The sequence below is a fragment of the Phoca vitulina genome, unplaced genomic scaffold (genome assembly GCF_004348235.1).
Source record: "Phoca vitulina isolate PV1807 unplaced genomic scaffold, GSC_HSeal_1.0 scaffold20, whole genome shotgun sequence".
NCBI classification, from domain to species: domain Eukaryota; kingdom Metazoa; phylum Chordata; class Mammalia; order Carnivora; family Phocidae; genus Phoca; species Phoca vitulina.
The window spans coordinates 7,385,430-7,529,608 of NW_022589723.1; the positions used below are offsets into that span (position 1 = coordinate 7,385,430).

General features: G+C 43.6%; 1 protein-coding gene and 1 non-coding gene across 3 annotated transcripts; both read right to left on the minus strand.

Moving 5' to 3' along the window:
• Nucleotides 1-9,981: 9,981 nt before the first annotated feature.
• RASGRP1 (RAS guanyl releasing protein 1) lies at nt 9,982-88,681 on the minus strand. Of its 2 annotated transcripts, none has more exons than XM_032417017.1 (17): nt 88,541-88,681; nt 83,415-83,599; nt 43,192-43,297; nt 37,435-37,497; nt 36,467-36,598; nt 34,351-34,504; nt 31,059-31,232; nt 29,813-29,929; nt 27,306-27,581; nt 25,887-25,967; nt 24,482-24,586; nt 23,545-23,654; nt 22,744-22,888; nt 21,981-22,017; nt 21,056-21,208; nt 19,468-19,853; nt 9,982-11,955 (listed from the first exon to the last, which is right to left on the minus strand). In XM_032417017.1, the coding sequence occupies exons 2-17, from the start codon at nt 83,488-83,490 to the stop codon at nt 11,821-11,823; spliced, it is 2,250 nt and encodes a 749-aa protein (XP_032272908.1). In that variant the 5' UTR covers nt 83,491-83,599; nt 88,541-88,681; the 3' UTR covers nt 9,982-11,820. The 2 variants fall into 2 exon arrangements, with proteins under 2 accessions (XP_032272908.1, XP_032272907.1); XM_032417016.1 differs by lacking the exon at nt 88,541-88,681 and adding an exon at nt 87,966-88,074.
• A 27,722-nt stretch (nt 88,682-116,403) lies between these two features.
• Nucleotides 116,404-116,510, minus strand: LOC116640894. Its single transcript, XR_004301110.1, has one exon. It is a non-coding gene; the product is annotated as a U6 spliceosomal RNA (small nuclear RNA).
• Nucleotides 116,511-144,179: the final 27,669 nt, after the last annotated feature.

Below are 144,179 nucleotides of genomic sequence, written 5' to 3' on the forward strand. Positions count from 1 at the left end.
ATTATTTATTTATTTGAGACAGAGAGAGAGCGTGCGCATGAGTGTGGGTGGGGTGGAAGAGCAGAGGGAGAGGGAGAAACAGACTCCCTGCTGAGCCGGGAGCCCAATGCGGGGCTTGATCCCAGGACCCCGAGATCATGACCTGAGCCAAAGTCAGGTGCTTAACTGACTGAGCCACCCAGGTGCCCCTTAACCTGATAGAATTTTAATGGGGAAAAAGGAATTTGAGAATACAAGGAAAATTGTGAAATGTAGTGCATTAAAAGTGTCTTAACATACTAACTTAGGATGTTTCCGCTATTGACCTTAAATTTACACAGAAATCCAAAATGAGTTTTGAGATGTTGTTTTCATTGAACATTCGGAGCAGCAGTTCATTCCAACACCATTTATAACACCATGGACATGTTGACTCTTTCCTAGCCTTAAACTTGGAGACTTTGAGAAAATATGCCTTTAGGAAATACCTTGATATTTGTCTTCTCATCTTGATCTTTTTGTCATCATGTTTTAGGTCAAGGAGGTTGTCTTTTTGTTCTTTATTCCTTAATCTGGATGATTTTGTAAAAATTCTTTTTCTTAGGCTATTTTTAGGTCAGGTTTGTCCTTTCAATTGATCCTTTTCAATTAATTATATGAATGCATGCAATTGTACCCTGAGTTTTCTTATTAAATTTAAATATCATTATCATTTCCCCCCTATTTCATGTGTCTGAGATTGTTGAATGACTCATAAAATATTGTTCTACAGCATTTAAACTCTTTGTAGAATATTTTATCAAGTAAGTTTAATACTCTATTGATATTGAGGTTTTCTTTAATTTTGTCTGACCCTTTAATGATACGCTCAGCAGCTAAATTTTTGTTCATGTCCATGATATATTCCTAAAGTGGAATTTCTTGATGAAACAATATAAATAGATTTTAATGTTTTGATGCATACTCTAGAGTTGCCCTTTGGAAAGATTATATATATTTATTAGTATGGTTAATCTGATTTCTTCATTATTTTGCTAGTATTAAGATAACACTTATAGTTTGCTTTTTTCACTGATTGTATTGTGATCATTGTCCCATACCTCTAAAAGTTTTATTTTAATATTCTTAAAATTAATTTTTAATTATTTTTTTTGCAGTAAAATTCACCATCTTAAAATGTACAATTTGGTGGTTTTTAGTATATTCACTGTAATTTTGTATTACTACTGTCTAGTTCCAAAACATTTCCATCACCCTCAAAAGGAACCCATTGGCAGTCATCCCCAAAACTCCATATCTCCCTTCCCTGACAGCTGCTACTATGATCTGCTTCGGTTAAAGCTTTTTGGATTTACTTATTCTGACAGTTCATATAAGTGGAATCATATAGTATGTGGCTTTTTATGTCTGGTGGCTTAGCATAATGCTTTCAAGGTTCATTCATTGTTGTTGAATGTAGCAGTACTTCCTTTCAGTATCCTTTTTATGGCCGCATTATATTTTATCATATAATGATGCCATAATTTCTTATTTTAGACATTTTTTCCTGTATTAACTACTACTAGGAATATTAATGTATGTAATTTTTATTTGTAAATTGCAAGCTATATTCTTATGGTGGATTCCTAAGTGGAAATTTACTGTGTCAAAGGTTATGACTCTTGATGGTCTTGATTCCCATGGCCAAATTGTTTTCTGGAAAGTTTTTATGAATTTAAACTACCAGTAGGGTAAATAAAATTTTGTCCTCACTTTAGCTTCTTTAATATTCAGAATATTAAAACAGTTTTGTTGCTAACTTGATGGTTAAAAAAGACTAAATTGTTTTAAGTTGTATATTTTCATTATTGGTAAAGTTCAACTTTTTTTCATAAGATTATTAGTCCATTGAATTTCCTCTTGTTTTGAAATTTCTTTTTGTGTCTTGTCTTTTTTCCCCCTTAGGATCTTCCCGTTTTCCTTTTGGCCTTTTTATATATTAAGGAAGTTAGCTAGTTGCTTTATTTGTTGAAAATATTTTCACCAGTTTTTTTTGTTTTATGTTTTTGATGTATAGAAATTTTAATCTTTGTAATATAGTTAAGTTTTTCAATTTAAAATAAAACCTTAAACAGTGAACTCTTTATTGTATTTGGAATTCTCTTTGTTATCTGGTGTGCCTTATTATTGTTCCTTTTTTTTTTTATAAATAGCAGTTCATTCCAACATCATTTAAAAATTCATCCATCCCTTTTCTCACTGATTTTTTTTTTTTTACTTCCCACCTCCCATTTCTCACTGATCTTTGATACCTCCTCTGTCATTGCAGTCATATATATATGAAGCTCTGAATTTTAATTGCCTGTTTTGTTTCATCAGTCTATTTTTTCCCCAAGTTCCATTTAATTAGACTGAGGTAGGATAGTATATTGTTATCTGTACCTTTGCCTGGGGGTCAGCTAGAACCTTTATTAGTAGGTAGGCAAAACTGGGACTCTATGTATTTTGGGGAAACTGTTTAAGCTTTCCAGGTCTCATTTCTTTTTCTATCTGCAAAAGGGGATAATAAAAGCAACCACTCTAAAAGGATGTTTTAAGGATTAAAGAAATGACTATTAAGTGGACAGTATCCTGGCACGTTTAATAAGTACTCAAGGAATGTTAACTGTTAAGACAGTGATGATGATTTCATATTACATAGTAATACCTGGTAGAACTCTTATTTCTCAAAATTCTTTTTGTTGTAATTACATATTTAGTTTCTGGATTAACTTTAGATTCCTTTCTTCCCCCCATCCTCTCAAAAACCATTCCATTAGTATTACAATAAATGTATAAGTTAATTTGGGGGGAAAATGACAATACTCAATGTCCCTATACAGAAACTTGGCATTTCTCTCGATTCATTCAAGTTTTCTTTTTGTTTTTATAAGCTTTACTGATGTTTCCTTCTTAAAGGTCCTATATGTGTTTTTGGTTAAGGCTGTTTTTAAGTATTTTGTTGTTAGCTAATATTGATGGAACCTTTCTTTGTGTTATTTTTTAATGACTTGTTATTGGTAGTTATGTATTCTTTTGGCATCTGTTGGTCTCTTTTTTTCATTCTGCATACAAATGATGAGATATTTAAATGTTTTGCTCTTTTCTATTTCTTTGCTTGTGCATTATCTCTTTTTTCTTTCTGAAGATGATGATTGCCATTGTTCTTTCATTGAAATGTTCTTTGGCTCTTTTTCCCCCTATCTTTTGTTATTTAGGTAAAAACAGATGACATAGCAAGAATTTACCAGCCTAAGCGTTACGCTTTGTCACCCAAGACAACGATTACACTGGCACATCTACTTGCTGCTCGTGAAGATCTGTCCAAGATCATTAGAACAAGTAGTGGCTCCAGCCGTGAGAAGACGGCATGTGCCATTAATAAGGTTGGTTTTTCTTTCAGTACAGTGGAGAATGAATGTATAATATCCTCATTTGGTGTTTTTATAGATTTCAATCCATTTTTCTCTTACACCCTGGTAAACTCCTAGAACAGAGTGGTGATAGTATTTCAGTTCATCCAGGCTTAGTTATGTTTTGTGTGTGCATGTTCATTTGAGTCTCTGTATTCATAAATCAAAAATAAATCTATTTGAATTAGAGGAATTAAGAATTGATTTTATCAATAGCTTTAGCAAGAATTATTTGCCTTCTTTCCAAGAATGTATTTATTTTTTGTCAGTAAAAATCTGTAGTAGTTGTTTCAGGTAGTGACAGGTTCCTTATATCCTTGATGTAAAGGAAGAGTACATGCTTTGGAGACCTATAGGTCTGGATTCCTATCTTAGTTCTATCATTTACATAGAGGAGTCACCTTGGGCAGGTTACTGAATCTTTTGGAGCTTCCATTTTCTGATTAAGAGTATAGATACATTTCTCTAATAACATTGCTTTTAAACAAGCTCAAAGAGATTGAATCTTTTACAACAGCAGCAATGACAATAATCTAGATTTGTCAGTTTGACTGGCATGTGCTCTATATTTAGAGCACTTTATGGCAAACTTTATTAGGAAAGAGCAAAAAGTCAGAAGGGATTTGGGCAATTTTAAAACATTGTTACTCAGTGAAGAAAGTGTCCTTGATACAGTATATCTTGCTAGAGGGATGGGTGTATATAAAGTCAACTTGTTAATTATTACTAAGTTACCAGTGTTTGTTCCTCCCTCTTCTGTTTTAGATCAACCTCCTCTGCCTCTTGAAACTATTCTGTCTTTAAATATGTTACTTAGTATCTTATATCAGGTCATGATGTAGTCTTAGGGGATTAAGAGTTCTACTTTAAGTGACATTGCCCATCTCTTTTCCAAGTTATAATTTATAGTCCATTTGAAGGCAATCTTATCAGTTCTTGGAGCAGTGTCCCCACGTGGCCACCAACATAGCATGTTCGTTTGGTGGAGAGACCAATGAAAATTACAACCAAAAAAAGCTGTTTTTTGCATTTGGTAATTAGAATATTATTGGTGACTTTAAGAGAATGTTTGCATTCTTCGAACAATGCCCACACAGTAAGGATGTTGTACTTTTTGTCTTTAATTTATGACATAAATTGCTAAAACATGGTTTTGATGAGAGGATCAATGGAAGTAGAACCTAACTGATTTGTAGGTCATTTTGGTTGAGGCAGTTACTGTTTTACCTTGTTTCCTGAAAGAGATGAGCAGGAAGCTAGTCTCCTAGCTTAACTTCCTCAGCAGTGTCTGTCTGTATTTATGGGCATATAAAGTAGCTCCTTTCTACAGAAGGCTGGGGATTAAACCAAACTCTTCCCTGGCTTATCCTTCAAGTATTGTGAAGAATGGTTATGAGGGCCTATCAAGACTTTATTTTCTCTATGATAATATAGTAACTAGTATCATCATTGAAAGTTAGTGAGCTTAAGTTTCATAAGAAAGGAATAGTTCATTGAGAATCCTTGTATCTCTAGAGGGATACCTTGGATTATAGTCATACTCATCTCTGACATCTCATTAAATTCACATGTTACCATATATACTTAATACTTTTAAAATAATACATGTTTAGGAATATAATTTTTTGTTAGATAATCCATGACCAAATGAATGGCAGTGGGAAGTCCAGAGTTGTTGTATAAATAGATATGAAGGTAATGAATATAGGGTATATAATTTATGTATATTGAAAATATGTTGGTAAAAATATTTTAGTATGGTGGGTACTGCATTTATTCCAGAATTTGAAACAAATTTGAACAAGAGAAAATTAACAAGCCCTTAAGTTTCAGCAATATTCCCCAGATTGTTTAGAAGTAATCTACACTGTGAGGAATTTGTCACACATCACATTTATATTTTCAGTATTAATTCGTGTTACATGTCTGATGCTTTCATGTCCTTAAATATTTGGCTTCTGTTTCTTTATTAGAACAGTAAGTTCAATATCACTTGAATCCTTTATGTAAATTGTAATTTCTAAAATATTAGAACCTGAAGGACAATGTCTCTTCACACAGGTGCTGATGGGAAGGGTGCCTGACAGAGGAGGACGGCCGAATGAAATCGAACCACCACCCCCTGAAATGCCCCCTTGGCAAAAGAGACAAGAAGGCGGTGGAAGGGGTGGTTGGGGTGGTGGAGGTGGAGGTGGTGGGGGTGGTCGAGGAGGTGGTGGGGGTGGAAGAGGTGGCTGGGGAGGTGGTGGAGGAGGAGGAGGGTGGGGAGGAAGCGGGGGAGGGGGTGGTAGAGGAGGAGGTTTCCAAGGCAGAGGAGATTATGGGGGGAGGGGAGATTATGGTGGAAGAGGAGGGGGCTATGGTGGAAGAGGGGGCTATGGTGGAAGAGGTTATGGAGATCCTTATGGAGGAGGTGGGGGTGGATATAGAAGATACTAAAAACTACCAAAATTAGATAGCAGTGCTTTTCTTGGCAGAGACATTAGGTGTAGTGTTCTAAATAACATACTTGAATGTCATCTTTGAAGTAAACACCATGTTAGATTCCCTGATACCATTCTTGAATTGGGTTAATCTGTAAGAGCATTGTTTTATACTACCATCTGATCTCTTAGAGTGATGATTTTTCCATATTCTGTGTACCCTTGAGCATGTCTTTTTAAAAAACAAAAAATGAGCAAAAATTATTTTTAAAAATGTAAATATTTATTACCATCAGACTTAGAAAATGGAAAGTATTTTATTGTCATGATTGAATTTAGATTGTTACCTGTATTTTATTCAGGTTTGAAACACATAAATAACCCTACTTGTAATGGAAAGGAATATAGACTCTTGCCTCATCTGTATTCCTGTGGCCGTGTTTTGTATTTGATAATTATACTTTATGAAATAGGGAAAGGGACTGATCTGATAGTTGTGTTCAATAGGTAGTTGTCATGACTTGTTTGTTCTTTTATAGGCAGCAATTCCTCTGACCAGGTTTCTGTTAAAGTTCCATTAATTGAAGCTCAAGCCTACTTTTTGCTATGTATATTTGATTTATTTTCCAGGTGGATTTGAAATCTGTGATTTTGTTTAACAAAGCAAAGTTAAAGACTGAGGTCAGAATTACTCTAAAGGGATAAGGACAAGCAATAATTTTACATGGTGATGTAAATAATACTCATATAAACTGGTCTCTTCATTTGTGCCATCACCTTAGGTGTTTGAATATTAAAAGGCAGGCTGAGCTGTATTGCTCAGGATTAGGGCAGTAATTGCCAGTTTCAGTCCATCAGAGGTAGGATCAGGGCATCCCTTGGAAATTCTGATTCATAGCTCGATTTGGGAAACAGGGTTAGGGAATGCTTACATGTGGTTTGGTGGTTGGAGCAGGTAAAGGTTTGGAGATCAAGAGTTGTGAATTTGAATCATGGCACTAGCCCAGGGGTGCTATGGGCTGAAATGACCATAGCTCTCAAGGATTGATTTGTCCTCATTTGTCAAATGAGGAATGTGACGCTTGCACTCTTCTCAGATTGTTTCATAAAGACGTAAGTACAAGTGCCATTTATTGAGGGCTTGTTGTGATGGTTTAATGCATTTTTCTCTTAGTAAAGAGAGTTAGATAAGATAGTCATACACATTTTTTCATTCCCACTGTAAAATGTGTATCCCAGTGTGGGCTCTTGGTTGACACCCGTGCGTAACAACTTTCTTTGATCTAGCAAACTCAACAGATAGAAAGCTGATTACCAGTGGACACATGGTATTTGATATTTGGCAGTTTCATTGTTGTTGTTTTGTTTTGCTTTACAGTAAACCCTGTAGTGAAAACTAAAATAATGTTAAAACTTTAAAAGTAAATATTGTGTATACTGCAGTCTTTGCCATGTATTTTTCAAGCTAACTCTTCAAAGAAACTTGTTCAGGACAGGAAAACAAACTTTAGGTTATTTGTAAAATAGATTTTAAAAATGTGTTTATATTTAATGAAGATACTTAATTTCATTTGTGATAGTTGGAAAAAAAAGGCTTTCTGTAATTAAAACATTCTTTTCAATAGCTATGAATTCTGAAAAATAAATAATTTTTAAAAATATTTAATCAAAGACTACTGGAGTATAGTTGCTGATATAGAAGGGGTTTACAACTACTTTCAACTTTTATCACTCAAGGTTTGTGGTAAACAATGGCAGAAACATTAATTTATCCATTTCTGTAAGATTTCCTTGTACCTTCAAAGGAGTGCTGTTGAGTTATCCACTATACTTGCTGTAAACCTTACCAGTTTTATCACTTGCTCCTGGGATCATATTGGAGCTGGAACCACTCCTATTTATACATTCCCATAAACTTCACTTGAATGACAAGCAGGGTGATCTAGACCCTAATATCTTTTTCTTCCCTGGAAGGTAGGATTTTCATGATATTCTTTTTTAAGTAAAAATTTGTTTTGTAGAAGTGTGTGCTGAGCAATAGCTAGACTAGCAATAGGCAATTTGGGGCTTTGATGTCAACAGCCATAATGTGAAAATATTTTATAAATTGAGTGCAGTACAAATGCAGAGTATGATGAATGGTACTTTACTGCTTCCTACAATCTAAACCTTTTTATGGGCCTCCTCTTCATTCCTTTTTGCCCGGTTCTCAGTTTCATTTTCCCCTATTACCTCATTTATCTTCCCTCCCCCCCTCCCTGCCTTAGTCTAGCCTTTGGTATCTTAATAGCACCTATAGACATGACTTTACTGAGAGATTCTGGGTTAAAGTAACTAATCTCTTATCTGGACCTTACAAAGAATGTGTGTCCCCATCCATTTTACACATAGCTCTCAGCAGAAGGGTGAGATGTTTTCTTTGAACCTATGGCCTTGTGTTCTGCAGATCAGGGAAACCTTGCTTCACTAAAGAGAAAAAACATTTTAAACCAAGAACACTTAATTACCTGTATTTATGTCAAAAGAAGGTATGATAACCCAGAAAAGATTTGTGACCAGGAAATGTTCTGAGCAATGAGATACCTTATAAGAAGCACAGGATAGATAAATTTGGGATGGAATCTGGGGATGAAAGAAAGGAGGCAGTTTAATCTCTCCTTCAGGGTCAGGTTGTCATTGTGACTTATTTTGTATGAAGTGTTACGAATTGCCAAAAGGATAAATACACCCATATCCAAATGTACCAGAATGCATTCCATAGTGGAATTTGAGTGATTGGAATTTACCCCCACTCTTCATTGGTCTGGTTAAACAGAAGTTGGCTGGGGATTAAGAGGAAGTCATAGCTATCTCTTAATCACTCTGAGTAGTCATGAACACAATTGAATTGCTCTGGGTGGTCTACATTGGACTGAACTATATCAATTTCATGCACAACTTCAAAGTTCTTTACTTGCTAGTTTTCTTAGAACTGTTGGATTAAAGACAAAAGCTACAGAGAAAGGACAACCTTAAATTTGTCTCCTTCATTCTTAAGTTATTTATAGACTTAATATTTGGGGACCGCTGTAAGTCCTTATGCAGCAAGATAGGAAAAGGTTGAATATTTCTGTACTGTTACTTCATGTTATAAAAAGATTGAGAAAAACTTAACACTGAATAATTGCTTTGCTTTTCCTTCCAGGAATACCCAGTTTGGTTAATAGAATAGGAAAGTAGTGTCAGCTGTGGATTATAGATTTTTTAAGAGGAGCTTCTACATATTCATGAACTAGAAGAAACACAAGACAGCTATGTGGTGGGGATCCTAATGTCTTTTATCATATAAATATTACACAAAGAAAACTTACATTAGGTATCAAAAAAACAAAAAACAAAAAACCCTTTACAATCTGTACACTTGTTTTTTCCTTGCAGTTCTTTTACATTATAAGAAGCACAGGATCCTTAGACAGAAATTCACAAACGGTCAGTAAAAAGGCAAGTCAGTTACCAAAGAAAATAAGTGACACTGCTGTTGACAAAACAAGATTTGTCCTTGTTTTGACAGATAAATATGTGCTCAAACATATTTCAAGTCAGTATAAGACATAAAAGTTTGTATCCTAGGCTTGACAAACCAAAAATTTTTTCCAGATTATTTCTGTAGATTGTACTAATCCCATGTAGCTCAATGCAAATATTAATTTACATGCTATTCATCTTTGGCCCTTGCTGGACTGTAAAAACTTGTGATAAAACTACTGCTTCCTGCCCATTTTAGTGATAAATTCTGCAATGCTTAAGACCCTCTAGCCATATTGAGGCGCCTGGGTGGCTCAGTCGTTAAGCGTCTGCCTTTGGCTCAGGTCATGATCCCAGGGTCCTGGGATCGAGCCCTGCATTGGGCTCCCTGCTCAGCAGGAAGCCTGCTTCTCCCTCTCCCACTCCCCCTGCTTGTGATCCTGCTCTCACTGTGTCTCTCTCTGTCAAATAAATAAATAAAATCTTTAAAAAAAAAAAAAAAAACCCTCTAGCCATATTAATTTGATTAAGGGAGCTCTGACCTTTGGAATTTTAGGATTACAGATTATGTACACAGGAGTTAACTGGGGTCTGTATTTTGGATGGAGGGTAAGGAGAATGAAAAATTGTGTTACATGACTGTGTTTATAAAGAAATTGAGCTGTACCACCTTTGGTCTGTATCAGAGGGAAAGAATAATAGTGAAGAACATGAATTTTTAAAGATTATCATAAATTCATGTTTGCTACTTATGTGGACAAAGTGCTTCTTAACTTATATACCAGGTGATGGACCTAAGCAGCCTGCTCTGGGGATTTCTGAGTTTGGAATTAGGAAAGGGTAAATTTGTGCATAAAGTAATTCTTTAAAACACTAGCTGAAAGCCACTCACTAGTTTTGTCACTAAAGCTCAGTACAAGGAGGTATGCAAATGGAAACTGGTCTTTCATCAGATAAACTTCTTAAATGATCTGAATCCTCCAAGGAAATTACACTGTATATACTTTGTATTCTGAATAAGATTTGGTGTTGTTGGTTTTAGGTTTCGAACTTTTAATTGTTGAGATTATGTTCTTGGCAGTTGGTCAACTTGCGTATGAATTTCAAGTATGCTTGGTACCAAGCTTTCCAAGCATGGAAGGTAAGTTCCCCTCAAAAAGAAAATGATTATATGAACTTTTTAGAGAAATCATATAGACGGGAGTTTGTAAACAGTTGTCCAATTAAATGAGCCCATTTATCATTAACCTTCATTAATAGAAAACTCATAGGACTCAATTGTGATTTTGCTGAACAATACATCTTACATTGTGAGCAATTTCTTTATCTTGTAACAAACTAACTTTATATTTGTGGATTTGTGTAAATGACAAAGTTGTTTAATTCACCCCCACATTTTATGAAGGAGGAAACAAAATTCCAAGTCACATGCATGCTTGATATTGTATATACATAATATATACACATATACACGTTCTCGGGTCTTATTGAAGCCTCTGATCCAGTTAGCTTATTTCTAAATAATATTAATAGTGAAGACAGTATAGCACAAAATCAGTTCAAAATAGTTACTTCAAAAAAAAAAAAAGATAAAGATGGCACATGAAAAGTTAAACAGATTCTTTCAAAAGGCCATAAATTCCTAATTCTATCCCAATGTAGGTATATGAGAACAAATACCACGTTGGCAGGTTTTTTTTTTTAGCTACCTGGCCGGTCGTGTATTAGGTGGTATTAGCTATGTTTCCAGGTGTTTAGTTTGCCTACTTATGACTGTGAGACTAAAACTGAGTTGACCTGTACTTGGATAATGTCTTAGTCCCCTCCCCCACCCCCAAATTTGTGGCTCCATCTCTAGAAGTTTACTTCTAGATAGATATCCTCATGTGAGTATGAGCCTAGTGAGGAAGGAGTGGGAGAAGGCTAATTGATTAGATACCTGAGGTAGTGAAGTGGGAACCAGATTCGAAAAGAATGCTGGAATATAGAGGAAGTGAATCTATTTTTGGAATGTGAGTCTCTTCCCACGGTAAGCAAGCTTTGGATGGAACAAAATAAATCTTTCAGTTCACAGAAAACCCACAGAAGGAAGCAAATTAATTTTCCAGGGATTTTAGTTCTGAGGAAGAAGTAGCTACACAGGCCACATAGGAGAAGCAACCTTGTCAGAAACCTGTAGTCCTATTTTTATCAAGCTGTTGGTATTCCAGGGGAAAAAAAAGTTTATGGTGTGAATGGCAAAAATTCTGCATTCTTCAGCTTTCCTACCCTTTGACTTAACTGACTGGAAGAGAAGACAGTTCCACTCATGAGGAGTCTTTCAATTAAAAAAAAAAAAAAAAAAAACAACTTGCTTTTCTGTTTTAAAGTACCCTTTTAAAATAACTGGTCGATCTAAGGTTCCCCAGGTGTTTGTGTTACTCATTTTAGTTAAGAGATCTCTGATATACTCCTCTACACATTGTGCTTCTTCAGTTTCTGGGCTAAGAACAGTCACCGTGCTCCATTTGAGCTAACACATGATTGCTTCTTGCAAGTTGGAGGGTTTCTATTTTCTTCTGTGCATATTTCAGTTGGATCTTTAGAGCGTCATTATCTGCTTTCAGGGTATTTATTTCCTAAAGGGAAAGGAGAATGAGGTATGTTAATAAAGCAGCAATGAATAGCAAATCAGTTACAATATTGGGAGTACTACACTTGATTGGCGTTTTCTATTCACTATGGCTGAGAATTAAAAACTTTCCAAGACGTTTATTTTGCTCTGAATAGAAAATAACAAGTTTAATGTCAAGTGAGCATGTGCAAACAGCAATTAGTTTTTGTTATCATATCAAAGAGGGCTAGCAGGCAGAATAAACCATTCCCAGACAAGAGGTGGATACAAAACCTTTGGATGCTGTATAGTGGGAGACCTAAACTTGGCAGAAATGGAGTCTCTTGTCAGGTCTGAGGTATGAAAACGGTGACTCAGAATACTGTCATATGAAATATTATAGTTCATTTAGTCTAAGTTTTTTCCCCCAAAATTAACTGAAAAGTAATGGACTCCTTTGATAAGGAATTTTTTCCTACCCCCTAAACTGGGATTTAGTTATCTAATTTTCTGCGGCAGTTGACTTCCAGGCTACTGCCTTTTTTAAATTGAATTATATTTGACCTATGACATTGTATAAATTTAAGATGTACAACATGTTATTTTGATATGTTGTAATACTGCCATTGTAAAGACAATCAGCACCTTTCATTGTTATAATATTATCCTTTTTAGTAGTTGGAATAATTTAAGTTCTGGACTCAGCAGGTTTGAGGATTATAGTACAGTATTGTTTATTGTTCATTGTACCATGCATTGTATCTTTCAGGCTTATTTACCACTCGTTGTAAGTTGGTACCCTTAAACAACATCTGTACCTCCCATCCTTCCCCTGGTAACCGCCATTTTATTTTATTATTTTTATTTATTTGAGAGAGAGTGAGCGAGAGAGAGGGAACACAGGCTGGGAGGAAAGGCAGAGAGAGAGGGAGAAGCAGCCTCCCCGCTGAGCAGGGAGCCTGATACGGGACTCGATCCCAGGACCCTGGGATCATGACTTAAGCCGAAGGCAGACGCTTAACCAACTGAGCCACCCAGGCGCCCCGTAACCACCATTTTAATCTGTTTTTGCAAGTTTGGCTTTTTAAAATTCCATATATAAGTGATGTCATACAGTACCTGTCTTACTCTGTCTTGTCTCACTTAGCATAATGTGTTTGAGGTCCATCCATGTTGTTGCAAATTCCCTTTTCATGGCTGAATGATACTCCATTGTGTGTGTGTGTATATACACATTGTCGTTGTCCATTCATTGATGAGGTATGGACACTTGGATTGTTTCCATATCTTGCCTATTGTAAATAATGCTGCATTGAACATGGGGGTGTATCTGTCTTTTTGAGTTAGTATTTTTGTGTTCTTCAGATAAATACCCAGAAGTGGAATTGCTGGATAATATGATAGTTTTGCTTTTAATATTTGAGGAACTTCCACGCTGTGTCCCATAGTGGCTGCACCAATTTACATTTTCACCAGCAGGGCACGAGGGTTCCCTTTTCAGCACATCCTAGCAAGCACTTGCTATCTTGTTTTCTTGATGCTAACCATTCTAACAGGTGTGAGTTGATAGCTCATCGTGTTTTGATTTGCATTTCCTTGATGCTTAGCGATATTGAGCATCTTTTTATGTACCTGTTGGCCATTTGTATGTATTCTTTAGAAAAATGTCTCTCTAGTTCTTCTGCCCATTTCTAAATCAGATTTTGTTGTTGTTGAGTTGTATGAATTCTTTATATAATTTGGATATCAACCCTTTATCCAGTTTATGGTTTGCAAAAATTTTCTCCCATTCTCTATATTGCTTTTTCATTGTGTTCTTTCGCTGTGCAAAAGCTTTTAAGTTTGATGTAGTCTCTATTTGTTGAAGAGACTATCCTTTCCCCCTTGGGTGCTCTTGGTGCCCTTATCAAATATTAGCTCACTGCATAAGCAAGTTGTAATTCTGGGCTCTCTTTATTCTTCCATTGGTCTATGTGTTAGTTTTTGTGCCAGTACCATACTGGTTTTATTACTGTAGCTTTGAGTATAGTTTGAAATCAGGAAGTATGATATCTCCAGCTTTGTTCTTTTGTGGTTCCATACAGATTTTAGGATTTTTTTTTTTTCTATTTCTGTAAAGAATGCTATTGGCATTTTAATAGAGATTGCATTAAATCTGTAGATGGCTTTGGGTAGTATGGACATTTTAACAGTTCTTCTGGTCATGAACATGGGATATCTTTCCATTTGTTTCTGTCTTCAATTTCTTTCAGCAAAATCTTGTTTTCAAATTGTACAGATCTTTCACTTCCTTGGTTAAATATATTCCAAAGTATTTCATTGCTTTTGGTGCTATTATGAATAGGATAGTTTTAATTCTTTTTCAGATATTTCATCCTTAGTGTGTAGAAACGCAGCTGATTTCTGTATGTTGATTTTGTAGCCTGCAACTATACCTAAATTTTTGATTAGTTCCAACAGTATTTTGGTTCTTTTGGCGATTTTATACATACAGACTCATGTCATCTGCAAATTGTGACAGTTTTACTTCTTTCCTGATTTGGATGCTATGGATGCTATTTATTTCTTTGTCTTGCTTAATCACTCTAGCTAAGATTTTTAGTAATGTGTTGAATAAGAGTGATGAGAGTAAGCCTCCTTGTGTCTTATTTCTGATCTTGAGAAAAAGCTTTAACTTTTTTTCCACTGAGTATCTTAGCTATGGGTTTGTCATTTGGGGCCCTTATTATGTGGAGGTCTGTTCCTTCTATATCCGATCTGCTGCTGTTTTGTTTTTTTTTTTTAATTTGAAAGGGTGTTGTATTTTGTCAAATGCCTTTTCTGCCTCTATTGAGATGATCATGTGGTTTTTCTTTCATTTTACTAATGTGATGTATTACATTTATTGATTTGTATATGTTGACCTATGCTTGCATCCAAGGGATAAATCACATTTGGTCATGGTGTATAATCCTCTATTTTGAGTTTGATAATATTTTGTTGAGAATGTTTGCATTTGTATTCATCAGCAGTATTGGGCTATAGTTTTCTTATGGTGTCCTAATCTGGCTCTGGTATCAGGGTAATGCTCTTCTTATAGAATAAGTTTGGAAGTATTCCCTCAATTTTTTGGAAGAGTTTGAGAAGGATTGGTGTTAATTCTTCTTTGAATGTTTGGTAGGTTTCACCAGTGAAGCCCAGTGTTGGGTGCATATATATTACAACTGTTATATCTTGTTGATGTATCAAGCCTTTTACCATTATATAATTACCTTTTGTCTCTTGTTAACATTTTTGGCTTGAAGTCTGTTTTGTTTGACCTAAGTATGGCTATGCCTCATTTTCTTTGGGCTTCTATTTGCATGGAATATCCTCTTCCATCCCTTTACTTTGAGCCGGTATGTGTCTTTAGAGCTGAAATGAGTTTCCTGTAAGCAGCATAGAATTGGGTCTTATTTTTTATCCATCCAGCCACTCTGTGCCTTTTGATTGGTGAAACCAATCCATTTATTTTTTAGAGTGATTATTGTTATGTAAGGACTTACTACTGCCATCGTATTTGCCTTCTGGTTGTTTTCTATCTCCATTTTCTTTTCCCCCTCTATTTCTCTTTACTCTTGTAAAGTGTAATTTTTCCACAGTGATTTGAGCCTTTTTAAAAAATGTTTTACTTAAATTTACTTAATTTTACTTAAGTTCAATTTAATTAACATATATTGTATTAGTTTCAGAGGCAGAATTTAGTGATTCATCAATTGCATACAACACCCAGTGCTCATTACATCAAGTGCCCTCCTTAAGGCCCATCACTCACTTACCCTATCCCTCCTCCCCTCCAGCAACTGTCAGTTTGTTCCCTATAGTTAAGAGTCACTAATGGTTTGCTTCCCTGTTTTCCTCTTACTTTATTTTCTTTCCCTTTCCCTATGTTCATCTGTTTTGTTTCTTAAATTCCACATGAGTGAAATCATATGGTATTTGTCTCTGACTGACTTTGCTTAGCATGATACCCTCTAGTTCCATCCACGTCGTTGCAAATGGCAAGATTTCATTCTTTTTGCTTTGTGATTACCATGTGGCTTACATGTAAAACATAATTAAAATAGTCCTTTTTAGCTTGAAACTTTATAGGTGACCAAAGATAAAGTGCTATCCACTCTTTTATTCCTTCCCTTTTATATTTTTGACATTACAATTTATCTTTTTATGCTGTGAATTCATTGAGAAATTATAGTAGCTACAGTAATCTTTAATGCTCCGTTCCTTAGGCCATTCTCCTACAATTAAGAGGTTGAACACACCATTCTAATACAGTTACAGTTTTCTGATTCTGCTTATTTCTCATCATTGCTGGAGTATGGTGTACTTTCATTTGCTTTTATGTCACTAAATCCTTTCATTTCAGCTTGAAGAACTACTTTCAGCATTTCTTGCAAGGCTGGTCTAGCGGTGGTGAGTGCTTTCAGTTTTTGTCTGAGAAAGCCTTTATTTCACATTCATGTCTGAAAGGTGACTACTGGATGAAGTGTTCTTGCTAGCAGTTTTAATACTTTGTCATTTCACTTTCTCATGGCCTATAGAGTTTTTGCTGAGAAACCTGCTTATAGCTAGTGGGGTTCCTTCATAGGTTTCTCTTTTTTCCCAGTTTTTTTCTCCCTCTCCCTCTGCCCCTCCCCACCATTCATGCTCTTTCTCGCTCAAATAAAATCTTTTAAAAAAATAATAATTGGGTGGTCCATTACCTTCTTGGACTTGTATTCTCCATTTTCTTCTCTAGGTTTGGGAAGTTCTCAGCTATTATTTCTCTAAATATGCTTTCTGCTTCTTTTTCCTTCTATATTTTTCCCATCATAACTGATAGCTCTTATAGGGTTTCTTCACTTTTTTAAAAATCTTAGTTCCTCTTCTCAATCATTTCTAAATTCCTGTCCTCTAAGTTGCTAGTTCTTTCCTTGATCTGCCTTATTTCCTAAGCTTTCTAGTGCATTCTTCATCTCATTGAATTCTTGAGCTCCAGAATTTGTCTGGTTCTTTAAAAATTTCAATCTTTTTGACAACTCCTGTTCATTAATTTTTTTCCATAGTTCATTGAATAACCTTTCTGAGTTTTTCTTGTTCTTTATAACAGCTATTTTGAATTCTTTATCAGTTAGATCCCAATATTCCATGCCTTTGAGTTTGGTTGCTGGAATTCTTTTCTCTTTGTGATACCGTGAGTTTCCATAGTGTCCCACGAAATGTGCCTCTGCCATCGTATTTGAAGTAGTAGCCCACACCTTTCTTAGTTGTTTACTTTGTTCAACAGACTGGCATTTAAAGTCCTTTTGTTTTTCATAAGGTGGCCACATACTATAGCTCAAGTTTTGGGTTTCTTTTTACCTAAGCCGGCTCTGGTGCTGCATTTGGGAGTGTGCATTAAAAAAGATACACAGAGTACTGGCGGTAGAGGTGGAGGGCTGCCCACGGCATGATAGGGGGATCCTCGAGTGGGGGCACTCCCACACGTTCATGGGCAAACCTGCTATGAAACCCTGAGGGAGATGGGGCGGGGGGGGGGGGGGTATGTGTTCCTTCAGTGCCCTTTGTTATTCTTATCTGCCTCTTTCCCTTTCCTCTCCCTCCCCCAAGTGCTAGAGGTCCTTCCTCAGAAACCTGGGTGCTGTTGGAGAGAAATGTGTCCCTCCAGTTACAGCCTATGCAGCCAGGGGGCCAGTCACTCACCACTTTTGCTTTCCCTGTCCTCTGTGAGGGAGGAAGCCCAGTGCATTGCAGTGTCGTTCTGGGCAGGGAGGCTGACTCCTAAGAAAGATTCTCCTCAAACTCTTCTCGGTCTGGCTCCGTTCCCAGTGGGACCTCCACAACTTCTGTATCTTCCTTGCATGTCTGACCTGGTTTGCACTCTCCAGCGTTGCTCTTGCCTGCTCATGGCAAGATGGGGTGGAGCAGGCTCGCCACCTCCCTTGGATCTGAGGCCTAGCCACCTACTTTCCGGAGCACAGGCAGGTACAAATCTCCTGGGTATTCCGTGAGGTCACTTTTTGTTTGGTTATGAATAACCGGTTTGTTGTAAATTAAACAGAAGGGGAGAGTAGAAAGGTACAGCTCCCATTGCCTTGATGATGATTCCGGTCTTCTATGAGTCCAGTGTTCTTACATTATACCATATTGGTTACTCCCTCCCTGCAAGTGTAGGCAATTTCTGGGTAATCTGGATACAATGAGTTGTTTCTCAGTGGAAATTATCTAGATTGCTATGTGCTAGGTAAATGTGTTCCATGATAACAATTATTCATGATCTGAAGCAAACCATAGAGAGCATGGAATCCTGCCTTATATTTTACAGAGGACTAAGTATGGCACAGTATATCTGGTATTAGAATCACAAATGTAAATTGCTTTTGACAGTTTCTACCCCTGAAGAGGAAGGGCTTTGTGTAACCCACATTTTGTCACCTTCTGATTGACTTGATTCTTAAAACAGGTCTTAAAAAATACTCTGAGCCAGAGAGCACCTTTCATCATTTTTTCCTATGTTCCTCCTAATATTATGTTCTTTGTTCCAGGCACCAAGCCAAGAGTTTCACATGTATTGTTTCCTCAGATGTTTCTGTATTCCAGCTTCTAGGAGTCTGACAGGGAAGGTACAACACTGAGAAGGCAGGGTATTCTGAGGCCCTTTTGGGCAATTTCACTATGTAATATGTTGAATTATTTAAGGAATTCTCGCTAGGTGGATGTTGGTTTTGTGTTTGTACTGCTACGCCTCCAAAAACACATTGCCAACCTTGATGTTTTAGAAAAAAGAAAACCGTTAAGGATCTAAGCTTCCCTCTCTCTAAAATGACTTAAAGTTACCTAACACACACTGATAGGAACCCCTCTGAGCCAGCCCTCACCATGAGCCCCGTACTTTAAAAACAAAAGGAAGTACATCAGTTATTGGCCCTACAGAACTGAGTATTTATTAGGGCAACTGCCTGTTGTCCCCTTTCCTTTCTTACCCTCTTTCATTATGCTCTTTTCTCTAACCTTGGAACCACATTCCCAAACTCCTATTCTCCCTTTCTTGGTAAACTTTATCATGCCTTTATGGGGCACCTTATAATTAGGACATTGTAAGCTGAAGAAAAAGCAACTCCTGGTACAGTTGTTATCAGTTTATAGATTATATTCAACTGTGCATCTGCCAGATACCGTCTAATGTATATAGAAGATCACATTCTCTGATGTGTTTGAGTTTCATTTAGAAACAGGGCTGTGGTGTGAGCACAGTAAAGCTGATCAGTAGAAACTGGTTTTTTTACTCAAAGCGCCTGTTGTGAACAGACGTTGGTGCCAGGACCCAAAACTTTGAAATGGCAATAGGGAGCCCAGTATATCTTGTTCTACTCATGGAATGTGAGACATAGCCTCCACTGGTTTGAAAGAAAGCCAGAATCCTTTCTTTTTTGGCTTTATCCTGCTAGCAATCAACCTGGTCAGAATCTTCAGCTTATATGTCCTTCCCTGGTTCAGCCCCACTTCTCTCAGAGTCTGAAAGAAAAGAAAAGGAAGGTACCTGTTCCAGCTCTTGGTAAGTTGGGAGTCTGAGATGACGGAGATCCTCCTTCGATTTTATGAGGGATTCTTTATTCTCCCACTTGACAAAAGCCCGCTTTCTGACCAAGACGGGGCTGGGGCATGGAGATGTGGGACTGGGAAGCACATACAGAGTATCCTGGGCTGTCTTCCTTGGGGAGGACAGCATCAAGGTCCCGGAAGGACCCTCACTGCCAAGCCAAGCCAATGATTCTGTCTGGGTGGCCTTGTGGGCGACAGTCCTCTTCAGCCGAACAGAAATCTTCTGTGAGGACACTCCCATGAGCATGATGGTCCGATCTTTACTTTCCTCACTGTGTTCCACTGCCTCCCCATTAGGGAATGTGAAAGGCCCTTCCTCAGGTGCTGTAGAAAGATACAGGACATACTAGTATTCTATCTCAGAAAAGCAGACTCAGATCAAAGTGGTCTCCTTTTCAGGCACCCTCTTCAGGGGGTGAAGGGACCTGAAGTCCAGGTGCTTTGCTGGTGAAGCCACAGCCACTGGTGCCAGGCTGCATCTACCCTGAGGAAAGGACATTTTTCTGTTTGCACAAAGGTTGCCTAGAGGCTTTTAGTTGCTGCAGATTAGTTGAAGCAAGGCCCTGTGGAGAGAAATGGTCCATACAGATTTTCTGTGGACACTGGGATGGGGTAGCTCTCAGCATTCAAGTTTTGGTCCTCTTACAGGTGGCCTCCAGGAGCTGGTAGGAATTTTCTTTGGGACCTATTTGTACAGTGGGCATAGCTTAACTGTGAGAGGGAAGTATGTCTCAAAATGTGTTGCCCTTACATTCTGGTTTTGTCTCAACCAACACCCTCGCCCAGGACCCAGTGTGGATATTAACCATTAGGAGTAATTTCTTGGAAAAGCAAAGAGTGGATATATTTGAGATGATTGGTAGGCTGTAAGATAGACTATTATTTTGCAATGACTCAACAGTAATTCTGGGCTGTTTAAATACATCATTTATAAAGAAACAGATTTTAGATTCTGTTGAGTCTTTCATTTAATGAGGATAAAAAAGTTACGTTCCAGGATTTGGGGGAAATGAAATGATTATATAAAGTGTTTTTTAAGAAACATGCATTTCTAGTAAAATGTTACATATTTTTAATTACTAAACCTTGTAGCCAAGACATTGGATTGGTATAGTCAAAGTGGCTTCTGGACAACAAAAGAAGTTATCCAATTGGCATTTATAATTTGAACCAACAGTTCTAATACTAGAAACCTTATAAGGATCCTAATTAATTTTTCCCCAGCGGAACATAAATTGACATGAAGTATCAGAATATTTAAAATGTTTGGAGTATTATGCATGATTTTTTTGTATTTCGCATTTTACAAGCAGACTTTCATGCTGCTCTCTGCCACCTTTCTCCCATGAAAATTTGTATTTTATGTGACAGAACTGATGATATGTAATTCTTGAAATGTATCTTCCACAGTGGTGTATGCAGTGGTTTTTATTAAGGGGGGGAAGGACAAAGGCAATCTTTCCTCCCTGAAATCTTTATCCTTCCCACTTCATTTTCCAAGAGGAATGTTCTCTGTGCCTACTTACCATGGAGCAGGTCTTTGGCTCCCAGTGAGCAAAGGCTGGATGTTGGCCCTCCAGCGGTGCTGTTCTCTGTGGGAGCTGCTGGGTTCTTGGCTCGCTTCTTGCACTCAAACACAACCAGATCTTTGCACTGTTTGTGGCAGTTCATCCCGCAGTCTGTGGACGAGACACCCTGGTCAGGAAGTCTTTCCCTTTCTTCTCCAGAGTCTCAAAACCACATTGGTGCCGTGCTTTCTCGTCACACGTGCCTGTCCTAGTCTGGAGCTGGACACCTGCTATTCCTAATGAACCTAGTAGTCTCATTTGGTCAACTCTGGATCTCACAATCTTGTTGCAACCCTTATCAGAACCAGAAGCAGCGTCCACTGTCTTGCAGAGAAGTGGTCTCTTAGTCATCCTGCATATACTGCCTATTTACAGACCCCCCCCCCCCCCCCCCGGAAGCTTGCAGCTCTTATGTCTTACTCTTTCTTCCTTGCCATAAAAGTCTTCTCTCTTTCACGCCTGAATTTCTCCAGTTAAAAGGAAGGATAGTTAGGTCCGGAGGAATCTACTGGTAAGAGGAAAGTTGGCAAGGGCCTTTGTATGTAAAGACTTCTGTTCCCAAAGTGCCTTTCTTTGGAGACCCACCTTTCCACGACCATATGAGAGCATCATATCCTACCCGCCATCCCTAGTTCCAGGACAACCCACACAGAGAGAGGACCTAGCAAGGAGGAGCTTCATAACTGGTCGGTCAGGCATTCCTCTTCTCTGTGGTGGCAGTCACTGTCAGTGGGTGCTCTAGGGAAACCAGTTTGGGAATGAGGCTGGGAGCCATGCTGAGAAGTTGCGGATTCAATAGACAACTCCTCTGGGTAAAAAATGCTTTATTAGGAGATCCTCTGAGACCAGGCAAAACAACACAGTCGACAAAGCTGAGCCTTACCTTTACATCGATATCCTTGTTTGATCACTCCCCAGAGCTATGAGACAGACAAGAGATGGTTAGAGTGTACCAGCCATCACTCATCTGTCCGGTACGAGGCTAGACAGTGGCTTCCATCCTTTATGCTCCTTCATTGTGCTTTCTTCCTCAGGTGGGAAGGAAACCTCCTGTATCTTCCCCATCTTAACTCTCCTGACCTTAAATTGCAAACACGAAGAGTTTGTTCTGATCAAAGTCAGATGTTCAAGAAGCTCACTAGCATGGACTTAGGAGGCCTTCCTGAGGCCTGAAGTAGATGAATCAAAGAACAAACTAGTTTCCCGGGACTCCAAACTAAAGAACAAGCATACAGACTCCTGGGGTCAGTGGAGGGGGTTGGTCAGAGAGGGGCAGAGCCACATGACTTCTTAAAAGCCATTCCTTTTGAAGGGGAAAGGGCAGGGATGTCTCATAATTCTTTTCTCTCACAACGGCAACTATAATTACTATAGTTACTATAATTAAAAAATATATCCTCAGTTCAACAGTTCTTACCATTTGTCCCAGGCCTCATAGACCAGAGGAAGAAATCAATCCGGGAGAAATGGTAAAGATGAGTTCAAGTAAAAACCATGCATTTGAGAACGAGCTTATTCTAGGTGTTTGTTTAGGTTCTAAGCTGGGGTGGTTGATAAGGGTGGTGAGGTCTCTGCCTGGCTTAATCACTTAAATTGTCTCATACCCCTCCCCAAGTTCAACCTGAAGCATTCAAAGAACAACTTACAAATCCAGCACAGTTGTCACAGAATGTAGGTTTCAGATAGGTGGTCTCTTGAAAGTTGTGAGGAAAGCCCAGGCCCAGTTTGGAGTAGATTGAGCTGGCCCTCATGAAGTAGGCTGTGATCTCATCTCTGCTGATGAGGCCTTCCCTGCCAGCAGGGGACAGACAAGGTATGAGTGGGGTCTGGGGTGACAAGAGTGGCTTCTAGCCTTAGAAACTCACCTTTGTTTTTACCCTTGTGTGGTAGGTACAGTACGTAGTACTGGGGACTATCTCCATGAGCCCCGCTCTTAGGTAGGGATGCATGGATAGCACGTCACTAGTAGGTGAGATGGCACTATTCGTTTCTACAGAGCTGTTCTTTGGCTAAAGGAGGTTTTCCTAGCCAATTTAAAGACTCAAAAAAGAAATGGAAACTGTACAGGGAGAGAAGTGCCTTATGCTGTGGTTTCTGACTTTAGACAGTACATGACACATAACTGGAGCCCACCGACCATCCCTTTGATTTCATACAGAGAACCAACAGAGAGCTTATGGAACCTTCTGAAAAGTAAATAGACAAAGTATTAAATAGTTTTTTCTCACAATCTGCAGAACCAAGCAAAGAAGGAACACTAAAGGTTTTCTTATTTATAGTTGACTATTCCTTAACGGGCAGATTTATGAAATCTTCAATTCTGAGGCATTTAAAACACATGTGTTTTTCATGGTCTGTTGTCCGAACGAAAACCAGACCGGCATTGATTTGATGACTGCTCCCTTAGCACCAAGAGCCTCCTAATAAGCCTGTACGCAAATGCTCACCTGTCTTTGTCCATCACACAGAAGGAAAAGGGAAAACTGGCAGCAATCTTTTCAAACTCTTCCTGAGAAATGTATCCATCCTGGTCATGATCATAGTTCTTGAAGACGGACTGCAGAAAAAAAAGGAGTTTCTTTGGTGATTACCAAAGCGAAACCTATCATTTCTCTCTTGAGCCAAATGACGAAGGGCTGGAACGTCTGATAAAAGCCTCTCCTCAGCCTGAATGAGAGAACGAGGGAATGTGCTCCTGAAGCTGCCACAGAGAAGCAGCAGGGCACGTGGCAGGGCTGCCCCGGGCCCGCATCTGCAGGGGGTCAGGGCCTGGCGGGTCCATTAGCACATCGATGGGGCCACCTCCCTGGCCACTGGGTGCTCCTCGCTCCTTGCACAGGGGCTGTTCTCCCTCTGCTCTGCCCCTCTTAGAGTGCTTCTGCGAACAGCCCAGCGGGAAGCGCTCCTTCCCCCTTAGTCCTCCACTGCTCATGGTTCTGTCACTGGCTGGCTCTCCCTTTTCTATTACTACACTGGATGAGAAACACAGAAGTAGGTATCCCTCCTCCACAGTAACAGTGAAGAGAATCAAGAGGGCCAAAAATTTCAGTATGAGATTCTCCTTATTTTCCTTACCTAAACTTTTTTCTGATGCCTCTCTGCCTCCCAAATCAACTGCCAGCCCTTAAATATATGCTCTCCTACTAGGTCTTCAGGAGGGAGCACACCTCCCCCAACATGAGGCCCAAGTGTGTTTGCAATGTAACTTGTGAACTGTCCTACAGGCACAGTATGAGAAGTGGTTCCCCGTGCTCACTAGGAACAGGTTTCAAGTTTCCCACCTTTGTGTTTCTGCCACTGTGGGCACCCCCTCCCCACCCCCTGCATATAAAGCTAAGCCAGGCTGTGCCTTGCTTTTGTCTGCTGAAATACAGCTGTACTTACATCCACCATCCTCTGGACGTGTTTACTTATGGTCTTTGGGTCCGGTTTGGGAGATACTCCAGAGGCCCAGTCCACCACTACTGGTGGTTTTGAAGGTGTTAGTGGCTGAAATGAAATATTCAGAGAAATCCCCATGACTAGAATGCAGTACAACCTACAGCTCCTTCCTTTCCCACTACCTGATGGCCACACTGTGGACAACCGTCAGCTCTGTGCAGGGGCGAGGAGCTGAGAGCCCACGTGGAATTGAAATCTACAACTGTCATCTTGGCCAATGCAAATGTGCTTCACAGCTGACAAAGCGCTCCTCACACATATTCTCTTCATCTACAGATAACTCAAAATTCTCCATTCCCTCTGCATTATTAAACCTTTTGTCAGAGCTATCAGCACAGTGGCTCATTTAAATTTCCTCTCTGTTCTCTACTTCCTAAAGACATAGATGAGAAAAATAGCTGAAACATAGGCAGGACAACACAAGGAAAAAAGTCTGAGGCTTGGACAAGCGGAGATGGAATCCATTCCTAATTTGAGACTTGGCCCAAATGAAAATCTCTTCCAAAAATGGGAGAATGTACCCTTTCCATTGAAATGCCCTCTAACACCCTGAAAATGGAACCTGCCAAGTATTTTTAGTGAACAGCTTTCATTACAGTTGGAGCTAAAACTTGATTCTTCTGTGTAGACACAGTGAAATCCAGCCACCTGAACAGAGAAGTTGGATTACTTATGTGCGGGTACCTCCCCCCATTGAGTACTACGTGTTTGGGGGCTGGGAAGCTTCCCAGGAGACTGAGGGCAAGGGGGAGATACCGATCCTTCAGAAGGAAGGCTGAAATTTTCACCTGCCTGTAGGAGAGAGGCAGGCCAGATGACTTGTGAGAGTCCTATTGGGCAGCACCGGGACTGTGCTGCTTTGAGGACTTCTCAGCACAAGAGGTCAAAACCCCAGCAGACTGCTTTTTTGACCCAGATGAATATAGGATGATCAGTCTTTTCTAACTGGGATGCATGTGCTTATCAACAAGTCAGAGAAGAGAAACAGCTGATGTGGGGATACTTTATAATAAATAGGAAGGAGATGTCACTATGGCCTGCAACTCTCCCTTCTGTACTTGGTAAATCACTGACTGCACCACTCACTGGGATGTGCTTAGGGCACATAGTCATTTACCGTTCCTATATTCGTCTCATCCCTTCAAGTAGACTACAGGCTCTTTATGGTCAGGAACTAATGATACATATGTTGAAGCTCTGTTCCTAGCATGAGGTTGGGCACATAGTGGAAACATAATACTTATTAAACTGAATAAAACTTTGTTCCTTAAGACGATGACCTTGATGAGCAGCTTGTAAAGTACCTGTTACATGCAGTAATCCTAGCATAAAAATATGAACAACTCACTGGGGCTTTGTGGTTCCTTGGTTCCCGAGCATAGGAAAGCTCGTAGATTTCATCTTCAGTGTAGTAGAGATCCAAGGACAACTGCAGGTCAAAGCAGAACACGGTTATTTGCTAGGATGCTGTTTGTCTTTCCCAGGGCTGATGTGTTTCTCTACTCTCCTAGGCCATTCTAATGGTTTGTTTTTACAATTCACAAAGTTTGGAGGGTGTAACACTTACTACTGTAATAGGACAAGCATTAGTTCCTTCTTGTTAAAGTGTTTTTAAGTTGTGAAGAAATGTCAAGATGTCCTCTTTTAAAATATGATTTAATATCTAAGCCTTTAGAGCTTAGGCAAAAGGCCATATCTGGTCAGATGGTCCATGCCTCACTTGTTCTCTACAACAGAACTCAGTTTAAGTGATAACAGATATTACTAAATGATATTAAGAGTTAATCAGTTTCATATATCTTAAAACCATAAAATCTAGAAGGGAGAGATCTTAGAAATAATCTTGTTCTTAACCTAGAATCTGTGGATAGCTTCAAGAGGTCCAGAACTCCTATATATTTTTTATATTTTTCACAGCTTTCATCACATGATTTGTGATTCAAAAAAGTTAAGATCAGTACGTCTTTTCACAGATGATGTCTACGGCCGAGACCTGCTTTGGTCACCTGGCCAACTGCCGAAGGGGCTGGGATGTGAACCATGGGGCCCTATCAGAATCATGTGAGGGAAGAAGAGGCTGTAATAATTATGTCATTCTGCAAAAGAGCAGATTAAGAACTGTTTCATTTTAGAACTGCAAGAAGTTGCAAGTTATCCCAGAGACTCATCTCTGATTTCCAGAGAAGAAAACAGATACAGTTACATGCCCAAGTCACACAGCTGGCGAACTACAGAACTGTGGGTCTGGAAGGGAGTTCATCTGATCTCACTCTGGACCCAAAGTGCCAATCCTGGTCTCCTGTACCACAAGTGTGCACCTATTCTTGACTTGAATGCCTCCATTTTGTTGTTGGGTTTTGTTTTTAACTCATTGCCTTACCCTTTTTTAAATGAGAATACACTGTCTCCTTCTCTTAGGAAGCTTTAGATCCTGATTTGCTATCAGCTCCTCCCGGAGAGTTTAGAATTGCTTTTGTAGAGGGGTAGGAAGGAGTTCTAGAAGCCCTAAGGGCATACTGTTTAAAAGCACAGCCTCTGGAGTCCCCCCACCTGGATCTGAATCCAGCTTCTACTGCTTAATCATGTGTGGTACCCTGACCAATTATACCTTTGTGCCTCAGTACCCCTATCCATAAAATGGTGATCATCATAGTATCTACTTCCGAGAGTTTTTATGAGGATTCACTGAGCTAGTATCTGCTAGGCTGCAGGGAGTGGTGGGTGGCACCAGCTCGTCCTTAGTAACTGTCTCCTGTGGGAGCCTCACCGTCAGCAGGTGCACCAAGTCCTTGTTGGCCTCCAAGGGCGGGGCCACCTCTTGCAGCTGGACCAGTTCATTGATATGATTGTAAAGGGCCAGCAGCTTGTGGACATTGACCTTCCCATCTTCCAGATAGTCGGGCATGGCTTCGTACAGGGAGATGAGGTCCTTGAGGTGCACCCCCAGAATGGGGATCTTGAATTGGGTGCACTCCCCATAGGCCCGCCGGTAGTTGTCATAGTTTCTACAGGAGGACAGCAGCTCGGTCATCTCACCCAGAACCTACAGAATAGAAGAGACCCAGTTACAGGTACCCACCAGGCAGCGTGTATTATCTGCAATACTCTCAGTCCCTCCCATGATTTCACCCCATCCCGAACTGGGCAGGAGGGGATTCATCTACAATTTGCATACTGTGACTCCCAAATTAAAAAACTCCAGTTTATTTCAAATGTCAGTGTGTATCTACAAACACAAGGTATGCTTTACTTGATTATACTACATAACTGAAAAATTTTAAGTGCGGTCTTACCATTTTTATACTAATTTTTTAAAAGTAAAAACCGGAGATAAAAATTAAAAAGGTACAAGAATATATAATAGACAGTAAGTGTCCCTCTGCCCTCTGTCCCCCAGCCATGCAGTTGCCCTCCCTGGTACTATCTGAGCACTTCCAGAGACACACGTGAAGTGTGCTGTTGAAGTGCTGACTGGTGCCAACACGGGGAGAAGCTGTGGGACTTCAGCGGTCTCTAGCATGTTCATACTCTATGTTGTGCTCTGTGGGCCTTATCTCAGTGATGCTGAAGCACGTGATCCTGCATTCACAGACTGAAAACCTGCACCAGAGACCGATTCCCAGCAGAGGGCATGCAGGAGGATCAGGCAGAAGGCCTACGAAGCTCTTCCTGAGCACCCACGCCCTGCCCCAGCCCTGAAAGGGGCACGGCTGCTCACCAGCACAGAAAGGGAGCGGCCAGAGCTGCGGTTCTCTACAAATACGCCTGGTTCAAGTGGGCAAGCAGTTCGCAGAACCCCAGTCCCCATGCATGACGACCAGCTTCCTCAGACGCAAAGACTGTCCACCAATCATGTTACAGCACAAAATAACTATTTTAAATGCTGCTGGAAATTCTTTTAATAAAACTGTGGCCTAATAAGTACCATTTCTCTCCAATGAAGGACTTGAGGCTTGGAGTTAGCCTCCCTCAATCACTATGAGCGGGCAGGAGAGCCTCCTTCTCACTCACCTCTCAGCAGATGGTGCCCGTGAGTGTGAAGTATGGAAGGGGCTCACAAGACGAGAGACTAACAGCAAAAATGAGATAGTTTTGCTTCCCTTGGGAGGTGAAATAAACTACTAGAGGAGCAAGGGGTTCTTGCTTTACTTCTGGCCTCACTCATCAGCTGTGCAGACCGCCCTGAGGGTCAAGCAGCTGCAGACATGGAAGCACTGCTGTGGGGCTCCAAGCTGAAGAGGAGCAAGCTCGATCTTGTCAGCGAGACAACACGAGAGCACGTTCATCTCCATGACTGTCTCCCTCTGTCACTTCTGAGACATGGGCAATCTTCTCGACGGTTCCACTGAGTTTCGCCAGAACTAGTAGGGAACTGGAAGGTGGGGGTGGGGTAGCATCCCCAGAGCTCAGGGTGGTGAGAGCAGGGATGATGAATCCTAGACTTCCCAAAAGCAGGTTGGACAGCTGGGAACAACAGGACAATGGGGCACAGACATGTCTCCCTAAGAAGAGCCTCCATGCAGCTCAGGAGGACAGAGGTGGGGCAGCTGGGGGTTGAGGTTAGTAAGGGAGGGCTGGTTGGTCCTCACGTGAGGCGGAAACGCTAAGAGAGCAGTTGTTAGCTAATCCATACCAAACAGCTGCATTTCTATCTTCAGTATATCTTAGTGGTTTGTATTCCTAATAGCCCTATGTTATGAAGAACTAAAGTCTATTCTCTAAAATCTAAAGAATGTAGAAAAGTGCATAGGGCACTTAAGAAAAATATTCCTCAGTAAGACACTATTACAAAATGGCACCTGAGAAGCTCATTTTCAACTCTGGGAAAATTCAACTATCCAGAATGTCATTCTCCAAGAGATCTGAATAGATAGGTTTCTAATGTGTCACCCACTATACATATTTGACATACACACTGAACTACGGTCAACTGAACCACTCTTTTAGGAAAACATTTTGGAATAAGTTGCTGGAGCAAGGGAGTCAGCATTACAGACCGTGACTGGCAGTACGGGAGAGAGCGCACGGTATTGCACTGACCGCAGGGACGCGTGCAGGGGACACCGAGGCCAGGCTGAATCCCAGGCACTCAGACCTGGGGTAGTCCCATCCTATGGGTTTTCTGGGGGGTTGCCTCGCTAGTATTTTGCCTAATTAAGTGAGAAAGGATGAAATGGTTTGGAAATGCTCTCTGGGTTGCCTCTCAATGAATGTTGATGCTGGTCCTGGGAATGCTGCTAAGGGGCCCTGGAGGAAGGAGGCAGGGACACTGACCTTATTGATTTCATGTGGGACGTGCGAACTTGTCTCCTTGAGCCTGGAGATTGAGCTGTGACAGAGCCCACCTATCACAGCCATCAGTGTATTGAAGTTCTGCAGCTGGTGGAGTTTCTGTGACATAGAAAAGAGAGGAGAGTAGTCAATGTACATGTCAGTTACGCGCCTCCCCACTCTGCACCTCCTGTCTTCCTAATACTGGTCGAAGCCTAGCAGTCAGGTGTTGTGCTTTTCTGACCATTTTCCCCTGTAGGCTTAACTTCAGACCATATCTAGCAAGGTGTCCTATCTCCCTTCTTTGTTGCACCAGTTCGGCAGGCCATCCTCTGCATCAGCGGTTTCTAAGAGCCGCCCAAAGTACTTGCTTAATGCAAAGACTGCTGGATCCAAGAGCAGCTATTCTGACTCCTGGGATCTGGGGCTGAGCTTAGGGATAAACCTTCAGTTAATATCAGAGCAGGTGGGCCATGTACCAAACTTTGAGAAACACTGGTCTTGAACCTCTAGAACTAATAATATTTTGTATCCTTCATTTCAAATAACCACTTTTATTTTTAAGGACAAAGACTTTGTCTTATTCTCTTAAACCGCGCCAGTGGCTGTGCCGGACCGTCACCGGGAGAGCGGCTAGAGTCTCTGCCGAACGGCAATTACGTGTTCCTACCACCTGCTTTCCGCTCATCAAATGCTTAAACTCTGCCTTCAAACACTAAAGCCAGCCGTTCAACACAGTAAGGGCTCACAGTCCTAAGACAGCTGAGGAGGTCCAGCCCCAGTAAAACCTGGGAAATTGCCCTTTCCTTTGCCATGTGGGCCAGATTTGGGGAAACAACGTAGGTTGGAAAGCATCTGCTGAATCTGTTAAAAGATCTAAACAGATCTTGGGGCGCCTGGCTGGCTCAGTCAGAAGAGTGTGTGACTCCTGATCTTGGGGTCGTGAGTTCGAGCCCCATATTGGGTGTAGAGATTACTTTAAAATAAATAAATACGTAAAAAATTTTTAAAAGATCTAAACAGATCTAAAAGTGTATTCTGACCCCTGAGATAATCAGTATGGTCCTCACCATATTGCCCTTATGTAGGAAATAGAAAAGTCACCATATCTAAATCTGGGACAATTCACGTCACACAAACTCTCCTGTGGTTCAGGAGGGGGAAGCAGCTCTAACAGACAGACTGGCTGGGGAGAAGAGGGGATACTTTACCTCATAGCCCAGGTCAAATTCTTAAGCTAGTCACTGACCTGAGCCACCTGGATGAACTTGATGAAGACTTCTGCCCGGAGCTGTGGGGTGGGGCGGCTGAGAACCATCAGTTGTACCCACTGGGAGATGCCGTTACACAGGGCGATGGACCGCTCCATGGTGGGGTTCTCCTTCACACAGCTATTCACAAGGTAATTCTGATAATCGGAGAACTGGGGAAAAAGAAACCCATCAGGACTGGCCCTCTGGTCCTCTGGGACATCTGAGAGGCACATCACTTCTGCTCTGTTGATGGTTCAGCTGATGCTATGGGACAGAGGAGCTCTTGGCCCTCCTCCTGTATGTCTTCCACTTGGCTGATGGGAATGGTGGGAAGGAAATCTTTCTTATCCTACCCAAAGCATGGTTTCTCTACATCAAAAGTCATTAGGCCCAAGGGGATGTGTCCACACACTAGTTAATCCAAATACTGTACTCTGAGTGGATAATGATACTGTCCCTTCTAAAGAATACAATATAGAAGAGAAATCTCAGTATAGACAGTCCCTGACTAGAATGGTTTCACTTAGGATTTTTTAATTGTACAATGTTGCAAAAGCCATATGCATTCGTAAGAAACCATACTTTGAATTTTGAATCTGGAACTTTTCCCAGACTAGCCATATGCAGTGCGAAACTCGTGATGCTGGGCAGCGAGTTGCGGCTCCCAGGCAGAAACATGATCACAAGGATAGATGACTGATATGCTTACAACCATCCTGTACTCCTGTAAAGTTTTCACTTTTGTTTGTTTTTCACTTTCAGTACAGTATTCAGTAAATTACGGGAGATATTCAGCTTTTTATTACAAATAGGCTTTGCAACTGATGATTTTGCCCAACCGTAGGCTAATGTAAGTGTTCTGAGCACACTGAAGGTAGGCTAGGCTGAGCCATGTATGATGTTGGTAGGTTAGAGGTGTTAAATGCATTTTCAACTTGTGATATTTACAGCTTACAATGGGTTTATGGCCCAATAAACCCATCGTACAATGAGTAAAATCTGTACTAGTTCTAGCTCCATCGCTGAAGTTAAGGGGAAAAACAGACAATCCTCTCAAAAATCTCCTCTCTCTCTCCCCCCGCCCCCTGCACCCCCAACTGTTTTAACTTAAAAGTGGGATCATAAACTCTGCCCTATCTAGGTCACAGAGTTGTTACGAACACACCAATGTCTGAAAGCACTTTAACTTTTCAGAGTGCTGCCCACGGGAGGTGGTACTGACAGGATAATCATTAACCTCATGCTACAACAAACCTGTCTGGATTTCCTCTGACTCACCAGCTTGAGCAGAGGCCACATGGTTAGCTATTATGGAGTGACCATAGTTTTCCAACTGGCCAAGGGCACTGACCACGGCTGACCATGATCGGCTCCTGTGAAAGTGGAGCTGTCTCGGCAGATCACTGGCTAAGCAAGGATGCAGCCATCTTGTCCCTATCCCGGACGATCCTCTGTTCAAGTGGTAGAACCAAGAGGGAGGAGCCCTCTACTCTGCTCCAATGGGCCTGGGGAAGGTTTTGGTGTGGTATCCCAGCTATTTCGAGCTCTCTGCTTCCGAACTCCCCCTTGAAATCAGATGTGACATGGTTGAGCCAGTGACTGCTGATGGGTGGAAAACTATGAGCAAAAACGACTCAAGAGGGACACATAAGCAATCTTACTGGTTCTGAGAGAAAGTCCCGGTGACTCACTCCAGTGAATACATTTATATACCCCTCCCACTGTAAATAAAACATCAAATCCACTTATTTTTTAGAATTAGTACTATAATAGTAAGTACTATAAAAAGCAGAAAATATCAAATGCCACTCCATTCATAGCAGAGAGAAATTTCCCTCCAACTACAATGAAGGAACATATTTGGGAAAACTGCTTAGAACTCTGTAGGAAAAATGAAAATATGCCCCCCCACACACAAATCCTCTTCTATGAGGGGATGCCACCTAAAAGCAATGAAAGTTCACACTGATGTTTTCATTTGCAAATGGAGCACGGCCTCCAGCTGGGGGAGCACTAGCTCCAAGTCCTAGGGATTCTCACTCCCGCCTCCTGGAGGCTGCTGCAGCCGCCCGGGGCCCACGTTGCCTGAGTGCTAAACGGCCCTTTTCAGTGTCCTTCCTGGGACAGGGGAGGCACTACCAAATGGAAACTCCCCAGGCAGAGCTTCCTAATTGGGGCCTGCAGTTTTGTGGGAGGGGTGCTAGTGGGGACCCTGGGGGGCTGGTGGGGATTAATGCTTGGAGGCTTGTTTCCACATGGGAGCTGGGAGGGGTGGGGAGCCTGGCTGAATGGCTCAACCGCTGTGTGAAAACAGGATGACATCAACATCACGGGAGAAAAGATGAAATAAACTCTGAAACTTGGTTTGTCGTTCTTCCAGACACAAGCAGCCTCCATAAATTGGAACTGAGCGACCAGGAGGCATGTGACTCCAGCCCCGGCTCTGACTGTGATGAGCTGAGTGACCTTGTTCAGGCCACTTTCTGAGCAGCCCCCATCCCCTCATCTGGGGAACCCCGGTCATTCCAAGAAATGTATCCAGCAACTAGGTATGCTCTATTTTTAGAGCAAAGCCGAAGACTACCTCTGGGAGGGGTGGGGACTGAGTGGGCTAAGGGTGTCACTTCTCAGGCAAGCAAGCACACTGGCCGGGGCGGGGGGGGGGGGGTCTGATGGCATCTGACATGTTGACAAGTTCTCTTGTATAGAACCAGTGTTCTTTGGTATCACATACAGAGTTTTAAGGAGCAAGGTTTGGGACAGCGTGGTTTAGATCTAGAATCCTGGGTGACTCCTGGGCCTGGTCAGCACTACTTCAAGAACTTTGGGATATTCTGGGCTAGACCATTAGCCCCTAACTTTATTTTAGGATTTCCCCAAGCCACTCAAAGCCTATCTCAGAATAAAACTCTGAGAAGACATATCCCCGTTTTCTTTTTCCTTTTTTTAGGAAAATTTTAAATTCTGGAAGCTTAATGGTTATGAGGGGTAAGAGGTGTGTGCGTGAGTGTGTGTATGCTGTGTGTACACGCGTGTGTGTCTGTGTGCAGGGTGCCCGGGGGCCCACGGTACTGTCACTTGAGTGAGTGGTGGGGTGGCACGGAGGATGGGAGAAGGGGCGCAGAGCAGAGCTACAAAGAAATTTCTAGCGTACCCATTTTCTAGACTACACGAAGTCTGACGGGAAAGTCCACCGGCTCTGAGGGGGCCTCCAGGGTTAGGAGGTAGACGGGCCTTATTTTCTGAAATAACCCAGGGAAGTTTCTCTCCTGCCCGTCAAGTACATACTGATATCCTCCGGAAGGACTTGAACTCCAGGTAGGTGAGGTGCTCCGACAGCTCCTCGGGCTCCAGGTGATCAAAGAGCAGGGAAACCTTACGTTTCTTGCTGGTGTTTGATTTTATCCTTTGGGTCAGTTTCCTGGACCAGTCCCGGGCATTGCTTTTGTGGGTAAACATGAAAGGGAGAAGATGAGGAAAAGTAAACCAAAATTACTTTTTAGTTCAAGTAAATCCATTCGCATTTCCCACAAGGATATACAAAGCACCATGAATTAGCTAACTTTCTTCCGCCAAAACAAAGCGTTAAACGGTTCCCCCCCCCTTTTTTTTCCCCCCCTATGGCACCAAGTAGGAAAGCCTTGCTGGTTTTCAATGAACCTTCGGAACACGTCATGGGACCTGGGTAAGACGTGTTTACTTTAAGGCCGTGGGAAGGAAAGTAAGTCTCAGGCATCGGGCGCAGTGTCCCGGCCTTTGATCCTTGCTCCTCTGTCTAGCCCCTGGCATCTCTGCTCTCTCCATGCCTTCTGCGTGTCGGAGGGTGATGGGGATGCTACCTCAAGGTTTTAGTAAGGCAGCATTCCACAGACTGAGAAGCCACACTGCGGGGAATCATGCAGGAACATGTGGTCACTCCGGGCAGACTTGGGGCATTCTCCTCAAACATTCCCAGCCACGGAAATGACCAAGGAAGCCTAGCTAACCCTAGAGTGCCCTCCACCCCCACATTTTCTTAGAATTGATCCATTAGTTTTCCTAGAATTGATCCTTAGTTTCAATTTCCTTCACTAAGGAAGCAGCCATTTTGAGAGGCAGCAGGGTGCAGATCTGTTTCCCAAACTGGTATTGATGGGAACCTTGTCCCTTGACAAAGGATTCTGCGGTCAAGTGAGTTTGGGAAAGCCTACAGATTCTGGAGCCCTGTTGGCCAGTGAACGTGTTATAAAGTGAGATGCCAAAGGGAAGCTTAACTCACTGTTTCTTAAGTATACCTGCTCAGGCAATATCCCACTGGCTCCTTCCTAAAGAATGTACTGTGGGAAATCTCAGGAGAGGTCAGTCAGCGAGGGACACGCTGGGACAAGGAGATTGGGGTCTGAGAACTGCCCTGTGCCCCAGGTTCTACATCTTTTAAATGAGAACACTGTTACTTTGAAATTTTCTCTTATCTTTCAAGTTGTAGATTCTAAGCAGAGAAGTACAGAGAATCCAAACCGGCATCTGCAGAACGATATCCAGGATGATGTAATGTGATCCTGAGGTCATTTCTGTGGGGCTGTGGCTCAGTGCGCGGAGGGCGGTCCGAGCCCAGCTTCCCTCTGCTACTAATTGTGTGACCCCAGCCAACCTTGCCAAGCCTCGGGTTCCCAGGATGTTGCATGGAACGATCCCTAGAATATGCTTCGGTCCTAGAACGCTATATCCTAGGGATTTCTATTATTCCAAAATAAAGTGGCCATGTTGCGAACACTGTGAGTGTGTGTGTGTGTGTGTGTGCATGGTTCTCCCAAAACTAGGAAAGGCCCTCATTCTTCCAGAGTGGGCCAATGTCATAGACAATGTCATAGACATGTGTATCAGAGATAATTATAAGGAATACGGTTACAGACAAACCAAATGTCCAAAGATGGGGTAGTGCATCTGTAAATTACACTTTCTCATATGGAATAATGTGAACTTTTCCTGAGAGCCTTCCCATCTCTCCAAGTCTAGGCGTCTCTTGTAGACATCCATATAAGTTAGAAACCCTCCGCTCAATCCATTTCTCAGCAGTCCCTCCCCCGAGACTGTGGCTGCTGAGGAAGCATCTAGTGGCCGTACTTCCAGTTTCTCATCATCTGGATTCATTGTAGTCACTATCTCGCTACCTGGTTTCTTCTTCACTGGGACTTTTTTTTTCCCCTTGCTCTTTGACATTAGTCACTCACAGCTTTATCACCAGTGGGGCTTCTCTGCTTTTCTGCTAAACGTCAGTCTTTTCAGTCTGGGGCTACAATTTGAGCCTGCCTGAGGGGCTTCCGGGAGTGGGGAATCCAGCCGTCCCAGCAGGGGGTCAGAGGCCTGGCTGAGCAGCCCAGGAGGGAGGTGGTTTGGAAAGATTAGTCAAAACATTGACACTCACATTTGAGTTGTGTCGATCAGGTGGCAGTGTAACTCCTCACCACTAGCCTTCACCAGCTCCTGAAACTCCTCCATAGTGTTTGTCAAGCTGGCATCCATTTTAAACATGATCCAGAATTCTGTTATCCAGTACCTACGAGGTGGGAGTTAAAAAACAAAACAAACAACAATCCAAAACTGAAGCCAAGGACTCATGCTTTTTGGTGGGTTCTTCCCATGAAGAGGAATCAAAAAAAGACAGAAGCTGCTTTGTTCTTCTGCGTGCCTGGGAATACAGAATATATATTCTATATATAGAATATATATAGAATTCTATATATATATAGAATATATATATATGGGGTGGGGTGATGGTGTGGGGGATGGAAAGAAAGCCACCTGCTGACAGTCCTCTGCCCCTCCACACACCACATGCTTTGACAGGATAGGCACAGCACAACAGAAAAAGCGACAGCAAAGATTTAGGCACAATCAGGTGTATCAGAGATAATTATAAGGAATACGGTTACAGACAAACCAAAAGTGCAAAGATGGGGTAGTGCATATGTAAATTACACTTTCTCATATCTTACAAATACAGGACCATGAAAAATAATGTCCACAAAAAAGTTTTTAATGACTAAAGAACATTTCTAGGATATAAAATTAAGTGAGAAATAAAGGATACAAAAATGTATTTTGACCTCAATTATGTTAAAAAAGAACTGCTTAGAAAAATGACAAAGGAAATATTCCAAAATAGGTAGTGGGATATGAGTAATTATTACTATAGTTATACTCTTTACTGTACTTTCCAAAATGCTCTAATATGAGCTATATTACTTTAACAATTCCCTTTCCAGTCTGTCCAGAGGTGTTCTATAGACAGGACGGGAAAGGTAGGGAGCATGAGGAAAGAACTAGAATCCCTTGCTTCAGCCTTTCATTTCACCCCACTCCACAAGTCCCAACTACACGTAGAAACGTTACCTTACAAAATAGCAGATCTTCAGACAAAGCCCTGGTGAGTTCTTTGCCAAGGCGTCCTTATAGGTAGGGCTGTGGTTAAGGGAAATAGAAGCCTCTGTCATAGAAACCAAACAACTTCTCATCTTTGGAAGTATTTGCTAAAACACCCCCCCCCCCATATTTTCTTATTTTTTTGGCCATAGGACAAAAACCAACTTGATGTGTGCAGTTGTGTGCGTATTAGCATCTAGAAGGGTGATGATGGGGACTTTCTGTGGAGCCCACACCTCCTTATGGAAGGAGGTCCCAACATCTCCCTTGCAGAAGGGGAAGCAGGAAGCCAACAGTGTGGGAAGGTCCTGGCATAAGCAGCCTATCTGATTGGCAAAAGGGGCACATGACCTCCTACCCATGCCCAAGAGATGTGGAGTCCCACTGAAACAACTTTGAGGAGCCCCTTCTCTTAAAGTGTTTCGAGGAATGGATAAACAATTTGTGCAGTAAATGAGGAGGGGGAGAATGAATGAATATTCAGATATACTGTCATGATAATTAAGGGCAGTAATGTGAAAAATGATAATATATGCCTGCAGGAGGTAAGCAGATGGACCTTGGAAGTCGTGATGGCAAGTCAGACAAAGCCATGTGATTAATCCAAAATACAATCAGAGATGGCACTCGGAATATTCCATGAGAATGGTGCCATCCTAAGAATATGAGAGAATAGTAAGATCCCATTACGTTGACCTCTTTAGAGATCTGTGGAGAGAATATTTCATTTATTTTACAAGCCAAAGAAATGCAAAATCCAATCCACTGGTACCCTGGGTGGGTCTACCATTTCTGGTCACCAGACTGAGGAATCAGGCTACGTGCACCATGGGCCCTGCCAGGCTGTACCCTCCGTCCCTTCTAAACACTGTGCTGTCATAACTTCGGTACGGGGTTCAGTGACTTCCTGCAGGGCCCCTGCCAGGAGTCCAGTGAGTAAGCTGGCAGAAAGCCCAAGTAACTGGGTGGGAGTGGTTTTCCTTCAGTGTGCATGTGTATCTTAAATCCCAGAAAATGTAGAGGTAAACAGAGCAAAGTGAAAGTCTACATCTTAGGATCAGTGCTTTTGATTAGGAAGGAATCTGAGCATTTGGGGATTTTATATCCCTGTAATGTTTAAGAGCATATTGGCATGATAGCCTCGAAACTTCCCTTTATAATTAAGTGCTAAAGCACTTGTGGTTTTAAATTGAAATTTTATTAAGTTTAATCATGGCTTTGGAACTTCTAAAATGATGTTAACTGTTTATAACTTTAATAGTTATAAAAACTATTTAGAATTCAGGAAGGCAGCTGAAGTATTTAAAAATCATTCAAAATGTAAAATTCATAACTGTAGTTTACAATCATCGGAAGTATTTAGTTAATGAGCATTATTCAAATTAACCAAACATTTTTCAAGGTCCCTTAAAAACGCTTGGTGAAACATGCTAGACTTACAGAAAGAATCATATTTGCAAACTAAACTTGAAGCCCTAAAGAAGAGCTATGGCTGTAAAATTGGTACTTTTAATAAAATCACTTAAAAAAGTAAATTTTGATAGACTTACTGCCTATAATATCTGTCCTCAAAAGCACCAAAACAAAAACAAAACACAAAAACACACATGCACAGCAACACAGAAAATAAAAATAAGTCTAGGCAACTGGCAAACCTGATGAACTAAAAGGCTCTGTCTGATGCCTGCCTTTCTTTGGGCATAAAAGGTAAGAGTGAAAACAAGGACTTTACGCGTCTTTAGGCCATATCGCTGAGGAAATGCCTGCCTTCAATGCAAAGAGCTTTAAGCACAAGGCACATTCTAGATAAATATGGCCCAGATTCTGTATTTTTATTATTTGATGCACTTGCTGAAATTTTTATTCTTCCTTTTTAATGAGGAAGGGACGGAAAACGTACTTCTCTTTTAAAACCAGCTAAGTAGATCTGTAAATCAACACGGTGCCTTTTACTGCGGAGCTTTCATCTGGTCACTCCCTGCCCATCCCTTGGCCCTTCCAATGTCCATCCCTGTGGTGCGCGGTGGCCAGTGGCCCAGCATGTGGGCAGGACCTGAGTGAATTGGTCGGTGTGCACGCCAGCTCTCCGTGCACAGGGCCAGGCAGGACGCCGGGCAGGAGGACACAGCCTCCCCCTCAACAGAGCCCCTAAGCCACAGCAGAGGCAGCCCTGGAGTGAGGCAGGGCACCTGCTTTTTCACGTGGGGCACTGAAGCAAGCGCCCGGCACGTGCAGTACCAGAGGCTCCAGCATCTGCCTCGGAGGGGTTCAGGTCACTGTTTGCTGGAAGCTTCAGGCTCCACACATCTTCCTTCTCTTCACAGCCGGTATTCTGACTGTACTTTTCAGGCACTTGAGCCATTCAGAGCGTGTTTTAAAATCTTTTTTAACGATGAAAAACCAGGAAGCATCAAGGAAACCGTGAGCTTACGTAACTAATAATTTTATTACTTCCAAGTCAGAAAACAAGAGACACTAAACGTGAAGAAAAAATCGTTCTGCTGTCAGTGTTTAACCTGGGCTTCAGTGACAGGCAGTCTTTACTTCATGTTCCCTTCTTAGAATCTCGTCCCCTGCCCCAGACCAAAGCCTGAATTTCTCACCTAAAAGTGTCCAGTGTTTTGCACCCATAGTCAGGCAACATTTGTTATGTACTATCATGAGATGGCCCCTGAGGTAAGTTCTAGAGAAACGAAGATAAAATAAGCCTTGGTTCCTGATGCTGACGGACACAGACTAGTGGGGGAGACACATACACGGGTAAGTTACAGCATATACATTTTTAAATCTAGGTTAAAAATATATTTATATTTTTTTCTTAAGGTAACTTATAATTAATTTTTAGTACCTTTGTAACTTTCTACGTTACTAACACAAATCAAACTACGCAGCTAGACACAAAGTTTCTGCAGTGTACTTGAAATAGTCATCTATAGAGACCAGAGCACGTATGTAGCACACTGCAAAACTTACAGACTGAAGTCTGGGTAGATCAATTTATTTAGCTAACAGAGTAAAAATACTTGGCACTTTCTGCAATCATAGATGAAAAGCTTTTCAAAGCAGATTACATCCAGACCAGAGATGTGAGAGACACTTAAGCAATACAAAACTAAAGTCACAGGAATTAGATTTTCAAAGCACTGTCTAAGCACACTAGATGTGTTTTTAAAAGGGAGGGGCGTGTGGAAGGCTGAAAACGACAGGAAAGACTTCACAGAGGGGTCTTGAAGGAGTCTGCTAGGCAATGAGGGAGGAAGAGGCGATCCAGGCACAGGAATTGTAAGAGGACCCGGTCCAGCTGGTGCATGGGGAAGTTGGGTGTGGGGGAGACAGGGCTTCTGGGAGAGCTGCAGGGGGGAGTAGAAAGGACACTGGGGGGTCAGACCGTGGACGCCGTGGCCTGGCAGCCGAGGAGTTGGGCATTACCCTGCAGTCTGCCGAGGCTCTGAAGCAATGGCCTTTGCGATCTGCTTCTCTGGAAAGTAACTTCAGAGGTGGCTAATGATTGGGGGGTGGGGGGTGCTAGCAGCATGCTGGTGAGGACAGCAGTCCGGGACAGAGAGGGGCCTAGGAGAGAAGATGGAAGCCCACACTAAGGCCGTGGCAGGGGGATGGAGAGAAGAAAGCAGCTAAGAGTCATTTCTGAAGTAGAAGCCCTGGGATTGAGTAATGGACTCCGTAGGAGGTGAAAGGCAGGGAGGAGTCAAGGGCACCTCTGAGGTTTCTGGTTTGGCTAAGTGGATGGGCAAGGACACCACAAACTGAAAGTGAAAATGAAAATGCAGGTGTCACAGCAGAATTAATGGGTAGTAACTGGGGATGAAGGTGGTGAGAAAATGAATTAAGTTTTGAGCATATTAAGATGGAAGTGTCTGCAGCACAAACTAGTCCAAATATTTTTTACAAAACGGTCTGGGTTAAAGAAATACAGACTTGAAACAAACTGAGGGCTGCAGAAGGGAGGGGGTGGGGGGTGGGGTAACCAGGCGATGGGCATTAAGGAGGGCACGTGTTGTGATGAGCACTGGGTGCTATACACAACTAATGAATCGCTGAACACGACACCAAAAACTAATGATGTACTATATGTTGGCTAATTGAACTTAATTAAAAAAAAAAAAAAAAAAAAGAAATACGAACTTGAAAGTCCACAGCACAGAGGGATAGAGGTGGAAATCCTGGAGGGAAATCACCCAGGGAAGGAGGCAGAGTGAGAAGGACACCAGGACGCTGTCCCCCCCTTTGAGAGGTGCTCGGAGAAGGGGCTAGATGAGAAGCCAGATGGAGGATCAGGAGGGAGAGGGTCTGGAGAGGCGGGGGGTGTCCATAAAGCTCAGAGTAAGCAGGGACAGAAAAGAGCCAAGGGGCTGAGCCACCAGAAGGCCAGTGGTGACACGAGAGGAAAGTCTGAGGGCCGGGGTGGGGGCCCCAGCTGAGTGAAGGAGTGAGTGGGAGTCAAGAGATGGGAGATAGTGAGTGCAGACTATTTTAGGAGGTTTGTGCATCAAATTTCTAACAGTGGAGGGAAGGCAGGGTGGAGAGTTCATTTTTAGGTTGGGGAGACTTGAATGTGTTTTAGGCTGAAGGGCAGGTGTCACTGAAGGGGCAGAGGTGAAAGTGGAGGAGAGGGGACATGTGAGGGGTCAGCCTGTGGGTGGGGGGAGTGAGCAGGGAGAGGGGGCTGCGTACGCAGGGGCAGCCAGGGGGCACCATTTAGTCCTTAGAGCAACACGTTTCTCACTGAGAAGGTTTTAACTACTGACACTGCTTAGAACTGCTGGTACATGGAGTTAGTAAAAAGTCGACCGACTCTGAATCAGCTTTACAATGATTTAAAAATTCTCTGCAGACCAGACACCCACTTATTACCTGCAGCTCTTATTATATAGACCTCTGCCAACGCTCCGCCCTTGGAATCCTTTGATATGAGAAGTAAAGATTTCTAAGTAGGTTTAGAGAAGAGATTCAGTCTCTTCTGGTGGCTTTTATTTTTTTGTATGCCATAAGGTGAAAAAGAAGGGGCCAGGGGAGGGGGTATAGGATGAGAAGAGCCACCAGTCATGACTCACTGCCAAGGACCCCGGCTGCAGGTGCTCCACGGGCTCCTCCCACCTACAGTCCTTTCTCATGGGGCCACGGCTTCCAGTGTCCCCAGCGAGAGGCAGAGGGCAGGCTCCTTCTCCACCCTACTCAATTCACACCCCATAAGAAGGTTAAAATCCAGCAGGGTTTGCTTGGCCCATAGCCAGCGCCTCTGCCTGAAGCACGAAAGTGGACTCTGCAGATATTGTGGTGTCACGAAGCTTTCTTCAGAGCCTGGGGAAAGGGGGAGAATGGGACAGGAGAGCCAGTTTGTCATTGGAGTCGTGACTGCACCCTTGTCCATCTGCACAGGACGAAAACGAATTTTGACTAACCTACAGGAAAGGGATTTTTACTCGCCAGACATACTGAAGACCCATGATTTCTTTGACGATTTGCCTGAGCAATCAGCTTTGAAAATATTGCCCTGCCCAACCGCGGTGACACATCCGTGTGCCCATGTGCTCACAGACACACACATTGACACCACGCACCACCCCCACACCCCCAAAAGGACATTTTTGAACCCATTTACCACTCAGAGTTATTCCAAACCAATCACAATGAAAGCAAATTTCAAATTTCAAGATACTTCTGAATGAATCCCATTGGGGGATGGGTAGTCACTGTGCTCAAGGATATAGGGTGATAACTTTTTGGAGCAGCTCAGCAGAGGAAATGATAATTCGGTGCATGGTCAGCATGACTTGCAACAGTTGGTTACTTCGACACAGGTTTCCATCTGCATCTGAAAACACAAAAAGCAGCATCTGAGCAAGGCCCCCTGAGAGAAAGGAGTCCCCTGCTGGGACACCTGACAACCCTCCATTACCCGAAGGTGGTGGACGGCCAGAGTGGCTTCACACAGTGCTTTTCTCCCCCTGCCTTGAGCACCACACACCCCTCCCTTCTTTGCTTCTTACCCTCCTGCTGCATTCTCCCTTCCCAAAATGTCCATTTTGATGTTCATTAACCACCCCACCTGAAAGATAGTAAAATCTTGGGAAAGGAATGAAACTTGCATCATACACTCAAGTTTCTGTTGAAAGCAGAAACAGATCCAAGTTTTATGGGGCCCAAAGTGCATATAATGGGGGGGTGGGGTCCTTTCTAGGGTCAGAGTGAAAAATATATAGTCTTAAGAGATTACAGTTAAATATCCTACTTTTGAAAAATTTACAAGAACATGTGATCATAGGAATACATTTCTAGGGCTCTCTCATGGCCTTGGAAGGGATTCCTGCCAGCGAGGGGCCCTGAAATAGAAGTTTGCCTAGGTTTATGGGCAAAATGCCTCTGGATGAAAATAAAGGAGGAAGACTATAGGCAAACATGGCATTTGGAGATGGTGGTATCCACGAAGTATCCCTGATGGTTCATTTCAAAGATCATGGTTAACGAGGTTTTCCAAACCCAGCAGGTACCAAACAGATGCATTCTATACACAGGCAGCGGGTATAAATATTCCCTCTGGAGTGGTTTCCAAAATCTTGTCAACACTTATGGCATGAAGTGTTAGGGGCTATGTTGGTTATTTGGGGCCAGATCTATTCCCCGTCCTTCACCGTGGATTAACCCTTGCCAGCCAGCTTCCAGGTGGGTTCAGCTATGGGGAAGCATCACGGAGGCTTTGGCGCCACTTCCTGATAGCAGCTCTAGGTCTCTTCAGTGAACGATCACACTGGCTGGTCTGTCCTTCCTGACTCCAGCTCTTACTGAGATCTAACACTACTGATCTCCATTGACCCCTGGCCCCTGGGTGGGGGGAAGGGCAATGACTTCTGGTTGTTGCCCGTCTGGGTGCAGCATCTCTTAATTCCACCCTCATCTCTGTAAGTACTACCTTCGCTGCAGTGCTCTCATTTAAACAAGCCATGTGAATTCTGTTCTCTGATGGGAACTTGGATGATTCAGGGCAAAGTATCAAAGGAAAGAAGGGACATGACTTGCCGCAGCACTTCGAAGCTCTTTAAAACACGTTGTACAAGCGAGGTTGTCATTTTCACTCTTTCCAAGTGCACCAAACGGTAAATGAAGGGCACCGTGCATTTGGGTTCTAGATTTGGAAGTTCTGGATCACCCTCAGACGATGACCTAAAGTCACAGTTCATTGCGAAACTGTACTTCAATGGCCCGGATCACTCACCTTTCCCTCACCAAATCCACAGATTTCTGCGTGTGCTGTTCCTCCCCCTGCCTGCCCTCCCCTGTTTCCCTGGGAGGCCTTTCTGAAGAGGCCATGGCTTCCACTGGGTGCACAGTCTCCTCCTTTCCCAAGGATGCCGATCCTGCCTCTGTCCACATTCTCTCCTGCATCACCCACTTCCCTCTCTCTCTCTCCTGCTTTCCTTACCCATGGCACTTAAATACAATGTAACAAAGCCTTGGGCTCTCACCAGCTCTAGGACTTCTCCATTTCTCTGTTCCCGTTTTTAGCAGATCCTCACTCTCATCAATTTCCCACCTCCCATTCCATTTTCAACCATTCCATTTTGACTTCTATCTCTGCTATCCCACTGAATAGTTTATTTTCAAGGTCACCAACCAGCTCCACATTGCCAAATCCAATAGTTTGTTTCGCTGGCTTCGTCTGACTTCGTGATTCAGGTTGCATTCAACCCAACCCAACCCAAGTTGACAACACTCTTTCCTGGAACACTTTCTTCTCTTGGCTTCCATAACATCACACTGTCTCAGCTTCTCTCTCACACTCTTCTTCTGTCTCCTCTTCCTCTGCTGAGCATTTAAATGTCACCATGCTCTGTGGCTTAGTCCTCCCACTTCTTTTTAAAAACAATTTTAAAAATTTGAAACTTCTTAAATTTTAAATTAAAAATTTTAACTTTTTTTCTGGGGTGAACTCATCTAGTCCTTTGGCGAAAACACCATCTATTTGCTGATGACTGTCCAACTGATATCTTTAGCCTGAGTACCAAATTAACATGTCCAACATCCTCCTTGGCAAAGCAACACAGGGGTCTAATTTCAAACTTAACTAACTCATCCCACCCAAACTCCTGACCTCTCTCTCTCCCCCCTAGTCCAGTCCTCCTCCATTCTTCCTCATCTCAGGAAATGGTACCACCAACCATCCTCAGTTACCCAAACAGAAAACCTAGGAGTCATCCTTAATTTCTCACTTTCCCTCACATCCAATCCATCAGCAGGTCTTGATTCTACTTTCAAAATGTACCTCAGACCAGTTCATTTCTCTCCATCCTGGCCATTACAGAGACCACTTGTAACCAGCACCATGATGCACAAACCCAAATGACCCCCTGCTTCCTCTCTTGTCCATTCTCCATACAGAAGCCAGGAGGGAGCCCATAAATCAGGTCACGTGCTTCGTACCCTTTAATGGATTCCACTCCACTTGTAATAAAACACAAAATCCTTGCTGTGGCCAGTGGAGCTCCATCTAGCCCCTTCTAATATCTCCCACTTCATTTCATACCATATCACTCCTGTCCATACTTCTATTTATACCTCAGACCCTCCAAGTTTATTCCTAACTCATAGACTTCGCATTTGATATTTCCTGCAATGTGGCCTTTCTTCCCTTGGCCTAGTCATGTCATTTGGTCTCAGTTTCAATGTCACATCCTCAGAGAGATCTTCCTTAAACTACCTGAGGTAGCCATTACCCTGCCTGAGATTCTCCGTAGCACTTTCCATGATTAGAATTATTGTTTTTTTTATTTTCTGAGTCTCCCCTAGAATATAAGCTTTGTGAGACCTCAGCCCTGTCTGTTTCTCCCACAACCTTATTTCCAGGGCCTAGAACAGTGAGGATACAGTGAGGATAAGGTATTCCTTAAACATTTGTTGAGTAAGTGAGTGAACTCTATCAAATAGGACACCCCTTAACTTTTCTCATGTCTTTGGATATTGAGCTTCCTTTTGTCATTACATATTTCACTGATGAAATACTTGTTTTCTTCTTGGCCAAAGTTTACCAAAAAAACTTAAGGTTACAACTTGACAAATCATTTTTATGAAGTATTCAGTTAGGCTCATTATATAGTTTTGTTAATCTTTTTTTTTTTCAAGATTTTTAAAAATTTATTTATTTGAGAGAGAGAGAGAGACAGAATGAGCTGTGGAGGAGGGGCAGAGGGAGAGGGAGAAGCAGACTCCCCACTGAGCAGAGAGCCCGATGCCGGACTCGATACCAGGACCTTGAGATCATGACCTGAGCCAAAGGCAGATGCTTAACTAAGCCACCCAGGCACCCTAGTTTTGTTAATCTTTCATGAATTCTTCTCAACTTATTGAGGCAGGGTCAGTATCATGTTGGGTATTTTCACCATAAGCATCTTTGCCACAAGCTTTTTCACCACATAACTAACAGACTGTAAGGCAATTTTGCTGTAAAAGATAAAAAGTACCTGGTTGACAGTTTGGCTTCATGTTCCCATGATGCCGTACTCTCATTTTTATAGGAGATGAAGCTCAGCCCTCACAATGGTCTATACGGTGGCACCGAGTTTTGAACCCAAGTTTCCCACAGAACTTGGAATGTCCGTCAGTGGACGCGGGACAATATGCCAAGAACAAACAGCCGTGGAGAAGGGCTTCACAATGTGATACAGAGCTCATGTACAAATACGCATCTTAGTACTTGGAAACGGATACCTCTCTTCATGAAGGAGGAAATTTTAGCGAGGAGACAAATCCATAAGCAAAAAAAAAAATGTGTAATAGTACGAAAGACTTTGAAGACTGTATTGAGCTCTCACACACAAAAGCCAGTTATTTGCACAGGACTGCCACTGCACATTTTAAAGGTACTCAAAGATTTTCTATTTTGCAATAAAGTCTTTTTAATTTTGTGATTCAGTTTTCATGTTTTCTCATGTCCTTTTAAATGAATATCCCTCTTTTTTTGTGATTTTTATCTTTTATGGCCAAATTGTTTTTCACCTGATTCGTTATGCATCTAACTTGTGGGGAAAATGCTCACTGCGCAGGTGTTGGTGCCGATCGCCTGGAACCGGTTAGTGTTGCGCTCTCTCTGTTTTCTGGCCCGATCTCTGTAATAGTGATCTCTTGCCACGAAAATTCCACATAACAAACCACCCCAAGACTCGGTGACTTAAAACAGCACTCAATTATTTCTTCTCAAGTGTCTGTGAACTGGTTGGCGGGTGAGCTCAGAAAGGCTGGGCTTTGCTGGGGGCCTCTGTTCCACAGGCCCCCCCGGCCGCCCTGGACCAGCTGGCTAGTGAGGTATGTTCTTTCATGGTGACCACAGGGCGCCAAAGGACTACTGGAAATACTGAAGGCCTCTTAAGCCTAGGCTTGGAAGTGACATGCTTTCACTTCCACCTCGTTCTGCTGGCCAAAGCAAGTCACGCTGCTGAATCTCCAGCGAAAGAGTGGGAACTTTAAAGTTACATGAAGAATATCACTGACACACAGAAGGTGAAACATGTGTGGGGGGTGTGTGTGTAACAACGTAATCAAATCTACCACAAGTATGAGGGGGCTAACTTCATTTTTTCTTAAATATTTTATTTATTTATTTGAGAGAGACAGAGAGTACAAGGAGAGCGGAGTGAGGGGGTGAAGGGATAAGGGGGCAGAGGGAGAAGCAGACTCCCCGCTGAGCAAGGACCCTGATGTGGGGCTCAATCTGGGGACTCCGGGATCATGACCTGAGCCAAAGGCAGACACTTAACCGACTGAGCCACCCAGGTGCATATTCACAGGAGCTATGGACACAGTTGACAGGCTTCTTTAGGATGGGCAGCCTTGCTATCTCCACTGTTCTTTGTGGCTGCCTAGCATCTTTCCATGGATGATGCTCATATATTAGGGAAAGGGGCTTAGAAGTGTCCTGGATGAGATCAAAACAGAGTGACATATGGAAGGATTTGAGGAACTAAATAGGTTTACCACAGAGTAAACTAAGGAGAGCTATTAGAACTGTCTTCACATACCTGGAGTACTATCTGTGGGAGAGGATTTGTTCTGTGGGGCCACAAAAGGCAGAACCAGGGACGCTGAGAAGGAAAGAGAACTGAGCACCACATGGGGCAGAAACTTCTAACCACTAAGACTGCCCAACAATGGAAGGACTCCCATCACAGAGATACTCACGAGGAGGCTGCCGAGCGATACTTAGTTCACACCTGTGAGGGGCAGAGCTGCTGTTATTCACTGAAGCCCTACTAATCCCTGGGGCTGTGCTAAGAACCTTAATGATGTTACTTCTCATTCTTAAAATAATTCAGCAATGTTGGTGTTGCTCAAAACTTATAGCTGAGGAAATCAAAGCATAGAAAGATGAGGTAATTTGTTCTAGGTCAAAGAGACAAAGAGCTAGGATCTGGATCTGGCTCCAGGTCTGCCTGATTCCAGAACTCCAGCTCTCTCCACTATACTCAGCCACCTGCCACATGGCCATCGGCCAGGATAGGGAATTCAAGTGTTAAATGGGGGCTGAAGGAGATCAGCTTTAAGATCTCTTCCAGTGCTCAGGGCTGAGTCTAAGAGATGCTGCTGGGCTACTGGGTTGGAAGCAATGCACATTTGGGAGGAGAGCTTTTGTACTCTTGATGGTTTCTGAAAATCTCGTGTATGCCTTGGCTGATTGATACTGATCATTAAAGTTGCCCTTAAGATAAGAAGGGTGTTGTGCCTAAGATGCAGAACCATATTTGCTCTCCGCTTTTACCATGCACCCCCTCTTCCAGAGCTCCATGATGTTCCCCCACTGTGGCGTGGTAATCCTCACATGCTCTCTGTGGGAGTGAGGGCCAGCAAATGGTAAGGCCGGGGAGGGGGGTGATTCACTCAGCAAAGGGAGGCAGGAATGGGGTGAGGCACCCACACCCAGAACTCCCTTCCTGACTCTCCTTTTCCACCAGGAGGAAGTCTGCATGTTCACTTGCCCTCGTTCCTGCCACCATCTGTCCCCCGGGCGATGGTCAGCCTCCATGGGACCTCATCAAGGGTACCTTCCCTTCCTGACTTCATCTCATGGAACAAGCACTTCTTTTTTGAGAGGAAGAGCCTCCCTTTGAAAGTCAGGTTTCTAAGTGGGTGGTCAAGGGGAATTTACCTTCCAGACTGCAGGATTTAATTTTGATATTTTGATATAATTGCTGTAAGCTGATTTAAATATTTCAATGAATAATTTCATTTTGTTTGCCTCTTTAGGCTTTTCAAAATGCAGGGTGTCATACTAAAAATTCTAATAAGTAAAATGTGCAATGCATAATAAAATGTGCACATTTTCTCAGTACCATCTGCTTCTCACACTTTAGGGGAGACTTCTTTAAAGGGTTGAAACCTCAGCAGCGGGGTACAAAATGTCAATCTTCTATACTCTATCACTAGACCTGGGGAGTAATGTATGCTGCTAGGGAAGTATATTAGCTAAGGACCCATCCAACCTGTGGACCATTTGGTCCACAAAGCAAAAATAAAAGCCACGTGGCTTCTAGATAGTCATTTGTCTCTGAACCAAAAACAAAACAAAACAAAACAAAACAAAACACAAAAACCCACCATTTTCCAACATTAGGCTCAGTGGCGGCAATAGCTACACTTTATGGAATCACAAAATCTTGGGATGAAAAGACTTTTGACATTTTCTACCTCAACCTTCTAGCTCATGAAAGCATCACAGTAGGTGACTATCTAGCATCGACTTGTACCTTTCCAGGGAAAGGATATGGCTCCCTAACTATTCTATGTAGTGACTTTTCATTCCACTTCAACTAAAAACATTTTTTGATGCAATTAACCTATACTGGTCATTACCTACTCTGTGCGAGGCACTGTCTTAGGTCCCAAAGGAGAGCTGAGGAGCTCTAAGGAAACCCCTTGTCATTAAGGAGCCCACAATTTACTTAGGGAATAAGACACACACCCAAGACACATAATACTATTAGGCAGTAAATGTTAAGAGTGAGCACACAGAAGGATGGCAAAGTTCAGAGGAGGGAGAGACCCTATCTAGTCATGAAGGTTTAGGAAGCATCTTGGCATCTGTGGAGAAGTGACCCAGCACTTGGAGATTCAAGAGGTCATCTGGTTCAGCCCTTTGCCCCTCAATTGGTCTGCACACTCTCTTCTTCCTTTCTTAAATAAGTTATTTGCCTCTGACAGCAATGAACTACTCCCTAATGATTAGAATCCCATGAGAATAAACTTGCAATCAGCTGCATTCCAGGTACTGCTTCTTGCTGATAAGAGGCGGGGATGACTTTCCTACAGCGAATGTTTGTCTGGGGATGAGGCACGAACGACTTGCAGCAGAATGGACATAAAATATGACCAACACCACAAAAACTCCAGAACAGTCTTTGCTTCCTCTTCGTTTTGGTTTCCATGGACATCCCTTGATATGTGTAGGGTTTTGAGTGTACCAAAGGCAGGAGGTCAGAAATTGGCCTATCACGGCTAGGCAAGCTGCCAGCATTGGGGGCATAGCACCAAATAGCAGGTGTGTCAGAACCAGGGGCCAGAAAAAATGGTAATGGGAATGCTAGGGTCAGAAAACCACGGGGGCACAGGCGGATCTGGAGCCTAGAGCAGAGCAGAAGCCGTGAGTGGTCAATGTCTCCAGAAAGGAGAAGACAGGATCCGGGGAGAAGTTGACAGACACACAGAGAGTCATGAATGTGTAACACCAGATAAATGTTCTAAAGAAATAAAATCTACTTGACAGCAACACTGTTACATTCAGTAAATCCTGTTTGGAGAGGGTACAAAAATCAGCAAGCTGAAAAATAAATCAATAGTTTGTTGCTGTTCCTTGTCAAGCTTTTCAGTGCTAACAGTTGCTGCCAGGGCAGGAAGTCCATGTGAAGAAAGAATGGGGTGCTTCATACCCTGAACTCTCACAACTCCCAACCACCTGCACAGCTGAGAACATGTGCCGGGTACCACCTTGGTCTTGCTTTTGCTCCTCGGCCCCTCAAGTCCGGGAGCAGGAGAACAATTGGGAGCGAGCGAAGGATCCGCGAGGCTGCCGGTGGTGGGCCGCTAGGCACTGAGAGCACAGCTCTCCTGGGGGACAGCGAGGGGGACCCTGATTTGTAGTGTTGGCAGATTTCCGTGGTCTAAATATTCCCGTTACGGCCTTTTCAAAGCTGCTGGCGCAGTCACCGAGCTTGGAGCTGGGGAGAGCTGCCTGTGGGGGGCGGGGGGGGGGGACGGGGGGTCAGTGGGCAGGGCTCGGCAGCCCACCCGAGGTCAAAAAGGTTGGTCTTGCCCAGCAGCCTGCGGTATTCCTTCTTACCAGGTGCTCCTGAACCCATGTTACTGCTCCCCCCACTCCGCATCTCACGCCCTCTGGACCTTGCCTAGTGACTGATGGAACAGTTAATCCGGATCAAGAAGCTCCTCTGGTGGAGAAGGTCATGAAGGGTGAAGCCGCTCAGATATCTACAACAGCAATTTTCTTGAAGTGGTTGGTGCTCTAACCCAGGGACAAACATTTTAATGTAAGGGGAGAATTTGGGAAGAGGGAAGCTCCCAGTTTCTCATAAATCCAGCCTTGATCTTATTCCCTCTGGGATAACCTGGCACATCACAGCCAGGCGAAGGCATGGGGCCTACCATGTGAGCGTGGAGATGTCAGTCTAGCTAGAGTATTTCCTAATCCGTGGCCCAATAGAGCGTCCAGAAGCTCTGAGTATCTTGGTTACAACTGCCTTTTAATTATTTATTTGCAATGGCTGTAGGACACCACGACATGGACAATACAGAAGTCTCAATTTAACCATGACCTGCAACTGTGAACTTCAGCAACAGGTCTTTAGAAGCAGAGTCTTCCCCCAGTGGGGAAGGGGCTGGCCAGGCTCACCTCTTCTCTCTGCTCCCACCCAACCCCTGGGGGGTGATGACAGCTAAGGCCAGGGACCCAGACAAGGGGAAAAGCTGGCTAATCAACCTCTACCATGAAGGGGATTTGGTGCCATCAGGCCTCCCTCAACTCCTGTCCCAGGGAGGCCGACCAGGGAGACACTCAGTGAGGAAAAGCACCTGTGCCTCCTCCCTTCATCCTACTGACTCTCCATCCTATTGGGTCAGGGTAGTGGGTGGGAGCGGGGCAGGCATTTCAAGTGGCACAGCACCTAGATACCACGTGCGTGTGTATACACACACAGAGTACACATGAGCAAACTGTTCCTGAAGCCAGCAGATGGAGAACCACGCTAGCCTCCCTAGATGACAACACCTGATAGCAATGCTTTGTTTTTACTGCACTTAGGTTCCACAAACAGGATCACCTGTGTTGAACGTGAGAGTTTCACAACTCTGTGCTGTGGCAGGGACCGTGGGCTCAATTTTAAAGATGAAGAAACAAGGTGTCATGTCTTGGCCACAGTCACAGGGCTGGTGAGTGGAGGCCCCTGGACAGGAATGGCCTTCTGACCCCCAGCCCAGGGCTCTTTCCTTGGCACGAGTCACTCCTCAGGGATTAGGTGAATGGGGAGAAGACTGGTTATACCGGGAAGAGCTCTACCTTTCAGCCATCCACGGTACAAGGCTAACCCCCTTCTCTTTGTCTCCCCAAGAAGCCCTGCATCCATATGAACCAACCGTCTCACTGCAATTATGATACATTCTCTAAAAATCACCCTGGAGATCCTAACACTTAAACCTACCACTTTTCCTGACATCAACACAAGGCAGCTATTACTAGCACCATTTAGCTAGGACAACTAGAACCCAGACGGCCTGGCAAGCCAGCGGCTGTGTGGGTGGAAATGCCAAGGCCCCCGGGAGCTCCCAGCCCTCCTGTGTTGGCCCACCTCCCCCTCTGGCGCAGCAGGTGCTCTCTCTGCTCCCTCGGCCAAGCCATCAGCAGGAACATTCCTCCCTGGGCACGGTTTTTCTTCCAAAGCATGAAGCTCTATGTAAAAGATGACCCAGATTTTTTGGATGAGTGACTGCAATCTATAAATGTCTAACCAAGTGCATGAATTGCCTAACGTGAAAAAGAGCTTTTAGCTGTGTCGTCTCTGCTGAACAAGACAGCCGGCCTTCCTTGGGGACTGCTGCCTCAATCTGGACCTGTCACGTCTGAAGAATCAGGGGGCTGACAAGTCGTGAGGGAAGCTGTCCTCTTCAGTTCTGCAGACGAGACACAGTTCTTGAGGCGGGAGTTGGGGAACCGGGCTGGCACTAAAAGGCCAGGGGAGGGAAAGGTGTGACAGCTTCCAGGCAGGCCCAGTGATCTGAATCTGGGACAACACCATGACCTCAAACTCTCCAAGCCATGGTCAGAAGGTAGCACCAACTGAACGCAGTGTGTAGCCACTTCTCTGGGGCCCAACTCCCTGGGAACCATCAGATTATCTGCCTGGGTAGTTAGGCTGCCATTTGATTCTTTGGTGAGCTGCCGTCAGCAGAACCTACTTGGCTCACACAGTGATCATTCCCCAGCTCAGCGCCACAGGAATGTGCCTGGCAGAGGCCTGTCCCAGCTCCCCAGAGGACACATACAGCTACCAGCAGGTGGCCAGGAGAGAGGCCAGCAAGGGGGGAGTGGACCCAAAGGAAAAGAGACAAGGGCAAACACAATAGGGAGGAAAATCTGGGGCAGTACTCTTTCTTTGCTCACTGGAGCACGTTCCTCTCGCTTCATTCTTGTCTGTTAGATTTTGGGCCTTTTTTGCATGTTTGTTGACAGGCTGAAGAGGTACTAAGAAGCAACTTGGGGAACTTCCCAAACACCACCCAGTGAACTAATACAAGACCTCACTGAGATGGATTAGGTAGCCTCACACTCAACCTTCTTAAAAAAGTTTTTCTCAATGGGTGACTTGATCCTAACAGACCTACTACATGCCTCAATCACCTCGTTCCAGTGCATGATGGGGCTGAAGCAATTGGTATATGTTGACATCAAATAGCAATACACTGAGCGTAGTCTTTCACCAAAGACGCTGTTCTCGGCTTATAATTCTCTGCGATGAAGAGTCCTGTACAAAACCGTCATAATCTCACCATGTATGGCAAAATTAACCCAGATTACAAAAGTCTTTTGTAATCTGATAGAAGTTATTCTGAAAGTCTCCCGTTGCCTTCCTTGGTTGTAGTTAGGATTAGATTACGTTAGATTAAGTACAAAAAAGGGCTTAGTGACCCATGAAGCGCTACAACAGCTGGTGAACTGTTCTTATTTCTCTGGCTGGATCTGGAGCACCATTTCGTCTTCTTTTTGCTTCTGTTAGTCTTCAGCTACTCCAGATGGAACTATGATTTTTCATGGAACACTGTAACCACAACTCAGAGAGGCTGTCCACTGTGGTATGTCATGCTGACCAGGCCAATGACACTGGACTTGGCTTCCTCTCAAGCATGGTCCCACTCCATGGCACAGTTAGTTGGGGGGCTTTCCAAGCTTCTTCACAATCCTAGCTTTGAAGTACACCTGCCCCTCAGACCCTTAAGACAGGAGGACAGCTTAGAGTTTGGTGAGATGCTAGAGAGAAATCTGCATGAGAACCTGGGAAACAATTCTGATCCTTTTTTTTTTTTTTTTAAAGATTTTATTTATTTATTTGAGAGAGAGATTGAGAGGCAGAGAGCACGAGAGGGAAGAGGGTCAGAGGGAGAAGCAGACCCCCCGCCGAGCAGGGAGCCCGATGCGGGACTCGATCCCGGGACTCCAGGATCATGACCTGAGCCGAAGGCAGTCGCTTAACTGAGCCACCCAGGCGCCCCAACAATTCTGATTCTAAAAGACCTACGCACCTAGATAACCTTGCTATCCAGACAGAACTGCATGGAGGGTAAGGAATCTCTTACAGTCTGAAGGAGAGAAGCAGCTTCCCTCTACTCAGGAGCCAAGAGCCAAATAAGAATGTTCCAAAACACCCCAACTCACGAACTGGTGCTGTCACCATCTTACAGAAATAGCCCAAATGCAACACTGAAAGTCACCATGTTGATACCAACTGGCAGCTGGATGAGCCAGGCGGAATATTTGGTATTGCTGGAGTAAATGCAGCATCTGACTAGAAGAAATGAACTATATTCAAAAGTTAGCCTGACTCCATCTCCTTCTCTGTATCCTTTCGTTAACATACACAAAATGCTTCCTGTGTACAAGAGAGGTCTTACGTGTATTAACTCTATGCAATAGGTGGTATTATTGTCATCTCACAGATGAAGACAGTGAGGCAGAAAGGGCCTAATGTCCCCGAGTCCAGCTAGGAAGTGGCAGACCTGGGGTTTGAACCCAGGCTGCCTAGGTCTGAGATAGCTCTGATCATTTCTGAGCCTCAACTTGCTCATTTGCATAAAGAGAGCTTGGCAGTGTCTTGCCCCCGGGCCACCCAGCAGAGAGATCGGTTGAGATAAGGAAAGAGCTTTGATATCTTTTGGGGAGAACAGGTCCTGAACTGAGTCCAAACCATGTGACATCTGGTTGACTTGTGGGTCCTGAGTATCTAGGCTGCCTGACAGTTGTCACGTAGGCACATGAAACCCTCACTCTATTGCTGAAGTATTATTATTTATTGGTGCCTTCTTGCCGACTACAGTCTCCCTGCACGCTAGCTCATTTGAGCCTCACAACAAATCTGTGGGACGGGTATGAGTTTTATTTTTTTTTTATAGGTGTGGAAATGGAGAGTAAGGCGATGTGATCGACCTGAAGTCACACAGCTGATAAGTGCCAGTGTTGGGGCTTGAGTTCTGGTCTTTTGACTCAAGCCCTGCCCTCTCCACTGTAGCCATGGCTGCTCATTCTGAGAGCTGGGAAGATCACTTCCCCTTGGCACCTGAGGGTTTCTGGAGCCAGCTTCCATGGTAAACGAGAACACTGACATCAACAACCACCACCACCATGGACTGAGCATCCCGTGTGCCAGATGCAGGCGATGCCATGTGACATCTATTCTATCACCACAGCTCTGCATTCTAGATGCGTCTCTGTTTCACGCATGCAGAAACAGTCAGGAGAGGTAAAATAACTCTGTCGGGGTCCCAAAGCGAGGAGGTGGGAGGAGGGGAACTACTGCTCTGGTTATCCTTCTGTCTCCAGGGTTTTCAGTCTATGATGGGCCTGCACTATCATTTAAATGGGAATCCTCCAAGTATAAGGAAAAGGATGTGTTCACTTCCTATCAGTTTCCTACAGTCTCTAGTCCCCTGCTGTACCCGTTACCCTGGGGCCATTTCCTCCACCTAAATCGCAGTATAGAAGAATAGCCAATGACTAGCAACCACTGATAACACAAAACAGTACGTGCACATGACTATGAGGAAAGAGTTAAATGCCTTTAGAAGGAACAAATAGCTAGGGATTTCTAGTCCCAGGACTTGGAGATGTGAGAGGATGCAGGGAGGTGATGGTGAGGAAATTAACAGTTTTAAAAAAGAAAGGGTAAAAAGAGTCAAGAAACTATGAGGACAAAGCAGGAACTAAGATTTAGACTGTTCTTTCGATCTGTGTTAATGTCACTGGTGTTGAATTCCATTTGCAGATCTAGACAGAGCAGCCCCTTGACACAGTACAGTAAGAGCTTCCCAGACAGCTCTAAGAATCCTTAATTTTAAGGTCATTGTGCAATAGAACAATATGTCCTCAAGTGAGAAACCCAATCAAGATGGCAGAATAGGAGGATCCTGAGCTCACCTCCCCCCACAGATACACCAAGGCTACAATTACATGTAGAGCAACTCTCTCTGCAAATGACCTGGAGCAGAACAGCTCTTTTATAGCTCAAGATATCAAGAAGGGTCAGTGGGGCAGAGATGCAGTCTGGGTAGGACCTACACCCCCAGCGTGGCAGTGCACGGTGAGAGGGATATCACAGGCACCGAGGTCCTCCCTGAGGAGTGGGGGGCTCAAGCCGCATTGGGCACACCCCACCCTGGGGACCAGCACTGGGAAGACTAACCCAGTAACTTTATAGTCTGGCTTTGAAAATCAGCAGGGCTAAACACTGAAAAAACTTGAGAGCTATAGGAAATCAAGACTCCACTCTTAAAGGGCCCACACACAATCTTACTCGCTCCAAGACCCAGCACAAAGATGGTAGATGAAAAAGTATCTGGGCCATATGTAAAGGAGATTTACTGGTTTTCAGGCATGTGCTGGAGGAGCAGGGATCTACAGGAAGTTTCTCTGGGAATGAAGTACTTGCAGACATAACTTTTTCCCCCCTGCTTCTGCCTAACTGGCCCAACACTGGTGGGTGCTGGTTCAGACACTATCTACCTTGCTGGCACTACTCACCTAACTCCAGTGTTCCCCTGCAGACCTGCCCCACCCAGCTCGCCTGTGTTGGCAGGCACCCCTCCAAAGGGGCTCTTGCCCTACCACACCTGGCAGGCAGCCTTGGCTGAGACAGTGCCCCCTCAAAATGGCTCCTGTCACATCACACCCAGCAAATGGCCTTAGCCAGGACTGGCACCTTCTACATAAGGCCAGTCCTTCAAGACCAAGAGGCGGAGCTAATCTACCTAATACACAGACACAAACAAAGTTAAACAAAATGAGGAGACAGATATGTTCCAAATGAAAGAACAAGGCAAAACCTCAGAAAAAGAACTAACAGAATGGAGAAAAGCAATACCTCTGATCAAGTGTTCAAAGTAATGGTCATAAAGATGCTTACTGAACTCCCGAGAAGAATGGATGGATATGGTAAGAACTTCAAAAAAGAGAAAATATAAGATGGAACCAATAATATACTAGAGGAAATCAACAGCAGATAAGAGGATGCAGAAGAACGGATCAGTGATCTGGAAGACAGAGCAGTGGAAATCACCCAAACCGAAAGAAAAAAGAATTTTAAAAATGAGGATAGGTTATGAGGCCTTTGGGACAACATCAAGTGTACTAACATTTGCACTATAGGGGTCCCAGAAAGAGAAGAGAGAGAGAAAGAGGCAGGAAACTTATTTGAAAAAAATAATAGCTGAAAACTTCTTTAACCTGGAGAAGGAAATAGAGATACAGGTCCAGGAACTGCAGAAAGCCCCAAACAAGATGAACCCAAGGAGGTCCACACCAACACACATAATAATTAAAATGTCAAAAGTTATAAATAAAAGAGAATCTTAAAAGCAGCAAAAGAAAGGCAATTAGTTACATACAAGGGAAGAACACCCATAAGACTATCAGCTGATTTTTTTTAGCAGAAAACTTTGCAGTGCAGAAGGGAGTCTCATGATATATTCAAAGTGCTAGGGAAAAAAATCTACAACCAAGAATACTCTATCCAGCAAGGCTATCTATTAAGAATTGAAGGAGACATAGTTTCCCAGACAAACAAAAGCTAAAGGAGTTCATCACCACTAAACTGGCCTTACAAGTAATATCAAAAAGAGCTCTTTAAGAAGAAAAGTAAAGCCATAAAAAGAAGAAAATTATGAAAGAAAAAATATCACTGGTAAAAGCAAACATATACTAAAAGTAGCGGATCAACCACTTATAAAGCTAATATGAAGGTTAAAAGATAAGAGTGGTAAAAACAATATCTACAACAATTGGTTATGTGATACACAAAATAAAAATGTAAAATATGATGTCAAATACATGACATTTGGGGAAGGGGAGATAAAAATGTAGTGCTTTTAGAATGTGTTTGAACTATGTGCTATGCACATAGGGTGTTATATATGAACCTCAGAGTAACCACAAACCAAAAACCTAAAATAGATATAACAAAAATTAAAAAAAAAAAAAGAAAGGAATCCAAAAATAACACTAAAGACAGTCATCAAACTGTAAGGGAAGAGACAAAGAAGAAAGGAACAGAGATGAACTACAAAACCACCAGAAAAATAATTAACAAAATAACAGCAAGTACATATACATCAATAATTACTTTAAATGCACATGCTCTAAATGCTCCAACCAAAAGATGTAGGGTGACTAAATGGATAAAAAAAAAAAAACAAGACTCATCTACTTGTTGCCTACAAGAGACTCACTGCAGATCTAAAGACACATAGAAACTGAAAGTGAAGGGATGGAAAAAGATATTCCACAAATATGGGAACAAAAAGAAAGCTGGAATAGCAATGCTTAGATAAGACAAAAGAGACTTTAAAGCAAAGGCTATAGCAAGAGACAAAAAAGGGCATTACATAAAGATAGAGATCAATCCAACAACAGGATATAACAACTGTAAGTATCTATGCACCCAACATAGGAGCACCTAAATATAAAGTGCATATGTTAACAGATGTAAAAGGAGAAACTGACAGTAACACAGTAATAGTAGGGGACTTTAACACCCCATTTACATCAATGGATAGATCATCCAGAAAGAAAAATCAATAAGGAAATAGAGGCCTTAGATGACACATCTGACCATAGGGACTTAAGAGATATACACAGAACATCTCATCCAGAGACAGCAGAATAAACATTCTTTTTCACATGCACACAGAACATTCTCCAGGAAGATCATGTTAGGCCACAAAACAAGTCTCAATAAATACAAGAAGACTGAAATCATACCATGCATCTTTTCCAACCACAACAGCATGAAACTAGAAATCAAGAAAAAAATGAAGAAAACTGGAAAAAACAAACACACAGAGACTAAACAACATGCTATGAAACAACCAAGGGGTCAAAGAATTAAAAAACAAACAAACAAAAAACACTTCGAGACAAATAAAAATGGAAACACAATGTTCCAAAATCCATGAGACAGAGCCAAAGCGGTTCTAAGAAGGAAGTTTAAAACAAAAAGCCTACCTCAAGAAACAAGAAAAGTCTCAAATAAACAATCTAACCTTACACTTAAAGGCAAGAGAAAAAGAAGAACAAGGACCAGAGTTAGTAGAAAAGAAAATAACAAAAGATTAGAGGAGAAATAATGAAATAGAGAATGAAAAAAAAAAAAAAAAAAACAATATAAGAGATTAATGAAACTAAGAGCTGGTTCTTCAAAAAGGTAAACAAAACTGATAATCCTTTAGCCAGATTGAAAGAGAGAGAAAGAGAGAGAAGAAGGAGGAGCAACAGGGGAAGGAGGGAGGGAGGACTCAAATAAAAAAATGAGAAGTTATAACGGACACCACAGAAACTCAAAAGATCATAAAACAATACTATGAATGATTACATGCCAGATAACTGCACAACCTAGAAGAAAGGTATAAATTCCCAGAAACATATAATCTTCCAAGACTGAATCAAGAAGAAATAAAAAATCTGAATCGAGTGATTACTAGTAATGAAATGAAACCAGTATCAAAAAACAAAAGTCCAGGACTAGATGACTTCATAGGGGATTCTACCAAACATTCAAAGAAGAGCTAATATCTATCCTTCTCAAATTATTCCAAAAAACTGAAGAGGAAGGAGTACTTGCAAATTCATTCTATGAGGCCACCAGCATTACCGATGCCAAACCTAAATAACAACAATACAAGAAAGAACATTATAGGCCAATATCTCTGATGAAGATATATGCAAAACACTCAACAAAATATTAACTGAATTTAACAATACATTAAAAGGATCCTACACCACAATCAAGTGTGATCTCTTCCAGTATTCAAGGATGGTTCAGTATCTACAAATCAATATGCTATATCATATTAGCAAAATAAATGATAAAAATCTTATCATCTCAATATATGCAGAAAAAACATTTCACAAAATTCAACACCTATTTGTGATTAAAAACTCTGAACAACATGGGTATAGAGGGAACATACCTCAACATAATAAAGGTCATATATGACAAACCCACAGCTAACAGCGAAAAGCTGAAAGTTTCTTTCTAAGACCAGAAATAAGAGAAGGATGCTCACCCTCACAACTTTTATTTAACGTAGTACTAGAAGTCCTTTCTGCAGCAATCAGACAAGAAAAAGGAAGGCATCCAAATTGTAAAGAGAAATAAAATTGTCACTATATGCAGATGACATGATACCATATAGAGAAAACCCTAAAGACTCTACTAAAAAACTATTACAATTAATACATTCATTCAGTAAAGTTTAAGGATACAAAATTAATATCCAGAAATCTGTTATGTTTCTATACACTAATAACAAACTATCAGAAATTAAGAAAACAATCTCATTTACAATTGCATCAAAAAAGAAATACCAGGAATAAATTTAACAAAGGAGATGAAAACCTGTATTCTGAAAACTGTAAGACAATGATGAAAGAAACTGAAGATGACACAAATAAATGGAAAGATACACCATGCTCATGGATTGGAAGAACTAATATTATTTAAATGTCCATACTATCCAAAGGAATCAAAAGATTCAGTGCAATCCCTATCAGAACACCAATGACATTTTTCACAGAACTAGAACAAATCATTCTAAACTTTGTATGGAACCACAAAAGATCCCAAATAGCCAAGGAATCTTGAGAAAGGAGAACAAAGTTGGAGGTATCACAATCCCAGATTTCAAGATATACTACAAAGCTATCATAACCAAAATAGTATGAGAGTGGTGCAGAAACAGACACCTGCATGGAACAGAATAGAGAACCTAGAAATAAACCCATGCTTATACGGTAAATTAATTTATGACGAAGGAGGCAAGATTATACAATGGGGAAGACAGTATCTTCAATAAATGGTGCTGGGAAAACTAGACAGCTACATGCATGAGAATGAAACTGGACCACTTTCTGACACTATACAAAAAATAAACTCAAAATGGATTAAAGACCTAATTGTAAGATCCAAAACCCTCAAAATGGATTAAAGACCTAAATGTAAGATCCAAAACCATACAACTCCTAAAAGAAAACAGAGGCAGTAAACTCTTGGACATCAGTTTTAGCAATATTTTTTTTGGACTGGGCAACAATCCAAAAAGGGCAAGGGCAACAAAAGCAAAAATAAACATTTGGAACTAGATCAGACCAAAAAACTTCTGCACAGCAAAGAAAACCATCAACAAAACAAAAAGGCAACCTAATGAATGGGAGAAAATATTTGCAAATGATATACCTAACAAGGTGTCAATATCCAAAACATTTAAAATACTCATAAAACTTAACACCTCCCAAAAAATCTGATTAAAAAAGGGGCAGAGGGCATGAATAGACATTTTTCCAAAGACATACAGATGGTCTACAGACACATGAGAAGATGCTCAACATCACTCATCATCAGGGAAATGCTAATCAAAATCATGATGAGCTATCACCTCATCCCTGTCAGAATGGACATTATCAGAAAGATAAGAAGGGGCGCCTGGGTGGCTTAGTTGCTTGGGCGTCCAACTCTTTGCAGATTCTGTAGAGAAAAGGGAATACTCATGCACTGTTGGTGGGAATGCAATCTGGTGCAGCCACTGTAGAAAACAGTAGGGACGTTCCTCAAAAAATTAAAAATAGATATACCATATGATCTAGCAATTCTACTTCTGGGTATTTATCTGAAGAAAATAAAAACAGTAATTCAAAAAGATATATTCAACCCTATGTTCATTGCAGCATTATTTACAGTAGCCCATGTATAGAAGCAATCTACTTGTCCACTGATAGATGAATGGATAAAGAAGATGTGGTGCATATACACAATGGAATATTTCTCAGCCATATAAAAAGAAAGAAATCTTGCCATTTGCAACAACATGGACAGACCTAGATGGTATTATGCTAAGTGAAATAAGCCAGAGAAAAACAAATACCCTATGATTTCACTTATATGTGGAATCTAAAACAGAAAACAAAAACCCTTAAAACAAAGGAACAAACAAAAGAAAACATAAATAGAATCATAAATACACAGAACAAACTCGGGGTTGCCAGATGAGGGGGGTTAGGGGGATGGGTGAAATAGGTAAGGGGGGTTAAGAGTTAACAACCTTCCAGTTATAAAATAAATAAATTACAGGGATGTAAAGTACAGCATAGAGAATATAGTTGATAATACTGTAATCACTTTTATGATGACAGATGGTAACTGGACTTGTATATCAATGTCAAATCATTATGTAGTACACCTAAAACTAATGTAATATTGTACGTCAACTACACTCCAATAAAAAATAATTAGAAACCTTCAGTGAGAATAGCTTTAGACTAATGTTCAAAAAGTATTTTCTAGCCTTTTGATTTTGATTAGGTCTTCCAAAACTTATTTACTGAAAAATTTACATTTTCAGAACTGAAAGGTAAGGGGAGATGCTTGAACGAGTTGACATCCTGAGTTTCTGTGGGATCCAACAGGTTGATTCCAAGATTTCTCTAATTTTTGTGTCCTATTCAACTGACCAACAACTCCCTAGTCAGCTCCTGAGATCCTGCTCTGAGCTAAGCAGAAGGAAATGCTAAGGGCAGGAAACCAACTGCACACACACACTAAACAACCCTGACTTACATTTGCATAACACTTCTCACTTTATAAAATACTTTCACGTGCATAATCTCACTTGACCATCACAACCACCTTGGAAGGTGGGGAGGGACTGTATCTTATAGATGAGATGGCACAAGAGGGCAGACGTTCAATCTGACCAACTGGCATCTGTTCAGGCTGATGAGGGCCTGACCATACTGGTTAAATATTTTGTATATCACTCCCGGATAGACAACTGGCCCCTGGATAACACCATCACCAAACTAGCAGAGTTGGGATTTCAGATTTGGATGTTCTCATCATTAATCGAGGGTTTTTTGTTTAAAGAGTGCTGTGCTAGGTACGGGGGAAGGGGGGTGGGGGGAGGGTTGCAGAGATAACCAGGATCCTGTCCCAGTAAGTGTCCAGAAACGACCAGCTATAATATGGTACAGAATACAGTAAGGGCCTGGAGAGAGGTATGAACAATACAGTAAGACAGTGTGGAGGAGAGGGAAAGCCAGATTTGACTAGAAGCGATCTCTTAATCTGCATGAAGATTTGGCCTCTGAGAGGGCTCAAAGTGTGACAGATGAAGATGGAGGTGAGCATATTCTGGGTTGGGGAAGAAATGGTTTTGTGGGAGATGAGAGAGGTCCAAGCATATCTGGGAAAAGATGTGAAGTCCAGTCTGGTTGAATCAGAAAGCACCGGTTAGGCAGGGAGAGAATGTGGAAATGTACCTCAGGCTTGCAGGTGGGGACCTCACACACTGAGTTGGGGAGCTGCCCTTACCCTGACCTTTACCTTGAAATTCTGCCAGAGCAGATGGTCTACAGAAGGAGCAAAGCACTGTCCTCTCACCCCACATTCTGTTCCAACTGCCAGGTTGTTGCATCTTACAACCTTGGCCCTAAGGGCTCTTTACAAAGTGGATCATCTCTAAAGAACATTGAACTTATTTTCCACTTGCATGTTTCCCCCTCACTGGATAGGCCCGGAAGAGACACAGCCACCCAGGGAAGGCTCGGAAGCGTGTGAGCGTGTATCTGTGTGTGCGCTTGTTGTTGTAGCAAGTGACACTGCAGCAGACGAGGAAATACTGTTTTTTGCTGAACTGATTCTGTTATTCGAGCAGCACAGTTATTTGCAGTTATGATTTCTCCTACCTCAGGTTGCTGGCATTAGCACTGCAACTCCCCATCTCCTTCCCTGTCCACATGCTTCCCGGCCTGCTTTAGAAGCTGAGGAACCAAAGGGAAGTATCCATGATCACTAGGGAGCAAAGATTTTAGGGCTCCCCAGATGGGTCACTGGGATGCTGGGTCACTCACTTTCAAACAAATTCAGACCCGCCAAACATATAAGAAGTCAGCAAGGAGGGGGGCTGACGGTTGGCAAGGCTTTCGCTTCACCTGCGTGGCTGAGTTTTATCACAGTGGGGGTAAACTTGGTCACTTCATCTTTGGTCCCTTCTAAGCACCGCCTGGCACAGCTGCCCAATGCACACTAGTGACGTAAGTAACATGACACCCTTTCGCCAGTCCAGATAGGTCTAGGGCCGAGCATGAAGCAGGTAAGCACTTCGATGCTTTCCCCACTGGGTGAGTTTTTCCCCTTTCACTTCCATCTCTCTGCACACCTAGTTACTTACGGAAACCATAGGAAAGACACACCCATGTTAAGGTGGCCGAGACTTCAATATTCTTCAACTCATATTTGCATAACACTCATTCTGAGAGGAGATAACATAATGAAAAGAAAAAGTTTGCAATTTAGAGTAAAATTTTGGGCTTTGGTGGGTGAATCTTTTTTTTCCCTTTTTTTTAGTGAGGAGGCCTTAACGTTAATGGAGAGTTTCAGGTGCGGGGGGTCGGGGGCAGGAGGGGGGGATCAGTGGTTTTCTCTATAGAACGAAGATGTTCAGGCTTATCCAGAACCAAATGAATATATCAAACCTGACAGACTTTCCAAGACCTCCTGGGTAGCTTAAAAATAAAACAAACAAGAGTAAACCAGATAACCTCCCCCAAAATAGGCTCCAAGGCCTCATATCTCAGGTCTGTTGGCATCAAGATATCCATGGATGGGGCACAGAATTTGTATTTTAAAAATCTCTTTGGGGCGCCTGAGTGGCTCAGTTGTTAAACATCTGACTCTTGGTTTTGGCTCAGGTCATGATCTCAGGGTGGTAAGATCGAGCCTGGCGTTGGGCTCTGTGCTGAGCGTGGAGCCCGCTTAGGATTCTCTCTCCCCTCCCTGCTCACTCTCTCTCTCTCAAAAAAAAAAAAAAAGAAGAAAAAAATCTGGGATCTGATGATCAATCAAGTTTGATTAGGCTGACTGAAACCATTTAGCTCATTCCCTGCCCTGAGGTAGGTCTACAAGCTACTAAATGACCCCATGAGGACACTTCCAGTTATCTTCAGGGCTAGACACAAGGGAAGTACTTACATAGGTGACTTGGTACCAACATGACCAGTTCCTGGTGGGCCTTGGTTAGCTCTAATTTACAAAGCACAAGTAGCAGCACATTAGAAATCAATCTGGGGTGAGCCAGAAGCCCACGATCAAAGGTAACTGATCTGGGCCACAGGGAGTTTCCTACTGTAACTAGCAAAGCTTTCCTCTTGATAGGGCCTGCACAGCCATATGCTGAGGTGATATTTTATCCCTGAGGCCAGAGATGAGGGCCCTTCATACTCTCCAAAACAAAGATGTCAGTTCTCCCCATGGCCTTCACAGGGCCTCCTGCTTAATGGTCTTGGTCTATGATGGTGTGTAGGCAGTCTTCTTCCCTTCTGCTCCTGGTATCCTAGGAAGTGTTCACTGGGGTCTATCACCTTCCAGGCATTAATGAAGCGACACCAAAATCTCAATCCCAGGGATGACCCTCATCTCCTTTGTTTAAACTGGGGCATTTTATTCAGGATATTAAAATACTTCTCTTCCTCACCACCCAACTCTTGGGCCTTGTACCACTAACAATACTTCTGCCTGAAAGAGGACTCACAGGGGGACTGAACATTAGTTATTTTATAGTATTTCAGCAACTCTGGTAAAACAACTGGAATAAACTCAAAAGAATGATTAAAACAAAATGTGTGGGGTTCCTGGTAAATTTCAGGGAACCCCTCCTGTAGACTGGTGTGGTCTCCTGAATCCATCTTCAAGTAATTTGGCATTTCATCTCTTTAGTTTTGTTTTTTTTTTAAGAGACAGAGAGAGAGAGAGCGAGAGCAGAACAACACAAGCACGGGGAGTGGGACAGGGAGAAGCAGGCTTCCCACCAAGCAGGGGGGCCCGATGTGGGGCTCGATCCCAGGACCCTGGGATCAAGACCTGAGCTGAAGACAGACGCTTAATGACTGAGCCACACAGGTGCCCCACATCTCTTTAGTTCTTAGGTTGTTCTGAAGAGTATTTCATTAGGAACCAGTAATCTGATTAAATAAAGATGTCCTCTCCCCACCCCTGCCCAGTGAGTCCTCACAAAGGAGCCCTGGTTTCTGAGTTACTAGACATTTTGTCCCTCAGATCTTGGCCCTCACCTATTAGATCACACACAACCACAGAGGAACCCAAAGGATTAAACCAGAGGTGAACCAGAAGTTAGTCATCTTCACTGGTCATCTGCTGCTGCCTTGAAAGGTCTTGGTCTGCCTTCTAACAAGCTCTACCACAGGCACGTGGATTGTTAAAAGGAGCTCTCCCCTCAAAGTTCCTACAGAAGGAAATTCTACAGTTTTCTTATAGCCTGTTTGGGTGTTGCTGTTTTTTTTTTCAGTAACTTTTTCTACCTTAATGAAGGTACAGTGAAAGGTGCATATCTTAATGTCTAGTTTGATGTCTTCTGATACATACACCCATGTAACCCAGACTCCTCTCAAGATCTAGCATATTTCTATCACCCAGCAAATTCCCTAATCTTCCCAGTCGGTTCCTCTGACCCCACCCACCATGAAGGCACGATCCTAATTTTTTCATATCCTAGATTAGTTTTGCCTGTTTCAGAACTCCATATGATTGGAATCCTACAGTATGTATTTTTTTGTGCCTAATGAAGCAAAATATTTTAGAGGTTAACCAATGTCAACTATATCGGTGGTTCATTCCTTTTTATGGATGGGTAGGTAATTTGTTGTATAAGCAACATATTTTTCTTATTCTTTTTGATGTTGAATGATAATCTGGGTTGCTTCCAGTGTGGGATTTTTATGTCTAAAGCTGCTGTGGACATTGTTGTACAAGTCAGATTGTGGATATATGTTTTCCTTCCTCTTGCATAAATACCTGGGAGTGGACTTGGTGGGCCATACGGTAGATGCACCTTTAACTTTACAAAAAACTGCTAAACAGTTTTTCAAAGTGATTCTGTCATTTTACGACCCCATCAGTAATGTCTGAGAGCTCCAGATGCTCCACCTCCTCACCAGTTGCCGTTGTTGGTCTTTAGGTGTTGTTAGCCTTTCTAGTGGGTGCAGAGTGGTAGCTCAGGATTATAATTCATGTTTTCTAGTGATGCTGAGGAATTTTTATGTATTTATTTGCATTTATATGTCTTCCTTTGTGAAGTGGGAGTTCAACTACTTTTCCATGCCATTACACTCTATTATTCGGTTGCAACGGTTCTTTATATAGTTCTTGTAACAAGACAGGTATTGCCAAGCATTTTTCTCCCATTCTGTGGCTCAGCCATTTCTTTCTTTAATGGTATCCTTTGATGAGCGTAAGTCTTTTATTTTTATGAAGTCCAGCTTACTAAATATATCATTTAGAGTAAGTCTTTTGCATTCTGTCTAAAAATACCTACCCCAAGTTTACAAAAATATTCCTGTATATTTCCCTCTAGAAGCCTTATTGTTTTAACTTTATATTTAAGTCCCAGGTTCATGTCAGATTATTTTTCCTGTATGGTACCAAATATAGGTATCAGTTCATTTTTTTTTTTCCCATGGATTTCAGTTGCTCCACCACCATTTGTTGAAGGGACATGCCTTTTCCACTGACGTGCTTTGGTGCTCTTGCTGAAGATTAATTGCCCACATATGTGGATTTCTGCATTCTCTGTTGCACGGATATGTTTGTCTGTCCTTATGCGGTCTTGATTATTGTAGCTTTATAGTTAATCTTGAAATCAGGCACTGTAAAATCTCTAACTTTATTCTTCTTTTTCAGGTTGTTGTGGCTGTCCCAGGTCCTTTCATCCCCATATCAGCTCTAGTTGTGTCACCTGAAACTCTAATTTTTGTTTTTTTTAACTTTCACTCTTTTCTCCCTGAGATATTGAATTGCCTTCAAATTCACAGATACTTGCTTTTTCAGTGTCCAATGTAGTATTAAGCCCATCCAGTGGATTTTTCCTTTTGGTATATTTTGTAGTCCTAGAATTTCCATTTGGTTCTTTTTATTGTTTCCATTTCTCTGTTAAGGTTACGCATCTGTTCACATTATTTTAAATCCTTCAATCTATTTCTAATAGCTGTTTGTAATTCCTTATATACTAGTTGCAATATTTGCATGAACTCTGAGTTCATTTCTATTAACCTTTTTTCTTCTGGTTATGGGTCACATTTTCCTGCTTATTAAAAGGTCTGGTAATTTTATATTATATGCTGGGCATGGTAGAGACAATGCTGAGAATTTGGATCCTGTTTCTTTACAGAGGCATTTAATTTATGGGAGCCTTAAATTGATCGTGTCAAGGCTTAGATTTAGGCTTTGTTAGAATGGGTCAAAAGTAGCTCTTATTCTAGGGCTACAGTACCTCAACGTCTATGTTGCATTTAAAAAAAATTTTTTTTAAAGATTTTATTTATTTGAGAGAGAGAGAGGGAACAAGAATGAGCGGCAGGGAGGGGGAGTGGTAGAGGGAGAAGCAGGCTCCCCGCTGAGCAGGGAGCCCGACAAGGGACTCAATCCCTTGAGATCATGACCTGAGCCAAAGGCAGACGCTTAACCGACTGAGCCACCCAGGCGCCCCTGTTAACAATCTTTTTTTATGTTTCAACTGAATGCCCAAGGTGTTCTCTCTCGCCATTCTGGTTGATTGGAACTGCAGTATTTCCCAAACCATGAGCCTTCCTCTGTCTCACAGACTTCCATAACTGTAACTATTTGGTATCATGGATTTCCACCATATTCATGCATAGTTTAGGGTTTAGCCAAAGACTAAAGGAGATCCCTTCTCTCCAGGACCCAGCTCCACAAATGCCAGCCATCCCAGAAGCATAAAGTCCGTTTCCTCTATCAGGCAAAATGCTCCTCTCTGGGCCCCAGTTCCCTGTACCACAATTTGTAAAGTGCCCCCAGGCAGAGCGCCGAGATGAATTTTGAGTTTACCTCATACCTTTTGGTTTTATCCACAATCACAAGTCTGTCCTGTTTTCCAATACCTGAAAGTACTTGCTTCACATATTTTATCCAGTTTTTACAGAAAAAAATAATTCCAGTACCCAATATTTCATTAAGGCCCAAACTAGAAGTTCTTATTTTGATGTTTAATACCTTTATAAATGGGAAGCTGCAGTTCTTTGCTGAAATGTAAATCCAATTTACTTTCTATCTGTCCTCTTGGAGGTAAATAACTCATTCTGACTCTTCTATGCTTAACACTATCAGGACAAACATATGCTTAGCACTGTTAAGAGAGAAAAAGCCACTTACTTGTCTTCTTTTCAGGTGCTGCCATCTTATATTCTCATAGATTCTATTTCTTTATTTATCATTTCTTAGCTATTTATCTCCTCTGTCCTCTCTCTAGCATTCCATTCCTATCCTAAGACTCAGGGACTAAGCCTGAATTTAATAACACTTCGTAGTCTAGTGTTTGGTTAGATCTTGGTGCAATAGGCAGACATTGTTTTGTGTGCCCAGAATATCAGCCTTCCTTTGGGAAACATTACTTCCCCGACTTCACTCATGTGATTCTAGTTAGAAATGCTCCATTCTTAAATCACTCCACCCTTGTGACCACAGATAATTGGTTCAAGCAGTGGCCACCTGCCTCAATTTGAACCAAAGTTTTTCCCCCGCAATTTTTTCATTGAACTGGGGGGAATAAATCTCTATTTATAAGAGATGCAAGATTTGAAGCTGTTAATACCATATTCCCTGTCCACGAAGGAAACAAATCTTCAGTGAAAGAGAATGATTAACTGACAAGCAGAGAGAAGCAAGTCAGAGAGAGAAGAGGGGGAAGAGTGAGGGGAGAGAGAGAGAGACATGCTAGTGTCTCCTGATGCTGTTCTAGTCTCTAATCTCAGATGTTCCCAAGGCCTGCACAGGCATCCTATACTCTTCCTGTGCCTTAGTTACATGAAATATCTGTATTCCTTCTAATAAATTCCATAAGATAGTTCATGTTGGATTTCTGTCATCACCCTAACATTTTGAAAAATAAGAGAATTACTTTTTTGGGTCTTATTTACTCAACATATGTTAATATAGCTTAAATTCATGTAAAATCTTAAAATATATATAGCACTTATCTACTAGGCTCATACCTGCTTGTCTATTATGACACCATCCTGGTAATTTCTTTGACACAGCCATTCCAGCCAGTTATCTCCATCTTGCATCTCTATAATGTGGTTATGGATCCCTAGGCAGTTTGCATTAATTTGAGGGAATGATACTCTAACATTCAAATCTATAGTAATAATGATTGCTACTATTTTTGAGTATCTACTATGTGACGGCATTTTGATATTTTATGTAAATGTTTTCTACTAAGGCAACCATATTTAGTTTCCAACCAAACTAAAACCTTTACAATTTTTCACCATTATCATCCACTTTGTAGATGAAAAACCATAGTAAAATAACTTGCCAAAGGTCAACATTTGGTAAATGGTAGAGTCAGGAGTAGATTCCAAAGACCATGAATGCCGTGCGGTCTCCCACTGCCCCCTCTGTAATCTGCTCACTGCCCTGCTGAAATCAGACTATGCCACAACCATGGCATTTTCCAGAACAAACCTGGGTGTGTGTGGGGTGAGGTGGGGTGGGGAAGAGAGTATTACATTCTCTCACTTAACTACAACACCCACCTCTGATGGTGGGATTGAAGACTGAAGTTTTCAGTTTTGTTTTGTTTTGTTTTGTTTTCCTGTCTTTCTGGATACCAGACATTCAACATCTCTGTGTTGAATAGGGAATGGGCTGAATGTGATGGGGAAAATCAAGTGTAGAACATGAATAAATTATTTCAGTATGGAACCAAAATATCCCATTCTTATTCTTTACTCTGTCTCCCTCTTTAATACAAGCATGATACTCTATTTCATCATCCAAGAAAATTAGAGTACTACATTCCTTTGAATTTTCTGTAGTTCTTAATCATCTATTTTTCTTAGGTTTGAGGACACTTTTCTTTTTAAGATCTTATGGAAAATTATTATTTTTGAAAAAGATTTTATTTTTAAGTAATCTCTACACCAAACATGGGACTCAAACTCACCACCCTGAGATCAAGAGTCACATGCTCTTCGGATTGAGCCAGCCAGGTGCTGCAAGATCTTATGGAAAACTATAAGCATGTACCACAGAGGGAAAAGCAATGTAGAGAACCTCTATGGACTTACCCAGCTTCCACAGTGATCAGCACATGGCCAGTTTTGGTCCATGTGTACCCCACTCACTTCTCTGTCTCATATTATTTTAAAACAAATACCAAACATGATATTTCATCAGTAACTATTTCAGTATATATTTTGAAAAATAAGGACCGTTAAGAAAAAAAAACTGCATTAACATGCCTAAAACAAAACGAATAGTAATTCCTTAATATCATGGAATACCCAGTCAGCATACTAATTTCCAAATACAAGTAATTATATAATAATTTAATATAATTATATGTGTGCATGTATACATATATACACACAATTTTTAGAAAAAATATTCACACACTATGACTGGTTGAAGTGTCCCTTAAGTCTCTTTAATCCAGAGGGTCCTCCTCCACCTTTCCTGCTATTTTGAGGGCAGACTTTCTTAGGTAACTAAAGCTAAGTCCACCTCAGGTAGACACTGGTGGTTGCTGAGCAGGTAAGAGGACTCAAAGCCATGGGGGGACAGAGAGGTTGAGGAACCACAGGCATAGTAAGTGTGGGGAGCTCTTTGGGCTTAAAGCAGAACTGAACAGGTGAACCCCAGGGCCGCTCGCTGAGACCAGGCACTCTGCTTATCCTTGGCAATAACTGAAAGCCGGCAGCCAGCAGCATGAGTACTCCAACTATGTTCTGGGAAGCGGCACACCAGAAGCTGGAGTGATTCACTGTGTGACCTCAACTACCTGGGAGTAAAAGTAAATGGTGAACCCACCAAAGCAGGTTTGGATGGAGTAAATCTGGAGCCCATGAAAAAGCCTCTATGCACTAATTAATAATTAGTAATAATTATAACATTATTAATTATAATAATATTATAATTATTATATTATTATCCAGTTATTGAGTAACTGGATGCCAAATTCACCAAAGTGATTAACTGCTCATCAGATTTAAGGATGCTCTGTAAGCTGTACTCCATTCTAATGCAATGGACTCTTGGCCTCCTAAATGCCCAAGGTGCCCTCTTAAAATGGGGCTGTTTACAAGATGACAAAAACATGTCCTGGAAGGTGGTTCAGAGAGATCAGTGAAGGGAAGCCAGACATGGCTACCTTTGCTCCTCCACCCCAGAAACTCCCAGATGACTTCATCTCTGAGCACCTAACTACTTTGGTTAGTCCATTCTCTCCTTCTCTGTAAAACTGGCAATCTCTGCTTCTCCTTCCCCTGCCAAGAATAGTGCCCATGGTTCCCATTTCTTTTGTCCACTTCAATGAATCACGGGTGTCCCTCGATCCAAGCTCCGTCCTGGAAGCTTGAAGATTTTGGTAAACACCTCTGCAATCTCCCCAAGGCCTTTGACCATTCTCTGGAAAAAACCGAAGTATTCAAACATGGCCTCTGTCACACCACTGTCCACCACCTCTTTCACTCTGCAGAAGAATCAGAGATGTACCAAACTGCAGCATCTCTGTTTCTTCTATGTATCTTTCCCAGTTGCTACTATTTAAGATTACCTTAGAAAGTTTATTAATAAAGGCTAAGATTTTTTCATTGTTTCTGAAAGTAAAGCTTCTCTTCAACAAAAGCCATCTGACTTTCTCTATGCATTAAAATAAAACAAACGTCTAGAATTTTGAGTTAATGGAAGCATTTTTGTCTGTTTCCTTGATTTATTACAACTATGGTCAGCCATGATTATAATTAGCACTTAGCATTAGAAAGAAATGAGTAGCTACTCTTCTTGTAATGCCTTTAATTCCTCATTAGACTCACTTTAGTTGCCAGACAACCTTCACTTTTATGTCCCACATTTGAAGAGACTGTGCCAGAATCACTTCTTAAAAATCCATTTTAGGATTGAATAGCAACTCTGTGTGCTAGCACACCTCTTTACAAATACTAACATTGATTGTAAGATCGTAACTGTTTAAAATGTGAACGATGGAAAACGAAGAGTTAGTTACAGTGAATCTACCAAGAAAAAGTTACCACAATTATAGTGCATGTAAAACACGCATGGAAGAGAATCTAGGGAGATACACTAAACAATGTTAGTAGTGCTTATCTTGCTCTTGGTGGTGGAATGGATGACTACAATTTTCTTCTTTTTGCTAGACTGTGCTTTTTAAATATTCTGTAGTGAGCATGAATAATTTTAAAGTTATTAAAATTTAAAAAGGAAACATGAGGGCTGAGTTACAGTTAGATCTTTGTAAATATAAGAACTGATAAAAGGGTGCAGATTAAGTGATGTATTAATATGAACACCATGTTGTTCACAGTAAATACTCAAAAGTTATTTACTAAAATAATATTTTAAAAGTCTATGTAAGTGGTAAATTTCATGCTATGTAAGTTTTGTTTACCACAGTAAAAAAAAATGTAAGAATAAACTCACTCTATATTAATAATTTAGGGGGGAGAAATGGATTTAGATTTGGTTGGTTATCTAAGTCTCCACCCTAAGGCTACTTCAAAAAGATCAAAAGTACTTTCTTTAAATATATACATTTGTAAAGGACTGTCTGCAAATTCACATTCAACATCATGATCAAGACCACATGACACCTTCTCCCAGACACTGTCAATATCAGAAATCGCTTCAATACCATCATGGTAAGGGGAAACTGAGGCTCTGAGTTACAAAGTGACTGTCAAAGCTCCCTGGTTTTAAGCCAATGACAGTCTCAGAAACTAAACTGGAGGCTTCTTTTTCTTCGGCAAACACCTACTGACAAACTTTCATTGATCACCTGCAAGAGTGGGATATGGAACTATTATCATAAGATGGATTTACTTTGTTTAAAACTTTGATTAAAATGACAATGGAACATTCACTAAATCTTTGTAATGGGGATTTTTTTTTCAAGTTTGAGTTTACAAAGGAAAAGATTTTAAAAATGAGGACAAACTTAACTACATAAAAATGTAAAATTTCTAAACATTAAAATCCCAAAGCTGACATAAAACATAAAAAATGGAAATGGGATTGGGGGGGGACCGGAAATGTCGATAGCAAATGGAATTCAAAGAGTTAATAGCTTTATCATATAAAAAGCTTTCACAAACCTCTAATAATAAGAACATTAAATAGCGAGTGATAAATAGGTAAAGGATATAAAACACTCCACACAACTGGAAATAAAGTTAGCAAACAAACTTATGAAAACATACTCAGCAGAAGCTTGGTTATATGTATGTATATATCAGTAGTACCTGTTACCACTTAGCAGAAAGTGGAGGCAAATGATTACACAGATGGAATCAAAAACAGAGACAACATATAATACATGAAGAACAGAGGTCACAAAACTGAGGATGGGCTGGTCAGAAATAAGGGATAGTTTAACGATGGAGAATTTTTAGAGGAGGTAAATTAAAACAAAAACAAAAACCGATAGCTTCAACTCCAGAATAAGGCTGCCTGAGTTTTAATTTTTAAGTTCCATTGTTGCTTTAAGACAAATTTTCAACTTCACCGATGTTTGATTTCCTTATCTCTAAGGTAAACTGTTCCTTTTCTTTGAGGAGCACATGGAGTTGTTTTATAGGATACTGACACAAAAGAAGACAAAGGATGGTAAATAATTACTTCTCCTAATTAGGTGATACAAAATAACATTTCTGGTTTTCAGCTCTCCTTCCCACAGACACTTTGCTCTGTAAGTACCTTCTGCAGCTGGAAGGAGGTGCTGGGAAACGGTTAACAATCGCCTCTCCGGGGGGTAGCGTTTGTCTATTTCCAGGGTGTAAATATTCCCAACCCAGGAAACCTCCAGCTACCAGCCTGATTTCAGGGAACATGAGGTGGGAGGACATGCACATACCCCAGCACACCGCCACGTGGCATCCATGCTGTGTGGATACAACGGGCAAAACCTCAAGAGCACAGAGAATAGTAAAATGTGGTCGTACCTCAGGAAATGATGTTTGAGGACTTCTTACCTTCATTTTTAATATAACTGTAAGTTTACATAATTTAATTTTTAATGGTGGTTCTGTCTAACAACTTAGGAACTCCTGAAAATGTAACACTGCTTTTGCAGGTTAAGATTTCAGGACTGTTCCAGCACCAAATCGACTGCGGTGCCCGTGAGGCTGAGCCTGCTCGCACTCCGACTTTCCCCAACTGGGTGGCAGCCCAAACTACCTGCAGAACAAGGCACACAGTCCAGCAGCCGGAACTGCTCCAGGCACAAGAGGGTAGGTCCCGAGGGATGCCTGGGTGGCTCAGTTGGTTAAGCGACTGCCTTCGGCTCAGGTCATGATCCTGGAGTCCCGGGATCGAGTCCCGCATCGGGCTCCCTGCTCAGCAGGGAGTCTGCTTCTCCCTCTGACCCTCCCCCCTCTCATGTGTGCACTCTCTCTCTCAAATAAATAAATAAAGAAAATCTTTAAAAAAAAAAAAAAAAGAGGGTCGGTCCCGAGAGCAGGAGATGGGCCTGGGGGTGGGCCCTCCTGTGGCCTCTGCCCAGTCCCGGCTGTTTCAGCCAACCACTGACGACAGTGCGTTTGCTTTCACACCATTTCCTATTGTGTTTCCACCATGCACTTCAGAACCTTCATGCCAACATGCGGCCTCAAAAAATCTAAAATGGCATTTTCTTTTTTTTTAAGATTTTACTTATTATTTGACAGAGAGAGCACAAGCAGGGGGAGCAGCAGGCAGAGGGAGAAGCAGGCTTCCCGCAGAGCAGGGAGCCCGATCCGGGGCTCTATCCCAGGACCCTGGGATCATGACCTGAGCCGAAGGCAGACGCTTAACTGGCTGAGCCACCCAGGCGTCCCAGAAAAATGGCACTTTTGGGAAATATTTAGACGAAGCACCTCTCCTGCTTCCTGGCATAGCCACTGCCTCCAAGCCTCCGACCTCCGGGGAACAAGCATACAACAGGGAGCAAGGCCCTAAAGCACCCCAGTAAACTGGTCTGAGAGTGGCTTACAGGCGGAAATGCAGACGAGGAATACTGCCTTTGAGTGCAAAGAACCAAAGTGTAGTTGTAACAGACGCCCACGCTGCTTATTTCCATGGCCCAATGACTGACAGGCAGGAAGTTTTAAAGGGAGCCTGTGCAACCGAGAAGGGCTAGCAAGTGTGCTAGGGAACAGTATTTCTCAAGATCAACTCACGGGTCACCTCCCTCAAAACCATAGTGACTGCGGACTGAATGAAAACTCTCTGTAGCTGACCTTCAAGAATCTGAACGAACACACCCCCTGATGATTACTTTTCAAGTTCAAGTTGGAGAACCCCCCGGTAGAGTAGAAAGAACAAGAGCCTCAGTGTTCCGATCCCAGCAGCTCTCCCACTAATGAGGTGGGCCACTTTCCACGGGTTCTGTAACATCCCCGAGCTTCAATGCCCTATTAATGAAAAAATAGGGTTGTTGTGAAGATTCAGGGCCCAGTTCAGGTAAAGGCCCAGCACCCTACACAGCCCACAGTAAGTGTCCAGCCACTGTCTGTCTAGCTGTCTCTCAGCAGAACCCTTATCTCTCTGGATGGACTTAGTGAACTAAAAACGCTCAGGATTCCCGAGACACTGTCAACCTTACGCACTGACATTTTTCTATCACAGAGGGAGGGCTGCCGTGAACACCACCACAGAGGAGAGCACAGATGAGGGTGAAGGGGATCTCCCACCTCTTCCTCTCGAGCCTGGCAATCACTGTACCTCACGCCCACGAGAGGGCAGACACATCAGGCTAGGGCATGGGGTGCTGCCAGCCTGTCAAAGACGCAGCAAAGACACTCCTTGGAATCAACAGCATCTTGATCACAGAATGCTAATGCCCTCCAGGGGGCTAACAACAGTCACGTCTGGCAGCTGCTCTGTGGCCTAAGAAGCCTTCCAACATGGGTGCCCCAAGGACCATTCTTTACATGTGACTCCCCAGCAAATGGGGGTTCCTCTGAGGAGGCTACTGGGTCATCTCTGGTCTTCACAAAGGACCCATCGTCCACAACGGACAGGGCTTTGAGCCCCTTCTTGACACTTGGCTTTGTTCCTTGGAGCTGCCCATTCTTGGGTCTGAGTGCCCTTGAAGATCATGGCCCTGGGCTTCTGGTCGTGTGTCCTCGTTGTTTCTGGGCACCTCACTTCAGTGCACAGGTTCTAAGTTGCAGAGGGAACTGTGTGCGGTCCCAACAAATGTGTGATTGCCTTCTTTGGCTCCTATTTTAAACAGTGGGTGTTTTGCTGTTAATAAGCTGAGGTCTATAAAATGCTTTCAACGTCTAAGTGTTCCATGGTGCAGAAAATATACCTATCAGTTTGGGAGGTCTTCGTATAGCATTAGTACAATGCCTAAGGTAATTTTAATCAACACTTTGTTCAAGATAGAATTTCAGGCAGACATAGATACATGGGGTCCAATGAATATTTCTCATATTGAAGGGAGTTTAATTTCTCATCTGGGGGAGCCCAGGCCTGCAGAACATGGGCATAGGGTTCAGGCCTGTTCTGTGTCCCCTGCACGAAGCGAGGCCTTCCTGGGAGAGGGGTCTGAGTGCGCTCCAGCTCAGGTCGCAAGTGGCTGCTGGGGACAGAGGAAAAAGCACATGAGCAGCATGTTTTCTCTCTAGATTGGGGGCATGAGGCAAATTGCCTCAATCCTCAGAGGCTCAATTTATCTTCTCATTCGTCCAATGGAGACAATACCACCTGACCTGACAATTTCAGAGTTGTTTTGCATTTAAAAGAAAATCAATACATATGGAACTCCAAGAAAAAATAAACAACACTCCATAAATATAAGATATTAGCTAAGCTGCATTTCCCTTCACACTGACAGGTACGACAAAGATGCTGAATATCCTCCTACATCCCACCTGGGAGCAGGAGGGCTCCTTGCTGAGGGTCCCTTTCTGGGACATGTTTGCAGTTTTCTTTCTGATGCTGCTGAAAGCTGTCTTGCATGCAGAATGGAACAGGGGAAGAGTTTTGTGAATTTGGACATGTGAAGCCTTCCGTTTGGCCCCAAATGCTGGCAGCCCTCTTAAAAAGTGAAAACATTAAAAACCAGATGATCTCATAGGTCTTTTCTACCCCAGAAACAGATGGTGTGATTCACATATGTTTGACATAAATGTACCAGGTTGTGATGATTTGCCTCATTATGCTCAGCTGAAGAGTAGATTAACGAGCAATAATATGCCGAAAAGGTAAAGCATGACCTCTTATTACAACAGAAGGTGGGAGTGGGTTGTTTCATGGTTGAAGCAGTGAACTATGACTCAAGGCTCTGAGTTTCTCATCACAGGTCTGTAACCTCGTCTGTGACAATGGGAGGCTCACCGGAGGCCTTCAAGAAGACCCTTAGTTTGTATGTGCTGGTCACCCACCCTTAAAAGCATTGTAATAAGTCCTTCCTCTGAGAACAGTGTGGGTGGTAATTAATGGTTAATAATACTAGAGAGGCATCAGTAAAGATGTTAAATCCAAATGTCCATGATGCCTTAGACAGTATTCAGACTATTACCTAGAGATGCTAGAAAAACGCAAATCCCACAGTTTCGAGAAGGTCTCTCTGTTGCTTCTCCCCTCCAAGTCAACCATCTACCCTGTCCAGCACTGTCCAACAGACTTTCTGCCATGATGGAAATCGTTTCCATGTACTCTGTCCAGCAGCAGCTACCACTTGTGGCTACTGAGCACCTGAAATAGGGCTAGTGAAGCTTACTAGGAAATGTCACGAGGAACTACATTTTACATGTGATTTAATTTTAATTAATTGAAATGTATATGTAAGTAGCCACATCTGGCCAATGGCTCCTATATTGGGCAGCACAGCTCTAGCTAATTCAAACCTCCTCAAAGCACCTGCATGAAGGCGAGGTTGAGAAGACAGGACAAAGTAAATTAGCTAATTAGTCTTTATGTTCAAAACAGGCTTTTTTCCTTTTTTTTCCTCAAGTTGGTCCGAGAGTGGCTGAAGCCAGAGTCTGAAGTGCGAGATTACCAAAAAAAACAAAACAATTTCCCTACATTTCCGTACTATTTCCCTCTCTTTTCACAGGTTTTAAAATGAGAAGGCATCTAAACTCATTAACAAAAAGCTAAGCTAGATTTGCTTTATGCTATAGAAAATAACCAGTAAGATAACGTTCGAGAGAAACATGAGGCTCGCTCTGTACTATTTTCGGATCACCTCTGAGGAGACCTGCAGAAGCACAAGAAGGCATTTCGCCCTGGATTGTTCTTTGTCAAGGGCTGCTAGCGATCCCCAGCTCGGCTCACCTCTGTAGTTCAAGCTCCGCTCCCCTCCCCCACTACCCACGGCTGGGCCAACCCAGGATTCAAAATCACTGTGCGTCTCCCGCTCCCTCCAGACACAGCGAGTCTTTTCTTTTTCACCTCTTTCATATAAATTTCTGCGGCACGAAACGGTGTAGTACGTACTATGCAAAACCTTGAGATGTTACTTTCCCACTGCAATCCCATGGCCAGAGGGCTGTGAGGACAGTGGCTGTTCTCACCCTTGAAGTGAATTTCCTCAAACTCTACGTGTGTAATTTATTCTTCCTGCACGCCTTGGCTTATTATTGCCTTGCCTCGTGTATCCTATTTTTTCCTGAACGGTGCATCTCTCAGGTCTTCTAAGCTCTAATAAAGGAACAGGGGTCTCTGGTCACCATAATTCCCCTTGTGCACTGCCCAGCATGTGTCAGATGCAATGAGGGGCTTAATCAATGCTTCCTGAGCGTGCATGAAGGACTATTGGACTCAATGGGATTTGTACAGCTTTTGGATGTTAACGTACTTTTTTCAGGTCAACATATTCCAGAAAACAATGGATCTTTTGCCCTGTAGGATTTGTTGAGGGGGGTGGATTAGGCTTGGTTCTTTTGGGGAAGGACTTCAGAATTGGTCCTGGATTTCTCAGGCTGGTGTCATAATTATTGGAGGTTAGGAAAACAGCCTTGACCTCAGCCAGCAGTTGCCGGATTGGCACACGAGGAAGAAAGTTAGCATGATAAATACCATTTCTCCGTCCCTGTTTTCTCAACAGTGAAATGGAGAAAGAATAAAAATCCTTATTCCTGAAACAGTTCACAGTGCCCTGCGACAGACTAGTACATAAGACTCCCAAAACTCTGTGAGGAACTCTGCAGTTTATTCCAGTGGGGAGTGAGTTGAAAGTAACGTGCACGATGAACAAGGCTGCTCATGGCCATATGCCCCCCAGTCTCCTGAATTCTAGTTCACCTCCTTGCCTGTGTGTTTTCTAGAACTATTTAAGAATAGAAAACCACTCACTTTGCTCCCAAAGTCATTCGTAACTGAACGATTAGAGTGTAAACAGAAATTTAATTAAAATTTGAGACTAACCCAGTATTAACAAAAATGTTCCCTCTTTTCCAAGTTTAAAAAAACGCTACAACAATAAAGCAGTGATTCTCAAAGTGGGTTCTTGGATTCGCTGCATCAGCATCACCTGTTAGAACGTGTTAGAAATGTAAATTCTTTTTTTCTTAAGATTTTATTTATTTATTTGACAGAGACAGAGACAGCGAGAGCAGGAACACAAGCAGCGGGAGTGGGAGAGGGAGAAGCAGGCTTCCCGCCGAGGAGGGAGCCCGATGCGGGGCTCGATCCCAGGACCCTGGGATCATGACCTGAGCCGAAGGCAGATGCTTAATGACTGAGCCACCCAGGCGCCCCAGAAATGTAAATTCTTGAGCCACCCCAGACCCACCAGAGCAGAAACTTTGGGGGCAGGTCCCAGCAATCTATTAAAAAATGACCAACATTTCCATGTGATTTAAACCAATGTTGAAATCATCAAAACCATTCAATGTTGTACTAGAGGATACCAGGCAGTAAACATGTCCAGCCCTAGAACGAATCCCTAGTTCTGGATTCTAAACGATCTACGTGTCATGCTGCCTGGGATCTGGTCAAGCCTCCCCTACACTCCCCAGGAGGCTCTATGAGGGCCTGGGCTGGGGAGGCACTTCTGAGCTGAACTGCATATACATATACCCTTCAGGGTGGGAGACAGAGGGACTCAAAGGGGGCACAGATTGGGGGGACAGTGATGCTGGAAATTATGAATTTTCCATCAATTTTAATCATTCCTTTTTTGGAGAGGAGCCAATATTTAGTTACTGTTCAATCACTATTTCACAAATAACAATCCCAAAAAAGACAGTGCTTATAAAATTTTTAAAAAAAAAGGCATCTTTGCAGATAATTGCTTGTGAGCTACCCTAAGTGGTGCATCCTTCACACTGAGGATGGTGATGACAGCGTGCAGCATTCTAGATAATTCACTGTCAGTGTGTGTCTGTCTGCTTATTCCTCAGATCCTTGACCTTCAAGCACAATACTTATTTTTTTTTTTTTAAGATTTTATTTATTTGACAGAGACACAGTGAGAGAGGGAACACAAGCAAGGGGAGTGGGAGAGGGAGAAGCAGGCTTCCTGCCGAGCAGGGAGCCCGATGCGGGGCTCGATCCCAGGACCCTGGGATCACGACCTGAGCCGAAGGCAGACGCTTAATTACTGAGCCACCCAGGCGCCCCAAGCACAATACTTATTAACCAGTACCTTCCAGTCACAGCCATCTGGCTTTACCCTGTCCTTCCCTAGTCCATCACAACTACCCTCCAACTGTAAGGGGAATTATGAAACTTTACTGTCCCCATGACCCAAAGTCTTTCAAACTTGTTTGATAATAGTGTTTGCTCAGGGAACCAAGTCTTTGTGTGCCCTAAGAACACAAGGGTGGAAAGATGTCCAAGCACCAGATGCACAGTAGCATTTTATGAAATTTTTCATCATGAGAAAAACCTCCGTCCCAAGAAAAATGGAAACGCAAACTCTCCTCAGTAACTTTTCTCCCTTGAAATCACACCTCTCATCACGACCTATTACACCCACACAGTCATGTGCCTTAGGCACTGCACACGGTCTCCAGCATTTCAAAGGCTCAAAAGATATTTTTAAAGCCAAAATACCATCTAGGTTGCTATTCTACAAAGCAACTTTTTAGGGAAGAACAAAGTAATATAGAGATTTTTATGCATGTGGGCAGTTAGCCAACTCACCGAAAGATTGAATGCAGCTGTCGATGAGATCGTCCAGGCTGGCTCCTTTGGCTAAATGTCCCAGAGACACCATCATTCGGAACTGGGTGATCTGGGCCAGGCTGGGATGGGAGGGGACGGGGCTGCCGGCTGGCTTCGCCTCTAGTCTTGCTTTAGTGGCAGCTCTACAGCCATGACACGGTTTCCTGGGGGAAAAGAGGAGGCGCTGAGTGCGAGCTGAGCAGCCCAGGGACAGACAAACTGGCAGCTCCAAGCTCTGAAGGCAGATTGGACAGGAAAGGAGTAGAGGTAAGACAATTAATCCTGAGAGTTGGGCTGATAGAAGACATACCCCTCCCACTCGGCAAATGCACCCAATGGACTGGTTGGCTGTTAGAGATCTCCCAAGCCAATAACGAGGTGAGATTTCCCGGCTGTGACAAGGGCTCTTCATCATGGGGTTGGAATTGCTCTGGCCTGCTGGCTCCAGCTCCTGAAGGGGAGAGGCAGAGGCAAGACCATCTTGGCAGTCCTTAGCTCCTAGCAATATTTGATTTTAGCGGGGAGTCCACTGACTTGGTTCTGAAGAATCGTCGAATTTGGTCTCATCTTCAGCTAAATTCACTCATCTTGAGCAATACCAGAGATGCTGCAGAAGGCCAGGGAGCTCCAGAAACACCTCTGGACTTTGTGGGAGAAGTCGAAGACTAAGGACCCGTGTACAGCGGAGAGGATTTATGGTGGTGGTATTTAGATTTTAAGCTAATCCTGCCTTTCTCACAAATCTTGGATCTGCTTTTCATTGCTGATAATACAGGCAATCATTGAGTCATTTTTCACCACTAAGTATCATTCTATTAAGTCCTTACTGATTAAAAAAAAAAAGCAGAGCTAAAGGGAGCTTTATTCCAGAACTGAATGTGAAAGGACAAGTCTGGATCTGGAAATGGCTTAGGAGTCCAATAGGGCACCCTCATCCACTCTCACTTAGCTTTATCTTTGGTCACAACCTCATGAGTACAGGTCAAGTTGTTTGCAAAAGGATGTATGAAAGTTAACTAAGCATTTTACTTTCCTTCCCATTTAAACACACACACATAGATACATATCTATAACCTTTTCAGGTTTAATAGTGATGGGTGTTGTTGCTGGTAACTTCTTTGAACACATAATTAATTCTGTGGCTTTGGTTATTTCATAGTTTACTACCAAAGAGGAGAAAAAAAAAAAAAATGTACCTCAGATCCATAACTTTAGCCACTCCCTCTGTATTTTGATAAACACATAATGGCATCAATTAGTAAGTGCTTATTCTATAAGCAAGACACTGTGATAGGCCGGAGGGGCAGGGGACCGCAGTGAGTGGAGACACGGAGGTGAGGGGTCTCTGTAAACTGTAAAAAACATACTCATTATGCTAGTTGTTGCTGTTGTTGTATAAGGGTGAACAAGAAGCTCCTTAATTCAAAAATTGGAGAGTCAGACCTAGACCATGAAAAGACAACTCTAAATCTTAAGTGTCCTGTGGGTGTCAAACCTAAGAAGTGTGATGTTCTTAGAGGAGAGAGAACCAGTTCCAGGCGGAGTGGTGGGGGAAGCAGCTCCAAGAAGATAGCATCTCATCCAGAAGGAGCTAAAATGCTCAGATCAAAATAAAATGCTGGGGCACACATGGATTTTGGGAAACCAGCTATAAGATCGTGTACTGAACTCTGGGCCACTCTCAGTCCACAGCCAGACTAGTGGAAGGAAGACTATGCCCTTTGAGCTCCGTTTCAAACTAGATCCAGGGCACTATCTAGCAGTGGCCACTGGACTCTGCTTTTGGCCTGGGGTGAGGCCACGGAAATTGCCTTAATGACTGACTTCTGAGAATCTACTAACCCAAGGAAGTGATTTCTGAAAGATCAAGTTGGTGTTACAGGACTTGATCAAGTTTCTGACCATTACTGATTTTTATCTAGGCACTGTGATAACCCCACGATCAGATCAGTATCTGAAAATAAGAGAAAATAATGAGCATAATCAATTGAGTACCTATGATATGGCAAAAAAAAAGGTTTTTAAAGCTGATAGCCCAGAAAGATCTTATTTCCATTTCATGAAGTTGAAACTGAATCTAAAAGCTGCTAAATGACACAGCCAAAGTTGTGTAACTCATACGTGCTAGATCTGGGATTTGTACCTGGTGCCTCTCTGGCTTTATTTAATAAATATTTACTGTGCCTGGAACCGTGCGCTCTTCGCTACATGAGAATCAGCAAGTAGACGGTCACAGAGGGGCTGGAAAATTCAAGACAAAAAAAAATCCTCCAAAAGCATAGCTAATAACTTAAAGGCTGAATCTCAGGCCTTATTCCTCCTGCAGGCCCCTGGAACAGTCCTCAGACCCCAGAGCTGGGCAGACTCTTCACGGTCAATTTCCACTTTCATCTATATGTGGGGAGGTCCAGGCTCAGAAAGGCAATGCTACTGGCCACTGGTGCGGAGGCTGGTAGAAGCCAGGCCTCCTGTGCCCTACGCCTTGCTCCCCAGCCAGGCTCCCTTCCCTTCCTGAAAGTACTGGCAACTCTCTAAACCTGGTGCTGGGTGTCCAGTGGAAACGGTCAGCCTCTGCCTTCATTGCTGCCTGTTCACCATGAAGACCTCCACCCAAGGCAAAGCGGTGAAAGATGAAACTGGCCCCAGAGAGGAAGCAACTGCTACTGGAGGCTTTGTCTCCACATACAGCTTCTGCCCCCGGGGCTGGGAGGTGTTAACTCCAGTCTCTCAACTGTTGGATCCTGGGAAAATTCCATTTTCTCGCTCGGTTGGTGGTATCGACCACTGAGGACTCCGAAAACTGCCCCCGGCTCTAATTCTAGTCACATCTCCTAATGTCAGCAGGAGGGGAAACCACTTTGTGTCCCAACGTGATTCTCAGAGGTAGATGCTTTTACCAGAATATAAGAGGGACGAGGGGAAATTCAAGTAGAAAGAAGGAGCGTGAAGGGAGTATTCAGGTTGGGGGGGGGGGGAAGGGAAAGTGAGAGACCTCATCTGGGAGTCGGGAGGCCAGATAGGCTCAGAAGCTCGGGGGCCTGAGACACCAGGGAGAAGAGATGCTACTAAAAACCGAACTGCAACCTGAGAGGTCTGGGGAAATGGGGTTATCGGCACCATAAACTAGGAAACTCTGCTCTTTTTGCTGACAGTCTTGACAGGCTGCTTCCTGGCAAACCTGCAAACCACTCTCTCTTCTGGTGAAATGGCTTTATGTAAGGATGTATAAAATGTTTCATTATAAGCATATCTAAAGGTATGAAACAATCCACAGAAAGAATAGTCTAAATCTCCAAAGGCGTACTTTTAAAGGATTGTAGCCAAATGTCCTCACATAAATTAAAGAAAAAGGGGGGGGGGTGGCGAGAGAAACCGATTAACTTGAAGGTGTTTTCTGAGACCATGAGCAGCCAAGGCCGCGCGGGGTTTGCCGCAGGAGGCTGTCAAAACTCCGAACTGGTTCAGGTCAAATCCTGTCCAGGCACTGGTGCCTCCGTGGAGGGCACACACACTTTCGGGTTGAACTTTTTATGAAATCTAGCCAAGAAGAGGAAAGGATGAAATGGAGGAAGAGAACATAGATTTCCCCAACTTTCTCTGCAGTGGAAGGTGGCTTTAATTGGCTTCCGGTGAGGATTCTTCCCAGTCCTGTCCTCTCCCTCAGCCCTATAGTATAGACGCAATGTAATTTACCGACGCCCCCCCCCCCCCAATCTAGCTGAAGGTGCAGTGCTGTACCCTCAGGGCAAACACCCCCCTGGTCGGGGGAGTGCAGAAAGGGCCGAGAACCTTCGGCTCCAGAAGTCCAGCAGGTTAAAGCTTCCTGCTCCTCCCGGGCCTGGCCGTGCGGGCTGGGCACGGCGCAGTCACACCGGGTTCCACGTGGAGGGAGTTGGGCAGAGCACAGCTGGTATGCTATGCCCAGGCTCTCCCTGCTCTAGGGGGACACGCTCCAAGTTGCCAGGCCCCTCCAGGTCTCTTTCTCCTGCCAAGAGACTTTGCACTATCACTCTGCCTTCATCTTCAAGACCCTCCTAAAACATCTCTCTAGAATCGCAGTTCGGGGGAGAGGGGAGTACAGTTTCCACCCAGAGGGCTGTATGTTTCGGGAACCTCGCAAATGCCACCGGCCTTTCTGGGCCTTGTCCGGGATCCGCAGGGCCGGGAGAGGCCGCCAGGTGGCGCTGCCCGAGCCCCGCGCCCGCAGCAGGTGCGGATTTTGCGGAAAGTCCGCGAGTAGGAGACCCAGGTGCCGGACGCCGAGGAGCAGGAGGAGGAGGGGGGATCGGTGCAACTCCGGAGCTCGCCGCGCGCGCAACCCAGCTCCCTGCCCCACTTGCCCGGCGCGCCGGTCTCCCCGGACTTGAGCCGAGCCCCCGGCCTGCCGCCGCTCGCACCCCGGGTCAGCAACTTCCCGTAGAAGGAGGCGCCCACGTCGTCCGCCCCACTTCCCACCCCCGAGAGGGCTCAGGGGGCCGCCCGCCCCAAGAGAGGAAGCTGGCGCCGCCGAGGGCCCGGGCCCCTACTCACCGCGGGGCCTCTCTCGCCTTGCCCAGGGTGCCCATGGCCACGGCCGGCGCTCCCGCGGCCGCCTCACCTAGCGCGCCGGGACGGGCTCGGCGGGGCGCGGCGCATCGCCGCCACCGCCGTCGCCGCCGCCCGCGGGGCCCCTCCGCCCCCGGCCGCCCACCCGCCGCGCTGCGAGCCGGCGAGCCCGCCCGAGGCGCACCCGCAGGCACAAAGTTTCTGTGAGCGCGCCCTCTCGGCCTCACGCGCGCGCGCACTCTCGCCCGCACCAACCACCTGACACGCGCCGATGCTGTCGGTGGAGGAAACGTGTGGCGCTCTCCGGCTCCTCTGCGAAACCCGCCCCCATCACTCGCGAGCGCCCCGCGGCGCCGCCCGCCGGTCCCGGCCCCCGGCTGAAGTCCGAAGGGGCGCCGCGGAGTCGGTGTGAGCCCGAGGGCACGGGCTTCGCGGAGCGGCTCGGGGGGTGGGGTGGGGGGGAGGCCGCGCTTCAGTCCCGCCTGGCGGAGACCCCTGGCCCCTTCGCAGGGCCCCTTGTGTCTACCGGAGCGCCGCCGGGGGCGCGGTAGGGAACTAACACTCAGGTGTGGCTCTGCCTTAGCCTGCGCCTCCCGTGCCTTCTTGGTAGCAACTTGCAGGACTTTGGCTGGAGATCGGCGCCCTGCACCCTGCGGGAGGCGGCGGCTCTGGAGGTGCGCGCCGGAGATGTGATCCGTATCTGGCGGGAGACAGCTGCCTGGCGTCTGTGGGTGTGGGAGATGCGGGGAGGGGTGGGAAGAACTTTCTGACGGCAGACAGGGCCAGGAATGGTGGCCTAGCTCTGCTTGTCCGAAAGATAGTGACGATAGCAGTAGCTGATTGATGGAGTGCGTTGTGCTAAAGTGCTTTCTGTACGTTGCCTCATTTAAGCCATCCCCCCCAAATCCCGAGAGGTCACTGTTTTCGAGATGGGAAAATTACGGTTTAGAGACTAACATGACTCCCGTCACACGACTAGTAAACGGCAGAGAGAACTGTGACCTGGGCTGAGATCTGTCCGACTCCCTGTAATCGCTGTTGGGCTGTCCTAATAACACACCCATTATCATTGTCACATGCCTTAATTCTGACCACAATAATAGGTCTCTTCCTAGCCAGTATGTTCTCTGGACCTTAAAGTCTCCCTCTGTGATTTCATTTCTATATTTATTCATGTTTATATGGCACCTCCTAGAAAAAGCTTACAAAGGTAACTTACAAAAAGGTACACAACTTACCAAAAAAAGTGTGAAATAAAAAGTGAAAAATAAGGCATAGAAAATGGAGCCAGAATTGAAAGTCATTTTTTTAAATGCATCCCCGTAGAGCACTTGGCTACAAATAGGACCAAAATTTGTCTCCCAGATTTTTAGCAGTCATCTTCAAAAGGGAGCTTTGTATAAAATTCAATTTCTGTCACATGCAAGACAAAAAAAAAAAATAAATTGTTCAAGAGAATATCAACTCTTCTTAATAGTAAGACCACTAAGAAATTTCTCCAGAGAATCCTCATGAACATTGGGTAATAGAACCAAGTTTTAGTCGCAGCCATATATATGGAAGGAGCATGTGGATATTTAATAGACATTAAATTATAACACTCTTCTAGACTATACTGTATCTGCATATGTATATATGTTAAATGGATGAACATACCTTTCTGTAAATGCAAAATTATATGAAAATGTGTTCATATCTATACAATAGGCTATTTGGTGTATACACACAATACTAAACACACATGTAGGCAGTTGCACACACCCGTACATCTGAGTTCATTATGTATATAAGTATACAAATTATTAGTTATTCATTCAGTAACCGAGTTTCGTTGAGTTTTTCTAAGAAAGAGGCCTACTTCTGCCTGGAAGGCATCTTTCTTTCTGGCTTCCTGAGAGCGCTGCATTCTGCGTCCATCTAACTCTGTGTCTGGGCCCACCCTGAGCTCTTTGATGAGGCTTTCTAGCTATTCCTACTTAAGCAATTTGTCTTTTCCAAGCATCTAAAAAAATTAGAAGTTAGCTTTATCTCTTTCTTCATTTTCTGCCATGTGGTTAGTCTTCCTGGTGTTGTCTGAGGCACCTCTGACTTCAAGGACAAAGTTCTCCTTTTCTCTTGTTCTCTCTTCTGCTTCTCCTACCTCTCTGATGGGCAGTAGTCAACATCTCTATAGCAGTTGAGAAGGGTTGGGGACCATTGTCTTCCTCTGCCCACTTCTTGGGTGAGGTCATTCCTTGGGACTCTGTCATTCTTCCTCTTTTCAATCAGGTATTCATAACTGATGTCCATGGACCTTTTACTTGGCTTTTTGGTGGGTATCTGTGAAGCCTCTGAAACAAAAAACACCTGCTTTTGTCAGATTTTCTAAATGATACATTGCTCAAATTAGGTGTTTTTATTTTCTTCCATGACTTCAACAGGACCCATATGACTCTCCGTCTGAATATCCAACCTCAATATCTAACATCCACACTCACATTTCCAACTGGTCACCTCCCTTTAACTGCCCCAGAGGGCTTCTTCGCCATCTCCATGGCCACGCGGTGGTCTTGGCCCCTGTTATGTCTGAATCTGGACATGTGTAATAGACTCATAATTGGCTTCCCTAATTACAGGACCTCCTCTCCTCTGATCCTTCTTTCATATCACTTTCAGAGTTACCTGATCATGTCATTTCTCTGCTTCCAAACTGCCAAGGAAGCCCCAGTTGCCTACACAATAAAGTGCAAACTTGTTACCGTGGTGCCCCTTCACAAGTGAACCTCATCTGTGCAACCTAGCCTCTGGCCGTGCCCTCCCAGGCACCTGACCTCTTAGATAGCACCGCGGCACTCTTGGTAATTGCTGTGCCCAGTGCCCTTGCAAGCCTCTGTGCTTTTGCTTGTGCACTTCCTTCCGCCTGCCATCTCTTTTCACCTGGTAAACACACAAAGGCACAGTTTTAGCCAAAGCATGTCAAACTGGCAAGTCACCGCAGATGGCGTGTACAGGACTACCTCCCAGGTGCGGAGGGGTGCAAACCCACCTTTCACGATCTGCCTGCTTGTGCTTGAGGAACCGATTGGCTGCCACAGCTTCTACTCTATTGCCTAACATTTATTCATCCATTTAAGATATATAGTCACTGGTTGCCTACTTAGCGTCAGATGCTGCCCTTGGCATTGAGCTTCAGGTAGAGAACAAGACAGACAAGGTGTTACATGTCTAACAGACAGACAGGAATCAAGCCAACAAATGAACAAAGATGCCAAGATTTTTACACTCTTGATTTGCAGGATCTGCCACTTCAGAGTTGGGTTAGCTCCACCCTGATGGGGACACCAGGAAGTGGCCCCAGTGAGGCTTCCACATGGACCTGTGAGGACGCAGCTGCCACGTTTAGGGGCGCACAGCTCCAGAGGAGAGTGACGAGAGATGGAGAGGGAAAGGAAGGAGCCAATGCAGAACCATCCTTTACTCTCCTGCTGAGTGCTGCTCCTATTTCTGAGACACGGAGAACTGGCCTCATTATTTTGCTGTTGTGCTGGCTGTCCTCTGCAATAGCACACCGGACACGGTAAATCCCTGCTGCCGTTCACCTCGCACCAAGGCGAGAGGAATTGCCCACATGAGAAGCAGCCCCATTTTGCTCCACGCCTGTACGCGGGGGGCTTGTGGTGGGACTCCTTCTCGTTCTCTCTCCTCTGCATCCTCTCATGGATGCAGCAGCATGCCTCCCTGGGAGCCTCTCTGACTATGGGCCAGCTGTTAGGGACAGTGTCCTGTGTCCTTGAGGCACCCCCAGAATTCTCCAAAGGGGATTTTATGAATGTCCTAGAATTATATTTTAAGATAGCTCATCCTGGGGCGCCTGGGTGGCTCAGTCGGTTGCTCGTCTGTCTTCGGCTCAGGTCATGATCCCGGGGTCCTGGGATCGAGCCCCACATCGGGCTCCCTGCTCTGCGGGAAGCCTGCTTCTCCCTCTCCCACTCTCCCTGCTTGTGTTCCCTCTCTCGCTGTGTCTCTCTCTCTCTGTCAAATAAATAAACAAAATCTTTAAAAAAAGAAAAAAGCTCATCCCATATACAGACCCTAATTGCGAATATCCATTCTTAATTTCAGCTGCTTTGATGGATGCTGTCCAACTCTGTGAAATCCCTTCCCAGAGCCCCTCCCCCACAGTCTGATTTATTTATATCACACAGCCCATATTTTTGATTTTGGATTTTTTTAGGCTGCTAACCCAACAAACAAATAGAAATCCCTGTTGTCTCGTGGCTTTTACTCTCCTCAGATGGGTTCCCTTTGAAAGGGGCTTTGAACAGAGGAGGAATGGGATCGGACTTCTGCTTTAATGGGGTCACTCAGGTTGCTGAGTTCCAAAGTGACTCATGAGAGGGAAGGATGGAAGGTTCTCTGTGGACGCGACCTTCATAATTTCCAACTTCTAGGTCGACCAGGCCAGTGGCTTTCCAACTGCTTTGAACATTACTTCATGATGAGAAGTGTAAAATTACATTTTTTTACACCCTGTGACTCAGATGTATATTGACGCTACGCGTGAAACCGAAACACAAGCTGTGTGAAACACAGTCTTTTCAAATATATATTTTTTAATGACATTAAAAAATAAATTCTGGTCAGGACCCATAAAATTGATCCAGTACTGGGTTGGGATCATAGTTTACGAAATACAGCTCCTAAGCCTACCTGTCATGATAACAATAGATCTTTATAGTTACCTCTGGAAAAGGGAACTAGCCAGCTCTGCGAATGGGGGGCGGGCATCTTCATTTTCATTGTTTCTCCTTTCGTAACTTTTATTTTTGTATTCTGTGCAAGCACCTATTCAATAAATAAATCCTATTTTGAATCATTCTGGCAGAGAGCTTACTTTCTGATTCTGACCCGCATGGCTTTAAAAAACCAGAGGCTGGGGCCAGCAAAGGTGAGTTACCAGTGAATCTGTTTTGTTCAAATTTATGGAAAAAAAAAATCGAACAATATGTTTTCCACAAATATCTGGGAGGCGGAATGGCCCAGTAGTTAAAAGTAGGAGCTCTTTGGAGTTCAACTGATTTTGCATGTCAGCCCTCATGCTTCCTGGTAATGTGACCCTGAGCAAGTTAACTTTTCTAAGCCTCAGCTTTCATGTCTATAAAAATGGACACAAACAAGGCGTACTTCATGGGACTTTGCTAAGGATGATATGGCATGGTCTACGCCTAGCATGTAGTAACCACTGAGGACATATTGTTTTGAGCAATGACTCTGTGCCAAGTTGTGGGCATACAAAGTGAATGCTTTGAGAACCTAGTTAAAGGCTAAGCGATCACACCAAAGGGACAGTACCATGGCTCTTGATTGATGGGGAACCAACTTCTCAGAGGAAGTGAAGTCTAGGTTAATATGCAAAAGGTAAGATGAATAGTGAGCTGAACAATGAGGGGAGGGGAGGATGGGGAGGCAGGCGAAGAGAGGAGGGAGGAGGGGAAAGAGGATGAGGGTTGGGGAGGAGAGGAAGGGGGAGGGGAGAATCTTTCAGAGAAAAGGAAGATGGGGAAGTAAGGAGAAGGAAGATCAAGTGCTTTGTTGAACTATAACACTCAGGAACTGACTCTGACTCTCCCCACCCTTGCTAATGTATAAATAAGGTTTTCAAGTCTGATTTAATCTTATTGCCTTGGCAGAATCTGAGAGGCTTCACACCTTGAAGAGTTCCCCATGAGCTCTTTAAATCCCCTCCACTTTAGATGTGATTCAATTAACACCACTCCTCAAGTCTGCCTTTGGGTGCTTGAAATGAACTGTTGAAAAAGGACCGAGTTAATTAAAATCCAACACTGGGCTCCTTTTCAAATGGCTGGCATTGCAAATCAAAGGGCAATAACTTAAATGCTAAAACTGGTTTTGTAATGCAACCACTATTTTTAAAACTCCTATTGTACACCCAGCACCATACCCACATTAATGCCACTTAATAATTTAACATGTACAAAGACGCGTGGGTAAAAGCTGGAAAAAAAAAACGTTCATAGAAAGATTCAAATGGCCTGGACCAGTCAAAGGATGTGGTTTTCTGGGTACAAAAACTGTTTAATATGCACTCAAAAAAGTACTGTAATAAGTATTAGTATTGAAAGGAAAACTCCTGAATATTATTAGATGCACTTGCGTGTGAGCCGTGGAGAAAATCATTGTAAATTAATAGCGGTGAGTGTTTTCCAAACTGAGATCATCTGCAGACACATAGTTAAGGATCTAAAAGAAAATTTTTTTCCGTTTAAAAGGGGTCATACTTTCCTCATATTTAGGAAATACTAAAGTAACTTATTTCATGCACAACTGACAAGCAGTAGGTGGGGTTCTAACACCCAATCCCACTGCTCTGTGCCAAAGCCCAGTCTTCACCCCCCACCCCACGTGGGGAGTATCTTTTTATTCAGTCTGATTCTTTGTCGTGGGAATAAAGAGTGAAACTCTTCTGGGCAGAGAGCAGCCTTAGGAAAGTATAAACTGAGACAGAATACTCGGTCTTCTGTGTTCCTCTGGTTTTGGAAGTAGGAAGTGAGGCTTTGTCGGCGCCACTAAGAAGGGTATATCTTTGACCTTGTGGGTAACTGTGTTCCCTGAGTGCAGACTTTGTGTTTCATGAATAACAGAGTCACACCCAAGACAGCATCATGACAATTAGAAATGCATTGACTAAAAACAAAGCTCAAAGCTTTAATTTGCTGCAAGTATTGATCAAGATTGATCTGCCTCCATGCCCAATTGGCAACTAACTTAAACATTTTGGTCAAAGTAATTTCTCAGCATCCATCCAAACAATAGCCAAAATTTACTGTAAAAGAAAACTGTCTTTTTTGTTTCATATTGCTTTTTTCTCCCCTATACTTTGCATCAAACTGAAGATACCTCGAACAAAGTGTGCAGCTGAAGAAGTCCGCATTATGGCTTCATAAGTATGGATAGAGACCTCACTGCCAACCAAGATAGTCAACTGGGTGTTCAGTGTTCAGCTTAATTGATTTCAAATTAATCAGTGAAAAGCACTGCCATATGTTGTGATAAATCCAGTCAGCGCCCATTTAGGTGTAATTTTTCAAGTGTCCCAGAAGTGAGGCTTTGCTCCTTGAGAAAGGTTACCACATGCTGGACCTTAATTTGGCCCAGGCAGGTGTGATCCCACTGGAGTGTTACTACTCTGACATCATAAGTTTGTATTTGAGTGGGGGAGGGTGAAAAATCTGGGTTAGACTTATGATGGAAAGAGACAAGTTATATATAATCAATGTTGGCAGTTGTTGAGAAAGTTCTCTTAAAAATCTGAGTCATTGCAACTTTTGTCCTATACCAGCCAGAAGGAGGTAATGGGTTGAGGAGGAGGTGGGGATAGACGGTGGGTGAGTTTGCCTCAGGCCTTCCCCATATTAGAGGCCATATTTTGATATTTGTGGGCCCCTTCCTCCATAAAAATATATTTTAAAAATGTATTTTATGGGGGTGCCTGGGTGGCTCAGATGTTTAAGCGTCTGCCTTCGGCTCAGGTCATGATCTCCAGGTCCTGAGATTGAGCCCTGCGTCGGGCTCCCGGCTCAGTGGGGAATCTGCTTCTCCTTCTCCCTCTGCCTCTCCCCCTGCTTGTGCTCTCTCTGTCTCTCTCTCTCTCAAATGAATAAATAAAATCTTTAAAAAAATGTATTTTATGATTGTATTAGCATGAAGATGAATAAAGTCCAGGCTGGATTTATTATTATATATTCACTCTTATCAATTTTTTTTCCTTCTAATCTTGAAAGAAATTAAGTTAAAACATTTTTATGGGCCTAAGTACTGTGGGCTCTAGGCATAGCACCTCCTGGATTCGTCAGCCCTGGGAGTTAGGCTGTCTTCATGAAAGACAGAGAGCTCTTTCTTGGCTCCAGGAGAGTCAGTGGCTTCTGGCTGTTGAAAAATGTTGGCATAAAATAAGGGACAAAGCGAGATTTAGGAGGAGCTCCCCCTGTCCCTTTTGGACACACAGTAGGGAGGCACAGGAAAGAGTACCAGGAGAGCAGTAAAGTGAGAAATGGGATGGAAAGTGAAGACTTGCCTGGAGAGGAGAGGAAAAATGAGGGGCTCTGAAGGGTCATTCAAGGCCAGAGGGTCCAGCCTAGAAGGACCAAAACAGTAGTACATACTGACCAACTGGCTTAGGGACTAAGCAATGCTTGTTCTACACCAGAAAGTAAGTACCTATCGCTTCCATGTGAGACTTGAACTTGGGGTTGTTGTACCTGAGGTCCAGCCAGAAAGGGCCTGACAGCCCCCAAGCTACACAGAAAGTAGGCTCCACCACTGGGCACAAACAAGCAGACAAAAAAGGGCCAACTTCCATGTTAAGCTATGCTGAGTTAGATCCTAGGATCACGTAAAATGCTTTTTACTTTTTTCTCTGTATTTTTAGTTTATCCTAAATTCCTAATGATGATTATATGAGCCAACATATTGAGTACTTCCTACACGTCAATCACTATGCCAAGAAATAAATATACATTATTTTATTTCATCCTCACAAAAAAACCTTTATGATTTACCTCTGTTGTCCCCACGTTATAGATGAGGCTTTAAGGCTCAGAAAGGTTATGTAACTCATACAGGGACGCATTGCTAGTGGAAGGTGAATCTGGGTTTCAAGTCAATGTGATTCTGGAACTTATCACCATTTGCTACACTGCCCACTCACAATATATTGGATTTTGCACCCCAAAACAATTGAGTTTGTTGGTGATTACCCATTATGAAATTCCAGATAGGTAACCAGCACTAACCAAATTGTTGATGGTCCCAGTGAAGTGCTACCTTTCAGCTGTCTTATCAACCACAAGTTACAAACCAGAACATCACAGGGATCAGAATTTTGGTCTGGTTACAGTTGCTCCCTGACCCAGCTCAAGCTAGAACTCTCCCTAAAAAGAGTTGGCCATTGATGTGGGGAGGGAGAGCCACTGACTTAAGCCTTCTTCAGGCCCTACCCCAAGGTTTCAATGTAAGTTATTTGAAAAAGGAAAGTCTAGGCCTTGTGAATGTGCTACTAATATGTTGGCTCCCTTTATAAATCAGTTCTCACATGACAGGTATCATAGCTCTGGAGTGTGTGTGTCTATACATGTGAATGGTTCCCGAACAGATTGGGCTAAAACATGGTTCCCACTACAGTCTCTTCTCCATGATTCCTTTTTTTTTTTTTTTTTTTTTAAGGGTCTTTGATCTTCTCTTGAAGAAATGGGGGATTATTAAATCAAGTGATTCAAGCATTATTCCTTAGGCCTTTCTTGCTACAACCCCAAAAGTTTGATTTGTTTATTTATGTGAAAAGGGTTTTAGGTGTCATCACACTTTCTTTTTTAAGTTCTCCCTACTGAGCTATTAATGGAATTGCATTCCAACATTAAAATCTACTCTCAACCAGTGTGAATATCCTTCTGAGGTGCCAATATAAATATAGATATTTGTTCTAGCCTGGTAAATTAAGAGTGAAGACTGATTTTGACTTTTCTGGGTTTGGGATTATTTTGTCCAGTCCCTCAAGTGCCCATCCCCAACCATCCTTTCCTGGAACATCCCAGAAACCCAGTGTTCTCAGTATCTTCCTACCTTGTTGCCATACCCAGCCTGCTTACAGCTTCTGATACAGACCTGGTCCTGAAGAAAAAGGGTCCCTCACTTGCCTTGCTCTCAACTCAGAGCAAATCACACGCTAGAAATTTCCTGTCTCAGTGGTGCTCCTTTTCTCCCTGGTCCCCAGCTTCTTTGGAAGACTCAGAGGTGACACACAAACTACCCTTTCTTGCTATTATTCCATTAGTGCCTTGCTTTTCCTTTTACTCTTCTCGGACCTTTGAGGACTACTTTTTATTTTATGTTCTACTTAATGTGATGTCTGGCATCTCTGCCAGCCCCAAGAGTGCACACCAAATCCTGTTCTTGCAAACACTGGGGTACACGAAGGAAAAGTCAGATGATCAACTACTCAGGATACCTATAACACAGAACCTATAACGGGGGCTAGACGTAGGGAAGGACGTGGAGATGCAGCCAGTAGGATGGCTCACCTACTTTCTAGCTTTTGCTACAAAGAATCATGATCGGTCCAGGTTCCTGAAAAATAACTACGTCCCATGCTACTTCATCCCTGGGGAAAGGTTTTTCCTCTACTCACACTTATGTTCCTGCCCCTGTCACTTGGAGACAGGGGGTTGAGCTGCCTGAGACTGACAACAGTCTTCATACTTTGTCGGCCACAACTTTACTAAGGTCGTAGATCCCAAACCTACGACAGGCTTCTGAGAGTCAGGGACGACTTCTGACTCACAGTGTCAAGGCCCAGGGTGTTTGGCAGATGCAGCTTTACCTGAACGGTAAGTCTTTGTTGAGTGACATGAATAGGGCGAAAGCTAAAGAAAACTAGGCTTTCAAAAGATGGCCTGAAACCATCTTTTGGTCCCTGGTATTCAGGGTTTCATCCCTCACTGAACCAAGGCTGCTCATTTTGTAGGGAGAAAGCTCATGGAACTGTGCTTGCTGGAAGCCAAGCGCACTTTGATTGGCAGGCCAGCCACCACTTACGGATAGGAAGTGCTCACTGCTTTGCATAAATCTCATCTGGAAGGGGAAGAAACAGATAACCCTTTCCTGTCTCTCTGCATTTATTCTCATCTTGTGCTTCGTGATGGCCATGGCTATAGTTACAGGCACATTTCAAACAAAACAGAATCATTCCAAAAGAGAATAGAACTCATGGAAATGGTTACCTGTTTACCAGGCTCCTTCTTCCCTATTTTTTTTCTTTAACTCCTTTTGAAAGCTACTGAAGTCTAGTTGTTTCTTAAGGAGGTTTCACTCATATCTGAGCCAGTGCTGATCTGGAGGACTCAGGAGTGTCTTATCAATTGTAACATTGACCTTAGGAGGTGAATCCTGTTCTTGGCATGGCTGGAAGGCGCAGCACTCTGAGACCTCCAAAGACCCTATGGACATTTAAAGATGCACTGGTCTGTTGGGGGAGATTTAGGGTTGTGGGAGTCCTCTGGAAACATGCTAGACTCAGTCTTCAAGACTGGAGACTGTCTTAACAGAGCAGTTCTAGACTTTCAGGGCTGCGGGGTGGGGAATCCCTAACCCTCCTGAATTTTTCCTGGGATTTCAGTAGATGGGTGGTACCTCTTGGTTCATAGAGGAGTTTCCATTTTTGTGTCTTTATTACTCACAAGAGTCCTTCCCAAGGCACAGAGATAAGTGACTTGTCTTGGGCTGCAGGGTGAGTCATTAACAAATTGAGAATTGCACCATGCCCTCAAAGTTTAACTTGGCCTCTTGACCAAAACAGCATTGTCTTTCTTGAAAAGATCAAGTCACAGGTGGTAAAGCACTGGTCTTTGTCTTTGTTCATCTCATTTCTGGTTTCTAGCAGGTATTATTTGAAAAGTCTGGTTAGCCTTCATAATTGATCCACATCATACAATTTTATTTTATATGATCCTCCTCTGCTGAGTTGTTTCATGTAAAAAGACAGATCCATGTAATAAAAAATAAAATGACATATCAAGATTGCCTATATCCTGGAAACCATCCCTGCTGTAGCTCTTGCTCTGGGCTGCATCTATTCTTATAGTTTAGGAAAGGCAAGTACTCAGCTCAATGCCTAAGAGCAATTTTAGTATTGACCTTGAGTATGTCATTTTTGTTATTTCATGGGGACTTGTATATATAAACTGGAAGCATACATTCATACTATGAACATAAATGTAAAAAATCTGTGGAATTTCATAACTTGTTTTGCTAAGAAAAAAATCCCTAAGAACATTGATCAGAAATCTGATGAATTTCTGGAGGGGCCAGATGGTCTCAGAGGTATACTTCCCTTCCCTCTCCTTCTCTGGTGCTCCACCAGCCTGGATACCCTTAAACTAGATTCCAAAGAGGTCAGGGGCCATCAGACTTTGAGTTTCGTAGAGTTTTCCTCAGCTTTTAAGTAAACAGTGTTAGGTTGTTAGTTCAACTCTTTGTTTCTTTGCTTTGCACACTAGACAGGTAGCTCCTGAAACCTTGGTCTTCCCAGCAGGGCCGTAGTTAGTAGTAATCTTGACTGAACTCTGTGCTCTTCAGTTAGATAAAACATCATTAATTCAGACTCAATCCTTTTAGAGATTAGTCATTCCAGAGGTAGGAGATGAAGCTTACTATTTTAAAAAACATTCATATGAAGAAACTGTTTATTAAGCCTAAGTATATGATTGTAGGAGCAAAGAGCTCAACCGCTAAGAAGAAAACTCTTTGAAGATCCAAATACTTTTTAAAGGTTGTGGCTACTAATTACAGAGAAGTTGAACAACGTAGACTGAGCAACATTCTAAAAGAGTTTTCAATTAATATGTCCTGTGAAGTTAAAAAATAAAAATAACACAAAACTCCACATTCTTAAAGCTATTCTATAGATGAGACTTTCTTTTTAGATATGACATTGGCGGGCGCCTGGGTGGCTCAGTCGTTAAGCGTCTGCCTTCGGCTCAGGTCATGATCCCAGGGTCCTGGGATGGAGCCTCACATCGGGCTCCCTGCTCTGCAGGAAGCCCGCTTCTCCCTCTCCCACTACCCCTGCTTGTGTTCCTGCTCTCGCTATCTCTCTGTCAAATAAATAAATAAAATCTTTAAAAAAAAAAAAAAAGATATAACATTGGCCTTCTTCACATCAATAGGTCCAAACTTGAGAAGTTTAACTAGATGTCATAATGTTAAAAGGTTGGGAGGGACTGGTTGAGCCATGATTTCTGAGGGCAATCTCAACCTCTGGGATTTGAGTGTGGTCTTCAAATGCATGAGTCTCTTCAGGTGTGTGTGTGTGTGTGTGTGTGTGTGTCTGAGGGTGTGTGTGTGTGTGTCTGAGGGTGTGTGTGTCTAAGGGTGTGTGTATCTGAGGGTGAACACCCATGCAGGTATGTGTGCTATGATGATAGATGTTCAGTACTAAAGGAGCTTAAGGGAGCAGACCCAGGGAAGGGAGCAAGGGCAATTGAAGTTACCTACAGAAAAGAGGAAAGAATTCATCTTGGAATTTTGAAGTTAAGTAAAAGAGAGACTTTGCAGCATAAAAAAAAAAAAAAGCAAAAACAGGGAAGTTAGAGACCCGTGTGACTTCATCAGAAGTATTAAGATCTTTGACAGAATGAAAAAATGGAACCCACCAGAAAAGAATTTCTGGGATAGATAGTTATTTCTACATCTGCATAGGGTTTATGTTTGGGGATAATAAATGAGTTTTGAGGTTTGTGGCTTAGTATAAGAGGCCCGTATTATATTCCTGACTCTGGCAATGAGGAAAAAAATCCAATTCAACCAGTTTTTAGGGAGAACGCGGACATGCGAAACTTCTCTGGGAACTTTTGTTCTAGTTAGTCGAATCTTTCTTGTTTTTCCTTCTTTCTTTGATGCTGGCAAATTGCCTCATTCCTCTGAGGCTCATTTAAAATGACAGACGGGGACGCCACATACCTGCTTTGTCTTTATCTTACACTGACTACGGTGCTCGGAGGACGAATGGGCACTATTCCAAAACAGATTCTTTTTGTGGCTGTCTAGTGTTCTTTGTCCACAGGGATGACCCCTTCCCACATTATTTGGCTATTTCTACTTCCAGATATTATTTGGCATTTTCATAGTTTCAAAGCCACTTCCACCTCTCAGTTAAGCCATCCTGCCATCCCACCTGCTGGTGGAGCAATGGGGTGCCACCTGGGCACGGCAGAGGTTCTGGTGCCATCGCTCAGGAGCACGTGGCTGGGGACAGAGGCTTCGGAGAACTTTTCTCTTTCCAGGATGCCGGCATAATGAGCCAAGTGGGCACATAACAAAATGGTATCATCGGGGTTCCTCCAAACAGAAGTAGCTTCCTCACTCATTGGCTCCAAGGCCTGGAATTCCTATCGAAAAAGCCAAATACATATGGCTACGTGTATGAACTGAAGACTTCAAAAAAAAGAGCTACTCAAGTTAGAGAACTAGTAAATGGTAAACCTAGAACCGGAATCTCGGTCTTTTGTCTTCACCTTTAGTGTTTCTACTACTAACCAAGCTGCTTTCTCCATAAAATATTCTACCCTAAAAAATATTTTAGCACAATTAATTCAGCAGGCTAATGGCCTTCAACAGATAAATTGTCCTTATTTAGAATGCAGTCTAGAGCAGATGTGTATGGCTGTGTTGTCCCCAAGTTTTTATTATGAATTTCAGACAGAGAAGTTGAAAGAAGAGTACATGAAACATCCATCTACCTTCTGCCTAGTCTTTAACTATTAACAGTTTGTCCTATTTGCTTGCTTTCTTTTAAAAAAAAATTTGTAGTGGTGCCTGGGTGGCTCAGTCAGTTAAGCATCTGCCTTTGGCTCAGATCAGGATCCCAGTGTCCTGGGATCGAGCCCTGCATCAGGCTCCCTGCTTAGAGGGGAGTCTCCTTCTCCTTCTGCTTCTGCACCCCCTCCCCTCCGATTGTGCTTTCATTCTCTCTCTCACATAAATAAATAAAATCGTTAAAAATAAATAAATAAAAATAAAAAATAATTTGTAGACATCATGATACTTTACCCCTAAATACATCAGCCTTAATCACCTAAGTATAAGGACACTCTCCTACATACCCATAATTTTCATTTATAACAATAATAATTCTATAATAATATCTAATAACAAGTCTATAGTCCCTTTTTCCCATTATCCAGTCCTATTCAAATGTTCTCAATTCCCCTAAGAATGTCTTTACAGCTCTTTTCTCTAGAACTAGGATCCAGACTAGAATCACTCACTGACTTTGGTCATTATGTTTCTTTAATTTCTTTTAATCTAGAACTGCATTTACAGTACAGTAGCTATTAGCCAGATGTAGCTAGTAAGCACTTGAAATGTGGCGAGTCCAAACTGAGATGTATTTTATCTAAAAAAAAATTTTTTCATGTCATCTCTATACCCAGTGTGGGGCCCGAACTCACAACCCTGAGATCAAGAGTTGCATGCTGTACCAACTGAGCCAGCCAGGCACCCTTGAGATGTACTTTAAGTGCAAAACATACATCAAATTCTGAAGGCTTAGCAAAAAATACAGAATGTAAAATATCTCATTAGTATGATTTTAATGTTGATAATGTGTTGAAATAATATTTTGGCTATACTGAGTTAAATAAAATATGTTATAAAAATTGGTTTCATCTATTTATTTCTCAAATGTGACCACCAGTAGATTAAAAATGACATATATGGTTTGCATTGCATTTCTATTGGGCAGAGCCAATTCTAGAATATACCTCGTTCCTTTCCGCCCTATGACATTGACTTAAATGTTTGACAGTTGTCTTTAGAATGTGACAGATATATTTTGGTGGTTTTAGGAAAAACCTGCAGGCAGGGCTATTTCTTGGGAGGGCCTCGATGGATGTCCTGATGGGAGGAACCCCAAAGAATCTGCTGAGAGAAGGTGCTGCAAACATCCCTCCATGCCCTGCTTTTGCTTAGCCTAGCCAGTGGATTGACCTTTGCTCTGTCTGCCTCCTTCATATAGATTAAGTGTCTAAGGATTCACTTTCATGTCATATTTTTTCTCTTTTTTCCCTAGTGGATTTTTTGTTTCTCAGTTTTTTTCCTTTTCCTTCCTGTGCCTGCTCATTTCTAAACTCATCCTCTCAGTTCATTTTGGGAGAAGCCAGGTGCTCTGGAGTCCTGTTTTAGCCATCTCTCAAGAGTTCCTGGACATTGTTGCCCTGGGTAGATCAAGGGGTGTTACACACGGTCCAGATTGTATGTGGGATCGCTCCTTTTTTTTTTTTTTTTTAAAGATTTTATTTATTTATTTGACAGAGAGACACAGCAAGAGAGGGAACACAAGCAGGGGGAGTGGGAGAGGGAGAAGCAGGCTTCCCGCTGAGCAGGGAGCCCGATGTGGGGCTCGATCCCAGGACCTTGGGACCATGACCTGAGCCGAAGGCAGAGGCTTAACGACTGAGCCACCCAGGCGCCCCCGCGGGACCTCTCCTTAACTCTTCCCCTCCCCACCGCAGCCGACGCCTGACTCTGGGGCCAGCTCCCTGCCAGGGCTGTCAGGCAATGGGTCATCAGACGTTTCTTTTTGAAGACAGCAACTTTTCATTTTTTTATTACAAAAGTTAGGTGTGTTCATTTTAGTAAAGATATGAAATATAGATCAGGAAAAAATTTTCTTACTCTGCCTTGACCATATGCAGTAGGATGGTTTGGCTCCTCCTGGCATGACAGCCCTGTTCCTGAAGGTCCACTACTCATTTCCTATTGCTGCTATAACAGTTACTCCAAATTTAGTGACTTAAATGGACGCAAATTTATAACCTCACCAGTGAGCAGGTCACAAGTCTGAATTGAGTCTCATGGGCTAAAACTAAAATCACATGTGGACATGTTCCTTCTGGAGGCTTCAGGGGCGAGTCCTTCCCAGCTTCTAGAAGCTACTGGCACTCCTTGGCTTGTGGTCACTTCCTCCATCTTCACAGCTCAGCACTCCAGTCTTAACTTCCATTGCCACATCACCTTTTTCTGACTTTGTCTCTCTTGCCTCGTTTTATGAGGACCCTTGTGAACACACTGTGCCTACCAGAATAATCTCCCCATCTCCAGATCTCTCATGTCTACCTGCAAAATCCCTTGTGCCATGTAAGGTAGCAGACTGACAGTTTCCAGGGATCAGGTGGTGGACATTTTGGGGGGTCCGCTATTCTGTCTATCACACCTTCCCACCCTCAAAACACATTGTGCTGTTTGTCTGCACTTATGTACATGCAAATGATTATTGTTATAATATGAGGAATAGTGAGGAGATTTCTTTCTTTGTTTTGTGGGGAGAGAGAAAAGAAAAAGCAGAAGGGGAGAATGGAAGGTTCTGGAGGTCTATTCTAGTTCTGGCTGAGGTATTGGATTTGAGACTGGCTGGAGAGGTAGTGATGGCCAGAAATGGATAGACCTATTTAAAAAAGACTCCGTGCCTCTGGGCACATGCAAGCCTGCTTTAGGATCAGGAAAAAAATGTGGCTCAGAGTTACCTCTTTTGTCAAGAACCCAGCAGATTTCCCATGCACCAGGGATGGAAGCATGGTGGGGGGGGGGCAGCTGGATAGGACAGTGTGATATGGACATGCTCATTCTTTTGAAGGCAGTGGTAGAGGTCGTGCATGAGAGAGAGCTGGTAGGCGAGAGAAGGAACATGCCGCAGGTCAACTGTAGCGATCATGGGCACAATGATGCCCCATTTAGAGGCTCCCACAAAGTCCTCCTATGACACAAATGGAGATATTAGAGGCTGAACATGTGTGTGTGCGTGTGTATGTGTGTTCCAGTTAGCAATATATCATGAGCAATTTTTTCCATATAAGTAATTTCCTTTTGTGATATATGGGACTTCTCCATATTCCATGTTTGGAGATGTACCAATATTTGTTCAACTACTCCTCTCTTGCTGGGGTTCCCAATTTTCCATTTTAAGCCATAGTATGATGAACATTCTTGAAGCTTTCACAAATCCACGATTACTTCCTCAAGATAACTTACCTGAAAGTGGATTTGCTGGATCTCAAGGGTATAGGAATCATTCTGAGGCTTCTGAAGTATGAAGTACAGTTTCCTTATCTGTAAAAGGAAAGGGTGAGATGAAATTGGTGGCTTTCAAGCTCTTTTTTTTTTTTTCTTTTCAGCCAATAGACTCTGCCAGCAGAAACTTTTGCAGCTACTAGGAAGTAAATGAATCAGAGGTGGACCCAATGCAGTGGAGTGGGGCTGGGCCCATCTGTTTCTGCCTCCCCGGCCCCTCCGCAGCCAGAGGCTTGGAGGAAACTTCAGGTCTCTGAGACACACAGTCTAAACCACAGGGCAAGGTGACCTCACATTCCTTTCCACTGACATCTCTGCTATCAGGTGCTTTGATTGAACCGCGAGCAGTCTAGACCATGCTGAGATCACTGTCGCTGGGTCCCTGCCAGACCCCTCCCCGCGCCCCACCCCCAGAAGTGGTCGGTGGGTACTTGTTAATCTTAGATGGCAACCAATTCAAAACAGGCCAGAAGTAGGAGGGGTCCCCGCAGGCCACATCTACTGGAGGGAGATGACTGGGGAGCCTGGATGTGACAGATGAATTGGGGAAATTCCTGTGACTCAGAACTTGGGGAATGTAGACAGTACAGAATAAAAATATAATTCTAAATATACAGGTGACTTTGGGAATATCAAATCCAACCTCCTTTTTTTGTGGATGAGAGACACGGAACTAGAGAAGGCAAAGGTTTTGTCCCAAGGCACACAGCAACTCAGTAGCATAATCAAGCACCCTGCAAACTACCCAAGTCCTCTTCTGCTTTTACTGCATTTGAACGTCCCTCCCTCCCCATAGAGGGAAAAGGACAGAAGGGAGGAAGAAACTAACATTTAAAACACCAATTATGTGCCAAACAATGAACGATGCCTCTCTTAACTTTATTCACCCTGCCAGGAGGGAGCATTATGCCATATTGCAGGGGTGGGGGTAAGGGGGGGTGGGGGGGAGCCTTTGCTTCACAACTTCAGTCCTGGCCCCAGAGGCACCCAGTGGTGAGCAATAATGCTGCAAATTTGAACTCCATCTCTGACACCAGAGACCATCCTTCTCCAACTTGGATCTATTTTGCTAACCTAGAGAGGTACCTGTTGCCTAAGTACCAGATTGCAGAGGAATTTGGGAAGTAATTTTAAGAGCCAATAAAGTAAAAGATGATAAACAAGACCTGATAATAGACAAAACTCTAAATAGGATCTAAACATAGTGATTTGATTCAAACACATCAACTTGAGAACAGAATATAACCTGAAACCCTGCCCAGAACATGTCCTTGGAGATGCTTTCTTGGCATGAAAGCTGGTGCTACAGGGAAAGGTGTAACACATAAAGAGAAATCCTCTGCCTCAAATTAGATTCCTCTGGGAAATACCATCTAGTGTTTGACACTGTAGTGCCCTCTCTGAATGGGAAACTCAAGGTACTCTTCATAAGACTGTAAGGCTTGGGTCCTAATCTCCAGTCATTCAGAATACTTGGGCCCCCAAACGGCAGGCATGGGATGTAATCCTTGTGGAGATGAGGATATGTACATAATTACCTTGAGTTTGAACTTGAGCACCTGTTTTCTTTCTTTCTTTCTTTCTTCTTTTTTTTGTAGATTTTATTTATTTACTTGTCAGAGAGAGAGAGAGAGAGAGCACAAGCAGGGGGAGCAGCAGGCAGAAGGAGAAGCAGGCTCCCCACTGAGCAAGGAGCCCAATGCGGGACTCAATCCAAGGGCCCTGGAATCATGACCTGAGCCAAAGGCAGACGCTTAACCAACTGAGCCACCCAGGTGCCCTTTGAGCACCTGTTTTCATCCAACTCACATCTACAGGAGATCTTGCCATGATGGGAGGGTGGGGATAGGGGGCATTCCAGGCCTTCTCCATCAATTCCAAACTTGTCTTGGAAGTTTACAATGCTTTGGATTGGAGCTCACAGGCATGAGTTATGAGAACACTAGGAAAACTCTTGAGTTTACTGATGGGATTTGGTTTCCCTTGCACAAAAGCTGTATGACTCAGGAGGTCCACTGTAATGCAGTTCATGAGCCCAAGGTTTCATGAGTAAAACAGCCTTCAAAGTTTCTCCTAAAGTCAAATGTGGCTGGAGTCCTACTCTGCTTCCCCACTCCTTTGAGTGGATTCCAAAGCCATTTCCCTTCTCCCAAGTCACATAAAAGTAGCTTTTTTTTTTAAGGTTTTATTTATTTATTTGAGAGAGAGAGAGGGAGAGGGAGAAGCAGGCTCCCCGCTGAGCAGGTAGCCCGACGCAGAGCTCCATCCCAGGACCCTGGGATCATGACCTGAGCCAAAGACAGAAGCTTTAACTGACTGAGCCACCCAGGCGCCCCAAGAGCAGCTTTTTATTCCTGAGAACTACAAGCTGCTACCCCAGTCTGGCATGCTCTCCATCGCGTCCCCTTCTTCACTTCCTCCAAGGCCCTGTTGCTTTCCTCACTGATGGCATCACCCTCTACTGCCTTCCCTATGCTCAGAACATTGGTTGGTTACTTCTTTCCTCTATTATATCACCAAGATTGTCATTAGCTGCTGTACTGTATTGTTTTTAAGTTTTTCATGGGTGTGAATCCCATTGAACTCAAAAGTTACACAGTTCTTGAGCTTAGGGAAGAGATGGGGTGATGAATCTGACGACCATTCCAGTGTAGGAAATCTTAGAGAATGAAGGCATGAGAGTAGGACTTTGAAGTCAGACTGCCTGAGTTTAGATGCACACTCTGCCTGGGTCAAGTTGCTTCACTCACTGGGTCAAGTGCTCCAGTCTCCTCTTCTGTAAAATGGGCATACTAGTGGTGCCTACCTCAGGGGACAGAGAATTCATGTAAAGTGCCTGGCACATTGTAAGTCCTCAAAAATGTCAGCTGCTCTTCTTTTATTCCCACTTTCCAGGCACTGAGTGGGTCATTTTCATCCACGATCTCATCAGTTCATCATAAGAATTTGATAGGGTGTTGTAGCAAACACTGTCTGTCGTCTACACCCCAGCCGGCTCCTGCTTCCTCCTTGCCTGCAAAGTCCTGCTATTGTTTAGGTTTGTCTTCCTACCACCCTGTCCTTGGGGAAGGTGAGCCGGCCCTCAGCCCCGGGGTGAAGAAACCAGTCATGGCATCCGTCACCAGTGACTGGTTCAGAGGTGGTCATGTGACCCTGTCCAAGCCCGAGAGGCCCCAGTAAAGCTTGGCTGGGCGGGGTGGGAGGTGGGAGAAGTTTTCCTCGTTGATGAAAGAGAGGTACATAGAAAGAGACATCCCTCTTCCTTACTCTGGACCTTGTGGTGTCTGGATGTTTCTAGAATTGCCTGGAATTTCTAGAGCTGTACTGGAAGCCAGTGCAGAGGGAGGAGGCCAGGCCCGGCTCCTGGCATACCTGCACGCTTGCTGTTCCATGAGCTGACCCTTCCCCTGGTTATCAAAGCACTCAGGTCATGCGTCTTGGGTAACTGATGCCCAAAGAAAGCATCCTAACCAATATACTGAAGTATCTGGCTCCCTGTGTCCCGGATGAGGAAATGGAACTTCAGAGAGATTTGCCGTATTTGCTCCCAGTCAGGCAGACAGCATGTGGCCAGGCAGAGCGGTGCTCGTAGGCGCCCTGTGGGCCTCCAGTGCCCGGCACGTCCCGGGAACAAATGCTGGTTGTTCACTGAGCAGGCAGCACGTCGGGAGACTCGTGATGCTTACCAATCTGTGTTGCCCCCGGCTGGTCCAGGGGTTCTGTTAACACTGAGCGCGGTAACACGCCACCCTGCTGCAGTTTTCATGACTTTCCAACCCAGGGTGCGTGCTGAGTCTCCTGAAGCAAGAAGAACAATGATCTAAAGTGATTCTCATTTCTAGGGCGTACTGCAGCACACTCAGCTCTGTCATAAGTCATGCCTGCTCTTTACCTCAACGACAGACTTTGGTTTGGTAGACATCACTTCTTGATGTCATCCTTTTTTTTTTTTTTTTTTTAAAGAACAAGATTCACGCTGTAAGTGCCTAAGAAGAGGCTCGTTTCCTTCTCTGCAGCAGTTGCACAGAACTGATCTCCGACATTCGTCTCCACCCTAAGAAAGTCCTCTTCCCCGGGATCTGGAAGGAGAGCTTGGGGTGAGGTATGTAAGAACAAGGTCCAATCCCGGTGGGAGGGGAATGTCTCAAACTGTTCTTACCCAAGGAGCCCTGCCCTGTCTTAATAGATGCTGTCTGACTTTTGTCAGGGGATGGGATATGAAAGCACACCTTTAATCCTACTGAAAGCCAACCAAGGGAAAAGTCACCAACAAGGACATAGCTCACAGTCACAGAGGCATGATTGGGTGCCCCTTTATGTCCCTACCTCATACAGTCTGTGCCAGCCAACTCAGTCCTCCTCACTGAACCTGCACCTGGGCAGAACTTCAAGGTCAGTGACCTTGACTCATGTGGCCAAATGAAGGAGTTTAAGCCAGTGGGCTCAGAATGTAGTGGGATCATTGCCTCTCAGTATTAACCATGATAGCCAAATTAATTGTTCAACCCTCCTCTTATCTTAAGAAATAATTGTAGGAGAGAAGCCAATAATCATAAGAGGGACAGTTATTACTCACTGAGCACTTATTATATACCAGGCTTTCTTTAGGCTCTTTGCATGCATTCTTATTTGAATTCACACAACCTGTGTTACTTAAACTGTCACAACTTGTATTAATTAGTATACCTCTCACAACAACAGTAGGAGAGATACTGTAATTATACATGAGAAAACTAAGGCACAGAGAGGTTAAGTGACTTCCCCAGGGTTTCAAATCTCAGAAGTGGCAAAGTCAGAATTTATTTTTTTAAAAGATTCATTTATTTATTAGAGAGAGAGAGTGCGCACACAGGTGGGAGGGGCAGGGAGAGGGAGAAAGAATCTCAAGCAGACTCCCTGCTGTGTGCAGAGCTTGCTGCGGGGCTTGATCTCACAACCAGGAGATCAGGACCTGAGCCAAAACCAATGGTCAGATGCTTAACCGACTGCACAACCCAGGTGCCCCATGGCAAAGTCAAAATTTATACCTTGGTATTCTAACCTACCATTACATTGACATGGATGGAACTAGAGGGTATTATGCTAAGTGAAATAAGTCAGTCAGAGAAAGACAGTTATTATATAGTTTCACTCATATGTGGAATATAAGAAATAGCACAGAGGATCATAAGGGAAGGGAGGGAAAACTGAATGGGAAGAAAGCAGAGAGGGAGACAAACCATGAGAGAATCTGGACTCCGGGAAACAAACTGAGGGTTGTGGAAAGGGAGGGGGGTGAGGGGATGGGGTAACTGGGTGATGGGCATTAAGAAGGGCATGTGATGTGATGAGCACTGGGTGTGATATGCAGCTAATGAATCATTGAACACTACACCAAAAACTAATGATGTACTCTATGTCGGCTAATTGAATTTAAATAAATAAAAAAAAATCTTGGTATTCTAGGTCCAGAATCTAGCTCTAATCACCACTCCCTAGTGCCTTAATAGCCAAAATAGTTCACAGGAAGGAACAGATGGTTTGAAAACGATAAACAGATGGTGAACAGCAAAACACTTTTATCAAGCTAGTTTCATTTCTCCACCTTAACTGTGCCTGAGAGGCAGCAGGGCATGGTTGGGAAAGCCTGTATGGCGGGTTAGCTGGAGCCCAGCTCTGATTCTGCTCTGGCTGGTTTTTAAGGCCCACAGAGAAAATAAGCAACACGCTCCCCTCTTTTTGATGTTTGATGTTTGAACTAAACTTTCAAGTACATACAAATCACCAACGGATTCAGCACGTTTAGGAGTGGAGAATGGGAATCTGCATTTCTAACAAGCTTTCCAGGTCATTCTAATGCAGTTAAGTCTTTGGACCATGATTGGAATCCAGCTGATTCTTTGGGCTCCTTTCTGTTCATTGTTTAATGACACCAGGCTCCTTGTGGTGGTGGTGGTGGTGTTTCTGGTCTGCTTTTGTCTGTGGGGAGGAGTAGAGGCCAGGGAGGAAATCAGGCGTGGGAGTTGGGCAGTGGTGGACCACTCACAGCTCACTGCTTCTGACCTTTTTTTCGCAGGTAAAAGTAGAATTAAAGAGCTCAAAACTCGGGGGCAAGGAATGGAGTAGCTGCCCCGGTAATGTCAGTGCCTACCCCCGATCATTATAGCCATGTTCTGGTTGGAGTTAATAACATTGCAGAGGAAAGTTGGAATTTTAAAGAGCCCCCAATTCTATTCTTCTTTAGGTTTCTTATCTGTTTTCTTCCTTCCTTCCTCTCTCCCTCCTTCTCCCCTCCCTCCCTCCCTTCCTCCCTCCCTCTCTCCCTTCCTTCCTTCCTTCCTTCTTTCCTTCCTTCCTTCCTTCCTTCCTTCCTTCCTTCCTTCCTTCCTTCCTTCCTTCCTTCCCTTCCTTCCTTCCTTCCTTCCTTCCTTCCTTCCTTCCTTCCTTCCTTCCTTTATTGTGGTAACATGACATTGTAAGGGTCAAGGGCAGGCCATCCCAAAATGGTCACTGTGGCATGTAGATTATTCTGAGCTGAAGGCAATCAAGACCCTGCAGCTCAAGAGAAATTTTGGCCCTCCCTTAACAGCATAAAAACATCTAAATTGGAGGTCTTTCCCAGAATCATGATTATCACCACAGATCAGTTTTATCTGAGTGGCCCATCTGTATGGCCACAGAACACCTAATTACCAAACATCTGCTCTTCTCATTGCCCTGGGAACTGCAGTCCCCTCTGCTGATGCCCCAGACCCCTCCCCGCTTCTCCTTAGTTCAGGATGACATATATGCCTTATTTGGCCTCACTGTCTTTGGAATTTCCATGTCTTTGTGGATTCCCCACACATACACTATTAAATTTGATTTTCTCTTGTGAATCTGTCTCATGTTAATTTAATTCTTACTCCAGCTAGAAGGACCTTGAAGGGGACAGGACATTCTTGCTCCCCAACAAGACCTACCCTCTTAACAAAACAAAATTTTTAAAATCTACAGTATGATATTGTTATTTATAGACAATGCTGTACAGCCCATCTCCAGAACTTATTCATTTTGTGTAACTGAAACTTTATACCTATTGAATGGCAACCCCCTATTTTCCCTCCCCCCAGCCCCTGGCAACCAGCATTTTACTCTCAGTTTCTATGAGTTTGACTATTTTAAAGACTTCTTTTAAGTGGAATCATGAAGTATTTGTCCTTCCAAATATTGGCTTACTTTGCTTTGCATAGAGTCCTCCAGGTTCATCAGAATTGTCGCATATGGCCGGATTTCCTTCTAAGGCTGAATAATATCCCGCTGCTTATGGCACTGATTTCTTGGATATGATACCAAAAGCACAAGCCACAAAAGCAAAAATAGACAAGTGAGACTCCATCAGCTAAAGAATCCCCAATTCTCAAATCACTTAAATGATGTAAGTTAGAACTCTCTCCTGCTCTCTGCACTTCTGCTTTGTCCACCCCTCTCTTTAAGAAGATTTTGTCCAAGCTCTCCTCATGTCGGGCTAACATACATGAGGTGTTCTCGCCGACACACCCCTCCCATCCTTTCTTCGGCCAGATGCTGCGGGTTGGTATTTTCCTGCCAGCCCTGGTGCAACCCCAGCGAGCCAGGCAGTCTTTACCCAGGAATTAAACGTGGCTGGTGAGGTCCTAGTCCCCCTTGCAAGGAACCTTTTAAATCTTCATTTACTTACTTTTAAAGCTGAGTCCTTTGGAGAAGCAGCGTGATCTGGCATCTAGTCTAATTTTAGGGTCACGGCTGAGAACAGAGGAGTGAGAAAGGATTTTATTGTTAGCTATCAAATTGTGGACTCCTGTTAGAGAGTAATTGTTTGAAAAGTACAAGCATGACACTCCCACACAAACATAGAATGAACACATGTCAAAGATGTTATTTAACTCACTGATACTGAGAGAACTAGGAAGATATTACAACTACTTCAAAGGCAAAGCCAAAGATGGTCATTTATATGGGCAACCAGAAATGTTGATTTTCACTTGCTCCTGGAATCAAAGACAACCTGTACCACAGGGTGGAAATCAATCATAATTTCATGGGACCAAATTCGTTTGCTTTTTCATGGACAGAAATCATTTGCATCAAATTTCAGGTCTCCGCAAGTGAAAAAGTAGAGTTGCACAATCATTGAAGACCAAGAAAGGCACAGACCTCTAATGAATCTGACCACCCTGGAAGGGTCCTTTAGACAATATGTAGCATTCCATTGAAAGGAGACACGATCATCTTGCCCATTTCAAAGTTTTTTTCACATTTTTTTCCCTGACCTGACTGCGTGCTTCAATCTAGAGGGGGGCTAGATGTCCTTTGTCTGAGATCATGACAGGAAATACTTCACAGCACTACTGTCCCCTCTGGGAACATTGTAATGTAGCTGAGAAACCAGTTCAAATGAGCATTAGGTTCTCCTCAAAACCGGCTTGCTCCGCCTTCCTGCCCCCTGCCGCTGCTGGAGCATTGACTGGGCCTGGCCAGACCTCGTGCCAGACCTCGTGCCAGACCTCGTGCCAATGGCGGGCACCCCACAGGACTGCTCTCTTGCCTTTCTCCCCCACCCAGTAAGTGCGTTCTCCAGGAGTCATGTGAAGAGGAGAATGCTTGCTCGATGTAGCCTTACTTATCCTGAGGGTTCAAGGAACAGAAGGAAAGCAAAGGGAGACAATGTTTAGAACTCAAGTTTTCTGATTACTAACTTGCCCCCAAGTTTTAGAAGAAGAATAACACTAGTGGGACTGCCAGAAGGCAAACCTGGTGTGTGTGTGTGTGTGTGTGTGTGTGTGTGTGCATGTGTTGACAAGACTGTCTCCTTGACCAAAACTTTAGTCAGGTTCTTCTCAACTAGGCCTCCCCCTCGGCCCTCAGCCTGTCTTGGGCCTGTCAGCCAGTTTAGCAAGAATCCCCCTAGCCTTGATGTTTCCTCTTAGTAATGTTCCATCCACTGACCCCTCACTCTGCTCCTTGTTGTATGTCCTTGTTGTATCGGGAGTTGAGCCCTGCCAACCCCGCCCCCCCGGTCCTGCCACCGCAATATTCCTGTTGCAATAGGCTGGAATAAGCCAGAATTACTTTTTCTTCAACAGTGTGTGTGTGTGAGAGAGAGAGAGAGAGAGAGAAAGAGAAGGAGAGAGAGAGAGAGAGAACCTTTTCCAGAGGGAGTAACACTTTGCAGTGAGGGCACCAGGACAGAGAGTCTGGGAGGGAAAAAGTAACACTAGCTCTCCTATTCACTGTACTGGCCGTACAGGGGATTTAACTTTCTCTTCCTTGGTTTTCCAATCTGTAAAATGGGTATAATTGTAACTATCTCATAGCATTGTTCTGTGAGTATATTAACATGGATTATATTTATACAATGTAAACATTAACATTTATAAAGCACTTGTGTGCATTTCACATGTGTTTGATTTTATTATTTAAATAACTATTATTTAAAGGTGTTGTTCTTTTTTTTTTTAAAGATTTTATTTATTTATTCGACAGAGAGAGACACAGCGAGAGAGGGAACACAAGCAGGGGAGCGGGAGAGGGAGAAGCAGGCTTCCCACAGAGCAGGGAGCCCGATGTGGGGCTCGATCCCAGGACCCCGGGATCATGACCTGAGCCGAAGGCAGATGCTTAACGACTGAGCCACCCAGGCGCCCCTAAAGGTGTTGTTCTTAACCTTTAAGAAAAGCTCCCTTCTCACCGAGGTAGAGTGATATAAATGGCACAAAGGACGTTACAAACAGCTAAGGGGAATCCTTTAACGAGTTGTGCTTTTTTCTGCCCTGGGTGGTTAAAATCCTCAAGAAAGAATACTTCGCTCTGGAATGCCTAGAGAGTTAATTTTGCTCTTGATTTGAGCAGGAGAGAGAGAAAAGAACAGTAGCACACTGGCCTTCCCAGGAAGGTGACTCCAGAGTGCTCAGTGTTGGCCATACATTCTGACCAAATGATGAGGAGCAGGACAGTCTCCGCTCCAGGGCCCAAGTTCCCAGAGTGGAGCTGTGAGGAAGCACACAATCTCACTGGGAAAGCTCTGCTTCAGTGGTGCTGGGAGATAGCGGGGCTGGGGCAGGTGGACGTGGTGGCCATGGACTCCCCATCCATCTCCCAGCTAGCGCTTGGGAAGATGCTAACCCATTGCCACTCTTGAGAAACCCTGTTTGTGGAGAGAGGCCTGAGGCCACTAAGGAAGTGATGCCCACAGGCTGCGGGCTGGACGAGGGGCTGACCTCTGGGGCACGTCGTCCTAAGCCTCGAGGCTGTTTCCTGAGAGAAGTGTCCTGATGGTGAAGAAGAAACCTTAGACATGAGAACCCGAGTAGGAGGAAAGTCTCTGGGAGGCCATTTTGGATCACATAAGAAGGAATCCTCAATGTCGCAGAAAGCAGCCAGTTGGGTAAGCCCACCCCAGGTCCAGGGGAAAGCCAAGGACGAGAAAATATCTTAAACACTGCTGCCTCAGGGAATGGCCACAGGCGAGGAGGCTCCTGTTGTTTCCCCCAAGTGGGGAGGGAAATATGTGCCATAATGTGGCAATTTGGATCAACGACTTAATCCGGACATAAAGGCGGGGTGGGGGGAGCCAAGAAGAGTCAAAATTAATCCTCTCAAGGGAAGTTGCTTTAGCAGTTAACTGGCGAGCCTGTGTACTGTGTACTGGTTTAATGGGATTTCAAATCTACTTGCTATGACTTCGGCGAGGCTGTTTGGACTCATTTGTCTCTGACAAAGGTGAACAAAAAGAAGTTGTGTTTAGAAGTTAAGTTGTTTTGATGTAAGGATGAGGTAAGTTGTGTGAGGCTGTCATCATTGCATCTGCTCTGTGGAACGCTTCCGGATTTGCGCGTCATCCTTGTGCAGGGACCACGCTGATCTCCTCTGCGTCGTTCCAGTCTTTAGTGTATGTGCTGCCGAAGCGAGCACCGTTTCATCTGTTCTAGCTGATGAGAGCTCAGTAGTAGCTCAGCTGCTGAGGGTCCCACTGGGGGCTTCTCAGTAAAAACAGATGAAAAAGCAAGGGGACATTTAGACTATAAATATCAAGGGTTTGTGAGGACCATCCGAGAATGTTCTGTCTGGGCAAGACTACATTTCGTTGATCTAAATAGCTCTCTGAAGACCTTGGGGCAGTTACCTCCTGCAGCAGTAAAGGTGACTTACCAAAAGAGGCAAAAGCCATGAAGTGGCCCCACAAAGATCACCTTGCCCATGGACACCGGCTCCGTCGTTCCGCAGCGAAATGCTCTAGCAACAGGGGACTCCCTTTGCGTTGGCAGCTGGACGTCCACTCTGGGTTGAGGCACACCTCAACTAAATTTGGTCTTTATTCCTTTCATCGCTCCTTGCCTGAAACAATAGTGTGATTAATCTGTCTTTGGTTTGGAGGGTTATTTCTTTCTTGGCTTATTAAAAGACATTATCCTGTATACCGTTAGCTTAAAAAATGTCCACAGTGAGCCTGTGTTAAATCAGTGGCTGGAAAGACAAATCCGGTCTCTGAGCATAATTTGCCTCCCCCCATACAAAACATGCAGCCACTGACAAGAAGGTCCTGGAAAGTAGTTTGATAATGAAAGGGCTCACTCTGTTTGTACAGTGGATTTCAGTTGGTTGGTTAATTGACTCTCGATAAAGGTTTCTGAAAGGCATGCGAGTTACAGTCCCTTTTTCCTTCACGCTGCCAGTCATTGTTCGTGGCAACCACGGGGTGACCTTTCTACTTTACATATACCATGCTGGTCTCCGAGGAGCCACAGTTTTCTCCCTCCAAATTAGAGAAAATTCTCTTTGTGGGGAAAGCCACAAGGTGAGGAGGAGAAGGAGAACCATCTTACTCCCCACACCACTGACATAGCTGTAGATACATGAAAGTTATGCAGGTAGAGAAGAAAAATGAAGAAACTCCCGGACTTTCTGTAGATCACCAGGAAGTTGGAGATGGAAACTCTATTTTTACATTAATCTCCCTCCTAAAGCCTACTTCAAGTTTTGAAAGTTTCATCCTCCTCATACACTTCCTAATAGCATGTTGCATGTCCAGAAATGTTCCTTACAATTAGTATTGCTTCTAGAAATCAGTTAGGGCCTAAGAAACTAGGGATTAGGCAAAATGGAATGAGACATAATTTATAGTTAATTTATTTATGTCCCTGAATAATTGTTTTTAACATAATCTAAAATATTTCCCAAAGAATATTCCTCTGTGAGATATTAATAACACACACACACACACACAAAGAATTTTATGGTCAAAGAAGTTTGAGGAATACAGGGTTAATATGTTGTCCATGTTTCTATGTGGTAGGTTTGCTTGCTCAGAGTCTCACATGTGGTATATACGTCAAGGTAGATATCTGGAGAACAGTAATTCCCAAGCTTATTCTCGAAGTGTCACAGCACATTAGGGATTTAAGGAGCACACTTTAAGAGACGCTGACTCTTTCTTTACCAGTTAGTTGACTTCACCATCTGGAAGTTTCCTTCTGCAGTTTTCACCAGGGCACACCACAGAGGCATCATGGGGCAGGGAATCAACACGTGAGCCAGCAGACTGGGGTTGCATCCTATATTCTTCTTACTAGCAGTGGCAAGTAGTAGCAAGCTGCTAGGCCTCGATTCTGTCCTCTGTAAAACTGAATAATAACAGCCTTTGCTTGCAAGGCGATAGTTGGGAATATCAAAGGGGGAATCTGCAATAACATAAATGTAACTTGGTAATTGTTATGATATATGTGCTGGGAAATCCATTCTCTGGTTTGTTTGGATGAGACTTCACGGCTGCACTGCTTCTCTTTGTTCCTTATTTACTCTTTACCAAGTCAACAAGAGTCTGAATGCCTATTTTGTATAAAGCACTGCTTGAGTTGATTCTAGAACTATGCTAAGATTCATAGCAATCATCTGGAAATATTTAAATTCCCAGGATTGCTGCGGTGGCATTGTTAGGGATATCATGCAAATGCGTAAGGCACTTTGGTTGTCTGGACCAGCTCAGTCTGATCATCCTTTTCCTCTGTTATTCATGGTCATTAATCGTTTCCTTGTTAAATGGACCAGTGGAGCAAAACATGACTTCAGGGGCAGAGTTTGCTGCAGGGCTTTTCTGTCTATCACTTCTGTGAACTCAGCTTTCTTCCTTTAAGACCTCACTTTGTGGGGCGCCTGGGTGGCTCAGTCAGTGGAGCATCTGACTCCTGATCTCAGCTCAGGTCTTGATCTCAAGGTCATGAGTTTGGGCCCTGCGTTGGGCTCCATGCTGGGCATGGAGCCTACTTAAAAAAAAAAAAAAAATAAAAAAAGGACCTGGTTTTATAACTACCTTCCCAAAGAAAAAGGCTAGCATTGATTTGGGTCATTTTAGAATAATAGCCCTGGACATTTTCAGACTAGGAATAACCTACCTTTGTTGTATGGGAAAAGAAACAATGGGCCCAAAATGGGGTTATTTGCCCCATTACAGCAAACCAAGACTTTCCCCAGAAATATAATCTTTAAACAGTCAATCTGAAATTTCCTGATCTGCGCTAGTTTGGTAATCTGTAAAAGAACACCCCTGCCATTCCCTTCCTCCCACAAGATGAACTGGCCTGAAGCAATCTTTTCTTTTCTTTTGCTAATAACTTCCTCGCCCCACCCTCTTTCTGTCTATAAAAGACTTCCATTCCGTACAACTCCTCAGAGGGCCTTTCCAATTACTAAAAGGGATGGATGCTGCTGGATTCAATCATTTAATAAAGCCAATTAGATCTTCAAATTTACTCAGTTGAATTTTTTTTTTTTTTAACTGTTGTTTAAGGGTGTTATCAAACCTGCACTAGCAAAAGATTTGTTTCCGGGGACATTTAAGTTTGGCAATTGTTGACACAATTGTTCCTGAAAGGGTGGGTCAGGCAAACAAAGCTGCAAGTCAAGGGCATAGCATACTGGAAGACCAGCACAAAAGTACGTGTAGTAGGGCTTGAATAATAATGCCATTCATAGCAACTACTGTGTGCTATGCGCTGTTCTCTACAGTTGGCTTAGATTACCTCCTTTAAATCCATGGGGGTGTACCATTATTAGCTTGATTCTACATGTGAGGAAAGGACCAGGCTTACAATGTGCATTCCAGGGTTCTGGTTTCAAGGACAGTAAGTGATGGACACATAAGGCAAATTGCCTGGACTACCTGTAGCTCGGGGGTGAGCCGACAGGTATCCATCCGAGAGCCAATCAGCCATAGCTGACTGGACTAGCCATAGCTGATTGGATCCTTGAAGGATACCCGTCTCAAAGCCCACCAATTCATTGGCTGGTCATACTTTTTCAAGTGAATTAGGAGTCCTAGAGATAAGAGTCTCTCTAAAAGCTCTGGGGAAGAGGTAGCCATTTTGGGTCACATGTAAATAGGTGAGGAAGTAGAGGGAACTCTTGAACTGAGAAAGCCAGAGAAAAGAAAAAGTCATAGGATACTAAGAAATGGAAAAAAAAACAAAAAACAATCCAACACTTCAACTCTGGGGTGTGATAGGCTGGGGTTTGAATCTAGACTCTGTTAATTATGAAAGTGGGCCAATTACTTAACTTATCTAAGGACTCAATTTCCTTATCTGTAAAGTAGGAATATTGCTATCAGGTGAACTGCTTAGCACAATGCCTGGCACAGGGTAAGAACTCATTACATGGTAACTATTATCGTTATTATTAATATTTCTGATGGCTTTTCGGTTCTCCTGAGGTCTGACTTTCCTTCCTATAAGATTCCAGCATTGTATCCTCATCATAACCCTCCTTTTACTAGAGTGAGACTTGATGGGAATGCATGGGTTGTCATATGGTACAGAGATAACTTACCCTCTCCCCCGCTTCTTTAAAAATAGACTTTATTTTTTAGAGCAGTTTTAGGTTCACAGCAAAATTGAGCAGAAGGCACAAGGATTTCTCATATACTCCCTCCCCACACACATGTATAGCCTTCTCTATTATCAACATCCCCCAAAGTGGTACATTTGTTACCACACTTGTTAAAGCTTGACAAACCTACATCGACCTATCACCCAAAGTCCATAGTTTACATTAGGGTTCAGTCTTGGTGTTGTACATTCTGTTGGACAAGTTAATAGGGACATATAGCCACCATTATCATATCATATAGAGTGGGTTTCACTGCCCTAAATATCCTCTGCTCCATATATTCATCATCCCTCTCCACCAGCCCTGGCAACCACTGATCTTTTTATTGTCTCCATGGTTTCGCCTTTTCCAGAAAGTCATAAGTTATACTCATATGGTAGGTAGCCTTTTTGGATTGGCTTCTTTTACTTAGTAATATGCATTTAAGTGTCCTCTGTCTTTTCATGGCTTCATAGCTCATTTTTTAGCACTACATAATACTCCATTGTCTAGATGTACCACAGTTATTTATCCATTCACCTACTGAAAGACATTTGGGTTACTTTCAAGTTTTGGTAATTATGAATAAAGCTGATATAAATATCCATGCTCAGGTTTTTGTGAGGACATAAATTTTCAACTCACTCGAGTAAATACTAAGACGTGCCATTGTTGGATTGTGTGGTAAGAGCATGTTTGGTTTTGTAAGAAACTGCCAAAATGTCTTCCAAAGTGGCTGCGCCATTTTGTATTCCCACCAGCAATGGATGAAAATTCCTGCTAATTTACATCCTCACTAGCATTTGGTGTTTTCAGTGCTCTGGATTTGGGCCACAACCCTCCCCTTTTAAGACTAGTTCTTGAGAGAATGGTCTAGATCATGTGCAGGATTTGTTCTTCATAGAATCACAGCAAAAGGAAGACAATATAAATAATTTACTCTCCCACCATTCCATTTCCTTCTTTCCTCATCAAGTGTGGCAATCCAGCAAGAATTATTTATTTTCTCTTCACCATGTACTTAATACTGCACTGGTGTGTGTGTGTGTGTGTGTGTGCGTGTGTTTGTGTGTGTGTGTGTGTAGCCCTGGCCCTGGCCAGAGGAGCTGATGGGTTGGTAGAAAAAACAAAATAGCAAACTCAAAACAATTGAAAGATTATATGATAGTATGTGTCAAGTAAGACATATTTCTTTACAGTCCAATGGCTCTTAAATGAGGGTCTATGGGAACATTAAAAAAACACAACCACAAACAAAACCAAAACCAAAAACAAAAGACAGAGTTTTCTAGCCTCACTTCCCAAATCTCAAATACAGACAGTCTGAGGAGAGTAACAGTAAATATTTAAAAATCTCCTTAGAAACTTTTGTTTTGTCCTTTTGGAATTGCCCCTATAGATTACAAGTACAGTTAGAATTTCTGGAGTTTGGGGTTCTCAACAATACTTTGATAGAAGGTTGAAAATTAGACCTGGATCTTAGAAGCTGTGAGAGAGAGAGAGACAAAAGGGGGAAACATTTCAGACTAGGGGAACAGGAGGAGCAAATGCAGGGAATTTGGGCTCTCTGTGACCTGTTGGGGGGCAGAGGATGGAGGGTGAAATAAGGAGACCTGTGAAACAGGAGTAGCACGTCCAAAAGGGAGAGCCATGAGGGCAGAGTGTCAGGCTGAAAATTTGCATTGACATTTGCAGATTCAGCATCGTCTTGGCCTATTTTTTTTTTTTTTTGCAGCAGTCTCTTCTAAAGTAGGTGGAACAGTGCTCCTGCTGGTCCTGGTAGCAAAGCTAGGTAACCTCTAGTTAGCTCTGAGGATGTCTCATTTCTATTCTTGGCCTCCACTGTCAGTGCTATACAGCAAAACCCAGATCCAAATGTAAGGAGAAGACCAATGGTGTTTGCTGAAGGGACACCTCATCTTTGCAAGGAAGTTCTGGATCAGCTGGTTGAGTCGAGACACATGGAAAAGCCAGTTCTGTCCAATCTGAGCCAGCCTCACGCTCGGTGATGGGCTCCAGGAAGTTGGCAGCTCAGCTGATTCACAACTTGGGTTTGTGATACTGACACCGTCTTTTACAGGAAAGGTTTATGCAGGACAGAGGAGTCCTAGCTAGGAAGACTTCTGAGAAACTAGAAAGACTTTAAAAGAAAAAGTTGCTATGTGCCTTTGCTATACGTAACTCTATGTTGAACCCAGGACTGTGCCTCCCTTCCTCCCAGCAACCAGCAGCTTGTGCATGGAATCTGATGTGGAGTTTGTCTTTCTGAGGGATCCCTTCTTCCAGAGCCTGGTCTCCCACAGCATTGCCTCCCTGGGACTGCTCTTCTTTGTGTCTACCCAACGTCTGGACATGGTCTGTCAACCTTTCCCTTGTCGGGTCTCCCCGATCCTGTGTCCTTTGAGATCAAGCACAGGCATTTGACAAATGGAACCTATGCAGAGTAAATTCTACAACAAATATAGAAAAAGCAACAGAAAATTCTATAGTGTTTTGGGCTCTGACAGCTCTGTGAATCAAAATATTTAGGGCTCGGGAAACTATCGTCAATCACTGTCATTGGAGTTTCTGATGTCCACTGCCTTCATGGCTATGTAAACACGGAGCTTCTAGAAACATCTTACCTCAGGCAGAGTTCCATGGTGGGAATTTCCTGCTTTGTGGTGGAGAGTGAGGGAAGAAATGTGTTTTGGATAGAAGGTCCTTTCCAGGCCCTTGGGGCACCCTCTATGAGAAGACTGTTGCTGTCAGTGAGTTTGCTGCCCAGAATTTGTTAGCTCTATAGATTCAGACTCAGATATTCTTCACTACTGATGTTCAGGTGTGATCTGCCGTATTGTTACTGTCCTTCCCCCACCTCACATGAAGAAATACAACAAAACAGTAGTCCCATAACCTAGAACCTCAATAAGCTATATACTCTTATTAGAAGTGAGGGCAAGGACATTTGCTATGGGAGCATATTTTTTTCTCCCTTCCTGCGTGCACAGACTGGTGTCATTTGTTGGGGAAGCCTGTGTGGGGCGTGTGCTCAGGTGACTCATGGTGAGGGCCACACCCCTTTGGGGAGCATAAGCTCTCTCATGAAGTGTAAAAGAGTCCTTAATATCAGACTTTCAGGTCACTCACAGGCCTTGTTTTGAATAAACTGTGTCACTGAATGGGTGAATCCACATCAGGGGAATAGGTCAGACTTCTCCAGCAGTATTTGTGGCAACTGTTTAGAAGTGTGCTGGGCTTCCATGTTTAGTAGTTGAGAATCTCACTGTGCCTATTTTCTAGGATGCACCTGCAAGGGGTCCAGCACAGACCAGGACCTCAGTGAGGGAAATTCTATGGGGTGCCGCCATTGTTTCTAGTTTCCTTCAAGTGCCATGAAGGCAAAGCCTTGTCTGTCTTGTTCACCATGGTGTCCTCAGTGTTTGCTCAATAAGCCCGTGTTGGATGCATAAATTGATTGCCTTCAATGGACTGAGTATGGTGCTAGGGGTATGAGCTAAGTATGGTATGGTACGAGTTGACTTAGAGGTATGAGCTGGCTAAGACATGGGTGCTATCTTTGAAGAGTTCTTAGGTTACTATGTAAGGCAAAGAGTTGGGGGAGAAAGCAACACAAAATGTGATAATTGGTTTATGTAAAGGTCCTAAGGGAGCTCCAAGGAGGGAGGTAATTGTGTTGGGGGGCATGCCGGTGGATCAGGACTTCATGGAGGAGGCAAACATGGAGGGGACATGTGAAAGCTTGAGAAACGTGAAAGATTGAGAAACTTTAGCGAGTCAGAAAGATCTAAAAAGACTTCATGCTTCACCCAAGGAGTAAAGAATGAGCTGGATCTTGAAGGATGTAAAGGGGATGGATAGTGATGGGGGAGAATGACGCAAGCACGATTTCTATTGCTGAGGAACTCGCTGTCTAAAGGGAGGGTCAGGAACCCTCTGTGAAGGGGTTTAGCAATCATGCATTGCAGGATGTTACAGTGGGACCACTCCTGCCTCTGTTTTGACTGAGACACCAACACAATAGTTATTATCTACCAATGAACATGTAAAACAAAACCCACCACCTCCATACCTTCTGCAGCTTTACAGAAGAAGTAACTCTGAGGACATGTTTCCTGTCTCTCAGCCCCTCAGTCAGATCAAGATCGGTGCAGGGCAGGGAGGCATTTCCTGTGGACTAGACAAAGGCTACCTGGGAAAGACGTGAGGTGGAGCCACCTTGGGTTGCATCCAATAAGAACGGTCCTGTTTCAAGAGACAGGAGAAACCGCATAGCAAAGAGCCAGAGGCCCACTGCCCAATGCCCAGGGGATGAGGAAGGAGTTAGAAGAGGCCACCAAGAGTGGAAGTACATTCCCCAGGTCAAAAGGACCTGCAGGACAGATGAGAACCATGAAGAACTAGAAAAGCACTTCATGAGAGAAAGAGTTCGCCTACCCAGGACACCAGCCTGAACCATGTGCCAGGCTCAGGGAGCAGAGAGCCATTGTCAAGTAAGTATGGTCCTATTCCCTCCTTTAGATCTGACAGTGAGGGAGTGGACAAGATTGTGGTAGGAAAAGGAGAGCTGAAGTGTCAAGCCTCCTTCCCCACTGTGGGCGTCCAGCCTGAGGCTGGCCCATGGAAAGAGAAGTCAGCCTCTTGATTGTTACATGGGACTAGACATCATTGTGACCAAAATGAGAATGTCTTTGTGACTTAAAGGGACTCCAATACTGTGTTATTACCTAGAAGTGAGCCAAAAAGCCCAAACACCTTCCAGGGGTTTTATCCAAGGATAGGGGAGGTTAACCCACTGAAAAAAAACCATTATGGGACAATGGGAAACAAAAACAGTTTTGAGTACATCATGAGTCATACTTATTCAACATGCCTATTACATATATAATAGTGCTTGACATGTGGCAGGTGTTTTTCCCGAGTAATGGCAACAAGGTTATGAGGATGATACCAGAACTCCCTACATGGAGATACAGAAGTTATAAGAGCACCGAAAGTCAAACCTAGAAGTTGTGGTTTGGGGTTGCTATGAAGTATTTAGGATCGTTAACTATTTGACCTCACAAAAGTCACAATTACAGGGTGATATCAGCGGCCACATGACATTCTGAATGAGGTAGAGGGTCCAGGGAGCCAAAGCCCACAGAGCATGTCCCTTTGTGGAAGACAACTAACGATCAATGATTCCTGCTCTTCTGTCTCCTTAGAAAATGCACGCATGAGTTGTTTTCACAATCTTTTCACAAGTGAGGATGCAACCCTCCCTTCAGACTGGCCCCAAGGCGCCTAGGTTGTAATAGACAGAAGGCAGGGAATGAGCCCTTCTCCGCGGTTTCCTCACGGGGGCGCTGTGGTGGAATGGCCCATCACTGCCTTCTGCTCCACTTGGATCTCCCGCAGAGGCTGGAACTAAACAAAACCACGACATTTTCGCAAGTCCCTGGAAGCCCGGCTTCCTGAAGTGATTCAAGTTTGACCCACCAGTGGCGCTCACGTAGATTTGGGAGACAGACCTGCGGCAGGGGCCATGCCTTTGCTGCGTCTGAGGACCAACAAGCACGTGGGGGCATTTGGCCCTTCCAGAGTCTATTTGTTACGTTCACGGCGGGTGAGAGGTGGCGTGGGATGTTCGCTGGTATCCCCGCAGGTGTGGCGTGATCCAGAGCTGGCGGCCATGGAAGATTCCAGAACTCGGCGGCTTCCTGATGACTGCAGCGGCAGTGGGGTGCTGGTGGAGGTCGCTTCCGGGTTGTAGAAGAGAGCCACAGTGCCCGGGCTGGGCCGGGGCTGTAGTGTGGCTCAGGGGTTTGTCCCGGCAGCTCGACCTACAGTCTGTTTCTTCCGCCCGCCCAACGAGAGAGTCTATGAGCCATTTAATACCCGGAAATGAAGCCCTTCCTGCCTAAACCAGTTAGAAAGGATTCTGTCCTCTCCCGCTGAACCCCAGTCGGTGTAGGGTGGTATGTAAAAAATAAAGAAAACAAAATGAGTATGTCTGAGAAGCTCAACACAGGGAGCGACAAATGCGAGAGAGAACTGTTTTATCTGGAAGTGGTGGCTGACATTCATCTGTTCATTCATTCATTCATTCATCTCATATTTAGTAAGGGCTTCCGTGTGCCAGATACTAGGAGCAGCGAGCCATTCACTGGGGGAAAAGACCAATGGGATCTTGCACTCGTGGTGCTTAAGGTCTAGTAGCTCATTCCTCTTTCCCTCCTCCATTCTCTCTATCTGGCTGAGAGCGTTGACTTATCCTTCTTTCCATTTAGTGATCAGACAGCTGAGTGGCTTGCTCAAGCGAAGAATTCGGCTCCTAGGGAACTAAGTAAGAACTCCAGGACCAAAGCTTTACCCTCAACCCAGGCCTGTCATAAATGCTAGCGATTGAGTTTTCCCTGCCAGACACCGATGATTAACCAACAAAAAGAGCCTACAATTACTGTATCTTAAGATCAGAACAAGTCTCTAACCACCAGCATAGTAAATTCCCCCGTAAATTCCTTTTTTCCAGGCTGATGCGTGTGTGCAGCCGCCATGGAGATGTGTCGCTGAGATCTTTCTTGCAGCGAGAACCTGCGGTGAGGCCTGCTGTCAGCGGCAGGTTCCCTGGGGACCCGCCTGGGCTTTGGGAGCGATCTAGCCCTGCCCAGGCTGCCCTTGCCAAGACCGAGCTCAGTGAGGCCCCGGAGCCAGGTGTTTTACCTCTCCTGCCAGTCTTTGCACCTGAACTTCTTACCCAATCCTCCTTTCTGCCGTTTACTTTGTTCACAGGGGTCAGGCCTCTGTCATGGTCGGAGGCCTTTCCCTACCCACTCCTGCTTCCTCTCCTCCTTCTCTTTCACGGGTCTTACCTCCAACAAATCTCTCAGATCCTGGGGTCCCTGGCTGGCTCAGTTGTTAAGAGTCTGCCTTCGGCTCGGGTCATGATCCCAGGGTCCTGAGATTGAGCCCCGCATTGGGCTCCCTGCTCGGCGGGAAGCCTGCTTCTCCCTCTCCCACTCCCCCTGCTTGTGTTCCCTCTCTGGCTGTCTCTCTCTCTGTCAAATAAATAAAATCTTTAAAAAAACAAAAATCTCTCTGATCCCTAACTTGGTCTTGGTGTCTGCTTCCTGGAGGACCCAGCCAGTTCGCTGTGCACCGAGACCTTTTCTTTGGAGAGGTTACCCACTTATTTCTCACTTAAGAGACCTCCCATTTACTTTTGGCTTTTTTTTTTTTTTTTTTTTCTTTTCTGGATGAAAACTCCCAAATCTGAGATTCAGATTTATTTGACCTAGGCCCACTTCAGGTCCAGCAATCAAGGAGGTGATGAGGGACCCTTGGAAGTAATCTGTGTAAAACAAATACGTTAGGAATAATATCGGGTACCTGGCATTTGGCTCAGAAATGTTCCTGAGCCTGGCACAGCCTGGGCTAGTCCTTGGCTGCCTCTCATGGAGCCGGATGGTTCCCAGCAGACAGGTGGGCGGCTGCTCCTCCTGCATATGCTACTGTAACTGTGGACACAGTGAAAATCAGTGACCAGTGACAATGCCCTTCCCAACACCGGTACCCTTCGCCTGCTTATTCTTCAAGGCCTAACTCATCTGTCTCCCTCGTGAAGATTTTTCTGCTCTACCAGGGAGCTTCTCTCTGTCCTTCGGTGTTCCAAGGTGGGGTGGGCGCAGTTCCCACACTGCATGGCAATTATCTGAACACATCACTCCTCCCTAGCTGGGTTGTGGGTTGGGACAAGACGATGTCCTTCTCAGAGATTTTATTCTTCTCCTCATAGGTGTGGACCTACCATTTTGTAGGAGCCCAGTAAGCACCGAGGGAGTAGCAGGTGCAGGCCTGTCTGGAGCAAAGCAATGAACCAGACCCTTCTGAGGAGGGTCTGTAGCCTGGGATTCCAGGTCCAGCCTCGGCCTGGGGCATGCCCGGGCATCTGGTCGGTTCGCTGACTTTTGGCTGTTTTTCATGGCACGGGGAAAAGTAAGGAACAGAAGGCAGGAGTCCAGCTTTGGTTCCTCATTGGGTTTTGGTTTCCTTGTCTCTGAAAGAGGACGTTGGCTAGATAATCTGCTGGGATTTTGTGTGTGGGGACATGCGGCTGTGTCATCTGCTGGCCACTTGCTTCCCTATGGCTCACTAGAGACGGATCCTCCCTCACTGTTGCCTGAATGTCCCCCAGACCCACTTGCTCAGGTTTGGTGCAGGGAGAGACTCTTCTACCTACGGCATGTGCTCAAACTTGAAGGGTCTGAAAGAGGAGAGACACATTTCTCGGACGCCTACAATAGCTGATGCTTTCACAGATGTTATCTAAGTGTTTATTTCTCTGTACAACTCTGCAAGGTTAGTATTATGATCTCTAATTTTAAAGATGAAGAAATAAGACTCAGAGCACCTGGGTGGCTTAGTTGGTTAAGTGTCTGCCTTCGGCTCAGGTCACAATCCCAGGGTCCTGGGACCAAGCCCCACATCAGGCTCCCTGCTCCACGGGGAGCCTGCTTCTCCTTCTCCCTCTGCTGCTCCCCCTGCTTGTGCTCTCTCTCTCTCTGTCAAATAAATAAATAAAATCTTAAAAAAAAAAAAAAAAAGAATATGAGACTCAGCAGGCAAAAAAAATTGCCATAGGTCACACAGCTAATGAACTAATAGAGGTGGGGTTTAGGGCCAAGTGTCCAGACTCCTCCTGCAGAAGGAAGGCGTGAGTAAAGGGACAGAACTGGAAAGCATCGAGAATGTTTGGGAACTAAGGAACAGTGCAGACAGAGGGCGGAAAGCAGAGGGCCTTTAAAGGGGAAAGTGTGGCCCGGTAGACTGGGCGTGCCCATCAGCCAGTGACAGTGGACTTGATAAACTGTGTGCTCTAGGGAACCATGGACAGTTTTGAGTACAGTTAGGACATACTCAGAATCATATATCATGAAGGTTAATCTGGCTGTGGAGTAAAATATGGAGTGAATGGGGAAAGTCTATGGGACTAGCCTTCCTCCATGTTGAGCTGCCCAACAAACAGCACCTCTCTGTGCACAAAACTGTGCTCCACGCTGAAACATACAGAGATGAAACAGACCTGAGTCCTGCCTTCAAGGAACTCATTATCTCAGAAGAGATGACATGAGGACTGCGAGAGCAGAGGGTCTTAGAGATGGAAGTGCTAAGGAAGTACATCTACATCCCTGCCTCATAGAGTTCCCCCTTGGATAAAACCCACCGGTTTTCAAGGGGTCAGAAATGAGGTTTTGGATATCTCACGTACTGCAAATTGGGTTTCCTTTTTTACTGTCTGCTTGGATGTCTGAATGTTTGCCTCTCAATATAAAAGCAAATTGTCACTCCCTGCCTTTTCTCCTTCTCTGTTAAGCTTCCACTCTCCTTCCCACGTGTGAGTCAAGGTGTGAGAGACTGCCGCAGGTCGGGACCGCAGTCTGGAGGCGGGACGGGCAGAGCTTCCTTTGCTCCCATCTCCACCCGGAATTAAGGATCCTCTCAGTGGCTCCTCCTCTTCCCCACCAAGTCCCGGACTTCCGGACTCTGCAGGTGTCATTAGCTCAGCACGGTCCTCAGATCTCTCTGCCTTGGGAAATGTGGAGCAGCTCTTACTTCTGTTTGTCTTTGGCTTAATGTGCTTACTGGTTGTTACTTTGCAGGCGCCCCCCACATTACAGACTGATCTGCACCTTCAGCTACCCACTGAGTGCTGAAGTATCAGTTCTTGGATATTTCAGTAACGGTTTCAGGCGGGACATTCCTAGCTTTTAAATAGATCTCCTTTGAACTGAACACGCAGGCAATAGAGGAACCAAGGCATTATTTTTTTTCCCACTTTGTGTGTGTGTGTGTGTGTGCGCTTCTCTTTTTGTGTGTTCAAGCCTCTCCTCTGCGCCCAGGACCGTGTTGTGAGAGATGGAGCAGGGGGAAGGGTTATTTGTGTATTTTTCAAAAAATTCATAGAATGCTCTATGCCAGGTGTTTTCCAGAGACCTTCCTCTTTTGGTTCTGGCTCCACAGCAAGGAGCTGCCACCGGTTAGATTGGTGCCGGTGCCATTGACCTTGAGCAGCTGAAGGTCATGCTTTCATTTGTTTTTAGATGTTTCTCTCTCTCTTCCTGACAACCACCTGCATCCCACACAGCAGCCAGCAGGGAGAAGAGCCCATGATGGAATGAGAGCACTGAAAGTGAGAGGAATCCTAAACTAAAACCAAACCACAGCTCTTTATAAGGCTCTCCGCCCTGGCTGTCGCCCTTGTCATCAACTTTCCCTTTTTGGAAACTACTCAGGGGCCTGCAGAAACCTTCATGCTAACACTGATATGATTGTGCTTATCATCACTCCCTAGGTTCGTAACATTAAATACTTAGAGTTCCACCCAGCACAAGGTGCCACGTCACAGCTGTACATGGAGGCAGAGTTTCTCAAAATCCTCAATATCACAATGTAATAAGGTAAATGTGGAGGAAGAAAAGCTCTGAGAATCAGAAGAGCCAGGTTCTGGTCCCACCTCTGGCCACTTTGCCTTAGTCTCCCGATGATTTAAGAGAGCGTTGGAGGAATGAGTTTGTGCTTCTGGTTTGGGATTCTGTGATCCTAATTTCATCACTTCTCTCGTCACTGTCTCTTATTTTCTTTCTTTTTTTAACCATCTTCTCTCCTCTCTCCCTTCCCCACCTTCTTTCTCTCTTCCCTTCCCTTCTCAGCCCAGCTGACCATCAACCCCATTGCCTTAGTTTATAAGTAACAGCTTCTAGAACATAATGCACAAAAAGCATGCCTGTTATTCCAAGCTCCCAGAGGAATAAGGAAGAGAAAAAGCTGCACTTTGCCTTTATTGATGAACTCCTGGGGAAACTGAGTCCCTTGTCTCTTACCAACTTGTAGAAAAGTGGTCATTAAGGTTGAGACCCCAAACTGCTTTTTCTTCTTAGCTGCAAACTTTAAAAGAGGTTTTCGGGAAATCAATGGAGGCAGAAATAGATTATATGTTGCTAGGTCTTCTGTTCTCCTGGCCTCATGGGTGGGACATAGCTTTCCTTTTGTAAAATGGGTTGAAGTGCCTGGTTACTTCAGAGAAAGAGCCAGTCTAGGACATATACCAGAGCACTTTTCAAGCTATTAGAGTTTAGGGAGAGCTCATGCACAGCATCTGATATCACCCAAGAGGGCCGGTATGATAGATGGTCTCCAAAGATGGCCATCACCAATGCCTTCCCTCCTCGTGTATGCATGCCACTTGACCCCTCAAGAGGTGTAAACCATTTTCTCTCCCCTTGAATCTAATCAGCCTTGTGATTTGTTTTGACTAGCAAATAGAATGCAGCAGAAGTGATGTTCTAGGTCCTCCAAGCCCAGGCCTTAATAGAATTGGCAGCATCTCTTTCCTCCTCCCTGGAAGCCAGCTGCCATGTAAGAAGTCCCAAACCCTGAGAACAGTGTGCTTTGAGGAAGCTATCCATGTAGAGAAACCCAGGGAGGAGCACTGGGGCTCTGGATATATGAGTGAAACCTTGACTCTTCCAGTCCGGCCCATGAATGCAGCCTAGTGACTGACCCTGGCCTATGCCACCTGAAGCAGAAGAACCTACCAACTGAGCCAAGTCAACCTACAGAATCATGAGAAATAAATCATTAGTATTTCAAGACACAGTACATTTTGGGGTGGTTTGTTTGGCAGCAGATAGCTGATGTCAGGCTGTTGGTGCTATGAAATTTTATATAACCAAATCCTGAGGCCTGAAGACATTTTGAGCTTCTCGAGCTTTAATCTGCAAAAAAAAATCATCAGGACATACCGTTAAAAGGCAGTTTCTGATTCTGTAGGTCAAGACTGGGGTCGAGATTCTGTATTTCTCAGCAGCTCCTAAGTAATGTGTATGCTGATGACACAGCACCAGGAGTGCTCTCTGAAGGGCATGGCCAGTCCCCAGCCTCCAGAAAGTTCCAAATGAAATCATCGTAGAAAACCTATGTGTATTTGAGAAAAGACTAGTTTGCAAAAAGGTTCTGGTCAAGTACATTTGGGAGATACTCCCTACTATATATTCTACTACTAGAGATTCACAATATAGATTTGCTGGCGGAAAGCTCTTAGAGCTCCTCCAGCCAGGAAACCTGCTTGACTCTGATTAGCACAGTGTTTCCTGGATGTATTTGGTTATACCTATTAATGTCTTCAAGAACTAATGTTCTGTGGATCGTACCTGGAGAAACATAAAACCACTGTGCATGTGTGTTTGCAATTAACTTAGCAGATTTCTCACTGTCCCTCAATAATGAATCCTATGTCACACATTTTCACAACGCAGGTGTTTGTTCGTTTTCCCTTGGATCTAACCTAAGTGTATGAAGGTGTTGCTTCAGTGTACAAAGTCCCTCTTCATTTCTCACGGAGCCAGTGGACAAGCATCTCCCCAATGTCTAGCCCTTTCTAGACTTGAATGTCTGCCCTCCTTCTCAAGGTCCTTCATCTTCCACTGCTTCCCATTTTTCTTCCTGTTTCCCAGAACTCCATTGTTCTTTTTCCAGCTCTACCACTTAACCAGCTCAGTGACCTTGGAGGACTGTCTGGATATCTCTAAGTATAAATACCCCCAGTTGCAAGGTGGTGATACTCTGAGTATTTGGGTGAGTTTTAAATGAACCAATCTATGTGGAACGCTTAGCCTAAGGCCTGCAGTCCCAATGACTCAAATGTCAGCTTTTGTTGTCACTGTTCTGGGTCTAAGCTCTGTCCCAGAGCTCCAGCTCTCCAGTGTTATGGAGGTTCATGTCCCACTGAGGCTGGGGAGGAGGGGAGAGACGGGGGAGGGGCAATGCGGCTGATCGAGACTCCTCTAATTCCACAGCCTGATTTGAACTGCTATTCTTAGCCACCTTCACACCAAAGCTTTCCCCTGGTACTGCTGAGCAGCTTCAGAAAGTCCAGGCTAAAGTTAGAATCCAAATCTGTGTCTCTGGAAGTCCACCCACTCCTCATCTCTGGAAGTGGTTCTTAGGGGCCGACACTGGCATTTCAAGGGTTATCTGCTATTTTTACATTTTTGTTGTCTCTTTGCTGAAACAAATCAGGGATTGTCTCCCAGAAGCCAGACTCAACACTGGTAGGTTTCCCACTGCAACATGGCTCTGAACAACGCCACCTATACCATCTGCCCTTTAGCCCAGAGACTACCTGTAAATACGGCCAAATTCCTTGCTGCTCTTGTTCCCCAGTAGCTTAGGAGAGAGCAGGCAGCTTCTCATCCATATTAAAAAGCTATGGCACTTTTCTTTTCACTGGCTCCTCTCCCCTGCCATTTGCAGACCCCACTAATAGCATCACACAGTAAGGCTCTGCTCCTATAAAGGGCGCAGAGAGTAATGCAAGCTGTCCCCAGTTCTCGCTTCCGCGGCCTTACAAGGAAGTAGCCCTGGTCACAAGACCAGCTGCCTTTTCCATGAGGTGGGAGAAAAACCTGCTGGGTTTTGTTTGCTTTCAAGCTTCATATGGTTTCTTCATGTGTGCCGATTTGATGTAGTTATTATCGTATTTCTTTGTGGGCACCAACTGATGTCCTTCACTCGGGCTAGAAGCAAAAGCCAGAGCAGAGGACTGCAGGACTTCGGGGTGTGTGCGGTACTCGAATGCAACAATTCAGCTTCTCTCTGCAAGGGACAGCAAGGCTCACATTTCCATCTAACCTATAAATAGAGGGGGACCCGTACTGATAGCTAGCAAAGATTTAACGTGGCTGATGTGCCAGGCACCGGGCTAACAAAACACCTTAGCTATAATCTCATCGATGGGCCCGTTTGTATTTCCCTTTGACAAGAGCTACCTGAGGGATCTAAGGGAGAAGGGGGGTGACGTAACTTGCCTGGGGAGCATGTGCGTCTCACCCCTGTCCACTGCACATGGAAAGTAGGGTGCTGTCGCTCCTACTTGAAAACACTTGGGAGCGAAGTCATTCCACAGCTAAGTCTGACAGATCTTTTGAGGGTTTCATGACCCTGAGACAGGAAGCTCTAGCCCAAGGTTTCTGACTATTTGCGTCTGAGAAAAAATCTGTGTGCTGGAACTCGAGCCAGTGTTATTCTCTCGTTAGCTTCCCACAGATAGGAAGCGCATCCAGAGAAGCTGCGACTTGAAACCGTAGCGCACATATGGTGCCCGTCTTAGGACCGTTGCAGATGCAGAGAAAGTTTTTATTACCGGTCTCATTTTACAGTATTTATTCTGCTTCTGATATGAATTATAAAGGATAAAGTGGCCATGACTTTGGTTTCAAGGTGTTTTCGTCCTGCATTTTTTTTTAAGGGCCTTGCTCCTCGGAGTGTGTCTCAAGGACCAGCAGCAGCAACACCAGGGAGCTTGTCATAAGTGCAGACTCCTGGGCCTCACCCCAGAATTATGGAATCAGAAGCTGCATTTTAACAGCATCCCAGGCTTATCCGTGTGCACCAGAAGTTTGAGAGGCACCGTTTTCTGGGACTGAAAGCTGGACGGTGGGGTACAGACGGCCTAGTGCTAAGGCAATTGTTCACCGGGCTGGCTGTACCTTAGAATCACCTGGGGAACTCTAGAACATGTTAAAGACCTGGCCCCTTTGCTTCAGATGCTGCATTCATTTATCTAGGGCAGGAATATGTGAAAAAATTTCTTGGGTGCCATCGGGGCTTAGCCCCACTGCCCAAAGGAAAGCAGAGTCCTGGCTCTGGGGCATTGGATATGCCGTCATGAGGACATGGATCTGTACAAGGACAAGGGCTCTCTCTGCTGGACTCTCTAGGTCAGCATGGACATAGACAAGGCTCAAGGAAGGACAATAGGATCAACACTAAAGTGTACAATGAAGCCCTATGCTGTGTAGATTTTTTTTTGAGAAAGCAATGAAAAGGGAGCCATGGGAAGTAGGTTGAGACAGAGTCAAGATTTAGAAAAAATGCACCACTTGTCTTCCAACCCAGTGGAGGGAGTGCTTACAGAGAAGAACTAATGTCCTTCATTCAAGATTTGAACATCTTTTATTTAGGGCATGTGCCAGTTTTAGGGCTGCTGGAGTTAGCAAATAAAAAATACAGGATACTCACTTAAGTTTGAATTTCAGACGAACAAAGAATAATTGTTTAGTATACCATCCTAGTATGCAATATTTGGGACATACATTAAAAAATCATTCACCGTTTATCTGAAACTCAAACTTAACTGGGGGTCCTGTACTTTATCTGGCAACCCTCACCTGTTTAGAATAGTGAATCTCAATCAGTAGTTCCGGACACAATGGTATTTTCAAAAAAGGTGCCCTTGGTGAACTGTGAGAGTGAATGGCTCTGTGTGTGTGTGTGTGTGTGTGTGTGTGTGTGTGTGTGTGTGTGAATAGGGATGTTTGCCATTGGGAGTGAGGAGAGAGGGATGAAAACTTCACTAATGGTAAAGAGAATGAGAAGAATTTCTTCCCAGTATGTCAGGAAAAATTCATCCATAAGTTATAGACTGAAAACACCAAAGAAGGCTTCATGAAGGAAATTTTTTTTTTTTCCGTGAGAAATTGATTTTTGTGCGTGTGTAAAATTATAGAAGGGATATATGCTTATAAAAATTTCAGGCTGTGCACACAGGTATAAAATAGAAAGCAAATGTATCACAACCTTTCATTATCACCCCTAGAAGTTATTGCTCTTAACTTTCACTTGTGTATCCTTCCAGAAATTTTGTGAATTAATGTGTATACATAAGATTTTTTTTAAGTTTTTTTTTTTTTAAAAAAAGAGAGAGAGCACACAGGCAAGGGAGAGGGATCGAAGCAGACTCCCCGCTGAGCACGGAACCCTATTCAGGGCTCGATCCCAGGACCCTGAGATCATAACCTGAGCTGAAATCGGAAGTGAGAATCTCAACTGCCTGAGCCACCCAGAAGCCCCTGATTTTTTTAAATTTCAATTTAAGAAAACTTTTACGTACTTCTGCAAGTTGCTTTTACTTTTACTTAACGATAATCTTAGATATCTTTTCCTATATGCACATGTAGAGGTACTGACCTAATTTTTTACCAACCATATTATAATTTATTTACTTATAGGAATATTTTCATTGATCATTTACCTAAGGGACACTGAAAGGTACTTTCTCTATGCAGAGCTTCCTCTGTGCAGAGCCATAAATGGTTGCTTCTCATCATTCATATTCAATTTATCGTCGATACCCGATACCTGGTATCAGTCCAAATAGCATCCTATCCAGGGAGCCTTCCTGTTCCCTGCAGCAAAAGTAGCTTTGCGCTTACGCAGACTGTCGCTCTTCCTAAGCAATTACCCTGTGTGGTTTCTTCAGTGGTAATTATTTCCATCTGAAATGATCTTACATGTTGATTTCTTTCTTGCTTGCTTGCTTCCTATCTGTCCTCCCTTACTGCCATTTAAGCCTGCGGGCAGGAACATTGTCTAGTTGATGGCTGTCTCCCCAGCACTGAGAATATCACAAAACACACCGTGGGTATGCAAAACATATCTGTTAATGGGTGAATGATCAAATGATGGAAATGAGCATACGGTGGCATATATCAAGATTAACAAGGGATGACCAGGAAGCACATGATTTCTTGAATGGGGCCAGCAAGTGGAAATAACTTTAATTCAAGGCATGTTGTTTTAAGAGACGGATACCATCCATGCTATGGGAGCCCATGCAAGGACAATTTATGTAGATGGGGCAGAAAGGAAAGGTGTCCCTGGGACGGTGAATTTGAAGTGACAGTGTAAGGATGAGAGTGACTGACAGGTGGAGACTGTGGGGATGGTTGCACAAGGCAGAGAACATGTCTAGATGAAGTTTGGAGACGGTGGATGCCTGGCATGTTTGGGGAGTGGTACCTTGGCCACCAAGGTAGGAGCTCAGGATGCATTTGTGAAGGCACCTTGGATTGTGGAGTTATTTGAATGCTGTATTGAAGAACTTTAACTTTTTTACTCTAAGCATTGAGATACCATGAGGGGTTTTTAAGGTGGAGAGTGATGGGTTAATTGCATATTCTAAGAAGATACTATTGTCAGCAATGGAAAATATTTGTTGGAAGAGGGGGAGACTGGGGTCAGGAAGAGGCATTAACAGACAAAGAGAGATTTGCAGCAGTGGCCTTTTCAGATGGAGAGACTTAGTTATCTTTGATGTTTTTCATCAAGATCAGGAATCTGCAAATGAGGGCCGGTGGGCCAAATTTGGCCCACCCCTATTTTTGTCAGTCAGGGTTTATTTGGAAACAGCCACACCCATTCTTTTACATATTGTCTGTGGCTGCTTAGGTAATAGTAGTGACGGAGACCCAATGGCCTGAGAAGCCAAATAGATTTCCTTCCTTACTCTTTACGAAGTTCACTGGTACCCCGTCAAGATTAACAACATCCGTATATCCTAGGACTTGGGTGCCCCGATCAGTGGCATCATAAAAGAGAGCAAGATCTGTCCCAATCCTCTGGGAACCAAGAGCCACACTTTCCTCATCAACCAGCAGCTCCTGTTTGCCTTGAACTTTGTCCTAAATTCCAGTGAAGTTAGGAGCCATAAATGGCCGAAGCCAAGATACACAGCTCTGGAAGGCTGATCGGGAAGGAGATTGTCATCCCTGGGCAGCTACCAACCACACAGCTCAACTTCCTCAAGAACCGACCTTTGCCTTTGCAGAGCCCACACAGGACTGCTGCGCTCAGGGCCCTGTCTCCTTGCCTTCGGAGCTGCTTGCCACCCCGTCTCCAGTCTCAGATTGGACTTCCTCCAAGCACAGTTCAGGAGTTTCCTGATTTTCCTTAGCAGAAAGGAGAACAGCAGTGCCACGACCCCCTTTCAGAATGCCGAGGGACTTTACATGCACGCGCACATGGAGACCTATGAGTGGGAAACCTCACATTTGGCAGAGAGCCTTTTACCAGCAGCCCTGTTGCTAGGATACTTGTCATCTGATTGATGTTTCCAAGATCCTGGTTGAAATCCCTTTGTTTCCTGAGTCTTAAGGCTAAGTCTTCAGGTTTGTATGTTTTAAATGGAGTCTGTGGTTGTGTCAAACGAAATGAGTTGACATTTTCAACAAGCTGAAAATGCCCCAAAGCATCATCCCTCCATTAGTAATAGTGACGCAGACTTTCCATTTTGGTGAATGGCCCTACGGTTCCTCACTTCAAGATGCTGGGTGAAGGGGAGTTTCCTTGCTGACTTTTTTCTCAGCTTGTTTTTTCTTTTGACCTCCCCACGTAAAAATCAATTTTTACATATAAATAGCTCCTACTCATTTCTAGAGTTGAGAGTTTGTTTGGAGGATGTTTACTGGGATGTCATCCGCCAAACTCAGTGCCAGGCTGCTCAGGAGAAAGTTAATTTCCTTTTGAAAATTGCCATTCTGAAAGCTGCACATATTTGATTGCCATCGTCAATAGGAACTGAAGTACATGTATCTTCATGCTGAGTGATATACCAGCAAGCTAAATAAAAATGATCCTACTCTTGCAACCAAAAATAGATAACATTGATGGGAAATGACCCCACCGTGACACACACAAAATTAGCTTTCAGGCTCTCTGAGCCATCATCCTTCAACGAGAGGCCTGGATGACTGCCAATCAAGAGAACCAAGCCATATGTATTAAGGCTCTTTGAATAGAAGAAAGAAGTAGTTTCAAATTGAAAGTGACAAGGACAGATGCTTCAGTTTATAGGCAATGATTTGCAAATGAGCTATTTCATACACTGGCAAATCTATGTAGTGTGCTTCAGGTCATAGAGCTTAGGGCAGTGATTCTCAACTGGGATGATTTTGCACCCACCTACCCTACCCCTCCAACAGGGGAATCTGTGGCAATGTTTAGAGATATTTTTGATTGTCACTACTGGAAATGGGGATGTTGCTGGCATTTAAAGAGGCCAGGGATGCTGCTAAACATCCTACAGTGCACAGGATGGCACCCCATAACAGAGTGCCAATAGCGCCAAGAGAGAAATCCTGTCCTAGGAATTCAGTTCTTTTATGATGGTTGATGATCCGCCTGGGCAGCCAGGTAACACTACACATGTGTTTGTAGTAAGGTGTCTGCAGTGAGATCTGTGAAGCCCACTCTCAGTGGGTCTCACTTGGAAGCAGAGGTACAACTTCGGGAGTCTGTGGTGTGATGGAGGGGAAAATCTGCAGTGAGCTGGTGGCCTGGGCCGGGCTTTCCCTGCCCAGGTGTGTGGAATGAAGAGTTTGGTCTGGGACAAGCAGAAGGAGAGTTTGATAGAAAGTAAGCGATCCTGTAAATGGGCGCAGCAGAACGCCTGGTGCTTTGGGGGCAGCTAAAGCATTTCTTACTAGCGCACACATGGCTTCATGTGCTCTGGCCTTCAAAGTGTGATGCTCCATGAAGCAAGCCCTCCTCCATGGAGGGAGAAGGATTCCCACCACTCCTAGTGCTCCCTCTGGTCACCTCTTCTTCCAAGTCTCCCTTCTAGATGGACCTATAGAGAAGCAGTAACAAGCTGTCTCTCGGGACATCCCTGGGCAGCTCTCAGCAAGTGAAGAGTATTTAGGGAGTGAGCTTCTGTAGAGGGACAAAGTCATTCTCCAAAATTATCCAACCTTGCTAAAACCATTCCAGTAAACATCAGGAGCTAGATGGGATTGCTTGTCATCAATATTAACTACTTAATATTGGCTTAGGGATTCTAGTGAGTGCAATGACGTTTTAAAAAATGAAATAGTTTGTATAAACTTTGGAAAAGAAAAAAAAATAACCCCTTTTGCTGGATCTGCAGTTGTATTCTTGGAAAATTCGTGTCTAGAAAAAAATACTAGAATGAATAAAAGGATTGTGTAGGTGGTTATGTATAAGATAAGTGCATACAAATCATGAGCTTTTCCCCATATTACCATAAGCACCTAAAATAAATATGCAGAAAACAATCCATTCTCAGTAGCAGCAACAATTATAAGAGATTTATAAAGGCATACTTTGTTCTTGGAGAAGAAGACTTAGAATTATAAATACATTTTCCTAACCTTAATGTAAAGATCGAATCAAGCTTTAATGAGAATCTCAATAGATTTTCCCCTTGGAATTGGATAAAATAATCTTAAATATCACATTGCAAAATAAATGTCCAAAAATAGCTTAAAAATGAGACTAAAAAGGAGGATTTTCTAGAGTTGGATTTGCATTCCCAGATATCAGAACAATTTGTAATGATATAAATACGATGTTGTCTTAGGAATAGAGAAGCAGACAAGCATAATAGAATAAGGAAACTAGAAAACAATTGAAGTATATGTGAGGACTTAATATACTTCAAAGGTGATTCAATGGGGAAATGATGGATTTTTACATAAATGGTTCTGGTACAACCGTTTCTTCATCTGGATAGAGATAAAATTAGACTCAATCTTATATCGTGTTCAAAAATCAAATAAATTTCAGATGGATTAAAGATGCATATGCAAAAAAAAACCCACCAAAGATGCAATAAAATCTAAGAAACCTCATGAATAATTTAGGATAGAGGACACTTTCTTAACTAAAACCAGACACTATGAAAGAATATATAAATGTATACATATGTATACAAAACACCAGCGAAGTCAGAGACCATGAGTAATGTCCATAAACAAATGATAAATATGGAAAAATAGCTCCAATGTAGAAGATAGAGCAAGATTTTCTCTGTAATATTTGAAGAGCTCTTATAAATCCATAAGATACAAATCATCCAACAAAAAAAAATGGCAAAGGAAATGGAAAAGCAATTCACTACAGAAAAATAAAAATGGTAACAAACACCTGAAGAGGTCCTCACTCTCACTCAGGGAAATGCACCAGTAACAACAAGCTATCTCTTTAGTCCCACCCGACTGGAAACAATTTCTAAGAACCAAAATGTATGTCCCCTCCCAGCCAGCAATCCCCTTCCTGGGTATATATTCCACAGAAGTAAAACACCAAATGTGAATCTCTCCTTGTAGCTCTTACTGCAGCCTTGTTTGTACTGCTAAAATAATCAGGAGACAAGTAAGGGCCAATTAAGAAGGGAATGGATACAAAAAGTATGGGCCCATCACACCATCACATATTGCACAACTTTAAAAAGAAAAATTTAGGGATGCCTGGGTTGCTCAGTTGGCTAAGTGTCTGCCTTAGGCTCAGGTAATGATTCTAGGGTCCTGGGATTGAGCTCTGCATTAGGCTCCCTGCTTAGCAGAGAGTCTGCTTCTCCCTCTGTGATCTCTCTCACTCTCTTTCAAATAAATAAATAAAAATGTTAAAAAATAAAAAAATAAAAATTTTGAAAAAAGAATTTAGGACAATTCCATTTGACTTGGGGGGATTTTTGTGACATATTGTTGACTGAGAAACACATGATGCTAGAAAGCTTGTGTAATAGAATTTCCATTGCTTTCCAATAAGTAATGACCCATCCTCAGTATATGTACTACTGTGCATGTCAGTGTGGAGAAAAAGATCCAGAAGGATACCTATGAGGTTTAGCAGTCTGCCGGGAGGACGTGTGGAAGAGAAGGCCAGAAAAAGGAAAAAAGAAAGAAAAGACTGCAACACACCCCCACTCCCATATCTGTGACATGATTTAATTTATACTTTAAAAAATATTAATATTATATTTATGTGCATATTTATTTTTATATGTGTGCACAGTTACCAGTGTAACTGACTGGTAAAAGAAAAAATTAACAGAAACTGTGATTTTCAAAAACATGCTAATGCTACCTTGAGTTTATATTGCTGTTTTCTCTCAAAGAATTCTTAATGCTTTTATGTATACCATTATTTTTCATCCTCATGACTTCCTGGGAGGTGTGACTTTTAAATGTCAAAGCTCACAGGGCTCTCTGCCCGGTCCCAGTGATGGATATGTGCAGGGAGATGCTGGGAGCAGCCCTCCCCCAGTCCTCTTTGTGGGCGAGTGTTGGGGGGAGGGCTGGGCTTTGTTGCTGGGCTCTGCCAGCCTGTGGGGGGCTCCGGGTTTCTCTAGGCTCCTTTGTAATGTGCCTGCTCACTCTCTTAGATGAAAAGGAAACTTCAAGGTTTTACCTGGGTTTGAAACCCAGTCAAGGCACCAGGGCAGAGAGAACAATCAGTCAAGGAAAAAAGCCTGAAGAACGACTTCCGGGGACTGACATAGCTAGATCACTAAGTGAGAGAACTAGTTCTAGTAGGTAGTGAGTGCACTGTTCAGTACAGTAAAAGCAGTGGGGCTCTTCCCGACAGAGGCTGCCGGGTGGGGTGAGGGGGGGGTGGGGGGTCCTGGGGGGGGGGCGTGGAGGGTGTGAAGAGCATGGGTTTGGAATGTAAGATCAAGAAAAAAATCTTGGTTTTACCACTTCTGTGGAAAAGTATTTAACTTTTCTGAGCTTGAAAACCAAATCCTCCCCAAATAACTCTTACGTGCTAGATTATTGCAAGGTCATAACGAGGGGTGACTATGAAAGGATCCGACGCTGTCTGGCACCTAGGAGGAGCTCAACCAGCAGATGGTAGGAAACCTGTGTCTGGAAAGCCTGTTGGGATTTGGCCCTGTGTTCTCTCCATTTCTTCTGTCCTCCCTCTCAAGCTCTCTTCAAACTTTTCCTGAGTTGCTATCACGCCAAATACCGGGCCTTGGAACCCTCACAGTCTAATGAAGGAGAATGAGAGGAATATAAATACTCCACAGTGGGCTAAGGGCTTTTAATCGAGAGACATACCAAGTGCTGTGGGGACGTAGGAGGATAATGGCGCAGGTGTGCAGGAGCCAGGAAAGGTTTAAAGACAGAGTGCTATTTGAGAGCTCATCTGCTTGCCTGGGGGAGGGAGAATAGTAGTAATGGGTACGATGCACCAGTGTGAAATAAGCTTATGGACAGGAAGACAGATATGCAAAAAAAAAAAAAAGCCAAAAGATGAAAAACATTGATATTTACAGCTGCCATTTTTGGTAAAAACTAATAGGATTTGACAAAGAATTTTGTGCTACTGCTTTTTACCCTGGCTTGCTACAATGGTTTAGACCCTGTAGAACAGAGGTGTAGAAAGAGTTTGGCAGCTTATAGGGACAACTAAATAAGATCTTATAAATCAGAACTGGACAGGCAACCTTCCAGATGGCCCCCAGTGATCCCTGCCTGCTGGTTTCCAAGCCCTATGTAGTCCCCTCTCATACTATGTCAGGGTTGGTCTGGGTGACCAATAGAATACAAAAGATCACTTCTGAGTGGAAGTGATCAAATTCAGGGGCTCTCTCCTTCTTGGGTCACTTACTCTGGGGGAAGCCGGCTTCCAAGTTGTGGGGACACTCAGGCGGCCTTGGGAGTCCACATGAAGGAGATCAGATCTGCCCACAAGCATGGGGTGAGCTGGAAAGCGCCTCCGTCAGCCGTCAAGCCTCAGATAACTGCAGCTCTGGCTGACGGCTTAATTGGAATCTCATGAGAGACAATGAGCCAGAACAACCTAGCTAAGCTGCTTTTGGATTCCTGATCCACAGAAGCTTCCAGATAATAAATATCCGCTGTTTTAAGAATAATTTATTATGCAGCAATATATATTCATTCCCAATTCTTTGCTTTTTCTGCATCAATGCCCTTTGCTATATAATAATGCAGTTTCTCCTACTAGAGGCAGAATATATTTCCCTGCTCCATTGATGTTGAACTGGGTCGTGTAACTTGCTCTGGCTAAGGAAATTGGGCAAACATGACAGTATGTCCATTCTTAGCCATCTAGGCCTTAAGATGTATCACGTGT

Excerpts from the sequence above, each read along its gene's own strand:
- RASGRP1 (XM_032417016.1), bottom strand. The coding sequence starts at position 88,000 with ATGGGCACCCTGGGCAAGGCGAGAGAGGCCCCGCG. Across the intron at positions 37,498-43,191 it reads CTCCAAAAAGTTATCACCCT|CTATAAGGACGCCTTGGCAA; the intron begins ATATCCTTGAGC and ends CCACAGCCCTAC. Across the intron at positions 22,018-22,743 it reads GTGACAACTGTGCTGGATTT|CTCTGGGGAGTGATCAAACA; the intron begins GTAAGTTGTTCT and ends TCTGTCTCATAG.